The sequence below is a fragment of the Squalius cephalus genome, assembly GCF_949319135.1.
Source record: "Squalius cephalus genome assembly, chromosome: 2".
Lineage (NCBI taxonomy): Eukaryota > Metazoa > Chordata > Actinopteri > Cypriniformes > Leuciscidae > Squalius > Squalius cephalus.
In genome coordinates, this window is record NC_137123.1 from 50,704,493 (window position 1) to 50,836,487 (window position 131,995).

Below are 131,995 nucleotides of genomic sequence, written 5' to 3' on the forward strand. Positions count from 1 at the left end.
GGCTAAATGAACACCCAAAACGCAAAAAGATTACCGTTTGAAAACGGTGTCGTGTAAATGGCCCCTTAGATCCTTAATCCGTTTGATCACCTCTAACACATTCTCTGAATTTCTGTTAAGAATCAGCAGAACTGAGCTTGGTCTGGACCGGCCCCGGGGGGGATTCTACACCCTTCAAATGATCTTGAACTGTCCACATGTACACACACACGAGTGCATTCTCAAACACAGACACTCAAGAGGACACAAGCCAACTAGAAATCCGTTTCTCTATTGATTTTATGGGACCTGATAGCCCTTTTTCTCCCTCTCTGCTCAGCGCTGAGGATAATACCAAACACCTACAGCAGAAAAAGCCTCAGGAGGTCTAACATGGTTCCTCCTTCCATGCATACATGTGCATTTACAGGCAAATAGGAGTTCGATGAGAGGATGAAATATGCAGGAGCGTAAATGGACAGGGAAAGTCAGTGTGAGAAAATGAAAGGGGGAATCGGGTGGACAAAAGAGATAAAGGGATGAGGAATGAGAGCGGGAGAGGCAAAGAGAGAGAGGGCGCTTCTGTATTGAGAGCAGATGGTGTTGAACTCAGGGGATTTCAGTGTGCCGAGCTTCTCTCATTATCAAAGCGGCCTATCTGATCTCAGTCAATATCACACACACACATACACTAACACACACACAGCTACTGTATATCCAACTAGTCAATATCACATATACACTCTAAGGTAAAGTACCACTGATTATCCATCCAGTTAATATCACATGCTCACCCCGAGATGCATTTAAATATCAGGAGGACAAATCATAGGAAAGAAAAAGAGCGAAGTCTTGCTTAATGACAAATGGCCCAAAACAAAGCTCAGACACACATGTGCTAGACTAGTTGGTGCAGTGGTGGCAGCAGGCAGGCAAAGCAGGTAGCTTGACGCTCACTCCATCAGACAGGTATTTCCAGTCTGGGCTTTTTAGTAAAGTGTGTGTGTGCAGTGCAGCTCAGCCACAAAAAGCAACTGCCAGTAGGCAAACACACCTGAGCTTAAAGCGCAACACCTGAGATAGCCTACTACAATCCACCCCCTCTGCACGTGCATGCATGGTCATAGTGGCCATGAGTTTTTTTGTGTTTTTTTTTTATAATTTTTTTTTTGTTGTTCATGCGTATGTCATCAAAGCCCTGCTCCTGTCTCGTAACAGTATACGAGCGGTGGCTACATTAACTCTAGGTGCATGAACGCATGTGCACGTGTGCATTTGCTCCCACCAGCTTGTTGTCCATGTCAAAAAGGAAGTGCTGTGGCAGATTAAGCCCATCATGTAGCAGGAAATAAGGATGCCAGAGGCTTGAACACTTTATATTTTGGAATTTCCATTCGGCTATACAGAAATCGTAAAGCACTGTGATGCCAATGGACAAACGGGGCAATCAGGTCAATTATTAACTTAAACCCTAAAGTCAGAGGGAACAATTGTCCTATACTGTGAAGGAAAGCCCTGTGCTATTTTGGACCAGCGAATAACAACATTAGGCATCTAAAACAGAGGAGAATAGTCACAGCTTGTGTAATTGAATGAATGCATGTCTTTCTGCTTGCACGCCCTTGTACGACAGAGTATCAAATCTGCCGCTTAAGATGGACCATGAAGAGTTAAGAGTCAATAGGAATGCTTAGATCGGTGTGGGGCTCATCAGAACTCGTGCAAACATTAACGAGGAAATAAGGAGTGCAATTTGGTCTGTCTTCAAGAAAGACGCCCAATCGTGACCCTTAATAGAACAAAGTCTGCAGAGTTCTTCACATACTTGCTGACAAAGCTTTAACTCTTTTTATTAGGAGATCAGAGCTCATATGAAGCCTGCATGCAACTTTCCATTTTTTTTAAAGAAGCTAAGGCACAACACCTAGTTTAAGACTGAAATGCCCTGCCTTACTGTATTACAATATTCAAAAGTAAAGGAGATCCATTTCATATTCAACCCATTGACTTGCAGCTATTTTAATTTTTTTTATAAAAACATTGAATTGTTTTATTTAAAAAGTGTTGATTATCATCACAACAAATATTGGAAATAATAATGAATACACAAATAAATAAAATTACATTTATAAGGTTTGCTACATCCCTGATAAAAATTATACCAGTAATTTGCATGGATGTGCATGGACATATACTGTACATTTGATATAAAATGCCATTTTGAAAACCCCATAAATAGTGTTCAGTCAGTCCAACAGAATTCCATACAACACTACACTAATTAAATGTAGTAAAGCCCATACCTTGATATCTTCACCCCCTATCCTGTCAAATGTGGTCAAATACAACTACAGTTGGTCCCCGTAAACCATGTTACAACCAAATATGTGACAACATGATTGAAACTTTTATTGTCCACCCTCAAGATGAAATGAGATCCATAACCCAAAATTTAGACTGGAGGTTTAAAACCCGTCTTACCTGCTCCGGAGTTTCTGTGCATTCCAGGCCCTGCGTGTCTGTGGGCGCCTGGGGAAAGCATGCTCCCGGGTGGGCGCAGGTTTTCCATGTGTCCATGAGCAGCTCCGAACTGCTGCTGCTGCTGTTGGTGGTGGTGGTGGTGGTGGTGGTGGCTTATTCCTCCAGCTGGACTTAAAGCACCACCGCCACTCCCAGCATTACCGTTCGAATTAGATAATCCACCGTGGTAAAATCCAGACCGCGAGCGTGATCGAGTCCTGGGTGGCTCCATAGTCACTGGATAGGAGTGATGATGATGATGATGATGGTGGTGGTGGTGGAAAGGGGAAGTGGGAGGGGAATGAGACGCCGCAGAGGAGCTCTCAAGCGCTCCAGAAAGTCTAGTGCTGCCCAGGCTGTGGCCCCCCTCCGAACCCCCGTATTCCGCTGGGTGGGCCCCTGCGTCCTCGCATAAATCAGCACGCTTGGGAACGGGGTCCGGGGAACAGACGCGGGGCTCTCGAGACGCTGAATGACCAGTAGTAGCGATTGGCATTTCCTTTCGGCTTATACGATTCCCCCTCTTCCTCCTCTCCGATTCCACGCCAGAAAACACAGATTAAAAACACTGTTTAAAAAAAAAAAAAAAAAGTTCAATCATTAAAATGCTTACAAACATTAAGCTCAAGAACAATGTTTAAATATACAGTCATTAAAACGTTTACAAAACTAAAATGTTTTATTATTACAACACTCTAAAACACCAGAGAGTTGCTAAAACATTTGAACAAACCAAAAAAAAATAAAAATAAAAAAAAGTAAAAACATTTTGGACTCTTACATTTACAGTAAAAATCAAACAGTATTGGATGCCAGAATTTCACAGTAAAACATCACTAGAGTGCATTAGTCACCGTATTTTTATAGTTTCTAGCTACATACGTGATTAAATTTTATAAATCAATATGTCGATTTGAGCTATTAAATAATTATATAAACATTACGCAAAATAAATACTACAATACTAACTGATAAAAAAACAAGTATTAAGTTACGAACAACAAACAAAAGTTAGTTAATTTGATTATTTAAATTTTAAAAACGTAATACAGTACAGTGAAATTACATCTATTAAGTCTTATAAATAAATAGTTTTTCACCGTTTATAGTAATGTAACGTTAATGGGACTGAAGAACTGGAGATTATTAAAACTGGTTAACGTTAGATTGATAAAACTTATGCGGTTTAAAAGCCTCTTTTTGTTTTCGTAACTTAATTCCATCTAGGCGTGTCCTACTTACTACATGCAAAACTATTATAAAACTATAAATAAATTGGCTTGTTGTCCCTTGAATGATATTTAAAGCATTTTAAAAACATTTTAAACTTTCAAACCCACGCCAAGTCATACCAAAGGAGAAATAAGAGCTAAAAACAACACAAAAACTACCTGCGACGCGCTACACAACACAGCACGCACGTGCGTTATGTTTATGCTAAATAAAGTAAGTAAATAAAAGTATACAAGTAAGAGGGAGCAGCTGGTTATCAGACACTTCCGTGAAGCGCTAGCGTTAGCTCCCAGCTACACAAAAACACACAAATAAACATAATATTGCCTGTCTACCGCTCTTTTTAACACACCTAACACACAAACATACTCTATCACAACACGCCTTGCTCATCCACACAGTGTTTAACCGATTTGAATCACATTTAGAGTGAAGCCATGTAGATGCATTAGCTTATGTTAGCTGTGAACGTCGCGCTGGCTTTAGTCCACCATCTGCCTTTAGTCTCACAAAACTACAACAAATAAAGCCCTTGTCGTCCTTTAAAACCTCAGGGCCACATGTCCCGTCCTGAACATCGGCTCATCGCTGATGAATCCGCTTGGGTTGAGACACACATTGATATTTATAAACTGTTTTGTGGCGATCCGTGAGAGGCGAAGCGTTTTAAACTCCCTAATTATATTTACATCAGTGGAAAAAACGGTTAAAAAGGGCTCCTTTTTCCACTCCTCCCACTCAAACAAACGCATGTATATATTACCTATAAAATGAAAAGCGGAACTCACCCGGAGCTGAGTGGAGCTGTGCGTTATGAAGTGTTTTTGAGCTGATCTTTTGGCGTGGCGCTCCTCCGCTCAGACGGTGTCAGTGAGAAATAATGTGACAGACCATCAGCGCGATTTCACAGCTCCACAGCACAGCAGACCAGAGAAGCCGAGCGCAGAGTCAGTCAACGCACTAGATCGAGCGCAAACAGAACGGCACTCACTGCTCTCTCGAAATTGTTCACAAACGAGGCCCATTTCACAATCCACAATTTTCAGCTGAAAACAGAGACAAACTCCCATAACTATAAAAGGGAAACGGCAGACAAGCAGCCTTTGTAAAGGTACAAAAGTGTGTGTTTTCTTCAGCTATTGCTATATTTATGGATCGTTAGATCTGACATATTTTTTTAGCAGTGTGTGTCTAAGACTTGAATAATATGTAGGCCTATATGCTACAAATTAAAGTAGTTCAGAAAAATATTACTTATTTATCCTTAAACAGTGTAAGCAATGTACTATGTCACAAACATTTTATTCGAAACTAATAGGCCTAATAGTGATTTCTAATTAGGTAAACATGGCGTTATTCGCCTCCTAAACATATCGCCTACTTATTGATTTGCTTGATGAATGATTAAAACAGGAAATATGCCAATCAAATAGCCTAGTCATCATCTTCAAATGTCCCCATATTTAGACTGAAATGTCTTTAGTCTTTAAGTTTAGCCTACCTTTTTGTCCAACCGTAGACCATTGAAATATATATATTATTTATATTATTATCTTGTGCTGTTTTTGTTTCTTATTATTGCCAACTTTAATGGCATAAAGTTCAAATTAAAATAAAGTTCTGAAATAAATTAACAAATATATAAAAGTTATTATTTAAATTATTTATTAATTTTCTTTTAATTATTATTATTATATATATATTTATTTATTATATATTTATACATTTATTTGAACAATAATTGTTGTTGTTGTTATTATTTATTAAATAGCTAGGTGATGCCTATTAAATCGATCGTGTTTCTATTACTCTGGTCTAGGTGGAGCACTGAAGGGAATGCAAAATAGAGAGATGCGCCGCTGAAGGGGAAACGCGTGAATAATTTACAAATGTTAGATGCTTCTCCAATTTATCTTGACAACACGTGTAAACTGCCTCTATTCACTTAAATATCCCCTGCACTTTTTTCGATGTATACAAACGTTTGATTTGCTTCGTCTGTAGTGGTAAACATGGGCCATTCTCTAGGGCTTGTTGTTGGACATTTAAACCTGATCACGCCTCTTTTTGGCTAGTAGCAATAGTGTGTGGACATAGAAGTCGACCAAGGCAAAAAGAAGATTTAATGAAACTGACAAAAGTGTGATGTTTACTTTTAAGTGACATGATTCTAGATTAACTTCCCTTGGTCTTTGGATTCGTGTATTTGAGATTAAGTATCAAATTTATGTGAACATGTAGCCTAGTAGCAGGCTGTTATGTCCTGAGATAGTAGCCTATATAGAGGGGCTGCTTTTTAACCTAGCTCCTTCTTCTTTCTTTCATTTAGATGAACTGATTTAACCCTGAAATAAATGTGTTCTGGGTTAATCACGACATTTAATGAGTAAACAGATCAGCATTTCTTCAAGAAGTCTTCAATGAGTCACTTTATAATCCCACCTTGACGCACTGGTTTTATCTCACTTTCTTTTGAAAGTCACATGCACATCATATGCTTCCCAGAATGCGTTTATGATGCACTATTTAATCATGTCCTGTTATCTCTTTATTTGTAAGCCCTGAGCCCAAAGAAAGATCTTTCCTGGTTACATTGAAACGCATAGAATAGATACTACACATATAGTAGGCGTGTTCTGAAGTGATAATTTAAAGATTGGGCGAGAGATGGCAGCAAGAGGGGCTGCTTTGAAAGGAAATATGGGGGAGTGATAGAGAGAGGGATAGGGGGATGGGGAGAGAGAGGATGGGGGTAGGGAGGTGTGGGAGAGTGTGTGTAAGGGGGGATCGGCTGATATGCCCTCTTATTGGTTTGTTCAAATGGTGGGGGAGGGGCACCCTGCATACACCAGCTGTATGAGGAGAGAGAGGAGAAACAAAGGGTGAGATGGCGAGGGGGGGGGGGGGGGGGGGGGGGGGGGCATAGCGTGCATTTCCTCACTAATATTCAGGGATAATTAAAATTCAGGCAGGGCAGATGATTTAAAATCCTGATACGCTCAAATTAAAAATTAACATGCAACCAGATTCTGATCTGTTTCAATATTAAACACAAAAAAAACTAGTGAAAAACTTGCTTTTAAGTATAGAACTCTTTTATTAATACTTGAGGAATATTGTACAGTAACTTCATGTTTTCAATGGTTTTTCTCCAGTGCCCATTCCCAGCACTCTTTTTCCTTAACCTTGACCAGGCAGATTTTATTCATCAAGAGATCTTTGTAATGCGGTGAAATGTGCATACGTACATAAGCCAGAGGAAGCTGTGCTTTGCATTATTTATTTAAAGGACAAAGGAATTACTGGAACCCTCTAAAACCAGTCTCAAAAAAGAGAAAGCGAGCAAGGAGGAAGAGAGCAGACTGGGTGAGAATGAGCGAGAGAAAGAAGGGGGGAAAAAAACACAGGAAATGAGAGAGGGAGAAGGGAGGAGAGCGCCCGGCCTCTTTGCGTTTAAAGCCAAACCAAATCTGAGGGAATTGGCACTGGCCGCTTCGCATGAGAACCGAGAGGAAAAAACTATAAGACAGAAAAGGGTTGAAGAGAAATGCCAAGAATGCAAAGGCAAGAATCAACACATTTAAGAGTCTTTCGTTCTGCTGGCTGACTCGCTCTCTTTTCTGAATGCAATTATAAACTACCACATTTTCACACTGTAAGCTGAAAGCCGGTTTTCATTATAAGACACGTCGACTTGGGTGTTGGTAGTCAGCCTTAATTAGTTGAAGACCTGGTGGGCCCGTAAACATAAAACATGCCTACTAAACCTAAAGGTTCTTCAAAAATGGTGCATTCTGGTACGAGCAGCTGGGATGTCTTTAAACTGTCTTTGAAAAGTTAGACATCACCATTTGGCTGGGACAGATGAGTTTACTGATTCGGGATCGCTGTGATTAGAAAATAGTGGGATCCTGGTGTCCCATGACGCGTCTTCCCCGTTAACATCAGAGGTTGTGTGTGTTTGCCAAGTTTTCTATAGTGCGTCGGGCTTACTCTGTCTGCTTTCAAGTCACATGGCCCATGGATGTCATGCCAAAACCTACTGAGACTTACAACACACACATTATAACACACACACAGTCATATATACATCATGCCAGCTTGTCTCAGGCCTGTGGCTCTGTAAGTTAACATGCCACACACTGTTCACATAAACATGCTTTATGACTAATGTCACTATCATATGCACTGTTTTTCAAACATAAAGTCCCATAAAAGCCAAACCTGCATAATCACGAATCGTGACTTTCTCAGATTTGCTAACAAATAACTCTTATGAGTCGGCTATTTTAATGAAACCCAGAAATTGAAAACCCATGGAATTAGCATGTTGAATTAGTCTGACGAATGTGGCTATAAAGTGGCTACGATAAACTAATATAGTTTATAATATAAACTATAAGTGTCATGACAAAAGAGTGCTGCAGGGAAGATTTTTGTAGGTTAAAACAGAAACAAGCTAACATTTTTGCACATTTTAGCTGGTTCCATCATCCTGAAGTCGATGGGTTTATTTGAATGGGATTTTGGTTAAATGTCTGAAATAAGATCTGTGTGTAACACAAAAAGATATTTTCATGTTTTATTCTATGACAAAATAAATTCTCCTTCCCCACTAATGATTGTTTAGCATGTGGCTAAATAGGACTCCAGCGGTTGTAGGGAACATTAAACATCATCACTCACTAGTCTGCTTTCACGGACTTTCTGTGTTTATAATCAAACTATTTTTAAAATATCAAATAAAGATTGAAAGAGTTGTCAGGAGCTTACTGATGGTGACGTCAAAGTAAATTGACCGTGTTATAGCCTATGTTTAGCTTTTTAATTCTGTTGTTTTTAGGCTTCTAAGTTCATAAAAGTTGTGTTCATTTGTCACGATGAACAAAACGTGTAGGAATCATAAACTTTTTTTGGTCACAGACAAATCCTGTTGGGTTTTTGTTGAGGGAACCAGGGTTGGCCTACAAAAATATGTTATCACTGCAGTGACCTGCACTGCAAGAAAGCAAAAATATATTCTCTATTTATCTTTAAACCTCATTTTTTATAGCTAACATTAGCATTATGGTAATGAAATTAATAAGTATGCCTGATATAATAATATGGCAAGGAAAATAAAACAAATGTCAAATAAAATAGAACATTTTTAATGTTTTAATTAAGTAATTGATTCATGTTTATATTTATTTTATTATTATTACTTTCATATTATTATAGTTCTATAAATTGGTCCTAGTATGAAAAAGTGTGAAAACCCTTGTACTATTACACCTCCAAAGTCTTATTTTGCTGCAAACTATATTACCATTTTCATAAACCAACTAGGTCTAATACAAAAAAATGTGTATTATTCAGAATATTTGAATATATAGAGAAACATTTTCAACATTTTGTAATAATGTTTCCTACATTTGAAACAAAGCTTTCACTACACTGAGACACTGGCACAACTTACCCCAAAGCATCGGACTCACTTTATCCCACAGCTACCATTAGGATGCTTCATTTAATAATTCATGGCTAATCTTTAGCCAAATAATTTACATGTTCATTGGCAATTCACCAACATGTATAATGTATATTTTCAAACCTGAATAAATTTGCTTTGACCTAAAATTAATTGTATGTGCCATGTAGAAAATGTACTTTGAAATGCAAACAACAGTTTTGAATAAAAAATGATTGCCACTTTTCTTGTGTTCATCTCCCAGTCACTGGCAGCTGTATATGGTGAGTACTTTCTAAATATGTATTATGTATAGGCCTATATATATATATATATATATACACACACATATATACCCTGGACCACAAAACCAGTCACAAGTCGCACGGGTATATTTGTGGCAATAGCCAACAAAACATTGTATGGGTCAAAAATATTGCTTTTCCTTTTATGCCAAAAATCATTAGGATATTAAGTAAAGATCATGATCCATGAAGATATTTTTTAATTTCCTAGCATAAATATATAAAACATTTATTTCTGTGAGTGAATGGAGCACAATCGCGAACATAAATGATCAACTTTAAAGGCGATTTTCTCAATGTTTCCATTTTTTTGCACCCTCAGATTCCAGATTTTCAAATAGTTGTATCTCGGCCAAATATTGTCCTATCCTAACAAACCACACATCAATGGAAAGATTATTTATTCAGCTTTCAGAAACTTGACCCATGTGACTGGTTTTATATATATATATATATATATATATATATGTAGTTGCCTTGATTAAGAGGGCGACACAGCTTACCCCACTCTCCCCTACTCTTATTTTATCCCCTCTCCTCCATTTCTCAGCCAGAAAGAAGAGGATTTAGGCTAGTTTTTCAGAGCCAAACCAAACCAGCATGAAAAAAGGACAGAAAGAGAAGCCCTCCCTTCCTCTAACCCTGTTTTGCTCTTCTCTGTGTAGTTTGGCAGTCGACGTGTGTGTGTGTGTGTGTGTGTGTGTGTGTGTGTGTGTGTGTGTGTGTGTGTGTGTGTGTGTGTGTGTGTGAACAAGCGCTCATGTGGACAGGGCTCTGACTCTGCTGTTTGGTGAAGTTCCCATGTTAGGCTTGATGGGAAATGCTTTTTTATCCCTCACTGAATGAAGTTGGTTCAGCATAGAGTAACCATTGGACCAAATGCTGAGAAGAAACTCATGCCTGATGCTTACCTGCCCAACAGAAACCCACTATTTAACCCTCTATGGTACGTGTCATGTTATTAATATGAAATAAATTACCATTCAGCAGTTTTTTGTGTTTTTGAAAAAAGTATCTCATGCTCACCTAGGCTGTATTTATTTAATAAGAAATCCAAAAAACTGTATTGTGAATTTGTTTTTACATTTTTCCATTAATATATATATTTCTTCAAGTGTCTTGGAGACGTTCCCGCAGTTCTTCTGGATTTAGTTTGTCTCAGTTTTTTCTGTTTCTTCATGTAATCACAGACGGACTCGATGATGGTGAGATCAGATCATCCTGGCTGCTGTCAGACTCCTTGTGCATACACAAATCTCACTGGATTATTACAATTAATGGCAAAAAGAATAATTGGAAATGTAAACTGATATTTCCTACTGACACATACAGCAAAAGATATAAATAACTGACTTAAAACCATTTTTGGGGACATTTTTGGGGTGGGGATATTAACATGCCTAAGACTTTTGCACAGTACTGTATATACAGTATAAAATGTAATTTATTCCTGTGATGGCAAAGCTGAATTTTCAACATCATTACTCCAGTCTTCAGTGTCACAAGATCCTTCAGAAATCATACAACAGTAATCATTCAGCAATCTACAAATCAGTTGCAGCTGAACACCCAGGTGAGCATTTACCATTTATTATATAGAATAAATCATTAGCAGGAATTACAGAATGAACTGTTAACCATAACAAAGCTATTCAAATGAAGTGTTTTCCCTTCCAATGCACGCATTGTGGAGGAGTTGTGTGTTTGTGTATAAATAATGCTAAACTGAGGGCAATAGTGCATTGCAACTTAAGCCAGACTCTTATTCATCCTTTACATCTCAACACGCACATACACAAAACACAGTCTCAGTCTCGGCTTCAATGATTCTCCTTCTCACGGCTTTCTGTGCCCATCCAATCGAGCGCCTTTTGGTGATGTCATCGCTCTGTATATGTGTGTGTGAGTGTGTGCGCACGGAAGCAGTTTTGGGTTTCTCCTAAACTCCCGTTCTCCCACACTGGAGCTTTTTAATCTCTCGGATGGAGAGAAAGAGGATGAAAAAGCCAGAGCGGACAGATCGAGGGGTTGAGAAGCGGCGACCATGACAACACATGAAATCTGAGCGCCTGACATCTGTGTCTCTCTCGTTCTCTCTGTCCCTCTCAATCTCCCTCTCTGTTGTTTCTTTGACTCGCATCCAGCAAACAACCCACAAGCTTTCATTTCATAACAGACTCCGACAAGTCTGATGACCTCACACGGCCCTAGACATCATCTTTGATTTCAAACCGCAATGACTGGCCACAGCAGAAGTGTGAATGAAGTCTCTTTATAACATCAAGACTGACTTGAGTCCAACCCTGCTATGACGGACTCATCATATCACAGCACCCACACACACACTTCTGACCAACATTTTTTTTCTCTCTGTCTTCTGACTGTTCGAATTGTTGAGCATATTTTCTTTTGAAATCATTTCTTGCTTCCTGTCCCTGCACCTCTTGCCACATCCTTTGCTGTACCGAGAGGCTGTCACAGTTGAGACGCTCACACATTTCCTGCATCTCAACATCTTGTGCATCAAAACTACTATAGATCCGCTACAGCCATGGTGAGCTTCTGTCCTATATGTGGGAAACCTGTTTATTTTGGTGAGTGGCATCTGGGGGTTGGAGGGATCCATTTTTTAACATGCTTAATATATACTGATTAAGATGATATTGAGGTATTGTGTAGTCATCAACAGTGAGAAACGTCAATATAAAGTGTTGAGGTGCTGCATGTAATGTGTTTACATGCAAACATTTCACATTAGCTTCTATTTTGACTAAAAAGTGCTCATTATTTTGACTTGCTGTTGAGGTATTTCAATAGTATATGGATTATGTTGTGCCCAAGATTTGGGTTTTCATGTCTAATTGTGTGTTAACGTTTATGTGAACAGTAGAGCGTTGTAAAAAGGTCATCGCAGAGCATGCTAAATGCTAAGTTCTGAGTAGCTATATAGATTCTGCCTTTATGCTAGATGAAACAAACTAGTTGTTGTGTAACTAAGTGTGTGTAGGCCTTTATCTGTATGCATTTGTGTAGAGTTAATCAGCCTGCAGTCTCCTAACCGCCATCAGCACCTCACGACATGCGTCACACACGCACAGGAAGTGTCTGCCTGTGGCAGGAAGTGGAATATGCCAGAGCGAAAGAGGCTTGACTGCTTAAATTGGCAGATAGCAATGCAGAAACCTATGGACACTTGAAGAAAGAGAAGAATTTGGACAGAAAAATCCTGTAGCTGCCAGTCAGCTTTCAGCGTCAAGACTGAAGAATAAAGCTCCTTCAGTTATTGAGGTGGACTGCAGGCGGTTGTTGATTCTGCCAGGAAGAGAAAAGCTGACCAAGATGTTGGTAGCTGAGGTTCAGTTTCAATCTGATCCTCGTTCAACCTAGAGGTTTCATGTCCTATGGTTAAGGTCAGGGTTTCAGTAGGAGAAACCTACTGAAGCATACGAGCTCACCTACATACGAGCCGTTGTAGGCCCACATGAAAAGGTTAGAAAAGGGTATATCTACATAGAAATCAGAATGTGAATGCAATCCAAAATGAATGTGAAATCAGTCCAAGATGGAAGAACTCAAAGAGTGGAATCTAAGACTCACACTCTGAATCCCCTAACTAATAGAATTATTATTATTTATAACAGGCAATCATTTTGACTCAATCTTCAGTATGTAAAAAAAGAAAGAAAGATGTATTTATAATATTGCACAAGTCTAAACCACTATAAACAAATCAACTTTATAACCACACTAAAGGGCAAGTCTAAATTGTTCTTCTTTGAGTCGTTTCAGAGGATGAGCAAGAATAATTTAACTCAAAATTACTAACACCAAACATGTTTTATCTTCAGAACAACATGTACCAACGTGAGCCATGTACAATAAGATCAGGAAAATGCATTAAGGATGTAAATGTCATGTTGACTGAATATACATTATTGTGTTCATATTTGTTGGTATCACAGTAAATAACATTTTCAAATCAGTGTTGTTATTGTTAACTAAATCTAAAACTATTAAAAACCCTTTTCTGTAAGGGCTGACATTTTTTTACATAAATATTATTACATAAAAATAAAGTTTCACAGATTAAAATACAATAATAATGACAAAATCACAATAAAATTACTAAAGTTGAAAATATAAAAATTCGAACTAATTCAAAATATTAATCAATACTAATAATCAATACCATATGTGACCCTGGACCACAAAACCAGTCACATGGGTAAATTTTTTTGAAATTGAGATTTATACATAATCTGACAATTGAATAAATAAGCTTTCCATTGATGTGTGGTTTGTTAGGATAGGACAATATTTGGCCGAGATACAACTATTTGAAAAACTGGAATCTTGAGGGTGCAAAAAAATGGAAACATTGAGAAAATCGCCTTTAAAGTTGTCCATTTATGTTCGCGATTGTGCTCCATTCACTCACAGAAATAAATGTTTTATATATTCACGGTAGGAAATTTGCAAAATATCTTCATGGAACATGATCTTTACTTAATATCCTAATGATTTTTGGCATAAAAATCAATGATTTTGACCCATACACTGTATTGTTGGCTATTGCCACAAATATACCCGTGCGACTTGTGACTGGTTTTGTGATCCAGGGCCACATAGGAATAATACTAAAACAACACTGATTCTAATTTACTAATTTATTAGGTTGAATGAAAACATTTGATTTTTGGGTGAAATATCCCTTTAAACTTTGACCTTTGATTCATCCAGGTGAGAAGAGGAGGTCACTGGGACGGGATTATCACCCATTATGCTTGAAGTGTCACAAGTGTAAAAGACAGCTAACACCTGGTCAGCATGCAGAGGTATACATATGTGCACTTTATCATACGCTGTATTGTCTTTTAATGCATAAATAATACCAAACACTGTAAACTGATGATAATGACATGCAGACATGCATTGAGGTGTTACACTGATAATATGCATAATGCAATAAAGCTCCAGATTTTGATTGTCGCTGTTTTTTACATCTCTATACAGCATGATGAGAAGCCATACTGCACTAACTGCTACATGAGAGATTTTGGACCTAGAGGTGAGAGCAAATGAGTGTAATTATTGTGTCTTAATAATACAATATAATATAATATAAAAATAATCAACTATGTTTCTTTGTGCAGGTAGCCGAAATCCTGTTGCTCGGACCTTTAACACAGCTACTTCTTAAAAGAGATCTTGCAATCTTGAGAAACACACAGCATCTAGATCTTCAAACACCACATCTACTGTATCTGCTTTACACTGCCACAGTAAACCATTGGAAAATACCGCCAAGTCGATCTCTCTTTACCACAGTATAAAACATAACTCCGCCCTTATGTTTCCATTCCTCATAAAAACCGTCAGAACCAAATCAACAGCCATCCACGATGGCATTCTCTCAGGGAACTGAGCTACTTCAATGGACAGTATTCTAGAATTAAGTTGTGTCTTTCCTGTTTCATCATTTCCTGGCCTTTAGAATGGGAGATGTGAAAATATCAGACCATAGAGTAAAACTAGTTATGAAAAGTGTTGGCTTATACAAACATCATGTGGTTTTGGTTTAAAAATACAAAGTCAAGACTCTGTATACCAGTAATTAATTGATTAACTTGAAACACAATGTAATTTTTTTGTGCTCTATTATTATTTGTTCTTTTTTTTTCTGTGATTTTGAGGATCAGAGGCTATAAAACAAAGTTTTTTTTTTTCATGAGGCAGCAAATGTATCTACAAAGCAAAAATGACAATAATTAATCATTGTGTCTTTTTAATTAGAAGCAGAAGCTTGCGTCCCAAACCTCATGGCGCATATGTGATGGCTTTATCATTTTTGTTATTCAGGAAGAATACATATTTGATTTTATCATTTTATCTGGGTTTTTTCTCATTAGTTCATTGAAAAGAAGTGTCACTCAGAGAGCTGCAAGCAAGTGCATTGTCAACTCATTCAATCAGAAGTATAATTCATGTCTCTTATCCTCAAATCCATAAAACAAACTGTAAAAAATGAATAATTTAATTATTATTGTTTGTATTGATCACAGTTTTGTTTTTTTTTTATGAAAATTGGATTTGAATAATTAAAGATTTATATCTCAAAATGTAACTGGCTGGAATATAAATAATTTATTGTTGCACATTTTATTAAAGTATATATATATATATATATATATATATATATATATATATATATATATATATATATATATATTTGTTTGTTTATATAAATAAATATATACATTATATAAATATAATTTTTATTTATAATTATATATATAGCTGCCTGCTAGCGTATTGTCATCTCATTGAATCACAATAATAATTTCATGCCTCTTATCCTCAAAAAAACTATTTTTTTCTGATGAAAATTGGATTTGAATAATTAAAGATTATACCTCAAAATGTAACATTGAAATATAGATGATTTAATAGTTGCATATTTTAAAAAGATAAATGATAAAAACATAATTACATAATTATGATCAATTATTAACATTAATCATAATTAACTTTTTTATGTATCATATCTGCTAATGTTCATAAGCATCCACATGCATTCATACTAAGTAAAAATTACAAAAACACCCATCATCTGTAGTCAGAGTCAGAGAGAGAAAGAAGCCTGGCAAAAGGCTATTTTCACAAGGCCAGGGCAGTCTGCTGGAATGTGTCTGTGTGAGTGTGAGTGAGCTGGCAGCCTTTCTGGAGCAGACCTACTGCTGGATACCTGCTGTTGATCCTGTCAAACTCTCACACGCGCACACACATGCACACACACACACACACAGGGCCTGTTTGTGCAGGCATATGTGCATGTGTGAGCACGGCCACATATGTGATTAGCTTCATGCATGAGTAAACATTTGCACTAAGGAAGAACATAAATCAGGTGAGGATCCCAGACTTAGTTCGGTTATCATCACCGCTCCTTTTTTTCTTTCAGATTAAGAAAAAAAAAAATGAAAGCACAAAAAGGTGGCATGGAGGAGGTGGAGGGATTATTCCAGGGAGCGAGTGAGGGAGGGTGTGTGTGCATGTGTGTAAAGAGGGTTCCCTGCTGCAGCGTGTCTTTGAACCCACCCCCACCTTGACAGGTCACATGGTTTGTGTGATGCCAGCTGTCTCATTTGCATGTGTTTTAACTACACCGCAAATCCATCAATTGGGAGAGAAAGGGAGAGAGAAAGAGAGAAGGGGCGGAGATACAAAAAGGGGCTGCAGACACAGTAGAAGAACTGATTGATGAAGAAAGAGAGAGATGCCTTCATTCCTATGGGCTTCAGAGATGTGGAGGTTGTTAGATGCCCACCACACCCTCTGAAGGCTCATTTGATATGTGCATGGTGAAGAGTATAGGGATCGTCCATGTTATTGCATGCAATGGGTATGTCGCTAGTATGCTAGGGCTCGTTCTATAATTGGGGTACTTTTCACATCAAGACAAAAAACAAAAACAATATGCTTACTCAAATTAAATTACTATTGGTTTCAGTTTATATATTTAATCAGTGTAACATCTGCTTGTTGCCAAGCATATAATTAAACACCATTTGGATGTTAAGAGAAAGGATGTTTTATTCAAATGTAACTATGGGCATTTAAGTGCTGCACTTCAAGTAACATGTATCTATTTTGACATATATATACAGTGATTGTTTTTTAAAATCATATTTTTAAAAAATAAAAATTATCTTTAAAGGGATAGTCCACAAAAATGAAAATTCTGTCAAAATTTACTCATGTCCTTCTAAAAATGTATGACATTCTTTCTGATGTGGAATGTAAACGAAAATATTTTGAAGACTGTTGGTAACCGAACAGTCACGGTTCCTCCTTGACTTCCACTGTATACTGACAAAAAATACAATGGAAGTCAATGGGAACCTATTTAGGTTTTGTTATCAACATTCTTCAAAATATCTTATTTTGTGTTCCGCAGAAGAAAGAAAGTAATTCTGAAGACCCACTCAATTGGGACACTGCAAAAACTGTTATTTTAAGAGACATCAAGGCAATTTCAAACAAACATATTATAATATGATTTCCCTTAATGGATGAAATAAATATTTTTCTCTAGAAAATAGTTATAGTTATTAGTAGTTAGTAATAGTTATAGAAAAATATATATAATTATCATCAATGGACAAGAAATGTACCCTAAATTGTAGAATGACCAGCCTGATCTCACGGCAATTCGTACGAATTCTACGAGGTGGCTAATTCGTACGAATTCATACGACCTCACTCGTACGAATTCGTACGATTTTTGCTAAATCGTACATATTTTACGAATTGCCGAATTCAGAGCAAGACCCCGCCCCTAAACCTACCCATCACGTGGGTTTAGACAAATCGTACAAATTCGTACGAGTGAGGTCGTACGAATTAGCCATTTTTTTATCACTCGTACGAATTCGTATGAATTGGTCGTGAGATAGCGTCATAAAATGCATAAATAGAACATTTTTCATTCATTTTATTCTTCATTGTGAACCATATTCTTCATTGTTCTTGTTGGCTATTAATAGCAGTAGCATTGTGCTTAATTATTGTCTTAACCAACTTTTATTGTCTTGCATTCAAAAATGTGTTAATAAGCACCCTGAAGCACTTCATAAGTCTCGGTTTGTGCTTCTATGGTGGAGGTTTCACATTCACCCACTCGTATCGGTGACAATGTGGATGTAGGAGGCTAATGTCATTGTACTAATCAAAGCCTGGGCTAATAGCTAATGTTATCAAAGAGTGATGAAGCAGTCCATTCATCTTTACAGAGACAGCAGCTCTGCAGACCACACTGTCTGCATGAGAGAACTGTGCACTTCAAACAATGTATTGTGAGATCCTCAAACACAAAGACCTGTGGGTATTTTCAACCCTGCAAGGTTAACATGTGGATGTTTTTGTTTGATATGAAAATCTCATTGATATGTAGGTACTTTGATAAAGGAGAGTGTGGGTCTGTGTGTGAGGACGGTATCATAACAGTGGGCAGTGTGATATTACTGCATGGGAATATCAGGTAATTTATAGATTATGATGACAAAGTAAAGTACAAATCATTTGTATCAAATGTTGTCTTTGCAGTAGATTGAACAAGGCCTTGATGTAAATGTAAAGATATATGTAGGCCCTATAGCAGAAATATCAACTACGGAAGCTAGATGTGTGGTAAAAAAAGATATATATATTTTTTAAAAATATTAAATTTGCCACGAAACGTAGTCGGACTGGTATGCGTTTCTTTGGCAACACTATCAAAGCCTAAATGAATCTGCAACAGTCAAGTGGTACAGCAGTCACGTGGTACAAGTAGGATATCTCAGAAAATTCCCAGCTTACAAGTTGTAATTACGAGCTCTGCGCGTACGTGGACACTTTTTACAAGTTGAAATCTCGTAATTACAACATGGCGTAAACATAACGCACCTTTGGTTCCCAATGAAACAAGCAATGTTTTCATAGTCCCACAAAAATAAAACAGTGTTTATATCGTTTTTAGGCAATTCAGCATTCAAAAAATTTAATTATAGGAGTCGGACAAGTTGTCGCTGCATATAAGATCGAAAAGAAGGACACTTTTCATCTTTAAAATAAAAATAACTTACCTTCTAGCTCATCGTGCGTGTGAGAGCTGTTTCAGACATTCTATCGTCGCCCCCTGTTGGAGACTGTTGTTTGTGCACTCTCCATCAAAACAAGGGTTAATTCAGCACACTGCAAATGCAAACATCAACTGTAACGAAGACGAATGAAACGAAATGCTGTAAATGTCTGGTACACATAGTACTGACTAAAGTGAAAAGAAAAAGAATGGTCTTTAAACTAATAAGCATGTGTTTACTTGCTGTACTTATTTAATGCAAAAATGGATGTCCTTTTATGTGACGTAAGGGCATTTTATACCTCACATCTCTCTTTGAGCATATCAACAAACTGTTACAACAAGGGTGACATTATTTAAAATGTAAAACATCTGAATTACAGAATAACATTGGATGATCAGAATAAGTAGGCCTTCATTTCGTTAAATAAGTTATGTTAAAATTACATTTTAAAAGCAATACAAAGTCTTTGCTTAACACTTGTCACACACACACACACACACACACACACACACACACACACACACACACACACACACACACACACAAATTTGCAGTAAACAGATTTACATTTAGAATAAGATGACAATATCAGTCATAAACAAACTTAGGTTAGAAGATACATGGGAAAAGCTTAAAACATGTTCAATTGTAAACGTGAGTAAAATAAAGTTATCAACCATTGTAAACAGTCTGACACAAACAACATATGATCTACTTAGAATATTTATATCCATAAATGTACTTGACTTAAAGGGATAGTTGCAATAATGTTCACTGTATTTAACCTCCTAAGTGGTATAAAAGAGGTAGGCTAAACATGAATGTTTATAAAGATTTCATCTCTCAGTTCACATGCAGTTGTTTTATACAGTGTGCTTTGAAGTTCAAGATTAAATACTTTTTTATTCTATAATATCTTTTTCTTTTTATATCAGTTATGTCTTCTTAACTGAAGTTTAATCATCTAAATATGTGCCCAAGAATTTTAAACTTTTTTATTTTATTTTAAACTTTAATGACATAGAACAAGATGATGTGAAGTGTTCCTTTATGTTGATGTTTAGTTTGTGAGGTTAAACTGATATTTTAATTCTCTGTTTCACTATATGAATTTGCAGGTCAGAGTTCATGGAACGCAGGAAAGCTTCTGTATTCATTATCACACATTTGAATACAGTTCAAAAGTTTGGGGTCAGTAAGCTTTTTTTCTTTTCGTTTTTGACATAAATGAATATTTGGATAAACTAATATATTCAGCAACAAAACAATAATTTGATCAAAAGTGACAGTAAAAACGTTTATAACGTTACAAAATATGTCTATATCAAAAGAATACTGTTCTTTTGAGCTTTCCATTTATCAATAAATCATGAAAAACACAAAAATATTATCATGAGTAACCTGATAAGGGTAGAAAGGTTTCAAAGATTGAGAAAGGAGGAGGACAAGCGAGCTCAGTTTATGAAGGACCCATATAAATTCACTAAAACTTTGTTGGGAGAAGCAAGATCCATGGGTTTGACCAGCCTTAAGGAAGTTGTGGAAGGGTTCCTTAAAGAGAGTCACAGTGACACTTTTGGGGGCCAGGCGTTACGCGCACTCCTCACCAGAACTGAAGGAAGACTTTGAAAACCAGTGAACCATGGAGAGAAGTCCAGAAAAATGTACATGCATCTGCTATAGGACCAAGTGGTATACCTTATAAAGTATACAAGAGATGTCTGATGTTACTCCGCAGGTTATGGAAACTATTGCGTAGGATGTGGGCAAAAGGCATCATCACGTTGTCCGGGAAAAGAGTGGACTCCTCTGAGAATAGCCAGTTTCAAACTATTTCTCTCTTGAGCATTGAAGGAAAGATCTTTTTCTCTGTCTTGGCCAGAAGGATGACAACCTACATGGTGAAGATCAAGTATGTTGATACATCAATTCAGAAGGGAAGCATTCCAGGCTTCTCTGGGTGTTAGGAACATACAGGTGCCCCCAGTCAGATAATTTGTGAGGCCAAGGAGATCAGAGGCAATTTTACAGTAGTCCGGCTGGATTTTGTCTAATGCGTATGGATCAATCCCCCATGATCTTATTAACACAGCCATGGGAACGCAGCACTGGGGAAGGAATCCAGAGGGCCGTTAATGGAGTCCGGCATTCGTCAACCTCCAATAAGAGGTTTTATGGATGACCTAACTATAACCACTTCAAACAAGCTAGATGGATCCTCAAGAACCTTGGTGACGTGGCAGCATGGGCAAGAATGAAGTTCAAACCGAGGAAGTCAAGAAGTATGGTGATTAGAAATGGGAAAGTGACTAGCAAGTTCCAAATTCAAGTCCAGTGGGAGGTTATACCATTGATTGAGGAAGTAGTAGAAATGTGAAATTATTTTAGAAGTTGGTGCCTTCTAGACTAAGAAAAGCCAGAAAATGTATTTTTGGCTCATGTGGATGAAAGGCAACAACTCCCAGAATGCACTTGCTTCGCTGCCCTACGAGGCCACTCCCAAGCCACGCCTACCAATTACAGAGGGCAGTATCGGAAGAAATGATACAACTAGGCTAGTTGACTCGAAACTGAAAATATGCTGTTTTATCGTGAGATTCCACCCTATGGGCGGGTTGAAAACATGCGGAACTAGCTCCTACTGGCTGTAGTCTCTAGCCTCTGGCCAAAAAAGCCTCCGATGACACAAAATGACGATTTTTGCGTCATCAGAGTTTTTTTTCCAGACACACAATACAGAAATCTCTTGTCTCAGGGGGACATGAGGGAGGGAATCACGGTCATTCGAAAATACTACCGGGTTTCTACTGATACAAAGCTTAATGCTAATTGGTAAAGTATCCCTTTAATGACAGAAGCAGCATATGGACATAGAGACAGGCGGAAGAATTCTTGAGAAAGACCAGGCAAGTTCAAGTTCTTATGTGACTACTGACAATTTATGTTCCCATGACATTAGTAGAGCACCTTGCAGCTGGCTCGGAATTCCACCAAGTTTCACATCAGTAGAGCTTTACATCAGATCTCAACAGTGGTTGAGTTCAAAGTGGCAATGTGAAGGGCTGTGCTGATGTACAGAGATTCCGGCGGTGAAAGATCAGAGGTGCAGACATCACCACAAGATCAAGACACAAGTGGGCAGCAGATGCAGCAGTGGCACAGGCTGAAATAAGGCTAAAGTTGAAGGACATCATTGGGAGGTAGTGCATGCGGGAGTCAAGAACTCAGAACTACCCATTTCCGGCAATGGGGGAAGTCGGACCTAATGCAGAGGCGAGAAATTATCCAAGCCAAAGTTCGATACCTGGAGGAGTAAGGGCAAAGGGCTAGGGCAGTGGAACTGGGGAGTACAAGGACCCTGGAACAAAGTGGGACCTGCCAAAGCAGAAGACCATGTAGCCTAAACTTTAGAAACTGGAGCCCTTTCGCATCTCTTTCCTGCTCCGATCAGTCTTTGATACTCTACCATCACCAGCAAACTTGTACAGGTGGGGAATGAGGGAAGGCACAGTGTGTTATGTGGAGGGAAAAGCACATTGGCGCACATTCTGACAGGATGTCAAGCTGCTCTTGGAATGGAATCAGGATAATGCACTGACATAATGTCTGACATCTTGAAGCAGGGGAGATGGTTTTTCCACCAGTGCCATCTATCCAGTTCATCAGGGAGGGAGATAAGTCCAGCCTTATGCAGGAAACACAATCATGGGAGATGAGGGTGGACCTGGGAAGGAAACTATATTTCCCCTGGTCGTCCAAACATCCCTAAGGCCAGACATGGCCATCTGGTCTGAGGAGGAAAGGAGGATCATAATGATTGAGCTGACAATCCCAAGGGAAGATGGATGTGAGGAGGCCTTGGAGAGGAAAGCAACCAAGTATCAGGACCAGGTCCAGCAATGCAGGGACAAAGGGAGGAAGGCCTGGCTATTTCCAATTGAGGTTGGTTGCAGGGGTTTCCCTGCATAATCTGTGTGAAAGATGCTCAAAGCTTTGGGAATAGCAGAAAAGGGAGATGAAGACAGCAACACGTAGGTTGGGGAAGGCAGCAGAAATATCCTCTTTTTGGCTATGGAATAGGCGGGAAGTGTTGATCTGGAAGCCAGGAGAAGATGGGCAGTGACTGGCAACTGCCGAATGAAACGTCCAAAGAAAGTTGGATGCCGCCTGATGACATCTTCTCCTGGATGAAAGTTACAGTCATAAGTAAGTGAGTGCATTTCATGTTTTTAAAAGTATGCAGTACAACTGTTTTCAACATTGATGATAATGAGAAATGTTACCTGAGCACCAAATGAGCATATTAGATATTGTGTGACACTGAAAACACTGAGTAATGGCTGCTGAAAATTCAGCGTTATCATCACAGGAATAAATGACACATTTTAAAATATATTAAAACAGAAAAGAGTTATTGAGAATATGAGACAAAAATATATTTAAAAAAAAAAGAATGACCCCAAACTTTTGAACAGTAGTGTAAATGGAAGTGAATAGAGCACAAAATCTACTGCAACTGACCTTTTACAAAACCAAGCCATTCACACTGCTGTTTACACCAGAACTGATGACAGATTCACAACATAGCGTGTGAAAATTGAGAGGCGAATCTTAATTCCACAAAACTGCACCGAATTGCATTTACAGCAAAGCCGATTTCATCCAAATTGCACCATAGCACTTTGCCATTGTCAACTGAGGTTTGTGGTCTTACCTTCTTGAAATCCAAATATATTTGGGAGGGGTTCAAAGAAGCTTTTAGTGCATTAAGGAACACAAATCAAACATGGCCAAATCATTGCGTCATTGAAATAACCTATTATAGTTTCAATGGGCGCTAAAAGCATGAAGAATACAGGCTCGGATGGGATGATTCTATTACCACTATTACCACATGAAAGCTACATCGACCACAAACACCAAACTGACTTGGTGACAAGTCTACAGCATTTGGCGTCACCAAAGCTAACTCAGCAAAACTATATATAAAGCTGGCGGCAAAAAATGCCCTCATTCCCACCCTGGTAATGACAGTGATTTGAATACTTTGTGGTTAAGAGACCACAGTACAGTCAGTTTAGAAAAAAGGAACGCTGGGAGCTTATCACAGGAGAATCTGGGTGAGTTGAGGTCAACAATTTCTCTCTCAACACTCACTTTTTTTCATGTTTGATCCAATCTGATCTTTACTCAAGTCATAAAACTGGATGAGGCAAAAGATGAATTCTGGCCACTCTTTTCAATATAATGAAAGTGAATTAAGATTGGGCTGTCAAGCTCCAAAATGAAAACTTTTCAAAATTTAAAAGACATTATTCACTGAATATCCACCATTTTATGAGCACTCATGAAATAGATGTTTGGTTCATAAATGAGCTGTTCTTTTCTTTCTGTCAATTAATCAGTTGATCCAGTTCACAAAATCAGTCTGATTCGATCATGTGTCGTTCGATGCCATGCAAGTTCCTTCCGAGGTGAAATTCTATTTCTCTTTCCTCAATAAAACCATTCCATTGGCTAAGACAACTTTTATAGGTACTGCCTGATTAGAAATAATGAAAAAGCACTTTATCTGTGCAGTTAATCTTGGAAATCTGTGACCCTGGCTCACAAAACCAGTCACAAGTTGCACGGGTATATTTGTGGCAGTAGCCAACAATACATTGTATGGGTCAAAATTATTGATTTTTTTTTTTATGCCAAAATTGTAAATTTGTACTTTTCCTACCATAAATATATAAAACATTTATTTTTGTGAGTGAATGCAGCACAAACGCGAACATAAATGGACAACTTTAAAGGCGATTTTCTCAATGTTTCGATTTTTTTGCACCCTCAGATTCCAGATTTTCAAATAGTTTTTTAAATTAAGTTAATTTTCAAATCTCGGCCAAATATTGTCATATCCTGACAAACCACACATCAATGGAAAGCTCATTTATTCAGCTTTCATGTGATGTATAAATCTCAATTTCGAAAAATTGACCCATGTGACTGGTTTTGTGGTCCAGGGTCACATAATTATGTCAAATAAGGTCTTTTACGCCACTATTCGAAAGTTAAAGTTGTTGTTTTTTAAAGAAAATTAATATCCGTTAAATTGATCAAAAGGGACAGTAAATGCATGTATGTTGTTACAAAATATTTCTATTTCAAATAAATTCTGTTCTTTTGAACTTCATATCTACCAAAGAATTAGTTTTTAATCATGACTTTTGAAATGTCAGCTCAAAAAATACATTTTAAAATGTATTTCAAATTGTAATAATATTTCACAATATTACGGTTTTTACTATATTTTTGATTAAATAAAATTAAATAAACACAGCCTTGGGTGTGCATGACACTCCTTTTACTATAAACATTAAAAAAAATCTTGCCAACCCCAACTTTTGAACAGTAATGAATCAGATATTTAAGGAAACATGTTTTTCTTTTAATTAAAAATTATATCTAGCTAAAAATGATACAAATTTTCAAAAAAATCCCTTTCAGTTAGGTTCCTTTCAGTTCACTTTCATTTCAGAGGATGAATAAAATGAAAACATATTGTAATTTCTTGGGTGAACTATCCCTATCCCTTTAACATATTGTCTATTATTGCTTTTCACTTTAGTTCTCCCTTTGTTCTTTCTCACCTCAATCAGACCATTTTCAATAATAGTTCATATGCAGCATTTATGATTCCCCATGAGAAAACAGATCTCTGGAAGTTCAAATGCACACCTCGGAACAGACGGCTCACCTTCCCGTCCCTCTCTCTCAAAACAGTCGCCAATATCACCCTGCAGGACTGAAACTCCCCTCCAATCTTTACTTGTGCGTGAGACTTAACTACATTCAGAGGGTAAAACACCACCCCGAGAGCTGCTCCCAGAATCCCCCCACATACAAAGTCATTAACCAAATGCCCTGCCTTTGACTCGGCCTCGGGGAGCAGCTGCTTAATTGGTCCACGCAAACCGAAGAAAAAAACATTGCTAGGACCATTTCGGAGTAAGATCGGGACAAGGCCACGGTAAAGTTCTCGGATGCCATGTTGCTGAAGCAAAGCACGAAAAATATGAGCAGTGTTCTGAAAGTTTCCATGATGACGTGGATCCTGCAGTAAAGTTTGGACCCTCTCGAATGGCGTCAAGACTGCTTCAGCGGTTCCCGCCAAGACTGCTGCAATACTGTCCGTTAACAGGACGGGGGCATGAGGAGCTTTTAGCCGCAGCAACCTGGAGAAGTCCTCATAGAGTCCAAACATAATTGCAATAGTGCTGCTTTTCTGGAGTAACGGCGGGAGGATGCCTCGGTACAGCGTGCGCAAACCGTCCCTCTGGAGCTGTCGCACAGCTTCCCACGCCGGCACTCCGAACAACTGCTGGCGGAACAGCGCCTTGTGTATGGGAAACGTGATGACGATGTTGGCGAACGCCGCTACAGAACCACACAAGTAGTGTTTCTGAGTCTGCAGTGACTCCTGGTCTTGGCAGGCGGAGGCCATGGTCCTCGTTGATACCCAATCAAAGGTTGAAAATGAGGATCAGATATGACATCATCTGATGCATGAACTATAATGTGCTTCTGAGGGGGGAAAAAGGAAAAAATTAGTCATCAAAAATTGGTAAAACAACTATATTTCCTACATAAATGTAACAATTTAAACAGTATGTTGCATTGCATGAGCTATTCATTTCAATATAATAATGCAAATGAAAAAAATATAAAATGCATATAAAAATATTTTATAAAATTGGATAATTCAAGCCATTCCTTCATTTTGTGTGCATATGAAAGGACATAAGCTGACTATGCATACATCAGAAAAACAAAATGTGATTCATATGCCTAAAGATAGTCTGAGGATTATTCTTCATCATTTTTGACCCCGTTTTGCTTTTTATTCTGCATAGACCTTTTAGCCTCAGGTCACACTTTTTTTTTCACAATAAATAATACATATATATATATAAATTATGTTATATCTGATATACACTACTTTTTAAAAGTTTGTTTAAAAAAAAGAAATGAATACTTTTATTCTGCAATGCACTCAATTGATCAAAAGTGACAGTGAACACAAAAGAATCTATTTCACAATATTAGCCTACTGTTATTGTTGTATTTTTGGTCAGATAAATGCAGCCATGTGAGCACATAAAAGACTTCTTTCAAAAACATTTTAAAAAATCTTATCTACCCCAAACTTTTGAACGGCTGTGTATATTTCTGACTTTCAAAGTGGATTTGAAATATAAGTAAACATAAACATACAAAAATAAAATAAATTGAAACAGCTTTATGTATACTTAATTTATTTTGCTCATGGGATTTTTTTCTTTTTCTCAAATCATGTAGCCCCTTTGGAAGCTCGCTGAGGCCCCCTAATGGGCTCCAACCCTTTAGTTGACAACCACTGGACTAGTATGTTGATGTAATGACATCAGATCCCTAGTTGATTTTAATATAAGAGTTTTTTTTTTTTAATCCAGGTCATTCACTCAATTGTTATAGTCTAAAATTAAATACAGCAAATCCAGTATAACATTTAATTCCACATTTTTAGAGAGAAAGAGGAAACCAGTAGACATTTACATATAGTTGTAGGCCTATTTTTTACAGTCTATGAGGCCTACCGATTAAAATGTACCATGGTGACCTTCATCACAACACCCATACATAGTACAAGTATTACTGTTACTGTAAAATCAGAATAAATTAATATGGGGTTGCATTCCAACAGCTTTCATATTATTTCTGCCATTTTGGTTTATTTTTCTTTTGATGCATCGGTGAAGTATAAGTCATTGCATTTTAAGAAACTATGGCATTTTGGCAGAAATGATGGTTGTCATGGAAATTTAAATAAAGGCGTGACCAGTAATGTTTATGACAAAGAAAGACAAATTAAATTATCCGTCCCTGTTCATTTCGGCGATGCAGAACAGATATAAGATAATTTCATACAGTAGAAAGATTATTTCGGACTATAAAGATAATGAAGCATCTTCAGTCGTTGACAACAAGCTACATCATCCAAAAACACCACATCACGTTCAAATAGGCAGCAATTGATCATATTGTTATTGTTTTACCCGCTATGAATGACCTCTGGGTGAAGAGATGATAAAATATCCGTGATATAGACAATCTGATGATTAAGTGTCTATTTTATAAATACAGAAACATCGCCTCATATCATTCGTGCAAATACACGCGCTTCCGTCGCCCACATGTATCACATCATGCTCGCGCGCATCTCGTGCTCTGATTGGCTCGAGGATGCCATCGCTTTATGTGCTGATCTGAGATCTGCTGTGCCTGACAATGCCATCGATGCCTTGTCTGAGATTTGCTGTGCCTTTTCCTTTTAAGAACTTTATTTCAACCAGAACAGAATTACAAAGTGGTCTATATGACAACATACAGCAGAATAATAATTGTACTTGATAATGTGGCGTCGTCATTATTAAATTAAATTATACATTTTCATGGTTATTATTATTTTTATTTTTTTTTATGCCTAACAAAAAGAAAGATACAATTATTATAGTATAAATTCAAGATATTTATTTTCATCTGTGTTTTTTAGGGGAAAGTGTACTGACAGAGACAAAACTTGTCAATCAATTGATCAATTAACCAATGAAAATAAAGGAGCAAAATTGTCAACAAGGTGCACCTGCAACTTTAATTCAGTTCAGCCTCAGTTATCTAGAAGTCAGATTGGATTGTTTAAATCCAATATAAGAGTAAAATCAGGAGCCCTGTTTTGTATCTCCTTGTTTCTTGTTTGATCTCCAGTAAAGTGAGAGGTTTGGGACTTTATTTATTGTTATATCTTGGATAAGTGCACTTATTTGTTTATGGCATGCCTTATACATGTATTTGTAGTTTATCTCATTTATTTCCCCATAGATAAACTAAAGTAAAACAATGGCTGACAAACCAAACATCAGTGAGATCTCTCAGTTTGACAAGACCAAGCTGAAGAAGACTGAGACACAGGAGAAGAACACACTTCCCACCAAAGAGAGTAAGTTTGAGTTTTTCAGGGCACTCGTGTCCTTCTGATATTTTTGTTCCTGTTTTTTTTTGTTGGTCTCAAATCTTTGTTGGTTTTTGTTTTTTCTCCTCCTGTAGCCATTGAACAGGAGAAAAAAAGTGAGGCGTAAGTTATCAACTTCAGATCTTCACCAAGGGCAAGATGTAGAGGACTCTGTGAGATGGCAAGTCACATCACTTTAGTCAGAAGATGGCATCTCCCAACCACCAGTCATTACAGCCATAGGCTGGAGAGGGATATTCACAGTCTTAACTTCTGTAAGGCTTTTCATGATAATCATACAGTACAACCATGTGTTTGTAATCAACTTCGCACTGAGGATGTCTAACACTCAGCAAGATCTATGTAAATCCATCTGTAAGAAAATGAGTTTTATCTGCCCTCATTTTGAACTTTGGTGAAATAAACCTTTAAAATGAATTGCTGTGTTTTGCTTTGTGGGACTTCTATAAAAATTTAACCTGTCACTTTATATTTGTGTTAATTTACTCTGGCCTGGATGCTAATTAAATTCTGGGTTTTCAGGCCTTTGTTCTCATAGGCCCACTGTTTGCAAGAGTTTTAACTTATTTGCATCTTTAAGAGCTTAACAACTTTGACTGGCCACAGCATTTGAATTAGTTTGTGATCCACTGTTTCTCAATGTATTTGGCTAGCATTAAGATGCAGTGGCTGTATCAGAATATGCACACTTGCTGGCTATATAACAGTATGTCTAAATTCATTGGTTCTGGTGAGATTTAAAGTGTGTATCTAATGGACACTTTATTCCATAAGGCTATGGGAGAGGATTTATCCAATGACTATGGGAAATAAAAATGTAGTACATCTGGACTATATTCATATTGCACATAATACCATAGAAATACAACGTCTTCTGAGTGTATGCAATTTTGGATGCAGCCAGCGTCAAGCTCCAGCAGTGTGGTGCCTCTGCAGTCGAATACTAGCGTCTTGCATTTTCTGTGAACGGCCCCCTAATCTTAAGTTAACACCTTCGCTATATGTGGTGTACGCAGCCTGCATAGGGCACCAACAACCATGCAAGATGGGCACCATAGAGCCAAAGAATATGTTGTGTAGGACACCTATGGGAATAATAATCTGGCAGTGGTCGGAAGTCGGTACAACAGAGGTTCACACAACATATTCTTTGCTCCCTATCTAGTTACCTTTTCCGCATGTTGCTCATTAGTGATCTGTGAACTTTGAAGAACTTCTAATTTCAAGACACTGCATCCCTTTCCCTTAACGCTGCATCTCGTGTTTTTAAACGCAATAACATGTTCTGTGTAAACTTTTTCATCTCTTTCCTTGCATTCCTGACCCGCTTACTCCAAATCCAAAAAAAGATCTATGCAGGGAGTAAATGACATCTCTTGAGCATTTAGTTAGTTGCAGCTGAGGTGATGACAATGCACCTGTCCTCCACTTCCTGTCAGAAACATTCAGCAACTTGAGATGTGCATCATGTGTTGTACTTTTTGGCCTTTCTCACAGCTGTCCTCAGCACTGGTCTCTCTCTTTAATTTTAAACAGATCTTGTTTTGTAGACACAACACAATTACAACTGAACATCTGCGAAGTCAAGTTTGATAGCAAGATGGTCGACACAGTCATTATCATGAGGAAGATACAGTAAAGAAAATACTGGACATGGATGCCTGTGTGACTGTCAGGGAAGTAATGAAGCACCATCCCCAGGATAAAGCAGGTACGTGCACCAAAACGGTTCAAGCTTCAGAAGTACAGAACACATAATATCTAAGGGGAAACCATATCAACACCCGCCATCCTGAAGACAAGAATGCTGCAGTCCACTAGGGTTAAAGGGGTGGTATAATGCCCTTTTCACAAGATGTAAGATACATTTCTGATGTCCCCAGAGTCTGTATGTGAAGTTTTAGCTCAACATACCCCACAGATATTTTTATATAGCATGTTAAAATTGTCAATTTTTGAGGGTGAGCAAAAACGCACCGTTTTGTGTCTGTTTCTTTAAATGCAAATGAGCTGCTGCTCCTGTCACAGAGGGCGGAGCTTCAAGAGCTTGCACTCAAACAGACATGCACTGAAAATTTCTAAAACTTTTAACCTTTTATGTTCAAACCGGATTCAGACAATGATGGAGAGACTCAAGAAGAGGTGACAACATGTAGAATGCAACAGGACGTTTCTGAATGGTATTGATGAATTTATGTGGCTTATGTGTAGTTATCTTCTAGTCATTGATTAGCATATTCTGTCTTGATAATCTATAAATCGTGTTCCGGGGGCGGGGTTTATGTAGATTTTAGGGTTGGTGATGTCATTAACCCGGGAGGGTTAATTTGTGTAGTCCATACCAGCTGTTTGTTAGTCCTTAAAAAACATTTTTTTAAAAGCAAATATCTCCCTTTGCTTTGAACTTTGAGCGTTGTAACTTTGCAGAAATTAAGTTTATGCTCAAACAGCAACATAACACACTAACTAACGTTAAAAAAGTGAAATCATAATCAACCACCCATTTAAAGCTTGTTCCTTTCAATCCGACCACCATCACTGTGAACTAGACCAACTACGTCATCATATTATTACACCTTTAAAAGGTTTCACACTACACAACAACATTTTAAGATAAAGCTACTTTTAACTCTTGGTTAAGCCAGGGGTTTCTAAAAAATCTGTAGAAGTCATCTGACCCCTGGAGGTAATGCAGAAAACCTCAGAGAAAAACTTTGACATTTACTGAATTTGTTATGGCTTCATTCAGCTTTCTAAAGGCAGGCCAGAAATCCATACATTAATTGATTATTTTATTTTATTGATTATCATAGTTTTATTTACAGTAGGACTGAACATTAAGGGAAAATCTAGGGATTTCTACTTATTAAAGATGGTTTCAAACAATTAATATTTCTTTTTCAAGTTTATACATCTAAAATAAATATACTATAAACAATATTATGAACTATGAATATGTATGTGTATATGTATATAACTCAGAAAAAATAAACATCCCTTTTTCAGAATACTTTATTTTTAAGATAATTTTTCGAAATCCAAATAAGGTTTTCAGACCTTTATTGGAAAGAGTTTAAACAAACTTTTAAACAAACAAAGAACCATAAACAATTATTGCACATGCTGTGGATCAGTCACTAGTTTAAAGGTAGTAGACAATTAAGGTCACAATTACAGTAACTAAAGAGACCTTTCTATTGACTGAAAAACACTAGGAGAAAGATGTCCCAGGGTCCCTGATCACCTGCGTTAAACATGCCATATACCTGCCACAGGGAGGCATGAGCACTGCAGATGTGGACAGCTGAGACAGGAAGGACCGATCATCCTTGCAGTTCCAAACATGGTGTCGCCCCAGACTTGTTCGAAAAAAGCAGTCGAAAGCGAGAGGATGTTTCTTTTTTTGCTGAGTTTTAACGCCACTGTAAGTGGTGCTGACACACCAGTACAGTGCCTGGCCTGCAGTAGCTGGGTGCATAACTAAGGGACAGGCTGATAAACTGCCTGCAGGGCAGGACAACCGAGGTGTAACAGACATGGCAAAAACATTACATCCCCTGTAGGGCTGAGCAAATATGGGCAGAACTCTAGTACTTCAAAAAATCCTTTTGAAATGGTATACATGTGAATTAAACGTGGCACAATGGCCTTTCTCATCACAGTATGCTAATGCCTATCTAGTGAAAGGGATTTCATCACTATGCTGATTGAGGACTGTTGGGACACTCCAGGCACAGGATGGTTCTGTCGGGAGAGACAGAGTCATTTACACCTCAATGACACGTCTGTACCATTTGCTTCTGGACTTATGCTTTCAATTACATACTGTTTATTTACTAGTGTGTTCTAATAACTATGTCATGTTTGGTCTCATCTGACAGCTTAAAAACTGAAATGAATGGTGGTGAACTTAATAGAGATATTAATGTACAATCTAGGAACTATTGGTTAAACACCAGATCCTCCTGTCAATCCTAAAGACGAAGGGCATCTCGGGAACCGCACTCCAATGGTTCAAGTCATACCTCTCAGGTAGGTCCTTTAGGGTTTCGTGGAGGGGTGAGGTGTCTAAGACACAACATCTAGCTACTGGAGTGCCTCAGGGCTCAGTGCTTGGACCACTTCTCTTCTCCATCTACATGACATCACTAGGATCTGTGATTCAGAAACATGGTTTTTCCTATCACTGCTATGCTGATGACACACAACTCTACCTCTCATTCCAGCCCGACGATCCGACGGTAGCTGATCGTATCTCAGCCTGCCTGACAGACATTTCTGGCTGGATGAAGGACCACCACCTTCAACTAAACCTTGCGAAGACAGAGCTACTCGTGGTCCCGGCCAACCCAACACTTCACCACAACTTCACCATTCAGCTAGACTCGTCATCCATAACTCCATCTAGATCAGCCAGGAACCTTGGTGTGGTAATTGATGATCAATTGAACTTCACAGACCACATTGCAAGAACTGCCCGGTCATGTAGATTTGCCTTGTACAACATTAGGAGGATCAGACCCTTCCTATCAGAACATGCTACTCAACTCCTTGTCCAAGCGCTTGTTTTATCCAGACTTGACTATTGCAACGCTCTCCTGGCTGGTCTTCCAGCTTGCACAGTCAAACCTCTGCAACTGATCCAGAACGCCGCAGCTAGAGTGGTCTTTAACGAGCCGAAAAGGGCACATGTCACTCCTCTCCTCACAAAACTGCACTGGTTGCCAGTTGCCGCTCGCATCAAATTCAAGTCACTGACGTTTGCCTACAGAACAACCACTGGTTCTGCTCCCTTTTACTTTAACTCTTTACTTCAGACTTATGTGCCTTCCAGGAACTTGCGCTCTGCAAGTGAACGGCGTCTTGTGGTGCCATCTCAAAGAGGCACAAAATCTCTTTCTCGGACCTTTACCATGACTGTTCCCTGCTGGTGGAATGATCTGCCGAACTCAACCAGAGCGGCTGAGTCCATAGCCACTTTTAAGAAACGGCTGAAGACACTTCTTTTTCGACAGCACTTGATCCAGTAATACTAACACTTTCTCTCTACTACTCTATTCTGTTCTATTAAAAAAAAAAAAAAAAAAAAGCGTTTATTTAAACTGAGAAGGGTCATAGCACTTGCATTTTGTTGTCCTACTGCTAGTTTAACTGCTTCTATTGTTCTCATTTGTAAGTCGCTTTGGATAAAAGCGTCTGCTAAATGAATAAATGTAAATGTAAATGTAAACATGCATTGAGGAGAATATGTTAATGTTCTTCTCCACCTCTTGATCACTACCCATTTGCCTCCTCTTTTAGTTTCCTGTCAGTTGGTTTCGGTGTTGGTATTCCACTCATGTTTAAACATGCTTTGCTCAGGGTATAATTAGGAAAAGTAACTGTTGATCTACACTGTTAGACTTTTCAAGGGTTTTTTACAGTAACTATTAATTAAGATTTACAGTACCAAACCGTATTTCAGTTTACAGTATGGTACTGTAATTGTATAATACAGTGCATTACTGTAAAAACGAAGCTAATCAGTACACTACTAATTTATAATTTAATACTAAACATAAATTAGATTTCATAATTTTGATATATGATTAATTTTATTTTTATCCTACATAAGTACTTCTGACATACAAACCAATTAGACAAGTTATCACAAAATACCATTTTTTTATTTAAAACATTTCATATATATCACAAAATAAACAGTCTGCCAATGCTGGAAATGATGTGTGAAATTTTTACACATTAATGGGTGAGTTTAGGGACAACGTTTTTTGTGTTAATTTTAACTCATTCATTGTGTTAATGATTTTAACAAAGTAAATATGTCAGAAAGGTTAGCACAAAGATGTGTAAACATGTTAAATTAACACATTATGTGATGTCCTTCACTGCACACATTGTTAAAATCATACATAAAATCATAAACAAAATGTTAGCATTTGACAAAATGAATGTAGAGTCAATGGTTGTTTAGCTTATACAAGTATTATAATGAAATATCAACCATTACATTCATAAAACTGCAGAATATAAATACATTTTTAAGCAGTCAAAAAGGAAATGTCCAACACAGGACAAAACACAGTTCTTTTCACAATACATGACACATAACCCCACCTTCAAAATAATTTCACTTATTTACAAAAATTTGTTGGATTCGTGTACACTGGTGGCCAAAAGAAGTATTTAAGTGTCTTAATGTTTTTGAAGTCTCTTTGATTCTCAAGAAACATTTCTTATTATTATCAATGTCTGACTGTCTACCCCTCAGTCTACGTCTACTTCTACGAGTAAAAATCATCATCAAAATAATCTTTAAAAAGTCAAAACAATGTTTTTGTCCACCTTTGCGAATAAATGAACTTCTCCAAAGATTGGTTCCTGTTCAGAACTTGACTGACAACATCAGAATGTTCCCTGATCTGTATGCGTGTCCACAAACACAAATGTACTCAGTCCTTCAGAGGAGAGCCCGGTTCCAACACTATATACTGTAAGAGAGAGAGAGAGAGAGAGAGAGAGAAATAAATCAATATTAATGTCAAAATATTTTTAAATTCCTTTTTTTACATTTTTACTATTATGTTTACAATAACTTAAGAATATATATTTGTAAACAGCTTTGGCAATAGCATATTCAAACATTTCAACTGAACTAAATTAAATTATTCCAGATTAAATTTTAATACTTACAAATCCTAAATTCTGTCCAAAAATGCTGAGATCCATAGAGAGAAAGACTGACATCGATGATTTTAGCCCATTTCAGCTCATCTGCAGTGAAAGGGTCCCTGTCTGAGACAAATATACATTAAGACACATGCAAGAAATCACTGAGTGATGACCGTTCTCCTTCCTACAGTAGTTAACCCACCTGTGCGCTGATATTAGGACCTTCCTGTTCAGGTGGGACTGCAATGGTAGAGAGTCTTCTGCCTAATACAATATCAAAATAATGCAAAAATATAAACTTAAGTTGTTTAGAATGCTAGATTTGGTATGAATGAATTAGTGAGAGTTTTAGTGCAGTGCTTACCTGGATACATTTAATCTGGTGAGACTGAACATAGAAAATGGTCCATCTTCTGATTGGTTCATTTGCTGTGTAATAAATATAAAGTTAGACATGATGCAAAGGTCACTTATTTGATATAAAGTTAGCCAATTTTATAGAGATTTTATAAGATATTGTATGCTACCTAGTCTGCACCAGTGGCTCCAAAGCACTTATCACATAGCCTATTGCTAATCATTTCAGCAAACTTATGTCAAAATATATCACAAATGGCCTAACGTTAACTTATCTCCGGAATCTTGCTAGAAGTCACTGGCGCGAATTGGCGCTTTGTTGCAGTTGCCTTTAAACACATACAAAAATGGTAAATATTAAATTCCATAAAAAAAAAAAAAAAAATGTTATAGTTTGCAAACTAATGCTAAAACTAGAAAGGTGGCAGCTAGCCAAATAAAACTTAACGTTAGCTAACATACAACGTTATTTTCTCATCAGTAGGCCAACATTATCTACAACCAAAACAGAATTTCACAGTTAATTTATTGTTAATGTAAACTAAGCGTTGCTCGTTGGCGTATTTTAACTCGACAACAAAGTCTGTAAAATGAAACGTTAGCGCAGTTTACTGTGGTAAAGTTCGTTACCGCCATGTTGACGAGTATAGCAGGTTAAACTGGGCACATTCCTGTCAACACACACAGAATGTTTTTTACCTTGCTTGCTGGTCTCTCTCTCGGTGAAGTGAATTCCGTCTCTTCCCCGGGCCAGACACGAACAGTCCCAGTGATATTACACTGGATGCTCCGGCGAGACACGACAAATCCCAGACAGTATAGTGATGCGCCGTTATATTTCTGACGTACGGACGGTAACGTTACTCCGAGTCCAAGCGCTCGCGCTATTTCTGGCAAGGGACAAACAGGTACATTTTGCATTAATGGTCCGGCCCGGTCGCTTCAATGTGTCCAATATAGACAGCCTCTGGCTATTATAGCGTTGTAGACACGTGGTGTAAGGCAAAAATTAGGAAATAAAAAGCACGATGGAATGGTGCCAGCCAGAGAGGCCGTTACGTCAAATGCAGTAGTATAGCCTACAGCAAATTTAAAAAATACAGTAAGTCTCTGTATGTGGTGTTAGACAAATACAGTAGTATACAGCAAATTTAAAAAATACAGTAAGTCTCTGTATGTGGTGTTAGACGTCACAGAAAATGCCCATGATGCAATGGGAATCATTTACTGTGTAGGAGAAAGGCTTTAACCGTGCGAAGGCTTTTACGGCCTCGTTTGCACAACAGTGCATTATTTGTTACAACTAAGTTTTCTATACAGTATGTTGTTCCATTCTACTGTCTGTATATTGTATAATGGATAACTTAATAAATAACTTTGCCTGCTTTAAAGGCTTTGAGAATCTTTCCTTTTATCAATGATGATGTTTAAAGCTAAAGTGATTATAACTTTCGTTAAACGTTCAGGTTAAATCCTACGTTTTCCTATCAGTTCTAAGAAAGACCTTTACCTTTAAAGAATAAGAGGTTAAAGAATAACAACAACTTTAATGGAGTCAGATTAATTATATTGGAGTCAGATAAATATTTGAATTATACACGTCATTCTTCAACTGCCTTTTGTTACGATTACTGGTTCAAAATAGCAGCGTAAGCTTCCAGCCTTACACCCCAAAATGCAGTTATAAATATTTCCACTGAACAAATGGACCATATGTTTATAAGGGCTTTCACAAATAACATAAAGCGATACTTTCTTCATTATTCGATTTTCATTAAATCAATGTTTAGTATGTTTATGAAGCCATTTACCATCCTTTCCATTCTCAGGTCCATGTGCTCTATCTTATATGAAATGGTATTCCATTAAAAAAAGGAGCAACTATAGCAGAACTGAGCTTTCTGATGAACAAACAAACAAACATCCCTTGCTAAGCTGAACTTGACATGAACAATGCATGACCTAACAAGCAATGGAAAGAATTATTTAGAATGCATTAAAAGTTTTCTGTTTTCAGTTGAAAACGGTGTCGTGTAAGCAGCCCATAAGTCAGTAACTAATGATTTTTACAACGGAAATGAATCAATCAAAAACTTAACAATGCCTTACTTCAGCTGCACAGCCAAAACAATCTTTGTTGCATTCACTTCCTATTATCAATGTAAAGTAATCACTGCTTTGAAACAGTCTGTAGGCCTATTGTAAAAAGCGCTATATAAATGAAGGTGACTTGACTTGCATTTGATCCAATATTGACCTTAACCTGTGTATATATCTTCATTCTTTGCATTCCTCACAAAGTCCTAATATTCCACACTTTTTTACAGTTTCCAATGAAACTAGCACAGTACCACTAAACTATTCCTCATATTAAGCAGAGATGTATAAGAAGTCAGTGCATGGCTACCAGCTGAGTCAATTGTTAGCTGGTGTCCAGTAGTCTGGACATTAAATGTTTTATAATATTATATTATATATCGAAGATCTATATGTAATTAACAACAAACATTCGTATTTCACACACTGAATGTTATTTGTGAAATTATCAAATTTATTTTAAGTGAGAAAACTTCTTGTCATGATTTTGATACCTCGTATTCAGTCATACGTAATCTACCGTCTGAAATCTGAAATTCTCTTCATGTTTCTAACAAATACCAATTTTATACAGATACATTTAGCTTTATTACTTGCAGCACATCAGTTTGATGGTGTGTCTCATATGGAAACGACTTCAGTGTTAGTGTCACTAATAGCAGTAGTTTGGAGTTTGTAATATACAGGTATAGGCTACAGCTTTGGATCCTCATGGATAATAACATGAACAAACTTTAACATGAACGAACACTTTCATCATTTCACCATTAAATGTGGAACTGTCTTCGATAATAGGCTACATTTATTGATATTTTTTTGCATACGCCTTGTTGATTTTTTGAAGGAAATGGTAAGCTGAGCAGTTGCAGGAATCTCCTTCAATAAGTAGCGTATCTAATAACACTATTTTGTTCCTACAAGTAATTACAAATAGTTACGGGTCACTGAAGGAGTTTCCTGAAACTTGGGGGACAGGTTGATGTGCGAGTGCTCCACCAATGAGCGGATAGGCTACGCAATGGCATGCGCGAATCACGTGTCCCGCCCCTTCGAAACCCCGCCCACTTCGTTTCATTCACTCAGCAATACGGATATACTACACATTATTTATAATCCGACAGCTACAGTCACTGGTCACGTTATCATTAAATTCACCCAGAGCGACCGATAGCATTCATATGCCAGTGTAAAAGAGCAGAAGTTGAATCTCTTAATTGCTTGAATTACAATTTAGTTCCGAAGTAGATCAACATGGAGAACGACCTGGATAGCACAGGAGACAGTCGCCTGGACCAGGCTATCAAGCAATGGTTACAGTATGACAAGGTAAGACCAAACACATGCTGTTATGTAGCTTTAAGTATGTGAGATCGGACATCTTTAGTGCTGAACCTGAAGTTCAGTATTGCCAAAACCCCTTTTGAGTGGCGCAATAACAGCTCAGCTAGGAAACAGCGAAGAGGAACATCCATTATGTGGCAGTTATCCACTAACTGAGTGCCACTTTTCAGTAGTAGCCTAAAAATGCTCTTTACATTTAAATGCTCAGTTTCCTATTGATATGACAGGGATTCTATTAAAATACTTTGCTCAGAGGTTGTTCAGGAGACTTTGATCAGCTTTTGTCCAAGACGTTTCTCCTAAAATTCTTTTTGTAGAAATTAAAAGACAAATCAGAGTATAGAGCCAACTATAAAATGAATAGGCTATTACACTACTGTTCAAAAGTTTGGTAAAATTTTGACTGTTTTTGGAAATAAATCTATTATGTTCACCAAGCCTGAATTTGATAAAAAATAACTTTAAAAACGATTTGAATATTTGTTAAAATGTCATTTATTCCTGTGATGGTAATGCTGAATTTTAAGCATCATTACTCCAGTCTTCAGTGTCACATGATCAGAAATTATTCTAATATGCTAATTTGATGCTCAAGAAACTTTTCTTATTATTATCTATGCTGAAAACAGTTGTGCTGCTTAATATTTTTGTGAAAACCATGATATGTTTTGATAAATAGAAAGCCAGATGGAAATCTTTTGTAAAATTATAAATGTCTTTACTGTCACTTTTCATGCATCAATTTAATTGCAACCTTGCTGAATAAAAGTATATGTATATATATATATATATTTAATTACCACCCCAAACCTTTGAATGGTGATATAGATTTTAATTTGGTTTGAATTTTTATTTTCATATTGAAATCTGTCTTTTGATTGCAAACCTTGGTATCTCAGCAAATCTGAGCAGTTTACAGATTGCTCTGACAGTCTGAAGGAGACACATGAGATCACTGGGGTCTAGCCTATTTCTCAGGAGAAAAATCAGAAAAGCCTTTAATCCCAAGAGAAACATTTATCTAATCTAATCTGTAATTTCTCATCAGGAATGTTTTGGAATTGGGCAAATGAGTCTTGATTCATTTAGCACAAAAACACATGACCTGCCTGATCTGAAAGCGTATGAGCACTAGCCTATACTTCAAAAACTGACAAACAGCCGCAAATTTTTTCTAGATTGTTCGGTTACCCTGAAAAAGTCAGAGTATTCTCTAATATACTAATATTCTGTATGTTAACTAATATGAAAAACAAGTGCACACATCATAGTGTGAGGGAAATACTTTTCATTTGTTCCTGATATTTAATAGAATGTAAATCATTGTCAATGGACAGGTCCATAAATGCAGTTTAATGTCATTACAGTAATTGGAGTCGTGTGCTTAACTGGGTCACATGAAACGTGGTTAAAGGTTTTACTCAGAAGTTTATGGTCATGGATTAGGTAAAATTGGATGTTCAGATTTCCTCCTCTTTTTCAGTGCAAAAAAATGTAGCGGAGCTTTTTGAATCTATATTAGGTATCACTATATGATTAATTTAAGTATATTGGCAGTGTAGTCACCAAAATGATTCTATTGGCCTGTGTGCTACTCAGAGAGGTCATCATAAGTGTAAGAGCATCATAAGAGCATCCTCACATGGTCTCACTTATCAGGAGCGTGAAAGCATATTGTCCCTCACACACACACACACACACACACACACACACACACACACACACACACACACTACTCACAACACTAATCAAAATCATCAGGACGAAGTGCCTAGAGACAAAGGCTCTCCTTTCTTCCCTCCTATTCCTTTTTTTTATTGTCACTTCTATACAATATGCAAAGTCGACATACAACCAACATTTACCTTATTTACTTTCTTAATACACATTCCTGCTCTTACTGGAATGATTCATGAGTGCACATTATTTGAAATAATTTTTAAAATGATAGATGATATTTTTTGTGTGTGTTTACAGAATCCAAAGACGGCCGCTGCCGTGCGGTCTATGGTTGAAGATAAAGCCATGTCAGAGCTGCAGAAGTGTTTCGGAGCCCGAATGGAGTTCGGCACAGCGGGACTGAGAGCCGCCATGGGACCTGGAGTGTCCCGCATGAATGACCTCACCATCATACAGACCACTCAGGTGACGTAGCTTCCCATGTCATCTTCCCACCTATTATCTTATCACTCGGAATCATTAAAACTATACAGGAGATCCTAAGCTATGACATCAGATCAAAAAGATTGAAGTGCTCTTGGTTCCACACAGAACGACAGACTTCTTTCTGGTGACATATGCAAGACTTCATTTACTCCACTTAAACCCCGCTTCTGCAAACTCGCGTTCATCTACCTCGACTTTTCAGAGCAACAGCCACATCTCAAGATCTAATCAACAGCTTATGCATAGAACAAAGTCTGTACCCTACATTTCTTTTCAATAAACCGTAAAACTCTGATGTACGTCACAATATGGAAGAAAAGATTGGTCATTACTTCAGTTTCATTATGACCTTAAGGTGTGAAATTATGTGAAAAATTCACATCTGACACCGAAGTCACTTTCAAACCAAGTATCTTCCTGTTGGTCAATGTGGTGAATCCCCATGGCCCAATTTAACCCATTGCGAGATCTGTGCAGATTTTGTTTCTTACAATTGCAAAATATAACCGAGAAATAATTCAGAATTGCGAGATATAAACTCTTCATGCATCCCATTGCGAGATCTGTCTGTTTGTGAGTGCAAACAGTCTGTTTGTGAGTGCAACCAAGTCATACTTTTATGTATTGGCTCTGTAGAATGTGACCAAGAGTGTGAATTTCATTGGTTGGCCAGTTTTCTTTGCAGTATGATGGAAAAGAGATTAGAGAACCTCTTCTGGCTTTCCATAAAAAATCTGTCGCATTGTCGGTATGCAAATGTTCTTTCAGGCAAAATTAAAATGTTTATTGCACCAAATTTTTGCACCGATCACTCTTCTTGGTGTGAACAGGACTTAAACTTCTATTTTGATCAGTGGAACAAAGCACTTGTACAGTATACAGTCCAATTTATTAAGAAGTTTTTCTTATTTTCACATAAATTTAAACACTTTCAGAACGCTGGTAAATGTTCTGCAAAGCATAATCAAGGTAATGGACCAATATTAATATTAATTCCACTCTTTTGCTCCTGGTAGGGTTTCTGTGTGTACCTGGAGCAGTGTTTTACAGATCTGAAGCAGAGGGGGGTGGTGATTGGGTTCGATGCTCGCGCTCACCCCCCTAGCGGCGGCAGCAGTAAAAGATTCGCCAGCCTTGCTGCTTCTGTCTTCATCAGTCGAGGGGTCCCAGTCTACCTCTTCAGTGACATCACACCCACTCCATACGTGGTACGTATGAACCTGCTACACTGACTTACACTGTGGTATAGCATGACACATTAGCACCCATGAGCCTGAGCACCCACTCACTTTCAAAGAAATTAATACCTTTGATTAATACGACGCTCTGCAATGTGCCTTATAGGGGTCAAACGGCTTGTCATTGGGGCAGTACCCTTAAAAGGACATCTTTGTACACTTTTTTTCCCCTTAAAAGTTGCATATTATTACCTTAGAGTAGCAATACTTACCTTAAGGTACTACTATGAACCTTTATAGGGGTTGATAAGGTATAAAGTTGTCCTTTTAAGGGTACTGCCCCAATGACAAGCTGTTGTACCCTTAAAGATACATTTTTGCACATTTTATCTGAGAGTGAACAATACCAGTGAACAACCACAGCTTCTTAGGGTTTATTGCTTTAATCAAGCAGCAAAACTTTTTTTAACATTGGTAATAAGAAGAAATGTTTCTTGAGGACCAAATCAGCATAATGGCATATTGACTGCGACATGTTCCACTACCATTTACCACAGTAAAAAAGGTATACAAAAATAGAAAAATTGTATATACAAAAATCTACTACTTTCCTTTACTTGCTGGTGCCATGGTACAGTAATGGTATCACCGTGGTACATATGCCATGGTACTGAATGAATACCATACTACTTTGCATGCTACTCCAAGATGCTTCTATGGAACATAGACAATATGAAGTAGCAACACTGTGTCTTTGTAAAACATTTTCCCATTATTTAGAAGTGTTGTCCATTGTAGTTTGTGTTTATGTTCAAATATCTTTTTGAAAATTTTCTACGTCCGGCTACAAACAACTAATTACAAATCAAAAACCAAACGCATGAGAAAGAAGACAGATACACACAATTGCATGTGAAAACACTGTGAGATTGTTGCACAAGAGACTGGAAGGGTTCATGAAGATTCTTCACCAATCATCAACTTTTCTGTTCCCATGAGCACGCGGACAAACTCTCACTCATTCTCTTATCACTCTCTCAACCTTTCACTTTGAGCCCTCAAACAGCTTTCTCTCACTCTGTGTCCTCTAGCCCAAAAACAGTTCGGTCCCTGTTATGTAAAATGGAGTATTAGTTCACAAAACACTGATTTAAAAAATCAAATATGTCATATTTCTTAAACTCAAGAGGGAAACGGTTATGTCATCCACTGTAATTTGACATATTCTTTTGGTGGTCACGGGGGAATCTAAATGTCATATTCTCAATTATCAGCCTAGTGTGGGTCTGTGTACAAATGTGCACAGTCAGAGATCTGCCACACCATGATCATGTGAGCCTTGCATGCTCAGAGCACATGTTTGTTCTACAATATTAGGTAGCTACTTTTTAAGGTAGTGTTACTTTTAAAAATTACATGATACATAGTTGTGTTACTCTAGAAATTAGACATAAGAAATTAAGCCCCTTAAGACCCCCTGTGGTGAAAATCAAGTTTTTAAATGTTATTTATATCTCTATGTGGTGTTTTTAATGTGCTTTAAGACAAACCATGTGTAAATTCATAAGTCAACACCATTGCTGAGTATTTTCTCCTTAAAACTCCTTAAAACACGGTTTAAAATCGCTGGCGTTTCTGACATCACAAACTACCTTGTAACCAATCACGTCATCGTGCGGCAGGCTTTAGCATGGCGTTAACAGGGCCTTGAGAGAAGCCAGGTTATCCTGGAATATTTTTCTGTTGATATGAAAAATCAGGTATATTTAGCAATATAGTGGGTGAATTATGTATATGATGTATATTACAACATTATGATGTACTATGCCTTTCTCGACTGACTTTGTTGAGTTGTTCAAAGCGTTTCTAAGGATATTGATTTTTAGAAGGCAGCTGTCTGACTCCTTATTGGCTGTTCGATAACGTAGTCAAGCCAAACGTGAATCATATTAATTACCGTTATGTGTCCGACGTTGTAGAGCGATACATAAAACGCATTACCATTCTGATACATCGACTTGTAAACGAGTTGACGGAGTGGATCTCTGAGCTGGTGTGAGTGAGTGGAGGCGGGGATAATTTGCATGTTCATGGATCTGTGTATATTAAATGAAGAGAGGGTGTAGATGCATTCAAGCCATTTTAAGGCATTTTGGTGTTCAAAAAGACTACTTTTAAGGGATAAAATTATTGACTACAGGGGGAATTTAACTGTTCTAAAATCATTTTAGATCAAATATCATTTCTTGATAATAATTAGAAATGATGAATATATTACATTTTATTCCGAAATATTAAAATACATATTAAAATAGAAAACAGCTATTTTAAATTGTAATAATATTTCACAACATTACTCATTTTACTTCATTTTTCTATCAAATAAATGCAGGCTTGGTGAGCATAAGAGACTTCTTTCAAAGACATAAATAAATCTTTTGAACGGTTGTGTAAAGTTAAAAAAAATTAACACCTCTTTTCTTCCTTTTCCTTCTCAGCCTTTTACTGTGTCACATCTAAAACTGTGTGCTGGTGTCATGGTAACAGCCTCCCACAATCCCAAACAAGATAATGGATACAAGGTATCATATATCCCTCAAGCTAAATATGCTAGATCTTTGATTTAGAAGAATATATTTTGAGCATGTTTTGATTAGACTTCTAGGTATGATCCATTTTTCAATGTGTGTTGTGTGTGTGTTTAAGGTGTACTGGGCAAATGGAGCTCAGATCATTCCTCCCCATGATAAGGGCATTGCTGCAGCTATAGAACAAAACCTTGAGCCGTGGCCTGAATCATGGGACACAGATGGAGCTCGTCAGAGTTCCCTTCTCAATGACCCATACCAGGACATACACAGAGAATACTGCCAAACCATACAGCAGCACTGCTATCACAGGTACACTCGCAAAGACATGTCTGAAGAATTAGGACTGGGTCAAAAAGTTGATTTTATTCAATTTCATTTGAACCATCTGATTTTAATTTTCATAAATTCCTAAATTAATGCTTTCATCAATGAATGGGTAAAGTAAACTGTATTTATGATTATGAAATGATGCCTTTAAACATTACCTATTAAACTTTTTTTTTTTTTTTTCTGAAAAATGAAAGTCATGTGCAAAGATCAAATATCAATCATTACAACTCTCTGAGTAGTTTTAGCATGTTATTGAATATGGCTATGTTAATGTATTTGGTATTGGCCGACAAGATCTGCTGCGCTACTGCTTGCATGTAAGCATGTAAGATATCCTGCTGCTGCAGCATAAGTAGACATGCATAAATCCCATAGCAGATCTAGGCAGGAGGAGGTGGAGGGTATCAGATTAAATCTGATACACTGCAGGACTAGCTTGCAGCAAACAATGAACCAGGCTATTTAAATATTGAGCAATCAGGCCAATCAGCTTGTGCCATGCGGTAAAGATGTGATTGCTTTCAAATTTCATGTAAAGGACTACGCCCTCTACAGTTTCATTAGTACCCAGCCCTAATAATTAATCAATCTGATTTTTTACACCTCTCTTGTCCTCACAGGGAGCTGAATAAGAATACAGAAGTGAAGATTGTCCATACATCAGTTCATGGAGTGGGCCATTTTTTTGTCCAGGCTGCTTTTAAGGCCTTTGACCTTCAACCTCCATATGCTGTGGAAGAGCAGAAGGATCCTGACCCGGAGTTCCCCACTGTCAAATACCCCAATCCTGAGGAGGGAGAGGGAGTCCTGGTACAGTACACACACACACACACGCACAGCACACTTATGCTGTGGAAAATGTGCTCTTAACATGCAATGCCAGATGGACAGTAATCTGTATGTGTTTGTGTATGTAGACGCTGTCCTTCGCACTTGCAGATAAAGAGGGAGCAACTGTTATTCTGGCAAATGACCCTGATGCTGACCGACTAGCTATTGCAGAGAAACAGAAGAGGTCCGTGTTATTTGACATTTCGTGTTGATTTTCATTTTAAGTGTCATTTTATGAACAGCAATCTTTCTTTTTGTAGTGGGCAGTGGAGGGTATTCTCTGGTAATGAGTTGGGTGCTTTGCTCGGCTGGTGGATTTTCCAATGCTGGAAGCAGCAGAAAGGAGAGGGAAAAGCCTCCATTAAGGATGTATACATGCTATCCAGCACTGTCTCCTCAAAAATCCTCCGTGCCATCGCTGTGAAAGAGGGCTTCCACTTTGAGGTACCTCTGCTTTTTACCCATATAATGTGTGTAATATAATGAGTGATTCCTTAGTTTCGTGGTGCCTCAATCACAGTGGTTCTCAACCTTTTAAGACCAAGACAATTTTTTCCTAACTAAGCTGATGCATACCTCTGCTACTTCTATTGTAATAAAAATAAATATACTCAAAAATGTGATAGCAGTTTAATTTGTTTACGTTTTAATTAAGGTTATGTGTATATAACTAACTACGTTTAAAGAATTTTAAGACTTTTTTTGGGCCCCCTACTGGGCCCCGGACCCTCGGTTGAGAACCACTGCTCTATCCCATGGAAAATGTTCTTTTCTGATAGCAGCGAATATTAGTTATGTTGCTAAATTATAAACTGAATTTAGTTGCAAATTGACAAATTGATTGTTCTATGGGTCAATAAGAGTGTGTTGCCACAGCCCTGGAAATCTTGGAAATATCAGGGAATTTCAAAAGTGTGAATTTCAGGCCTGGAAAAGTAACATAGTCAAGAACATTTCTATAATCAATATACATTTCCAGAGTCTGTATTTACACTAAGTGCAAATAGCATGCCTTATTAGGAGAGGCTATTTACACTATCTCCGCCCACTGATGTCTGGTTGGGCCAAACAAAACTATGCAAAACGCTGACTTGTCAACAGTAGCAATAGTGTGGGGTAAGGTAATATTGCTCTACTCCCTTTTCCCATTACATATCAGACTGGAAAAGCATTTATTTTCAATAAAAATGAATAAAATATTCGAAAAGTGTAAAGCGTCTAACGTGTGTTTAATAATAAAGTGTTGATCGGTTAGGGGTAGGGGTAGGTGTAGGAAGGGCTTTATTTTCCCAATAAGGTGGTATCCATTTAATAATATTAATAAATATAATAATTTACTCTGTTATTATTGCATACCGTTTAATGTACAACAACACTGAGGTGCAAATAGTATCTGCCACTATTTATAAATAGCATCTAACTACTATTTACACTTATTGCAAAGAAAATACTGCTATTTTTACAGTGTAAATAGAATCTATCACTATTGTCACTTAGTGTAAATAGCATATCACTAAGAAAATACTGCTATTTTCACTAAGCGCAAATAGAATCTAGTAGTTATTTGCACCATACATCTTTGTAGCCTAATGCTCACTTCTAAAGTATTTCTTTGGCTCTTCTTTGTGAATGTGATCTCACATAAAATGTTTTTTAGAATAGCTAGAAAAGTTGATAAAATCATGGAAATTATTTGCTTTGTACAATATCATGTTTGAAAAAATGTTTATCTTTTACGTTTTTTTGTTTGTTTGCTGAATCTCTGCATGTCTCTTACACAGGAGACTCTAACAGGCTTTAAATGGATGGGAAACAGAGCCAGGGATCTCATGGACCAGGGAAAAACTGTTCTGTTTGCCTTTGAAGAAGCTATTGGTACACTCACATCCACACACCGCGAGTCACTAAAAACATGCAAATTTATGTGCATTTGTGAGGTTCTGGGAACATTCTGTCTTTAGTAACCCAGTGATCAAAAGTTCAAGACACTAGAGCTCTCTTAAAGCTGCAGTCTGTAACTTTATTTTGAGTTCAAAATTTACAAAATTGATATAAGCTAGTACCATGAGTAGTGAGTATCATGAATCCTTTTTCCAAACCATGTTTTTGTCTTATCCTGAATCACTACGGTACACCTATAATAAGTGTTAATATTTTGACTACTTTAGACTGGTTAGGGTCGTACCGCTGTGGAGTAGTCCAGTACCTTTGTGACTCGTCATAGACATAAACAGAGAGAAGTAGCAATGTTCTTCCACAAGACGCATGAAGTTGTGTTTATTAACCACTAGAGCGCCAAAAGTTACAGACTGCAGCTTTAATAACAGAAATCATGGAGGCCCTTGCGTAAGACACCTAACCTTACATTGATCCTTTGTTCCTTTTGTATGTGTACTGTTAAGTTGTACTGTTCATTTTGGATGAAAAATTTTCTGCTATATAACACACAACCTAAATCTTTATCAGTTTCACCTTGTCCTAGCTAGTGCGGTGTATCATTATATGATACATATCACAATGAGTCAATTCATTTTTATGCATCACAATATCATAATATTATTAAGAACCCCTTATGTTTTAAGCAAACATAAAACTAACTATCCTCTACATGAGATGGTTCTCCGTCAGTCTTAGTTGGAATATTTTTTTAAATACACAGTGGTGCATTACCTCCAAAGCCTTTAACATGTTTTCTTTGGTTGCATTGTTGTTGTAGGTTACATGTGTTATACTGCAGTTTTGGACAAAGATGGTGTGAGTGCGGCTGCCATTGCTGGCGAGTTAGTCTCTTACCTGGCTTCTAAAAATATAACTCTGTCCCATCAACTCAGATCCATTTATGAGGAGTATGTAACAAAAACTTTAGCATTGACATCTCTAATACATTTTCTTGTATCTTCTTGTTAATCCTTATTGTCATAATGTCTCTCAATGATTTCAGGTATGGTTACCACATTACCAAGAATTCCTACTTTATCTGCCACAACCAAGACACCATAAAGCGGTTGTTTGAGCGTCTTCGGAACTACGACGGGGAGAATTCGTACCCTAAAGAGTGCGGGGGCTTTGCCATCACAGCAGTGAGAGACCTCACGACCGGCTATGACAGCCACCAGCCCAACAACAAGGCTGTGCGTTGCCCATAATGATTAGAATTATTTTGATAGCTGATATTATTTAAATGTTTCTTATCTTATATCTTTTATTTGTGTGTCTCTTACTATTACTCACAGGTTCTGCCCACCAGTAAAAGCAGTCAGATGATTACCTTCACTTTTGCTAACGGGGGCGTGGCTACAATGAGGACCAGCGGCACGGAGCCTAAAATCAAATATTACACTGAGCTCTGTGCTGCACCAGGAAACAGGTTTAGAGTGTTACCATTTCACACTTTATAGGCCAAATCTTATTATTATTAATAAATAAATGTATGGTACAGTACAATATAATTATTGCAATAGTAATATATTTCTTCTTTTTTTTTTTTTTTTTAAATTATAAATAATACTAATTTATATATATATATATATATATATATATATATATATATGTAACAATATATGACATGTATATGACTTTAGTTATATAGAATTACTATTATGTTTTAATTATATATAATATAAAAATCATTATTATTCTGTACAGTATATAATACTACTGTTATTATGCGATATGACTATACAATAATAATAATAATAACAGTAATATATTACATATAATTATATATGACTTCAGTTATAAAAAATAAGTATTATTATTTATGTATTATATATAATTTATTATTATTAAATACAGTTTTAATTTTATAATACAATAGTATGGCAATAGTAATATTCTTTGTTAATTTGTTTAATTTTTATAAATGAATACAAATATTTTATAATAATACAACAATAATAATATATTACATATAATTATCTATTTAGTAATAGAATAGTATAATTATTATTACTTGTGTATCGTATAAAATATATTGTTAGAATTATTATTATTCTATACAGATATTATTATTATTCAAAATGACTGCATATTAATATTAATAATAATAATAATAATAATAATAATAATAATGACATATTATGATGTATTAAAATATGCTAATATTTTTTAACATTACGATGTGATAAACATTTCCAATAGTAGTTTTCTATGTTGTCACATACAGCATATTTTATTAAGGTATGTTGTAAGGTAGTAGTTGGTCATCATTGTATTAAATGTATACATATTTGCATATATATATATATACATGTATTTAAAATATATGCATATTTGCACATTATATGCACTGTACTCTGCAAGAATAGTAAGATCAGTATGGTAGACATAATCATAGTCTAGGCATTTGCTAAATAATTTAGTAGTGGCACATACCACTTGAATAACTCATAATCATGTATAAACAGGTTTTCTGTGTTTCTTTTCTCTAGTGATCTTAACCAGTTGAAAACTGAATTGGATAACTTGGTTGATGCCATTGTGGAACACTTCTACCAACCTGAGAAAAACAGCCTGACTCCTCGACCACAGTGAGAGATACAGTCACACAGGATTACAAAGATATTCATATCTCATCTAATTCTGATGTTAGTCTTAACCTACCATATATAAACACTATTATTAAAGCTTACATATTCTGAGTCTTATTCTAAGGAGGTTTTCTCATTATGTAGATCGAAGAAGGTGCCACATGAACATAACACTTGCCTTTTTCATTTACATTTTTTCCACCTCTCAGTTTTCTAATCTACAATGTTATGGGATAAAATAATGAGATATTATTTTTAATTTGCCTTTTTTTGACCTACAGTAGTGAACTATGAATGTACTAATGCAAATAAAGTGTGCTTGAATTAATATAAAGATTATTTATCTCAGCAGATATGTTAGTTGAGTTGATTGACAGAAATGATTCCATATTGCTGGAGCAGTGGACAATAGCTAGTTTCTGTTAAATTCAGCCATCCAAATAACCTCAGAAATCAAAATGCCAGCTGATGTCATTTAATACCAGCATTACTCAAATCTAGAATAGTTTTACCAAAAATCACTTAAAAGAAAAAAGAGGGACCTAAAAACCTTACTTTGAAAGAGCAGAGTTTGCCACTTTTACATGATTCCATTTCATTCTCATTCCATCATCTACATTAAGTGGCCTGTAATAGTTTTATTTATTATTATTTGTTATATATAACAAACTCAACCAGTTTGATAGTACATTCAGAACTGTTAACTGTGAGGTTGAGACTGGGAACCTGTTTGGAAAGTTTTACATTTGAACAGATGGACATGTTTTCCTCAAGCAGATAAGTGTATGATCAAACATATTTCTTGTGTTAAAGTAAATCTGATCTCATTTTTGCAATGGTTATGACTGAGATTGAACAGAAAATGCCTTAATACTAACTTAATTGTTGACTATCCATCTATGTCATCCAATGCCATCTAATGTAAGGCTGACTAGTCAAACCACCACATAAAAATACCTGTTGATTTCTTTTTCATGTACAGTGGTTTCATACATTTCAGGTGCTTATCAGTTTGATACTTTTAATCTCCAAATACTGCCCCCCCCCCCTCTATTTTGAATCAATAAACAGCAAGTGGTAACCACAGAGTGGTCTTTTATCTGTGTGTGAGTGTGCGTTAAAGATGTAGGAATAAATAAAATGGATCTATTATATCAAATGACACAAATAATAAAACTTTGTGCTCTGATTGAACGTGTTAATCAAAATTGTACTTTTCCTGTCGAGGTGTGTGAAATAAACTGCAAAAAAGGGGAAATTGCATGTATTATCTGTTTAAGGCCAGCAGAGGGTATTGTTTATCTGAAAACATTTATTTTATTTTTAACATTTGATAGTTTTGTTTTTTGACATATCTTTATAATTATTCCTTATATTGTTGTATATTTGTATTCCCATATTTGTTGTTGTTTATTATTTGCACTGCCTTTTTACAGCCTCTTAATTTCTGATCTCTTGTATTAGAAATTAGGGTTAGAAAATGTCACCATTACTTTTATAGGCTATATTTAACATAATATTATATATTTCTTTTGTTCATGGGAAAGTCTGTATTTGGCTAAGTTTATATTTTAGAATTGTGTCATTTTTTTATTTTAAGCTTTTCAGTCATAGGCAATCTTGGTCACTCTACACCTCTTTATTTATAGTCTTGCACAGTTGACAGTAGTGTGTGAGTGTGTGCGCGCGTGTGTGTATGTAGCTCGTAGTGGTCTTTACTTTCGGTTTGTGTAAAACAAACCTGAAGAGAGTACTTGTGTCTTAAATGAAGAGCAAGAGCTGTCTGTGAGCACGCGCACAAACACAGAGCGCGCGCACCGGGATATATTAATCCGGGCAGTGGACGCGGCAGGTGCGTCGCTGGATAAAGGCACATTTTTGGTAACTTTTTGCTTTACCGCCTACATATATTACACATATCGCATGTTGATAATATTAGGTACAATAATACTTATCAAGAATAGACTATAACACAATTATGCCTACATTTTAGTTGTTCAGTACTTTGACAGTGCATACGTAAACACTGACTTCTTTGGACATCAAAGGTCACCATTCACTTTTATTGTGGTATAAGGGAAAACGTACCGACATAGAATGGTGGCTGAGGCTGTCAGCCACAAAATCTAACGTCTCCTTTTGAGTTCCTCAGAAGAAACAAAGTCATACGGGAAACAGCACGAGGATGAGTAATAATGACAGATTTTTTTTTTTTTTTTTTTTTTTTTTACCTACGGAAAAGCAAAACCTATAAACAAAAACTCCGCAGCTTTATTAAAACCAACGTAGATTTCAAAGCACAACCGGATTGAAAAAGATTTGTTTTTATTTATTTATGTTTTATTTTAGTGCTGGCAGGACCTTCTCTCACCGTGATCTGCGCAGTCAGAAGTTCATTCAAACGTCAGAAAAGAAGACTTCCTCAATCACACTCACACTACTCCGTGTCGCGTTATTATGGCGAGAGAACGATACAGTGATTAATCGACTACTTTGGAGAAAGTTCAACCTGAAAATCAGTTGCCGATGGGACATTATAGTCTGTATTGTCAAAAACGGGACCGTTATTTAAGAACTTCCTCAAATAGGCGGTGCATCGTGCGTAAAGGTAAGCGAAAGTTAAAACTTTTGTAAAGCTCATTATTTGTATATAAAAGTATAGCAAAGTAACTAACTTATAGTAAAATATTGCTCTGCGACAAACCTATGACCTTGCAAAATGTCCTCAAAATCTTTTTTTTTTTTTTTTTTTTTGAGGTGACTTCTCTCCTACGATTTTGTAGGCTACTTGTTCATGACCGGTCCTGTATTTTTTTGTTGTGACATTTAGCTATTTCTTATTTGTTATCATCAGAGTAACTTTCTGTTGACCTCTCTGTAAATAGCAGTTGTGTCTCATTAGACATGCTTGGCTATTTATACTCGCTGTTGGCTTCAGTGCATGAAGACCCCGTCTCAGAACCGTGCAGGAGGACACTCTATTCCAATGCCTCTTCTGTTCAGATGTACAATATGACCTTTACATAATCTTATTTTATAACGCTTAATTCTATTTGTAGAGGATGAGGTTCCTTGTTGTTGTCATTATCACTACAAACTCTATTCTGAATGGCGCATCCCTTGACACACTGTACAGAATTTGCAGTGAATTTTGTTGGTGTAACATCATGCAAAAATGACTTTTGTCAGTGTAACATAATGCAGTCAGATGATTCTAGGGTATATTAAATAATATTCTAGACTTAATTAAACCAGTTAATTTAATTAAAGCACATTTTTAGGTTTTAGCCTGTGTAAAAAAAAGAAAAAAGAAATAATGAAATAAAATTTAATTAAATATTAGATGAAAAACTTAAAATAAAATAAAAAAACTGAGAGGGAAATTATAAATGTTGCTTCGGTAACTATAAGAGAAATAAGTTAAAATTTTTAAAATACTCAAGAAATAATATAAAAACTAATAAAAATTACAAAAGCATGCACAAAAAAATTAAATGAAACCTGAAAATAAAAAAAGACAAATTCAAAATATTAATAAATAATAATAGTATTTATAAAATACTAAAATAACAGTTTTTATCCTTCCTGACTTTTTTTTTCAGTGATAAACTTTTTTATCTATTGTTTTAAATATGTTTGACTATCATTTCTAATGCAAATTTAAAGAGCAAAAAATAAATAAAATAGTATTATTATGAACTTTTATTAATATTTTATCATTTTATCATTTTTAGACAACTTTGCTTAAAGCTGAAAGGGGGCAGGAATTCTTTACCTGTGTTCCTTTCCTAGGGCGTTCAGAGTAAGCTGTTTCATTCCCCTGCAAATGGCAGAGTTGAGGTTGTAGAAGTTGTATCAAACACCTTCAATGTATCTTATCACAGAACCACCTGCTTCATTTATATTAGTGTTTTTTTATGTTCTTGACAAGGTCACACCTAGTTCCTCATTTTTTGATTAGGAGCATGGAGGGAATTTGTTTCGAGGTCAAACCCAGAGATGACCCAATCAAAGATCATCCTCTCTCAGCCCTTACACAAACACTTCCTGGATCAGTGGATAAGAGGAAGAAAGAGGAAGGGGAAGAGGAGATTAAGTACAGGCTAACTCTGGTTGGATCTTTGGCCATCCATCCACAGACCACCATGGCCATGCTCCCCTGGGTGGTGGCTGAGATACGGAGGCCCCGGCCGGGGGAGAAGAACGGAAACCATGAATTTAATGGCATTTACTCTCCAGAGGTCAGTTTATTTATACATGTTGGGAAAGAATACATGTTACAGAAAAACACAGCAATGTAAAGCCTAATTGTAAATGTATTGTAAATATATATACACTACTGTTCAAAAGTTGGTGTCTGTAGTTTCTTATGCTCACTATAAAAACACAGTAAAAAAGTTATTATAATTTCAAATATTAAAATGTCTTCAGTTTCACATGATCCTTCAGAAGTCATTTTAATATGCTGATTTGGTGCTAAAGAAACATTTCTTATTATCAGTGTTGAAAATAATTGAAGGCTACTGCTTAATATTTTTATGTAAACCATAATATATGTTTTTTGATGAATGGAAAGGTCTAAAGAACAGCATTTATTTGAAATATTTGTATATGACATTAACTGTCACAATTGAATACATCCTTGCTAAATAAAATGATTCATTTCTTTCAAAAAAATCTTACTGACCCCAAACTTTTGAACAGTTGTGTATATGAAACATCTTGACCAGTAGAGTAGAATTATTGAAGACGGTTTGTACAATCAGGGACACAAAAGTGTTTTTTTTATTATTTAGATGAATACTATGGCACAGTATTCACTGTATATAACAGTATTCATGTACGTACACAGTGGGTTGCAGGAAGAAGACGATCATTTCAAATACAAAGTTTTAATTACAATCTAGAAGACATGCAAACAGGTTGATCCACACACACTTAACATAACAGTGATCAGATAGAGAATGGATGTGAGGGACCAACTTATATAGCAAACACAAATGAGGATGCTTAATCAAACACAGCTGAACCAAATGAACTCATAATGATGGTGACCATGGTAACAAAGGAGTGGCGGGAAAACTGAACGAAGGAAAACATGTGACTAATGAAAACAAACTGTGACACATAGAAGAATACCATGGTAGCACCATAACACTATTTTTTTATTTTTCTCTCTGATGGTCCAAGGTTCGAGATCAGCCTGTGGTACTGCAGATTTCAGCCAATTCAGTGAGCTGCATTCTGGACACGGCAGGACCGGGGAAGCTATGGGACCCATTGCAACATATGGTTCTGTTTGATCACAGGCCTCATCGTATCACCAAACTCATTCACAACAGCCAGGAGCCCAGCTATTTTGGCTGTCTGCTCAGAGAGGAGAAAAAAGCTGCCTGCTATGTATTCCGCTGCCAGGACCAGCTGAAGGTAAGGGGACATTTTTGGATTAGCTGCATTTGAACTCTGGATTGATTGATTAATATGGACTGATTAATATGAACTTCAAATTCAGTTAAGCTAAATTGAAATGTGATGGACTCCCAGTGTCACTCAATTCTGTGTGGACTATGACAATAAATTAGTGCTGGTAGTTTTGAGATTGTTGCGTTTGTGGCTCTTAGAACTGTTGGAGGGTTTGCAGTAGGTGTTATTCTCACACATGACTTTGAAGTGAATCTCTTTTGATGAGGGAAAGCTCAGAGGTTTAAATGTCAATCCTCCCTCCTAATGGGTGTGTGCATTTGTGCAAGTATGACTTTTGTGTAAATAAGATATAGTACCATAACATCACAATGACAATCAGAAAGAACAACCAGTTTTTTTTGTTTTTTTTTTTACCAGAGTGGTGCCCATGCATTGCTATTTATATGCGGTTGCTAAGGTGTTTTAGTGGTTGCTAGGTGACTTCTTTTTGGCCCACCCCAATCTTAAAGGGATAATCCACCCAAAAATGAAAACTCTTCCATCATTTACTCACCTTTATGTGGTTTCGGACCTGAATGTCTCTCTAACTTCTGTGGAACACAAAAGAAAGATATCTTGAAGAACTTTTTGATCTATTGAATACCATTTTATGGACAAAGAGAATTTTTTTGCAACAGACATTTATGTCCTTTTAAGTCTTAAGGCCAATTCACACCGCACAGACAAACACCACCAAAAAAGTTGGTTGTTGCATTTAGAATTTTATGAAAAATAACTCTCATGTTTACACTTCCCCAGACAACAGACACCGACAAACGCTGATTGAACATCCTGTTAAGTCTTAAAAATGTAATGGCTCATATCTTCTCAACTGGATCAGTCTCCAAAGTTTAAAACTGAGGTTTAACATTAACTCAAAGTATGAGCAATAATAATTGTGATTCTTGCTTTAACAAGCAACCTTAATCATAAAGGTAAATGAAAAGGTACAAATTTCACTAGGTAATAAGGAAATGGAAGACAGAGAAAGTACTGTATTCTTCACATAAAGTTTAGCACATGTGGCTAGCCACTGACATAAAAGGCTATAAAAAGCGCTTTATGTGTTTGTATGTGCGTTTACGAGAGAGACTGATTTGGCATCTATTACTTTCATCTTTTGACATCACACCGATGGCAGATTCACACAACTTGTTCCAAATGTGTTAGTTATCATTGGGTAACATGATGGCCAGTAGCACAGATTCATTCAGCTGTCTGTAATAAAGTTAAAACCCATTACAAATCAAAACAGGTTTGTGAAATAAGAGTAGCATATAAGGTGTCTTTATTGTAGTGATAAACAATGGTGGTTTATTACAATGGACTGATTGTTTTTGAATATTGACTCGTAATGATGGATTGTCTGAGATGTAGATTGTGAAGCTTCCTTCATAAACCTGCATTTAAGCAGGATGTAGATCGAAGTTGTCATAGTAACCGTTTCCTGTGTCAGTGAGCCAACCGCAATGTGGCTACGGACTCCTGCGACTGTCTATTAACTTGATAAACAAGACAGCGAGATAGAAAGAGAGATAGACAGGTGTTCATGTCACTGTCTTCTGACCACCTGTCACTCATGGGCTTCCACTCCCCAAAATATGTGTGTGCGTGCATGTCTGAATGACTGAGATTCAGATCATAGTGATGTTCCCTCAACTTCACATGCTCCATGTTCTTTTTTTAAACTGGAAAACAACTACTGAATGACCTCTTCAACCATAACTTAAGACATGTTTTCTATAAGCTTTCATGTCACCAGATTTACTATCTTTCATGTAAGACCCTACAGCTGTGCTTAAGCTCAACAGCTTAGCATATAGCAAATACCTTTGTATCGTTTCTTGTTGTTCATTATGTCTTTGTAATATGGTGACAGCTGAGAAAAGTCACATTTAAGCTGTGAAAGTTTGTGAAAGTCACATTGTAGTTATGGGTAACTTAAAGTCGCGATGAAACAGAAGAAGCGACAGATATATTTTTCTGTGTTGTGACGTACATCCGAGTGTAATGGATTACAGGGTGGGGACTTGGTTCTATCCATCAGTAGTGGATTGGATTTTGATGTGGATAAAAATAAAAATTAGAGTGCTAGCTTGCCAACACAATCACATGGCAATTTGTTAATATTTTACATTTTGGCCAATTGGTGGCTAATGGTACACGACAACAATGTACTAAAAATTGAAACGTTTTTCCTTTTGCGTTTTTTTTTTTTTGTTGTCAAAATTTTCCCCGCTCACGCGGATCCACAAAAATGACTAAAAACGTTGTATTATTCATGCCTGGCCAGTAGTTGGTGATATCACTTTGTAAAGAAACACCATGCACCTATAGACTGAACACATAATACGCATGTGTACTATGTCACTGTTTTCACTAATTTGCGTTATTGTTGTTTACAAGGAGACCATAACGGTATCGTATTCAAAAACTTGCACTTTGAATCTCGTTTTCACACAGTTGTCATGTAAATGAATGGCCAAAACGCATAAAAAGTTTAGTTGAAAACGATGGCGTTTAAACGGCCCTTAAAGGTCCCATTCCATGGATTATTTTTATTATTTTATAATGTTTCCAGGGGTGCCCTTATAATGTTAGTATGTTTTTTTAGATCAAAAATTGTTATAATTTAGAAATAAAAGGCATATTTCCTAGCCTGATTTCATTCCCTGGTTTGAACACTCTGTTTGAGGGGGCGTGTCTGCTGTGAGACTTCAATGTAAACGCCCTCTGCTGTGATTGGCTGACATGCTTGCATATGAAATATCTGGCATTACATGTGGAACTGTCTGGAAAACTTTTACTATTACAGCTATTATACGTTTTTACTATTACAGCTATCGGGATTAACGAATCATGAGAAGTTTTTTAAGTATTTAGATCTATTCCCATCACATAAAAGGTTGCAGTGATGAGCATTGAGCAGATGACAGTCTGTTGAACGCGTGAAAGATCTTATCATTGCAACGCAGTTTCTGCACTCTCACTAATGATTTCACCAATGCAAACATGAGGCATATAAATACAGTAAGAGCTTCGTTGTGCAGTGTAACAGCGTCATTGATTTCATAACGAGTTTTGGCAAGAGTCCAGATAAACTCGCGCTGTGTCACCGACAGCAGCTTGGGCGATTGGAAAGGGATTGTTCTTTGATCGCTTTCTGTATATTAATCACAGTTTAAGTAAGATTATTTTCATCCTACTAAGAGAAACGAACGATGTGAAGAGTGATCGCTACTTCCATATTAAATCACTACTTACCGCTTGCTGGAATATAGTTGAAATTGCCCCCTTCATCAGTATGAAACGCTGAGAGAAGCCTGCTTGATATTATTCCAGGTTAGAAAAACAGTCCGTGGTGAAATGGACAGAGCAAACTAACAACTTCGAATTAAACTTTTGCGGTATCCGATTATAGATAAACATCAACCACGTCTGTTGACATTTCGCCATCAATACGCCTGTGTTCCTGTGGGCGGAGGTTACGGTTCTAGTGACATCACTAAAGAAGGAAGTAGAGGGGTGTAGTCCAATCGAGCCGTTTTTTGTAGTCAACTTCTGTTAAATAAAATATCTCGCTTGGCATTGAACTTTGAGCTTTATAATTTTACAGATATTATTTATACTCTAACAACAACATTACACACTAACTAAAGTTTGAAACATGGGATCACATAGAACGGGACCTTTAATTTGTATGAGTTCGTCTGATCTCATTGGTACGTTTTTATACGATCTGCTTGCGCCACAGTCGCGTTAGGTTTTAGGGGTGGGGTTAGGGAAGGACATATCCGTATGATTCACACTGTACGAATTTATGCATATACTTAAAAAGCATCCTTTTTTCACCTCAGAAATATAGCAAGATTCCGCCCTATATGCTAAATTTCTCTATAGCTGAAAAGCTGATAAACTCATTTGTTGTCTCGCGGATAGATTGCTGTAATGCCCTTTTAGCCAGAGTTTCTAAATCCACACTTAATATAAGCTCCAATATGTACAAAACTCTGCCGCCAGGATCCCGACCGGGATCAGGACATGCATGCAATTATATTACTCCTGTTTTGGAGTCCTTGCACTGGCTGCCGGTCGGGTTCTGTGTCGATTTTAAAATTCTGATGCTGAGCTGACATTCAAAGCATTACATGGCTTGGCTCCTCATTATTTGCATCGTAAATCCCTTACACCCCAAATCGCAGACTGCGCTCCTCACAGTCTAATTTGTTGACTGTTTCACAAACCCGATTAAGATCTGACAGGGTTTTTTTGTCTATGCCCCTACCCTTCCTCTTGAACTCAGGAAGCTCAGACCTATGACATCTTTAAAGCTCAACTCAAGACACATTTTATTTAAACTAGCATTTGCTTGTTTACTTCTTTTTTTATTTTTTATTGTGCCATGTACTGCTTATTTTGTGCACAGCGATTTGAAGCTGCTTTTAAAGGCTCTCTATGAAATAAAATGTAGTATTATTATTAGTAGTAATTGCCACCTTGATAAAAATGTATGTTTGTCCATGAGATTAGGTTGGAAATTTCAAGGTTTTTAAAAATAGAATCATACTCATGGATGAATCGCCAATTGTCAATTTTCATTTCATATAAACTTTTACTATAGGAAATCTTTTTGATATACAAAACCAAAAATACAGTTAGTAATGTACTTACATTTGAGAAATTTTGTAGCACTTAAGTAAGCCTGCATTTTTGTTAAAGCACTTAAATTAATGTCTCCATTATTTGAGCTGTAAAGTTGTCTTAATGGGTTATAATTGGAAAATTGGTTGTAATAAAAAAAAAGTTAGTTAGTGATTTTGTCAAACTAGTGTTTGTCAGACTACTGCATGCCAACATGTATAATGTTTAAGTCTTGTGGCTATACTTTCAAAACTGTATTTTAACATTTCATTATTTAACATGATTCCAGATAATACTATTTTGAGCAGCCTATATGGCTCATGTATCATATTTATAATACTTTAAGTATAAATAATGAGGGAGATGTGTTTGCTGTTTCTTTTAATGGAAAAATATTAGATGGATATCCGTTACAGTGTCAAGGGAGTGGGACTGGATCAATTTAAGTAGGACAGAGGTGTGTGTGTGTGTGTGTGTGGGTGGGACAGAATGTTGAATAAAATGTGCTACAAAACAATTTTATCAGATTTAGATTAAACAAGAAGACATACTAATGACGTACAGTTGTAAAAAAAATCTAAATTTATATTGAATGTTATAAAAGAGTCCCTTCATTTAACTTGTGGGGTCCAAAAGCCTGATCCTTGCCTGAATCTTTTTTTTTCCTTTCTTTCTTTCTCATTTAAACCGGTAAATAATTTCATTTAAACCAAAGTTATGATGTAAACTGAAGAAATATTTAGAATGGGTCACTATTTCTTGGTAACTAAGCAAAATATGAGCATGCGAAATCCTTTAAGTCTAAGGTCTAAAGTATTGTTTTTTTTTGTTTTTTTTATTTAAGCACAAGATGCTCTTTGAACCATTCTCAAATTATGCTGGATAACATGATTGTTAGCTTCTGTCATTAAAGCAAATTATATGTTAAATTCTAAGATATTCTAAAAATGTATATTTAATATTCAATTAAACTTTTCACTTAAATTATTAAGCTTATAATATAATGTGATGAAAAATATTTTACGAAATAGGAGAAAAATGCTATATGTTTCTACAGTTTGTCAGAATACGGTGTTATAATTTGTGAGTAAATGTATTTTATTAGGCTATTTAGAGCTATTTCTGTCAGTGTATGTTGTGACTGTAAAATCCTATCTGCCACCAGGTGGTGGTCAAATCCTGAACATGGGAAATATACATGGAGAGTAAATTATTATTTCTGTCAACACGTTTTAATATTTTAATATTTATAAATAATCTTAAACCCAGTCAAAACTAAACTAAATTATGTTTTATTTATATTGCAACTAGTAATTTCATCTCCCTTCCCATAGGATCTAAACGAAAATTATTTTTCAAGCTTACAAATGAACATTTACCACTAAACACAAGATAGTCTACTGACAAGCCGTTTGTATTCCCATGGATGTGATATGATCTGCTACCTCAGTGTAGTTTTCTCTCAACATCATGTGAATGTTACCGTCACATCCCACTGAGCGCCACTCAAACGGTCACACTCACACACACTACTAACTCCCTCTAGTTTCACTTTCTCCATGAGATCTGGATGGCCGAAGCGATGAAAGCGCGCTTTCACATCTTTCATTTACTGCGAAGGGATGTGAAAAGCGAGCAGGAGACAGTGAGTACCTTTATAAAGTTTCTTTGGAATTTGTTTAGTTGGAAAGTGTATGTGTGTTAGCATACTTAGCTAGTCGGTTAGCCACTAATGAGAGATTTTAGTGAACGTTAGCCCATTGCAGCATAATTTATTCCCTTTTTATTTAATTAAATTATATAGTTTTCTCTCTTGTGAAAAGTGAATAACGAGTTGTTTATGTAAAGCATTAAAGTACATCTAGATAATTCACTTTTTCTTTATAAAGTTGTCTTAATGGCTGTGTTTCAAAACCTACCGAGCTGCCTATCAAGACAGCATTTTTGGGCATTGATTCAATTGTTCATGAAGATAGTGATGCACACAATGCTGTCAAGGTCGCCCACAATGCTGCCAGTTTGTTAATAAAATACTATTCAAATATTAGGCTGTATTCAAAAAAATTTTGTACGATTAAATGGTCTAAATGGGCTAACTTACTCTGGTCTAAATCTAGGTAAACATAGACCGTAGATGGCGGTTATTTGATAGGTACTGTAACAGTAACGCTAGCTGTATATCATTTATCTCTATGTAGAAAGGGATTTGCTGAGATTGTTTAAAGTAGTTTTGCAATGTACTAAATTCAACATATTGTATCAAACATGCTGAAAAATGACTCCAACTGAGATAGTTACTGTTGAGAATAAAAGGGTGGTGCAGTTTGTTCAGTTCAGTAAGTGTTCTCATTCAAGCAGCAGTGTGTTCCTATAGACTAATGACACTCAAGGCATTGTAGAGTAAGATTGATGGTGTGTCAGAACTCAGAAGGAACATCAAGAACAAAATGGGGAAGTGTGCATGAGAAATGTCAATCATTTACGTAGACTTTAAAGCTGTTTTTGTTCATGAATGAAAGAGGGCAATAAGTATAATTTGTCATTTTTCTCCCAGCCTGCCATAATGTATTGTGTGTTCACTTTTGAGTTCATTTGATTGTCCGGCTCTTTTAACTTTTTAGATGTGTGTTGCTCAGTGTAGTTTCATTAGGTTTTCCTTTGTGTTTTTGTGCTGCCAATAATTCTTCAGTATAGTAGCCTAAATGGAACCACCTCATTTTTAGGTGTGTGTCACAGTCACATGTCCCGCACTCGGTTCCACCTCATGTGACCGGTGCTCCTTCCTTCTTTCAAAGAGTTACTTTACCTATGTGTCTGTGTATGCATAGCCTACTTTTTGAGCTTTTAATTTTTAACACTGAACTTGAAACCCTATAGTGTTGTGCATGTGTGGTGTTCTTGCTGTGGAGAAGGTCTGGGTGATATACAGGACAGTAGCAACAAATATTATAATTTCAAAATGTGAGCAAATACAGACATTGTTGCCCAAAAAATTGTCATTTTCGCTTATATGCAGCAATATAAGAAAGCAGTAATATTAATGGTTGAATCGGAATCATCAATCAATTCATCAATGAATCCCTAGTCTAGTCCAGGTTTACATTTACATTTATGCATTTGGCAGACGCTTTTATCCAAAGCGACTTACATTGCATTTCAAGGCACACATTTACATTCTTATCAATTCTTGCTTTCCGTGGGAATCAAACCCATGATATTGGCGTTGCAAGCACCAACGCTCGACTGTTTGAGCTACAGGAAAATTTTAATGGAACTCCATCCATCCATCCATCCATCCATCCATTTTCCTGCTTATCCTCTCTAGGGTTGTTGGTTTTAATGGAACTATTCTAATGGTTTTAATTTATTATTTATTTTATTATTAAAAATAATGTTTTATTAAATTATATCGTTTTCATTTTAATGACACTATTCAAATTATTCTATTTAATTTTATTCTAACATTTTATTAGGCTAAATTATTCACATAAAATAATCAAACCTTTGAACTTTTAAACTATTAAAACTATTAGTCTGTCATTATTTTAAGTTGTTTATTATTTTGATAGTCTAAATGTTATTGACTTTTAAACCAAAAAACTATTTGTATGTCATAAAAGTGCAAGCATACTAGTAATTATACAGTAATTATGTTTAAAACTTTTCTATAAATAAATATAGCTTTTAGCACAACTATCCGGACATAGACTGCTCCTTGCAGTTTATCTCATTATCAAATGACTAATTATGCTGTTTTAGTTGAGTGGTGGTTGTGGCGATTAGATTACATCATTATTGTCTAGTATTTCCCTTCTTTTCCTGTGACTCGACCTCAAAAACCTGAACTTTGAGATTGTGGTCTTGTGAGTGGGTGTGCGCTGTGGAGTAATGGGCAATGAATGCTGAAAATCCTTTTGTGTTCTCACACAGTTGTTTTAAAAGTCTGTAACAAAGTAAATATGACAGAAACATTCATTTAAATATTTGTAAAATGTCACAGATTTAAATAATGTTAAAGTAAATTATCTTTGACATTTGTTTGTCCCTCTTTTCCTAAAGTTTTCCACCATTGTGTGTGTGTATAGGTGTGTGTGTGTCTGGACAAAGTCAAAGCTGTTTTTTTTTTCTCCGGGTTGGAGCTGTGTGGCATTTCCCAGACTCCCTTGTGTTCTGTCTATCTCGCTCCCCCTCACTTGTTTAGATGTTAATGGGTTTGGCGTGTCATCAAAGTGCTGAGACAAGCTATTTTTTTTTTAATGATCATGCCAACAGTAAAGACATTTAAGCTGTTTGTGACTCACCCAAGTTTTTCATCAACTTGACTGTCTAGGTATATTTAGTTAAAAGGTTGACTTGACTGATTTAAGTTGTTGTATGAGTCCAGATCTCTTTGCTTTCTGTGCTGATAATGACCTGATCTTCACCAAAGCTGCTCGCCACTTTCACTCGTCCATCGCGGGACAGGAGCTGTTTGTTAGGGTGTTTTCTGCTCTTAGGTGTACATGCCAAGCTGAAAGGGTACTGACTTCTCTTTATTTTTGGATTACTCACTGTTCCAGCCCTCCTGACTTCCTCTATGTGAGTGAGTGAGTGTGTGTGTTACTAAGTAAGAACAGACCATGTGTTTGTCTGTCTTAAGTGTTCTTGGGCACAGAAAACCATGGCTGGTTGTTCACGACAGAGAGGGACGCATAGCACAAGTCATACTGCATCAAACAGTGAAATATATGAAAGGTGACTACGTTTGAAAAAGTCATGAGCATGTCTAGAGAAATTATATTTTGATTGAATTTCTCTAGACATGTTTATTACTGTAAGTGAGAATTAAATCATTAAGAATAATGGGAATTACAAAAAACTCAAATATCCAGATGCATGCATTACAGTAATGAGAATTTTGAGGGAAAATGTGCTTAACTGTCTTGAAAATATTTTAGTATAATGTCACAATGCAAAAAATAATCCTAATTGTCATTTATTTATCATTTAAAAAAAATTTTTTCCCATTTTATTTGGTTTATATGACCTAGACATGTTTTCGTGAGATTCACCCATGGGACACATGCCATATTTCCAGTCTTTGGCAGGCTTGTATCTTTAAGCTGTAAGCAAACCTCCACACAATCAAACACTGTTACCCGAGATAAAGCCATTCCAGAGAGAGAAGAGAAAGGAGGAGGAGGGTATGAGAGATTGTAACTTTGCTGTGTTTCTGAAGGTGATATTCCTTGAAAGATGTCATGGTGCGGCGCTTTGACTGAACCACATTGTTCTGAATCAGCATGGGAGGCGGAGCCAGAGTCAGCTCTAGGTCCCAAAACAGAGGAGCAGTAAGAGAGGGAGTAACAGAAGAGAACAGAGAAAGCTTTGAGGGACTTACGCTTAGCATTTGAAGGTACAGAAAAGTGAAGGTGAGGACGCAGGAAAGTGAAGAAAAGAGAAATAGCTGAGATTGAGGGATGAGGGAGAACACGGGAAGGTGACGATCAGGTTTGGACATGCCTTTGCGTAGATGGCTGAGTCAGGTGAGTTATATGAGTGTGATTGTGAGTGTGTCAAGGTCATTTTGTCCATTGTTGTCATTTGTGATCACAACATTTCCAATGTAAAGTAAATATCCGTATCATTTTATTTGTTATCAAGAGTCTCTTAAAGCTTTGCTGTTTGCTGGTCATATGCTTGACAGCATGGTTCCCATTGGTGTCGTCTTCAACGATTAGGCTGAGAGCAAAACTTTGACCCTTGAAGCATCTGAAGTTCTGAACTGTGTTGTGTGGTTAGTTAGATGTTTTATTTTTGCCTTTTAAACAGACATTATAGTCTGCTTATGCATAGTTTTAGCTAGCAGCCAATTATTTTCTGATATTCCTGTTTGCAACAGGCTGTTATGCAAGACAAGTCTTGTTGATACTTGAATATAGGCCTACAAGTTCATCTTTGGCTCAAACGCTTGCAACCTTGATTTATGAGATTATTAACAAAAAGAAGTGTCTTGTTTGAAGCAGTCAGGTCCAGTAAATATCATTAAACCATTAATGATCTTCTGCTTTTTCCATTGCAGAACATCATTAACTAGAGTTCTGTCATTTTCACCGTTAATCCAGCATTGCAGCCAGACTGATCTGTGAGAATTAAGTTGTTGGTCACATTTATTCCCTTTCATTTGTTTTCTTCTTGTCATCCTCTTCTCATAAAAGATGGCCAATGAAATTACTCTCACACTGTGGTAGCCAATCAAATTATAACGCTGCACTAAATGGATTAAACCAATTTTTGGGTGAACTAACCCTTTAAGCATGGTAAAAGCAGACCTTAAAATTAGATGAGGCATTACTACTGTAGCTTTATGAAATGCAATTATGCAGATAAAGGCTATTCGGGTTATTTTGACTGGTTACAATTGGTAAAAGCTTACGAATCCAAGTTCCGATTTGCTCAATGGGCAATGACAGATATAAGTGTTAAACTGTAGGCCTGCTCTGGTTTCAGACTGGATCTGGATGGCTTTTGAAGTCAACATGAAGTAAAACTTGGTAATTTTTTACCTACTTATAGTTCACCCAAAAATGAAAATTCTTTCATCAACGACTTGAGGGTGAGGAAATGATGACAGAATTTTCATTTCTGGGTGAACCGCCCAAGCCCCCCACCCACCCCACCCACCCACTCATTTCTGAAATGAAACGCCCACTTTTTATCTAATTATTATCATGAATTGATGGATAAAATCATGATTTTATCTTACATTGAATGTTTTATTTCAATCTGAAATTTGTGAAAGTTAAATTGGTAATAAGATCTTATATTTTGGATCTGAGAGCATTAGACAATGGTTGATTGTACTGGATTCACAGTAAGACTTGAAATGTGTTGATCATGATGAGTCAGTATCCATCACAGTATCCTGTTCTCGTATCCTGAAATTCTGATGATCAGGCCTAACCGTCTTTACATAAACATGCACACACTTTGACTCACACATTAGAATCAGACCCAGGCACATAAAAAAGAAAATGCTTTGATATCTACACTGAAGGTGCCACATGCACTGGATTGGTTTCTGACCAGTGCTCTAATGAAAAGCACTCATTTAGAAACATTCAGCTGTGCGATTTGCTTTGATTAGCCAAAGGGTTTGTACTGGACTGCCCACATAGAGGCCTTTTGAAGAGTTCTTTAGCTGATCGCATGACTGGGCAACATCTCCACATCTATATCAGATAGCTGAGAGTTTAATACCTTCAAACCAGCACTTTCTTTTCTAATTTCTTTTCTTTTCTCCCTGTGTATATATATAATATATAATATAGAGATAGAGATGGGGATAGATATAGATATATAGATAGAGATAGAGATGGAGATATATATACAAGCTGAGCCATATCGCATTAATTATCGCTTGCGATACGTCCGCGATTTTAATGCGATATGGCTCAGCTTGTCAGTTAACTACGGCTCTTTGTAGTAAATGCCGCTCCATCTGAAAGCAGGTGATGGCGATTTACTACTAATCAAGGAACCGGCTTTACTGACGAGATGCGCATAACAATATCACGATTTAAATCGCCCAGCCCTAATATATATATATAATATATAATAGAGAGAGGCGCACACACACACACACACACACACACACGCACACGCACACGCACACGCACACACACGCACACACACGCACACACACACAAAATGTGGCCACAAAACATATTTGCACACTTTAAGCCATAATTAAAATATCAAACTAAGTTGCATCTCCAAACAAATGTTGCAAGAGCTTTTCTCAGAACTAATTTCACTTTTAACCAGTTTCACCCAAGGTCATGTTGTAACATTTGAGAAGCAGAAAGTATCCAATTTGTGTGTTAATTTTGAACGGGATAACTTCTGGCATAGCAACTGGGTCATTCCGTGTCAACTCAACCAGAGGTCCAAGGCTAACATTTTTGATTTTGTTAATATTTTTTTCTGTAGTAATCAGGAGTAATCCACTATTTTGTAGTGGTGGGTCAAAATGGCAATTTTCACCTGAGATTTGGAGCTAAATTAGAGGGGTATAAAAAAAATGACTAGAAAAATGGCAGCATCATTATTTTATTTTTACAAAGAGATTTGTAGGTCTATTAGTAAAATCTGTTGACTTTAGCAATCTTTGTTTCATTATATGCCAACGGTGAAAATAAGAAGTATCAAATCAAAAATTTTAGTCAGGGAAGTTTCTGAAATTTGGTTGATTTGACACGGAATGACCAAACTAGCTTTAGATGTTGTCTTTAGGCGTTCTTATTGCTTTGATTATAGTCGACTAGTTGTTCAGACAATCCATAGACTACCCAGTTTTGAAAATATGTAATTTTGCTGATCCCATGCATCTTGCTTTGATATCTTTGTAATGCTGTGTCATTCATGTGTTTTTGCGACATATCCATCCACGATTCTTGCAAACCCGAGCATGCAAAATAATCCACAGGCAGAGAATGGCTGGTATGGGTTGCGTTTCCCATACAACGACAATAGAACTCACTGCTTAACTGCCATTGTACAATTCATTGTTGAAGAAATCAACTAGCTAGTCACGTTTCCTTAAACCGTACCACGTTGGTTGATGTCACGCAGGTGTAAGAGTAATAACTTCTTTTTTAGTAATCCGTTTGAGACCGAATTAATGCCATATTTTTTGCTAACATTACAGACATGGCATCTGAGGACTAATTCTTCTTTGTTATTTTGCTTTATTTCCAGATTCAATCATAGGGCCCTATTTTAACGATCTGAAACGCAAGTATCAAACGCGAAACGCAAGTAACTTTGTGGGTGGGTCTTGGGCGCTGTTGCAGCGGGATAAATGACTCTTGCGCCCAACGCATAATCTAAAATGGGTTGGTCTGAAGTAGCTTCATTATTCATAGGTGTGGTTTGGGCGTAACGTGAAATAAACCAATCAGAGCGTCATCTCACATTCCCTTTAAGAGCAGGTGCTCTTGTTCCATGGCGGATTGCTATTATAACGGTGGATTTGCCAGGCGCACACCAGGAGCGGTTCACAGCCGAGGAGACCAACGTTCTCGTCAGGGCCGTAAAACACGGAGAAGTGACATTGGGGATGGGAGAAACCCACCCAAATTAGCTTCGGTTAAACAGGCGTATGATAATTTAGGTAAATGTGTAAGCTAGATTTATGCCTATTTTTTCACATCTTCATGGACACAATAATGATTTCCCTTGTGTGTTAATATTTTTCCTTGTAATAATGTAGCCTATGATTTGCAAAAATGAAAACTGCTGCTTCTGTGTAGATGAGGGAATCAAAGTGTATGCGTGTTGTGCACACGCTACATTATGGCCAAGCATGCACCCTCAAAATAGCATTTGAATAACATGCGCAACGCGCCACTGACTTTAGACTAGGTTTTTCCTGGTCAGTGGCGGAAATGTTGTTTAAACCTGCAAAATAGCACCAGGGAACGTTTGCGCCGGAACACGCCTCCTCTTTTCGCTGAACCGCCCCCGGGAGCGCAAATTCATTCTCTAATTTACCGACGTGCGTCTGTGGAGGGAAAAGTCCGCTGTGCGCGGGTGCAAAATAGGAATGATACATGCATTGGTGTACAAAGTCAATTGCGCTGGGTGCAAGATAGGGCCGAATGTCTTTTTCTTACATAGGCCTACTAGAGCATGTACGCACATGCGCACTCTTCAAAAACAGCGCTTTAGATCTCTTGACAAACTAAAAGACGTAAATTACATTTTTATATTAGGCTATTCAAAATGAAAGATATAAATTTGACTGAATGTCAGCAAACAAGAAGCTATGCTTCCAACCATTGGTTGAGAGATGTCGTTCCCATCAAGCAACTTTGCAATGCTGTTTGTGAATATTCGTTGAAACTATGGTTTCGGGAAACACTGACTCGTTGAACAATGTTGATAACAGGCAGAACTTGCGACCATAGATGGCTGTCGATGCTTTTGGGAAACACACCCCTGATTGTTTTCTGATATGCAAGAAAAGTGTGGGCCATTCCCCAAACGTTTTTTTTGTGTCTTTGTTTGTTTTGCTCTTTACAGAGAGCATGTGAAAAAATCAACAAAATCGGTTACAGCATCTTTATCTGGGACGTGTCCAAGTTTTGGTGCCACTGCACATACAGTCAGCCTTCCAGAAGCCTACTACATAGTACACTGTTTTTGACCCCTTAATAATGTTTATTGCCCGTGAAAGACTATCCAAAGTGGTGGCAATATTATATTTTCATAGTTATAGTTTCATAGACCGTACAAGAATCACTAGATTGTGTTGGAACTACATTGAATTTCTGGTCACATGCCTGTCCCATTCAGTGCTTATGAAACAACTCCAAATTGAGCTTGTACTATAGCCTGAGGTATTTTCCCAATGTTCACTGTTTTCTCCTGGGCCAGCCTGTTTGACTTTTTGTTTTTTCTATGGATGTTGCTGAAATAGCCTTTAACTTAGTTCTGCGTACCAGTGAATTAAGATTTGATTAGCAGAAAAATAAACTGTATCTAAATTCTGCAGCTGTCTGAGGCAGCAGACACACTCTTTTGCCCTTTACAGAGTGGTGAACATTTTTGCTGTAGTCATTCAGTGAATTAGATCTGAAATAGCATGTTTTTAATACCATGATTTGTCTTGATAAATATAAGTACATAGGCGTGATGGGATAAATGCTGTGTAAACATGTTATCAAATTAACATACATAAGTACACCTGACTTAAATTAACTCAACCTGTGTTTGCTGAAAATAAGAGAATGCTCAACCTTTGCAATTGAATAGATCCCTCTGTTTTTTCACTCTTTTAAAAAAGGATTTTTGGAAAATGCCCACTGTAGAGAATTATCTGGGTTAGTGGTAAATGCTCCAGTAGTTTCACACTTTTTAGTATCGCAGGAAATAGTAATAGAGTGGTATTGCTTTGTAAGTGTGGAATAGCATTTCCGCAAAGGAATTTAAATTTGTGCTTAAACAATGATACATGAAATTGTGTGTATTTTTGTGGTGAAGATGTATTATATTCTATAATTTTCAATCTGATAAAGCAGAAAAAAACAACTGATGGATCATGGACCCAAGCCATATCATCATAATGTAATTAAATATTGTACATTGTTATTTTTTTTTTGGCCACCGTATTCTTTGACCCTTCAGATGAGCATTTTAATTATTCTCTAGTTTTATCTGTTATGAATATGAGATTATCTATAGTAATTCACAATGCAAAAATACACCATGTAAGACTTCTAAGAGATAGCGCAGTTCTTGTAATATAACAAAGTATTATCTTTATAATAGTCCTAGCTACAATGAATATTGTGAGGAAATGAAGTGTGAGTCTGTCATGTTTTTTGGTAATGTTTTGCAAGACGTGGTTTCGGGCAGGTGTGCTTAAGTGTCTGACACATTATCACAGATATTGAGGTTCATACAGTAGTTCTGAACCCTCTGCTTCTGGAGTGACATTTAGACTCAATTTTATTATGGTAATGTAACTGAAAGCTAATGAAATCATATTCCCTCCACGATTGTAATGATGTGCAATGGAAAGATTCAGTGGATGATTCATGGAACCATTGATGCCAATGCCAATTTAGAGTATGGCTGACTGAGAACCATTGATGCCAATGCCAATTTAGAGTACGGCTGACTGAGAATAGAGCATACAGTTGCACTGGTAACTGAAAACTTTTGTGATGCATATTGGTCAGAGTGACTAGTTTACACTGTTTACTTGACCTCATTCTTTTTCTCTTTCACCTCTGTCCTCCAGGTTCCAGAGATCATCAGCACTCTCAGGCAGGCCGGCAAAAGTTCTGCCCGACAAGAAGACACTACCTCTCCTCTACCCAGCAACGATCAGCCAGATGCCTCCTGCTCCACAGCAATGACGGTCGATGCAGCAACAGCCTTTGCTAAGAAGTTTGAGGTGTTATTCTGTGGGCGAGTGGTGGTGGCCCACAAGAAAGCTCCTCCCGCACTGATAGATGAGTGTATTGAGAAGTTTGGACGTGTCAGCGTCACAGGCTCACTTGCAGCAGGCATCAGGCGGGCGTTCTCGCTCAATCAGGTTACACTCAAATTTCGTATTTCGAAATTGCTGAACACAATAGTAGATTGTGGTTATAATACTAGATTTAAATGTGAATGTGATTTAGCAAAAGCTCATAAAAATGTCTTTTTTTTTTTCTTCTTTGTTAAAATTATGACTTTCCATATGTTAGAATCTTATAATTTTTCAATCAAAACTCAATCAAAATCTGCAATAATTAAATAAAACATCCCTCCCCACACTTTATGGACTTACTTTTCTTGTCATTATATTATATTATATTATATTATATTATATTATATTATATTATATTATATTATATTATATTATATTATATTATTTAATGCAATTTTATATAATAAATATAAAATATTATACTAAACATCTACTTTTAATATGCATATTATATCTATTTTCATAGCACCATTCTCGTGACCATCTTAAAATTTAAAATATTTTTTTTTTAAGTATGTTTTGTCCTTAACTGATAATTGTGTTTCACTTCCAGGTGGCCAATGGAACAAACGAAGGAGCAGATGGAGGTGGAAAACGACCTCTATTTTTCAAAAGAGATCAGAGTTTTCCGTTTCTGCAAGGATTGGATGAGAATGGCCTATCACCGGAGCTCCAGCGACGAGCAGTAGATGGAGCCACCGGGGTCCAACCCACCAGCCTACAGGAGAACAGAACCATGCTGTTCACAGTGAGTGCCACACACACTCCCTCACACATGCAAATATAAACATCAGAACCAGAGGTAGGACTGTGTTGATGTTTGCTAATCGCCACAACAGGAAAAAGAGCAGCAGAAGAAGAGACAATCTATGCACTAACCCCAAACAAGGGCTTTTCTCAATACCAAGTACAAAAAGTTTGGACTTGTGTCCTTGGTAGTTTGGACTTAGGAGAACAAACTCACAAGGATGGGAGTAAGCAATTTCTGTGATTCTGCAAATGGAAACAGCAGCGTTTTTGATAACGTCACTCACCTCGCCTCGCTACTCTGGTTATCTGTATGTATATTTACAAACAAATGAATATCCATTATATAAGTATAAAGGATAAGAAGCTATACAAAAAAAAACAATAAAGACATATAAACAATTCAGTCAAACGTACAAAGTACAACTACTTCAGGGGGGACTAAATGCTGCTAGGTGGAACAAACCGCAATTTGAAATACTGTCTGCTCAAAATAAATGTCTATATTTGAAAAAATATGATTTCCAGTGCGCACAAACGTACCAGATTACTGAGTGCCCTGTTGGTTACAGTGCTTACTTCCTTTTTATTCATATTTTTTTCAAACTATTTCTCTATTAGTAAAAAATACTGTAATACGATTACAGAATCAAGAAGTTGCCATGTAAAGTAAGTCGGTTTAATTTAGTTTTTTTTTTAGTTTTTTTTTAATTTTTCGAATTATTTCTAATTTATTAAATGTTAATTTAAAAAAAAAAATAAAAAAAAATAAAAAAATAAATATATATATATATATATATATATATATATATATATATATATATATATATATATATATAATATATAATTGATATATATAACTTCTGTGTACCATTCCACCCCTAAAAAAAAATTAAAAAAAATTATATATATATGCACACGCACACACACTCACACTATCGGCTTTATAGCTTTATACCGGCCACCCTGCTCTCTAAGATATTCGTATCGGCCATCAAAAACCAATATCGGTCGACCACTAATACACAGTCCTTCACTGAGGTTACTAAGCATTCACAGGGTCACAAAGAACAACAGCTCTTACACCTTTGTTTAGCCCAGGCCCTTTTGTTTGTTCTTATGTGAATCACATCTAGATCCATTTCACATTGACCTTTTCACATAAAATCTGCTTTCCTAACGTAATCCACAAACCGGATTTTAGTTGAAATGCTGTCTTTGTTTATGAGAAACTTGCAATCCAAGATTATATGATGATTCTCCCAATAATTGCATTGAAATGTTACATGAACATGTATAACACATAAACACCACATTATCTCTGAAGCCATGCAGAAACCTGTTTGAAATTTAAAATAGTTATAAAATAGAGTAGAGGCTTTAAACTGTAGCCCGAACCTGGCCCGTACCCGAGATCATTTAACCCATTATCATTTAACACTGAAGCAAAAGAGAAAAAGCACATACTTGCCCATTTTGAAACTTTTTTTTGGGTGAACATTCATTCCTCTGGAACTCAAACTTCAAAACAAAGTTTTTTTTCTTTAAAACTATTTTACGCATGTGCTCTTGTTCTCGCGTAGTCTTCCGATCTCAACACGGCAGACGCCTCGCAAACCTATAGTTTTTGTTTACTTCTGAACCAGAAGCTATTTATAAAACATAAACCACAAACCCGACCTGAAACCTGTGAGTTTTTCGGGACCCGTCGGGCCTGGGTCAGGTAGCAGACCTCTAAAATAGATATGTTTAGCTGGCCGGTGCTTTTATTAGGCAGAGCAACAATACACTGTTTAAAGTCCCCCTGTAGTCAATAATTTTATCCCTTAAAACTCATCTTTGATCACCAAAATTACATATTTAAAAAAAATTTTTCTGTGAAAAGAAATTTCTTCATGCCTTAAAATAGCTTGAATGTTACTCAACACCCTTGCTTCGTTTAGTATAAGCAGATGCATGAATATGCAAATTATCCCCACTTCCACTCACTCAAACCAGCTCAGAGATCCCCTCGCTCAACTTTACTCAAGTTACTGTAGTAAATGCTGCACAATGGTATTGCTCTTTACAACGGTGGACACATAAATGTAATTAATGATTAGATTTTGTTCCCGTTTGCCATCTCTGTCTGCCTTCTAAAAAATCAGCATAGAAACACTTTGAACATCATTAAACATCATAGAACGTCAGTGGAGAAAGGCCTATAGTTCATCATAACATCGTAATATACATCATATACATAATTCACCCGCTACACAGCAGAAAAATATACAGAGGTAGATGGCTTCTCTTGAGACTCCCCTGCTTCGCAGAATAGTTAATGATATGCTAATGCCCGCCTGCACGTTGACATGATTGGTTCAAGGTAGTTTGTGACATAAGAAACACCAGTGATTTCAAACCGCGGTTTTGAGACTGTCTTTGGTTCTCTGCAGTTCTGATGAGAAAATACTCAGCAATGGTGTTGACTTGAGTTTGCACATGGTTTGTCTTAAAGCATATTTAAAACACTACATAGACATGAACCGCTTTAAAAACTTGATTTTTACCACAATTAAATCAAATTGTATGGTACCTTTTATTTGATTTATTTACCTTTATTTTACCAGGAAGCCTCATTGAGATTAAAATCTATTTTACGAGAGAGACCTGGCCAAGGTATCAGCCAGTAAGATCAACAGTAAGACAACATTTTTAAATACAAGTACACAATAGAACAGAAATATTAGAACATGTATCCTCTCAACAAAAACAATCACAAGCCTCCATTATCCCTCTATTCTTTTTATGATGCCTTTAAATTCACCAATAGAAAAATTTGTCTAGGTTTAGATATTTTTGCAAATTATTCCATGCCCAGCCCAGGGTGCGTGGTAGGAAAATGCAGTTTTCCCCATTTGTGTTAAAACTCAAGGTACATTAAAAAGCAAACACTTGGAAGAGCGTAGCTGGTAACTGTCAGAACTAAGGCAAAGAAGGGTACAGAGATAAGCTGGGAGTTTTGCTTTATAGATAAAAATGTACCAGTGCTGTTTTCTACGTATGGTGGTTAGTGATGTCCAACCCACCATCTCATAAATAATGCAATGATGAGGACGGGATTTTGCATTTGTAATAAAGCATAAAGAAGCATGGTACACTGAATAAAGGCTTGTTAAGATGGAGGAGTCTGCTCTGCATGCATGTATAATATCTCACCATAGTCAATCACAGTTAGGAAAGTAGTTTCTTGTTGGGATCAAAAGTAAAATTTGATTTATTTCTAAAATAAAGCCAATCTTCTCTTTGAGTTTCCTGATTAGATTAGCAATATTGACGGTTAGCTAAATGTTTATCGTCTATCCAAATGCCCAAGTACTTGTAAGATGGTTCCCTTTCAATAGTTTTTGTTCAGTAGACAAAAGGTTGTCAAGTACTTATAAATGTTAACTTTTTTTCTGTGAATATAAAACCAATTTTAAGCTCACCAGAGCACTTTGCAATGACTGAAATGCAGTCTGAAGCTCATGCACCGCCTGTGTTATGGATGGAGCAAGTGTGTAAATAATAGTATCGCCAACATAAGCGTTTTTTTTGTTGTTGTTTTTTTTTTTTTTTTTTTTTTTTGCTTTATATAAATAGAAAAAAATAGGTCCCAAAATGGAACCCATTCAATGATGTTTCTAATTAACTAGTTAGACCAATTAATTCATGATTTGTTTGATTAGTGCACATGAACAGGTTTGTATTTATACGGCGATTCACAGGGGTTGCTCACTTTATATTGTTGTCGATTGTTTCAAAGGCACACAGAGTTAAAATGAGGATTGTGCTGAGTAATATATTGTTAAAAGATGCACACTGCAAGATCCGATCAGCACTTCCTGTTTCTCTGACTGACAGGAAGCTGTCAGCTCCTCAGCAGGAAATTACATGGCAACAATGATGAGTGTCAAAGTTAGCAATTTTTAAAAAAATGACTGAATTGCCTGCAGCAGCAGCCCCGGTATTATGAAATTACATTGTGGGCAATCTGTTCCGGTTTTATTTGTTTGTTCTTTTCTTAATAAGGAAGTCACATCTAATGTGTGGTGATGTGTTTGCTATTGTGTAATTTTGTTTTTTAGAAAACAAAGGGGATCATCCACAGGGGAAGCAATGGTCACAGTGTGCACTTATGTTTTTAATGCTCTCTAAAGTTGTGAAGTCAGTGATCCTGTCTATGGTAACAGTATAGCATTTGCCCATAAATCAAAGCAGTGTTTCCTGTACATTCAGTGGCTGTGCTGCAAAATAAATAATATTTTAGCTGAGTTGTGAGTTTGAAGTCTGATTTGGATGTATTATTATAAAGGACCAAGTCTCTCGCGTCACAAAAACAACACAAGTTTCCTGGCTGCACGCAGAAAGCAAACATACAGTGTGACAAGTGTTTTATGAACAAATGATTTCAGTTCTAAATCAAAGTTGTTTCTGAATGAACATACGACACTTGCTGACTTATGGCAATGAATTTTGATTCAGTAAATGGTATTTTTAATTAGAACAGTACCTAAAGTATTATTGTTTTTTAATGTGTAGCCAGCCATTCATTATAGCAAAATAAACTTAAAAGGGTGAACAGAGAAAATAAGCAACAACACAACGTTTTATTTTAAGTTCTCTCCATCATCCAGCTCTTCAATGAATGTCCTGGATGAATAAATGCTTGCTGTATCTAAAACTATGAAGTTATGATCTCATCTGTTATACTACAGAGGAAAACTAGAGGCGGGTGAAATTATATAGTGGTTGCACAGAGGTCTTGTCCCACAGAGCAAATATGTGCATGGTCATCTGGTGAAACCCAACACACACACACACACACACAACACACACACACACACACACACACACACACACACTGATTTGAATTTCAAACATGTTGTTTACACTGTAAAACTATGGAATTCAATTTGAAATGTAATATGCAAAATGACAATGCAATATGTTAAACGGCAATGCATTTCTGTATTTAAATGTACATTTTCCATTACATTTGTGCAACGTTGGTGCAAAATGAAGATGAAAAATCAATTATATAATTTACATTTGCCATTTCATACAATAGTTTTCATATGTAAAATTGAATACATATTTAACGCTTTATAAGTTGCAAAATGAAAATGTATTACAGAAATGATTAGATATGTTTAACATGTTCAAGCAAAAACTAGCAAAATGATCATTTAAATGTTATTTTTCCTAATTGCATTTACACTCACATTCATTAAATGTCCCGGTGATGTAACCAGTACGATGTTGGAACGTCTGGGATCATTTTCTGCCTTATCAGGCGTCGACACCCGTCTGGTGTCAACATTATGCTGCGCTGCTGTTGTCTGATGCTGGACTGTGTTAATGATGGTTTCGTTTTGTATAAAATATTCTCATTGTCTGATACACATATTCTTATTACTATTAACTATAATTACCCAATAATGTTGGAGATCATACAGTTTTTCCTTACAAATGCATAGGCCTATTACTCTGAGATTACAGAATATGACGGGTCAAATTCATAGCTACCGAAAATTGTGACCGCTCTTTATTTCTTCATAACTGACATGTTCAATAAAGTGACTCATGTGACGTATGACCATCTCCCATTTCTATTTTATTTAGCATATTGATCAGATATTGATAAATCTATAGGTACAGTAGGGTCACGGAATCTGACGGGTCAAATTCATAGAAGACTAGCCTTTTATTGGGTGAATGTGTAGCAGGTCGGGGGCTGGTGACGTCATCGTCTATAATTCAGTGTCTAATATTTAAAAAAAATGAAGCTGCACAAACAAAACAAAAAAAACGGCACAAACAAGACTATTTTGCATGAATTTGGAGCATGTGGGGGGCTGAGTGACCTGAGAATGACCAATAAATATTATTTTAATATCTAAGAAACCAAATCAGAACAAACTACTTTTACTGGCACAAACGAAGCACAAACAAACAAGACTATTTTGGGTGAGTGTGGAGCTGGTCGGGGGGCTGGTGACGTCATCACGTGTAATTAAATGTCTAATATCTTAAAAACCAAGCAGCACAAACAAAACTTTAACTGACACAAACAAACAAATCTATTTTATTTGGAGCATGTGGGGGGCTGGGTGACCTCAGAGTGACCTATAAATATTCTTTTAATATCTAAAATACCGAAGCAGCACCAAAAAAAAAAAAAAGTACAACACAAATCAGCACAAACTAAGTTAAAACGATTGAGCCTATTTTGCCGACGTTTTGCATTGTGTGGGGGCAGGGCCAACTTCACGGACTGATTGACAGGGCGGGAGGGGTAGGGGACGTGATCGGCTCGGAATGCATTCTCAATTTGCACATTGAATTTTGCTACATTCATTGCGGGACATTTAATGAAAATGCAATCGCTGTGAGTGTAAATGCAATTAAGAAAAATAACATTTAAATGATCATTTTGCTACAGTATTTGCTTGTACATATTAAACATATCTAATCATTTCTGTAATACATTTTAATTTTACAACTTATAAAGCATCAAATGTTGCACAAATGTAATGGAAAATCTAAATTTAAATACAGAAATGCATTGCCATTTTACATATTGCATTGTCATTTTGCATATTACATTTCAAATTGAATATTGCTACCCATATGCTTCCATATAAAACAGTCTCAGCTCTGACATCATTTGGTCAGCATCCCAGGAAGAACCATCATTAATGGCTTTATTTAGCGCTCGTGCATATATTTACTCTTTGAAAGGAGATTTTCACTCTCTCCATCATTTTTATCTACACATGCACATTCATTTATTATGTATGTCTGTCTGTTTCAGATTGGGCGCTCTCAGATCTTTCTTGTAAGTCCCGACACTAAGAAGGTGGCCATAGAGAAGAGCTTCAAAGAGATTTCCTTCTGTTCTCAGGTCTGTTTCATCATGTTGATGCTAAGATGTTGTTGTGGCCAGTTAATTATATTATGCCTACATAATGACTTTTAGTTAAATAGAGATCTGATCAACAATCGGGCATGATTGAGCAAGACCTCAAGCTAGCTGAATTCCTAGTGTAATTAGCTGTAAAGAAATCACCCCTTTGTCTTTGCACTTGTCTAAACCTGTTTTCTAAATATTATTATCCATATGCTGCGTATCTAAACATTTTCCAAATCAGGTATTGTTGCCTGTTAGTGGGTGGTAAACAATTTTACAATGTTAAATTGTACAATGTTAAAATTATTTATATACTTACTCCAAAGTTTGGGGTCAGTAATTGATAATAAATAAGAAATGTTTATTTAGCAGCAAATCAGTATATTAGAATGATTTCTAAAGGAATATGTGTCACTGAAGACAAGTAATGGCTGAAAATTCAGATTTGCCATCACAGGAATAGATTACATTTGAAAATATATTAGGAAACGGTACATTTAAATTGTAATAATATTTCACAATATTACTTTTATTGTATTTTTGATCAAATAAATGCAGTTCTTTCAAAAAAAAATCAAAAAAAAATCTAACTGATCCCAAATTTTTTAACAGTAGTGTAGTTGTCTAGTTGACCCTTTACAAGTGCCTCCTTGGCTCTTTTTCCTCATGAATTTCTTTTTCTTTCTTTAGGGTATTCGTCACGTGGACCACTTTGGCTTCATATGCAGGGAGTCGGTGGAATGCGGAGGCTGCCAGTTTGTTTGCTATGTTTTCCAGTGTGCTAACGAAGCTCTGGTGAGAACCATGGATTAATAGATGGCGGGATTAAAACATTGTTTCCATCTGATGAACGTATTCAGAATAGTTCCTTTAGAGAGGATAGAAAAATCAGGATATTTGATAATGGTCTTTTTCAGTCAAGTGAGTTTGAAAATACAAAGTGCTATGAAACATCAGAAGGAAACTATAAGTATGTTGGAAATTATTTTGCACGGATTGTTTTTAAATTGAAGGCTGTCTAGTCGCCTATCGCTATCTTTTCTAACATCTTCCGTTGGACTTTACCTGGACTTCCCCGTCGTTCAGTGCTGATACTGCGGGGCATATTCCTGGGGCAGACACTCAGCTGTCCTGATGCAGTTTGGCCTTGAGCCTAGGACCGCTTCCTCTGTCAGCTGCTTCCAGCTAGTCCCCCATGACTCATGCACCTCACTGCTATGTTATGGACCATTTTTCATAGCTCCAGGCCAAACCTTTCGGCGACCGGCATGAAGCTCAAGTATTCCATCTCGCAGCTGCTGAATCTTAACAACTGCACCATTCCAACGTGTGTTGCAGCCATTAAAGAACGTGGACTTCTGAGCTGACCGCGATATATCCACAGAAGTTCCCGTGGAAAGTTTATTTACCATCAGCCTGGCCACTCTGCTTCAGCCATTCCATCCATCTGGACCACTGGTCATCACTGGACGTCTGCCGCGTCATCAGGGCAGTAATACATCCAGTGTATTATGGCCTTTAAAGAGATTCACCATCTCATCAACGCTTAAAATAGAACTTTTTTATACTCAATCCCTCACAAATAAATCATCTTTTATACAAGATCACATCATAGACAAGGGATTAGACCTTATGTGCATAACAGAAACATGGCACCAGCCAGAGGTTTATTCAGCATTAAATGAAGCCTGTCCCCCCGATTATAGCCATCTTGAGAAAGCCTGCAGTACTGGTCGTGGTGGCAGCTTAGCTGTAATACACTGGCAGAAATTGGAGCTGTCCCCTCTCACTGCCTACACTGTCCTCATTTGAATGCCTTGCATTTAAACGTAAACCCCCTTTTTGCGTGACAATTCTTCTTATCTACTGGCCCCCAAAACCAAACTCAGTTTTTATTTCAGAGATGCATGATCTTCTTACAACACTGTGCACCACTTCTGCCAACATTATAATACTTTGAGGTTATAATATTCATGTAGACACCCCCTCTTGTCATTTTGCAGCCAAGTTTCTGCAACTATTGGACTGTCTTAACCTCCAACAACATGTTGATGTCCCCACATACTCCAGGTGACATACTCTTGACATTTCAAACTCCACCCCTATTTGCAACTTTCTCGTGTATGATCTGGGTGTGTCTGACCACAACGCCATCTCATGGAGCTGCCAATCCCCCTTTGCTCACACCAAAAACAATCGTCGAATCTGCTAAAGGGGCCTGAAACATTAACCTTGACACCTTGACCATAGACCTCCAGCATCTCTCCTCTGCTGATTTCTCTTCAGTCACTGAGTCAGTTGACTTCTACAATCGATCTCTGAGCAGTCTCCTAGATCTCCACACCCCTGTCAGAACTAGAACTGTCATCTTTTCGCGTCCAGTCCCTTACACCTGTGAACTGCAGAAGATGGGCGACAGCTGGGCGTGTCCTTGAGCGGCGTCTGAGAACAAGCTTATAGAGAACATCAGAAGACCTATGCAAAGTCCTGGAGAGATGCACGATCACAGTTCTAAAATCATCAACAATAACCCTGGAAATTCCAAACAACTTTTCTCCACTATAAATCACATCCTTAAACCTCAAACCTTTTATTCAGAAGCCCACAGAAGAGAGGTGCAATAATTGTATCACTTTTTTCAGACAAAAAGTAGACTCTCTCCGCTCTCTCCTTTCTAGCTCCTCTGCCTTACCTGTCCCGACTGTTGATCCACATCCTGGGACCTTCCAACCGTTCTGTTGTTTTTCTGACATCTCACAACGAGAGGTTGAGGACATCATCAGCAAGATGAAACCTTTGCCCTGGACCCTTTTCCCACAGCCTTGGTAAAATCTAACCTCTGTGTCATAAGTCCCATGATTATTAAGGTCATCAACCACTCCCTCCAGACTGGCCATGTTCCAGCTACACTGAAAACTGCTGTCATCAGACTACTTCTTAAAAAACCCACCTTAGACCCAGATATTTTTGCCAACTACAGGCCCATCTCCAACCTTCCTTTCATTTCCAAAGTGCTGGAAAAAGTAGTTGCTGCACAGCTTCAGGTCCATTTAAAACAAAACTATTTGTTTGAGAAATTCCAGTCTGGTTTCCGCTTTGGCCACTGCACGGAAACAGCTCTGGTCAGAGTCAGAAATTACCTGCTGATGACAGCAGACGCTGGCTCCCCATATCTTCCCATCCTTCTGGACTTGACTGCAGCATTTGACACTGGATCATAACATTCTCCTCCATCGTCTACACTCCACTATCGGTCTATCTGACTCTGTTTATAACTGGTTTTCATCCTACCTCACTGGGAGAACTGAGCATGTTGCCTTGGGAGAGGCTAAATCCTTGACACACAACGTCACCTGTGGTGTCGCTCAGGGCTCGGTGTTCGGGCCCCACCCTGTTCATCCTCTATATCAGGGTTCACCAATCTCGGTCCTGGAGGGCCGCTGTCCTGCAGAGTTTAGCTCCAACCAGCTCCAACACACCTGTTTGAAAGTTTCTAGTATGCCTAATGAGACCTTGATTAGCTGGTTCAGGTGTGTTTAATTGGGGTTGGAGCTAAACTCTGCAGAACATCGGCCCTCCAGGACCGAGATTGGTGAACCCTGATCTAAATGCTCCCCCTTGGCAGTGTCATCAGCCGGCATTTAATTTCATTTCACTGCTATGCTGATGACACTCAACTCTATCTCAGGACAAATTCAACCCCCTCTGCTGCATCATCCACTATGACCACCTGCCTGGAGGAGATAAGGCGTGGATGAAGCAAAATGTCCTGCTCAAAGACAGAAGCTATTCTAGTCGGTACCCCACATCAGGTCCGGACATCTGACATTACCAGCATTCATTTCTCTGGCCAGGATATTCCACTTTTAACATAAGTCACCAACCTGGGTGTTAAAATGGATTCTCATCTGGACTTTGATATACATCTGAGTAAGACCTCCTTATTCCACCAAACTTCGTCCTACACTTACTCTTGCAGATGTGGAAAAGCTCGTCCATGCCTTTGTCTCTTCCAGACTGGACTACTGCAATGCGCCTTAAGAAAAGCTACAGTATATTCAGAACAGCACTGCTAGGATCCTGATGAGGGTGCGCAAATATGACCATATCACCCCCATCCTCAAATCACTTCACTGGCTTCCTGTCTCACTCAGGATTGAGTACAAGGTTTACTTGTCTAGCCAAATGGAAATGACATGTTGCAAATGTCAATGAATTATTTCAATCCCTTCATGAGATTTATACCTATAAATAGTCAGAATATTTCCACAGGATGCAGTTATTGTTTTTTAAACTGTTTTCAAACTGTCAAGTTAGATGCTCAGAGCTGCTCTGTGTGAATGTCACTCTTTCCTGTTCAGGTGGATGAGATCATGTTAACTTTGAAGCAGGCGTTCTCTGTGGCCGCCCTTCAGCAGAACAGTAGGACCCAGAGTCAGCAGTGTGACAGCTGTCCCCTGCAGCAGCTGCACAAACTGTGTGACAGAATAGAGGGTGAGATGTCTACTGTTTGTCATATCACTCAAGTCTATCATGTTTTATCTCTGTATCAGACCATTTCTCTTTCTTTTTGTATCTCTTCATGTTTTGCACCTGTCAAAGGCCCAGAGTAACAAATGTTCTAGTGCACACTCTCATATTTATTTGGGGCGGATTTATTGGTTCCCTTTACTCTAAAGGGATAGTTCATCCAAACAGTAAAATTCTACCAGCACTTCTTTTTTCCTTTGGATCATAAAAAGAGATATTTTGAAAGAATGTCCCCATTTCTTTTTCTCATACATTGAAAACACACTATTGTTCAAAGGTTTGTTCAAAGTATTTTTTTTTTTTTTACATACAGTATTCCCTTTTGTGCTCCATTGAAGAAAGAAAATCATACCGGTTTGGAATTAAATTTGGGTTAATTATGACAGAATTTTTACGTTTATGTAAATTATTCATTATAAACACCCCAACTTAACCATAATGATGGCAGATTTGATCAATTGTTTTTTCAGAACATGAATTAGGAGGTTACAACAGATTTTTAGTTCCCAGATTTCGTTTCAGAGTTCTGTGGGCTGCAACAGTGCATAGTTTGTGCTTGGCATGACACTGTATTTATGTGCAGGTCTACATCCATCCAAAGCTAAGCTGGAACTGCAGAAGCATTTGGCAGGTCTGGATAATCAGGAGCAGGCAGCTGTGTTTGAGAGCACCATGGTGAGTTATTTCAATTTTAAAACCGCTGTAACATGTTACGCAAATACGCTTTAGCTCCCCGGTTCCCTGGATTACCAGTGTGTGCCAAATCCTTTAAGTGTGGCATTCAAGGAATGTGTGCTTTTCTGTTCAGAGGGTGTGACTGGTATAAATTAAACCAGTTTGTCCACTAGTCTAGCATCCTGAAACCATAGTCAACCTGAACGACTGAACATTTATCAACCTGATGAATGGACAGATATCCTCAGAGCGTCAACTGTTTTTCTTTTTTACTTGATGATTGTTTTAAATTGAATATCAGCTTTAAGGGTGCAACAAACAAATTGTCTTTACAATATTGATTGTAATATAATTGATTTAAATATGCCCCCGTTTTCACATAACTTTTATATATCTTTAAAAGTTTTGATCACCTTAAAATGCTCGTTGACTAGTTGAAATTTGAGCTTTTGTGTAAATAGTGTTATAGATGAGTAATTTTCGGAGTAAATTCCTTCTGCTCTCTGTTGTTCACGTTTCCCACTAACCGTGAGTGTGTTTTGTAAGGTCGCTGATGCCATCTTGTGGAAGTTTGGAGAAATAAAATCTTTGTTTGTGTGTTTGAACAGAAAGCCAGGCCTAAGTCAGATCAGGAAGAGAATGAGTTGGTTGTGTCATTTCTTAGACGACTGTATGAGGACAGACAAAAGACACACACACACAACGGACAAACAAAAAAGGTACACCACCATTTAATTAATTAAAATCCTTATGGACATATGAATGTTTCCATTTTGTTAGTCTGTTACAAACTTGAATATTACAGCTGGGATCTTGGAGTATTGGGTGTGGATGGCTGTTCGTATACAATACTGTATACATGAATGCGTTTGACTTCTCAGGAGGTTGTTGTGAATGCTGAAAGCAGCACGAGTTCCAGTCGTGTGCGTCTGGAGGAGTTCAAGACTAGAGCCAAAAGGTCTCTCACCGAATCCCTGGAGGGGATCTGGAAGGTATGCCAACATTTTATGCATTTTTAACATTTTGGCTCCCTTTACATTTTTTGTGCATCTAACATTCAAAGAATGCAGGCCTTGTATGTGTAGCTCGATATGTGCTGCAGGGTCAATACTGTAACAAAAATAACTTAACTATGATACTGTTTATCTATATAAACATAATTTATGGAAGAGTTTATGTCTCCATGTAATAGGGCAGCAGTAAGTCCAAATCCCAGAGGGAGAACAGTGAAGGAGAGAGCAACTCCTCCAGCTCCACCACACTGAACGGCACATATCAGGTCTGCACAACGCTCACATCATCAATATATTTTCTGTCACAGTGTTATTTAGAACTGGACTATATTTTGGAATATTCACAATAAATTTGGGATGATTTTGTTGAGGTAAAATATACTAAGATTTGGCCATTTACTTTGCAAAAGAGCAGAAATGGATCAAATTTGCAATCCTTGTTTCATGACTTGCATCTATGAAAAAACTACAGTAAAACAGTAACATTGTGAAATATTGTTACAATTTTAAATAACTTTTCTATTTTAATATATTTTAAAATGTAATTTATTCATGTGATGAAAGCTGAATTTTCAGCATCATAACTCTAGTCTTTAGTCTTCATTATTTGAAGTAGAGAACCTTTGTAACATAATAAATGGCTTAACTTTCAATTTAATTAATCTTTTCTGAATAAATTAATTTCTTTATAATTTAAAAAAAAAATACTGACCTCAAACTTGTGAATGATAGTACGAAATGTGTAGGATAAAATGACCTTTTAGTCTATTATTCAGATTATTTCATGGTCAGCACCTTATTAGTCCATACTTTTAAGGGATAGTTAACCCAAAAACATAAATTCTGTCATCATTTACTCACCCTCGTGTCGTTCCATACCTGTATGACTTTAGTTCTTCTGTGGAATACAAGAGAAGATATTTTGAAGTATGTTGATAACTTAACAGATAACTTAACTTTTTGTTTCCCGTTGACCTCCATTGCATGGACAAAAATATCTTCTTTTGTGTGCAGCAGAAAAAAAAATGCATACAGTTTTGAGGGTGAGTAAATTATGACAGAATTTTAAATTTTAGATGGACTATCCCTTTATCCGTGGTAATCTCAAGGAACTTAATGCTTTTATATAATGGTATCAACAGCAATATGATTTATGTGTTAATAATCACAATAAGCATTGTTATTTATTACGCTAATAAATAATAATGCTTATTGTGATTATTAGCACTTAGAAATCATATTGCTGTTAACTATTTACTGTTTTACAACTTTGTATTTCAGTGGTTTTAGAGCAAGAAGTATCTGTCATATAAGATGTCTTTTCCTCTAACAGTTATAATCACTTACATGAACTTACTGCCTTTACAAGCTTTTTTGTTTCAAGAATGATTTATTCCATCAGAGTTGTTGACATTTTCTGTTTTGTTTTTTAAGGAAACATCACTGGAGGAGCCCCTCTGCTCTCTCCTAACCAGTCCACTCCGCTCTCACAATTCCACAGGGGATCTGAAACATCTAGAAAGCTCAGCGAGATGTCAGGAGGATCCTGAGAGCCCGCCGCAGGGTTTCAGGAGACGTGCAAGCACGATTAGTCACTCTCCCATGCTGTCGTCTTCTGAGCCAAGTCTCCCCCCTCTACAACCAACTGCCGCCACCAAGCCCAAACTGGTCCGACACTACTCCGTCAGCACAGACTCCCCACACCAGAGCAAGTGAGACAGTTGGTTTGGGGGATTCCTTATTTTATGCTGTTGATAAGTTTGTATTATACCATGCTTTTTAACTTGCTATTATTTTACTCTATTCCGAGCGCCAGGACAAATCACTGGTGTCACGCACTTGATGCGTCATTCTGTACTTTTTGGTCAAGGCGGCAGAACAAACACTAAATCTAATCACCATTCAGACAAAAGTTCCCTTCGGGAATGAATAAAGTGGCATCAATAGGCCTGTTTACACCTGGTCTCTTCATGCATCGTATAGCTATCGGATAGATAGAGCGTAAAAAGACCAGGTGTAAATGCCCCCCCAAAATGCATTCGAGACTGATTTAAATCTGATCACTTAAACCATTTAGGAGGTGGTTTTATACGCATTCCAGACTAAACTGGACAAGTGTAAATGCATCTGGTTATTGAAGCCACATATGTAAATTTTACTCCTCCCAAAATTATAAAAAATAAAAAAAACGTGTGAGAGGTGTTATAGGCTACCGGCTCTTATGACAGTGCTACAGCAATATGACCCGCTGCAGATGAGTAGCCTATCTCGGTCACACATTAGTTTAGGGTCCAATTCTCACTATTAACTACGACTTGAGCCTCAATAAAATCCTAATTACTACTTATTAATAGTTAGTATGGTGGTTGTTGTTGAATTAGGTAGGTAGGATTAGGGATGTAGAATATGGTCATTCAGAATAAGGCATTAATGTGTGCTTTATAAGTACTAATAAACAGCCAATATCCTAGTATTAGGCATGCTAATAAGAAACTAGTTAATAGTGAGAATTGGACTCTAAACTAAAGTGTTACCCTATCTCTTCACCAAGCCGACACACAAACTGCCGCAAATGAAAATGAAAGTTCAGCGTTGTGTCCTGGAGCTCAACAAACAATTGTCTTCATTAAAAGTAGTGAGACTAAATTATCTTACCAGTGCTGATGCCGCTTTCTCTCGTATTGCGGTCTTTGATCTTGAAATTAGCTGATGATAAATAAATTAAAGCACATTTGTTGCTTTCGTTTGTGCGGAGACACATTTATGTGGTCAAGTGTAAATGGAAGGGATTTAACAAAACGGATGGCTATTCGATCATTAAAAATGCATCGTGACCATGTGTGAACAGGCCCAATAAATAATAAAAAAAAAACATTGCAAACCTAAAGTCTGATCTATATTATGATATTTTCTATATGAAGCATAGACTTTATCCCAGCCAACTTTAAGTTGTGTTTTCTAGTTGTGCTTTCTAGTTGTGCATCCAATCTGTGACAATTCAAACAGAATTAAAATTTGAATATTAGAATTACATGTACAGGTATGTACAACATTTGTTAAATTCAAAGTCTGTTTGTTTGTTCATCACAGTGACAGACTTTTGTCAATCAGTTACTGTGGGTGGTATTTTTGGAGGGGGGTGTGTGGAAGTTTCCTATTTTTACATCACATTCTGTAATGTGAATTCAGTTCACTGTGCTCCACTTTTTTCACTCTGTGCTTCTCTGCTTTTGTATTCCTTTGCACCCTCCTTTATCTTTTCCATCCTTTCTGTATTTTCATCAGTCCTTCCTCCCCTTCGGCTTCTTCCTCTCCCGTGTGTCAACGGCCTCTGAGGCCTCATACTTTTGTTCATGATCTTTCCACCCGGCCCCTCAAGCGGAGGTGAGGTGTGTGTGTCTGTGTCATCTCTACTGTCATTCACAAACAGGTCAGGGTACTTTTTTCCCCATAAAATTGTTTTATTGTCTGTCTTTCTCTGAATTTTCTGTGCTTTTTGTGTAAAAGTTTGTGAAAGCACTATGGGGAATTTCACTCAAAATGAAATGCACTAACAGGCTGGTTTTGAGTGCTGGGTTATTGAGGACGCAGGAGACTACCATGATGTGGCCTGTTAGTCCTCTCTTCTACGTCAGTACTGCGGCCTTGATCAATATAAATAAATAAATGAAACAAATAAAATACTGTCAGTATGTCAACAGTATCAGCATGTCAAAAATGCAAATCTGGTACATAGAGCAAGGTTTGGCCAAAAAAAATAACATCAATTTAAATGGCTCAAAGTCAACATAATGAAAAAATTACCCCTTATTTATTTTAGTGTACTTTCAATATTTGATCAGTTTATGTTTGTCTTTTTAAACTTTCTCCAAAAGATTAGGCTTACATCGATATAAAAATTCTGACTGATATCGAAAAGTCATTTATTATTTTCATGTTATGGCCAATAACCAATAAATGGCCAAGATTAAAATGTGATTCTATTTTGTCTAAACATAAAAAATAAAACACACAAATTCCTGTCCCAGTACTGCGAATATAAATTTTAATTCAAAAGCAGCATTATTACAGTCTTGTTTTAGTATTACTTATACTTTTATAGTATTTATTGCTATTTTGTATTTTGCTTTGATTTTTCACTTTTTTTTTTTTTTTTGTAATTTTATGTGCATTTTTATTACTATTTGTTTTTTAGCTTTAATTTATATAAACTTATTTCAGTTAGTTACCATGGCAGAATTTCTCATTTTTAAATTTCACATATAATATTATTTTATTTTATTTCAACTTAATTAATTAATTATCGAACACAGTTTTGAGTTGTAGTTAACAATAATCAAAATTTTCAGCATTATTACAGAAGTATATTATATTATAATAATTATTAATTATTATATGAATAAACCACAGGGTTTTGCCAACACATTGAGCACAAATGTGAAATCACCCCAGTGTGTTCTTAATTCTGCTCCAACAAGTGCAAGCTAGAGTTCGCTTTTGTTCTGGTTTCAGTGACTCTCTGTGTCTCACTCCTTTACTCTGTGGCCTCTCTCTCTCTTTCTCACGCTCTATCTCTCAGTCCATCAGGGCTGAGTGGCTTTAGAGCGAGATTACACTCCTCCTCCTCTGTTCCAAATTTCCTCAAATTTCTGGCCCCTGTAGTGGAGAGTGATGATACCTGTGACTCTCAGAGGAAGAGGTATTCTGTTTCTTTTTCACATTCTGCCAATCCATCTTTCCATTTTTCTGTCTTCCATCTCTGTTCTTTTTCAGCACCTGCCACAGAGGCAGATGTGGATAAAGACTCACTGGAGTGAATACATTTTCTTATAATAAATCAGGATGTGCACAGGAAATCAACTAATCGAGTACTTGTTCTGCAACTAAGTTTTTGTTAATGTATATTGTTGTTGTTTTTTAAAAACAAGAATTAGAAAATTGCTCAAAATGCCTATGACTAGTAATGAGTTGGTCTAGGATTGCTTTTAAACAGATTTGAAATTGTTTGGTCTTCTGACAGATGTCTGTGACTCCCTTTTATACTGTCTGTCAGTGTTTGTGTATATTTGTGAATGAATGCCTATGCTTATGTATTTGCTAATGTATTTCTATGTGTGTGTGTAGTGACGTGGCAGCCCTGTCCAGTCCTGGTGCAGTGTGTGTCGTTGGGGATGACAGTCCATTACGTAGCCGGAGACACTCCTGGAGACAACAGATTTTCTTAAGAGTCGCCACACCACAGAAGGGCTCAGACACCAAAGGTAATACCCTACTTATGTACATCATGTAGGTTACATCAATACAAAACATCACCTATATCAACTCCACATAACAGTGTACAGTGCATTAAGTGCCTCTACATGCTGCGGTTACTGTTGGTGTCCTCCAGGTGGCGCTCTTGCTCTTAATGACTCTATAAAGAACTCATTGGGTGAGTTTGACAGCTGACAGCCTTCCTGGACTTGATGTTTCTTTTGGCAGAGAAACAGAATTACATTGATTATGACTCTGTTCATTTCCCCCCCACTCAGACATGACTCTGTCAGTGTCTCGCTTTTCTTCTTTTCTTGACCTGTTTTGTCTTTCTTTAACTGCCGAAACAGCGTATCGAGTCTGCTATTATAAAGTTGGTAGCTCGTCACACTTGGCAGTACTTCACAGTAAATGTTGATACGGATGTCAAAACACCCCTCAGGTCTGTGTGAGTGTGAATGAGAGAAACGATCATTAATTGTAAACACTGTTGCTGTACATCTTAGGCCCAAAACATTAAATGCCTGCAAGTTATGGTGATGTAAACCACGGGTTTAACAGTTGTTAAAACCCAGTGCTTTTGCTAAAAAAGGCCAAGAGTGTTATTTCTGTGCAAAATGACCCGTCTGTTTGAATGGCCATCAGTGTAGAACTTAATGGGGATATCTTAGGGTGCTTTCACACCAGAGTGTTTGTTTCGGAAACTAGTGCGTTTTCTCCCTTGGTTCGGTTCATTTAGGCATGTGAACAAGGCAATCATGCTCGGATCCGCACCAAAACAATCGCTCCAAAAACACCTGAATGAGGTGGTCTCGGACAGATTGCAAATGAACACTGGGACGGTTCGCTTGAAGTGTAAAAGCAATCCGACCCAACGGACCAATGAACCAAATAGTATTATAATTCATAACGGCAAATGTGCTATATAATTAGCAGTAGTGTCTGATTCTGTGAATGAGCACATTAGTTACCACAGTTGAAAACCAAAAGAGCACCTCTTCATCTTAAAATGTTGTGTAATTGCACTTCTCCGTGCGAGAATGCTGTCCCAGTGAAGACTTGAGTCCTGCTCTAGCTGCATTATAACATTCGTGTAGTAGTAGTAACAAATTTTTTCTTCAGGATAAACCCCTTGAGGTGCATCATCTCGTTTTCAAGGAGGTCCTAATACACACAAATTAGATAACACAAAACTATTAACTAGACAAAACAATTACAATAATCACCTCATTCAAAACAACACTCAAACTCAAACACACCGCTACAAAATTAATACTTAAAATATATATAAATATTCAGTATAGTGTTTGCCTGTGTCTTCTTGACACAGTTAACCTCTAGACAGTGCTGGGAGATCAAGAGAGAGCGCGTTTGAATTTTCTGCGGTATTAATACAAATGTATTATATAATTTAAAGGCGAGAATGACGGCTACATTCGTATAGTGTTTGCGTGTGTTTTGAGAGTTGCAAATAAAGCCACAATAAGTTTGTAGAGCAAACTTCAATCATCGTCAATCATCTTGCTGGATGACGCAGAGGAAACTCTGACCAATAAGAGGACACTTGTACTTGATTGTGACTTGCGTGGACACATTTTGGTATGTTTTGAAAGGATGCCTTGTGAAAATGAAACCTTGTAACGAATTAAGTGTCTGTTTCGGAACAAAACAAACAATCTATAGGTGTGAAAACGCCCTTAAAGAAATAGCTTATCCAAATATAAAAATGCTGTCATCATTTACTCACCTTCATATTGTTCCAAAGCCACAAGACTTTTGTTCATCTTCGGAACAAAAATAAAGCTATTTTTAATATTCTCTCATCAATTTTGTCCAACTTTTAAAAGCGTATGTAATTAACAGGTAAAGTGGATATAAAAAATCTACACACCCCTGTGAAAACAGCTGATTTTTGTGATGTAAAAAAAAAAAAAAATGTTTATTTGTATTGCGCTTTTCACAATACATACTGTTTCAAAGCAGCTTTACAGAAAATGCATGTGTCTACATTATAATTTAGAGTAATCTGTTATCAGAGGTGACTGTCACCAAGTAATGTATTTCAGAAATGTACAAATCACACAGTTAGCTAACTTCATGTATAAATTTTACGCAGAAACAATGAGTTCAAATTAATTATTACAAGTTAAATAATATCAGATAAGATAAATCATACCAGATATATCAAATCAGAACGTTTGCATGTTTATTGTAAAAAATTATAATCTATGCAATACCATTTCAGAGTGACACATTTAAAAAAAAAAAAAAAAAACCACTTGGAATAAATAACTGCATAAGGATGCACACACCTGAACTACTACTTAATTGAAGCACCCTTTGCTTTTATTACAGCACTCAGTTTGTCTGGATAAGAGCCTATCAGCTTGGCACATATTGAGTTGGGAATATTTTCCCAATCTTCTTTGCAAAAAATTTTTCCATACCTGTTAAATTGCGAGAGCATTTCTTGTGCACGGCCTGCTTCAGGTCCCCCCACAGATTTTCTATAGGATTCAGGTCTGGGCTCTGGCTGGGCCATGCCAAAACATTATTCTTTCTTTGCGGAAGCCATTCTTTTGTTGATTTAGATGTGTGTTTTGGATCATTGTCAGTGCTGAAAGTGATTACCTTCACTAAAGCCCCATTTCCAGCTGAAGAAGAGCAGCCAAAAAATGAGACTGCTACCACTATGCTTCACCATGGAGGTGCTGTGTCGTTTTTACAGCTAACATACCTCTCAAAATTTTGTCCAGAAAGTTCAATCTTGGGCTCATTTTTCCATATGGTTTGGGAAGACTGGATATGTTTTTGCAAAGTTTAGCCGGGCTTGTATGTTTTGTTTTGTTTTTTAGTCAGAAAAGGCTTCATCTAATTCCTTGGAATTTTTTCTTGTTGCCTTTCAACAATGATATGCTTTATAAGCTCTTTGTGGCCCATGGTTAATCAGTGTCTCTTCAGGTGAAGGCTGGTGTGTACTATTTCACATGAGCTTGATGATTTATTAATTCTGAACACAGACACATAACTATTTATAAAAGAGTGTGAACATTGAAACTGGGTACACACTGTTCGATTTATAATAGCCCTTTACGACTGTTGCTTGTCTGACTGTACGAAAATGATCCCCGCTGTAAGCCATGTCGCACTGTGCGATCTCTGTTATCATTAATGTCAGGCTGTACGGCAGTCAAGGCAAGGCCGTTAAACGCGCAAGAAGACTTTTCAATCCGTGACCCGTTCAGTTACGTGAGCTGCATTTACATGTGGTTTAGAAATGGTGGCTAGAAGACTAGCATTAATTTTGATCATGGCTTCTCTAGAAAAAAAAAAGAAAAAAGAAAAAAAGAGTACTATGTGTATTGAGCAAGTGGTGGTTGTTGGTGAACATGTAACGATCAAAGACTTCAGATTTTTGCCTAGGATCCGAGGAATCTTTGAGGATTCACAAAAAAATTCTTAGACGGCCCAAATCATGGACAAAATCATACAGTGTGAACCTGGCTTTATGCAGTTATTTCAAGTTTTTTATTTTTTATCTTTAAGGTTTAAGGGGCATTGCATAGGTTGTTATGTTTACATTAACCTTTGTTAATTCTCTTGAATTTTTTTTACATTACAAAAACAGTTGTTTTAACAGGAGTGTGTAGACTTTTTATATCCACCCTACATTAAAACATTGTAAAAGGAATCAATATGAATCGATCAGTTTAATTCAGGTATTCAGGTCTGAGGAGACAAAATCACTTTACATACTGTAAAATTAGTATAAATATCCAGATTATAGATAGATGGATTGATAGATATGTGAAAGATATTTTGAAGTTGTAAAAAGAAAATACTATTTCAGTCTTTCTACTTCAAAATGTCATGTAAAGTCCATTTGAAACAATTTTCCATAACAATTGCTAGTAAATTTTACAAAGTAAATGCTACACCAAGGTTTAGGTGAACCAATGTATGATGAACAGATTTAGGCTTTTATTCACAACCGAGCTTACTTAATGTGCCAGAAAAGCCTAATTGGTTCTTGCTTTTGTAACAAACACATTTGAGCTGCCGTTTACCATATTTGATCTTCTCTATTTTATTGGGTGTACTGTATGTATGAATGAAAGAGATATTATTTTCATTTTTGGACGAACTGTCCCTTTTAAAGAGGTCCTCATGACACTTCTAGCTGCTTTTTTCCATACAATAAAAGTGAGTGAGGGTTCGTTGGATGCTGACAAGGTCCAAAAATGTCCTTCTCCTTCACCAAAGCTCTGAAATCTCATTTGCACTCCTGCATATTCAAACTTGGAACAATGGATTCATTATTGTGGCCCTGGTTTGGTGGGCCCAAAATGGCAGTGGCTCCCAATCTGGGGTCCACCCCCATCTTACACATGTCTACATCGGACGTACATTGACTTAAGCCATAGTTATGGCGACTGTGTTTGTGTGCTCAATTAAAAGGTTTTTAGTATCTGATTCTGGGGAACTGGACAGATTTTAAATACTGTCATTTACAGAAAAGTGTGTGTTGATGTAAGTGCAGTAATATGAGTACACTTCCTTAAAGTAAAATGCGTGCCAAGAGGGCTGCTGTTGTATGTGCGTGTTTCTCTAGTATATTTGGGTGTGTCTTTACAAGTGTGTGTCTGTGCTGAATGAAGTAATGTTCGTGTTAATGAGGTAATGTATATATATGTGTGTCTGTGTGTGTGTGTGTGTGTGAGAGAGTTGGGTGTGGTGTTTTGCAGGAGGTCATGTTGACAGACATCTACAGGAAAGTACCGGCCTTATTGACCCATTTACATATGTGTGTTTGCACACTCGCAAGGCGTTGGTCTGGGCAGAAACACCACTTATTTGCAGAGGGTGTGGCCAGTGTGCGTGTGTGCACGCGTGTGTGTTTGCAGAGGGAGTGACCGGCGCCCAAATGTCCGAGTGCGTCAGTGTCCGCAGTTGAAATCTCCACACATACACTCAAACACATGTGCTACTCCACCCCACTGGAACTGGGTCAGATGTGTGTGCGTATGATTCTTCACATAAGAAATTGCTGTTTTGACAGAAGTTTTATGGCCCTTCTGCTAAAAGCTATGAATTATGTGATGTAGAGACACTGACTGACCAAGACCAAATGTGATTTTTGTGTGTATGGAGGCACTTCAGTTCTCTCAGTGTCTTGAGAAGTTTGTTCATAGCGCACTTGACTTGTATACAGTATGTTACTGTGTGTATGCAGGAATCAAGGATTGGGTGGGAATTAAGTTTTGTCCACCCATATATATATATAATATATACACATATATATACACATATACACACAGTGTTCCAAATTATTATGCAAGTGACATCAGTACATAAACATTCAGATTTAAAATTTTCAAACAAAGTGTATTTTTTTTGTTTGATTACTCATATCTTTTTAGATAACTGGTATCAATCTCAGACAGGTTTGTTAAGTAGTTTGCCTGGTCTTTTTAGGTAAATGGAAAACCTATTTACTATAAAGAGGTTGTTCCACGTTAAGCAATTTGTGGTTCTCATGCAATATGAGGAGGAAGAAAGATCTTTCTGAAGATTGAAAGCATGATATGGTGCAATGTCTTGCACGAAAACAACTAATATTTTGTGAAAATTGAATAGAGATTATCGAATTAACAAAAGATTTGTGAGTGATTTAAAACACAGAAGAACTCGGTCAGGTAAAGGCTTATTAAGGAAAGTTTCTGTCAAACAAATGAACTGTATTTGAAGGTCAGTTATAAAAAAGCCACTGTTGAACAGCAAACAGGTATTTGAAGCTGCTGGTGTCTCTGGAGTCTCAAAACCCTCTCCATGCAGGCTGGCAGTTGGATGGTTTTTTCAGGAACAAGTGGATGGTTTATTTTTAATGGCACCCTGGATCGCGTCGGAGGATTATGTTTATTCAGCGAATTTGACTGCAGATTGTTTTGTAAACGAGGCACAGTGTAATGGAGAGTTATTTATTCTAAGTGAATGTATCCAAAAAAGATTAAGCAGTATTTGGCTGGTCATGTGATCTCAAGATGGCGGCCCCCATGCAGCGACCTGCTCCATGTGAAATAAAACTGCTTTTATTCTACTGATACTGTTTGACTGGAGTCTACAATCATATCAGTGTAACATATTTTTAAAGTATAAAGTTTTTTTTACTTTGTTCTATTTATTTCTTTACGTGTGAATTTTTTAATGACAAAAAAAGAACCTAGTTCTCTTTGCAAGTGGACTTTTTTTTTTTTTCTTTGATCCTCTTAGCTAAACTGTAAACTTTCTCTTTACTCAGTTGTTGTTTGGCAAACAGTTAAGATTTTTAGTTTCCAACGTTATGGTAGGTTTCCTGTCCAGTTGTTGTTTGGCAAACAGTTAAGATTTTTAGTTTCCAACGTTATGGTAGGTTTCCTGTCCAATTTTGCAATGATAATGATGAGTGCACATGACATTTACAGTTACATTTGCTGTCTGTTGCTATTAATATATACAGCCATAAATATTTGGAATTACAATGTCACAGTAATTCAGTGAATCTTAAGTGTTTTGTGACCACTGGAATAAAGAAAGTGGGGGGAAAAAACTCCCTTACATTTTGAAAATCGAACAAAGGGGTTTGAAAATCTTGTAATATTATGAGCCTTAAAAGCTGTTCACACTGCAATAGACCTTTCTGCAACATTTGTATTTATGCAAATGAGGCTTATTGCTGGTGCTGTCTGAACTGTACATTTAAATCCAGTCTATATTTATCTTCTTTTTTTTTTTTTAACTGGGTGGGAAGACAGCTAAACTACAGCAGGTTTAGACAAGATCTAGTTGCATATATTACAGGAGTGAGATGAAAGAAACATGTGTACAGTGTGTTGCTGAATGTCGTTTTATTTCAACACTGATTTGATTTTTCTTCCCCCTGTAATATGCACCTCTATATAGGGTAATCTCACATTATGTTTATACCATGAATAACAGTACATTTTATTTTTGCGCACTTTCTCACTTTGTAAACAAAAGAGGTATTTTGTGGTCTCGGATCCACCCTATAGTTTGGGTGGCGTTTTACACCTCTGCCTGTACGCATGGACACGTGTATATGAGTGTGATGCGAGTTTGTCTTCTGTGTGTGTTTTGTGGTTTGTCTCTTTTGTTAAGTGTTGATTTTTACAAACATGAGGCGAAACTACTAAATCTTGTGGAGAACCTGTGTTATCAATACACCTGCCATTTATTAAAATGTGGTGAAATTACAAACTCATTTCAGGTTCTTTTAGTATCACCTTTTGAGCTGCTTACTGTGACTGTTAACTGTGCATGGTTTTAGTAGTTATAGACATGAATTTAAACATTTATTTTGTGTAGGCTTATTAACGTATCGGAGTAATTTTGAAAATACATGAATGCTTTTCTGATTTTAGATTTTATATAGCCTAGGTTATAAGTGATGGTGATGTTGGTAATTGATATAGGTGTTGTTGATTTAGACAGGTGACAGTTGCTGTTTTTTTTGGTAGCTACTCTAATGTCTTGCCAAGACAAGCAATTTCACCTAAAGTAAACACAATCATGTTTGTCTTAAATGATTGTAAACAGCTGTAAAACCGATATTTAAATTTAAGTAGAATTTGTTTTACCTTTTATTACTTATGTTTTGAGTGTTTACTTGAATACTTGGTCCTTCTATATAGCTTTTCTCATATTATTTGTCTTATTTGTAATTTCTGCCTGTCTGTATTTTATTACAGTTTATTTAATACCTTGCAATAATATTTACTTGGAGACATGCACAGTAACAAAAAATACTGATAATTGATCATAACATATGGCCAATACTCATATAGACAGTGCTTTTTACTGTAGCATTTTACAGTCTTTTACAGACTGCATACCAGTCTGAATGCAGAATCTTCATTGTTTTTGGTATTAACTGCTGAAATTATGATATAATGACAAATGTAGACATGATGATATTGGTAGATGTTATGTAGATGATGTTGGTAGGTAGTAATTTATCTAGGCAAACGTTGGTAGTTCATGCAGGTTGATTTTTGTCTTATGACAATCTGTTTACGTTTTTCTTTATTTTTCAGAATCCGCTTTAGAGGTTGGCAGCAGAATGGCATTGGGGGGCGGGGACAGCACCCTGCGGGCGGTGCCAGAGGAGAGGAGAAAGACGAGTGGGGCGGAGCTAAGAGAGTTATGGAGAAAAGCCATTCTTCAACAGATCCTCCTCCTGCGGATGGAAAAAGAGAATCAGAAACTACAAGGTAAAACACAAACACATATGCAGTGACTCATATCATTGTGAACACTTTCATTCAGCATACAAATGGCCAAGTAATCTATCTAATGGCGTTTTTCCATTACCAGTATCAGCTCGACTCGACTCGCCTCATCTCGGCTCGGCTCGCTTTTCGCTCCGTTTTCCATTGCAGATAGTACCTCCACAATAGTACCTGGTCGTCATAGCGGCACCGCAGGAAACTGCCGTGACTTAATCTTCTACGCGAGACCTTTATTTTACTTTCTATGCGTGAGACACACCCGCTACCCACACACACAGGACAATGGAGGAAATCAAGTGTATGCTGTTTTTGTTTTGGATGTTTTTTTATTCAGGATACTCCGTCTGGCGCGTGCAATGATGACGCAGTGAATAGTGACGATTCTCTCTGACCAATCAGCAGTCTGCCGTGTTTTCACGTCACATTTTAGTATCGCCTCAGCTCGCTTAGAACCTCGCCGGAGGTGATACGAAAAAAAGTACCTGGAAGCAGATACAGTTACAACTTTTACACAGTGGAAGACCAAACAAAGCCGAGTCGAGTCGAGCCGAGGCGAGCTGGTACTGTGTAGTGGAAAAGTGCCATAACATTAGGATGCCTTTTGCAGACTCAATTAACAAAAATAAAATCAATTGAAAATGAAATCATTTATCAATTACTGATTTATTCAATGAATGGTATTCAGCATTAAAAGTATTTAGGCATTTAGGTTGCTGTTAGATGGATGATTTGTCTGGTTTACATTCAGCCGGCATACACAAAAGCATAATAGTCCATAAATAGTAGCACACACACATATCTGCAAAACCTGGCGCACCCATGCGCAGCCTTACCTGGAAGTCCCTGCTGCAGGTTATGAGATGATTATGAAAGGTAAAGAAGTTTTCTGGCACAGATGCGTTCTGATTTGGGCGTGTTCATGATTGGCAGATTGTCACGTCCTGCCATGCCATGCTCAGTCATGCTGCTCATTAGCTGAAAGGAAAGAACAGAAGCTTGAAAAGAAAGCAGCCAGACCTATTGAATAGGGTGTGTGCATATAAAAGTGGGTCAGAAGGATTGTACTGGGAAGGCTGTCTGCCCTACTTCTTGCCTGTTTTTATTACCATGTTTCTTCTCAATCACAAGACATTTGATGTGTGTCACTTTGGAGACTTCTATTTCTGTTTCTTTCTTTCTTTCTTTTTTTTTATGGTTTAATTTTTTCCCATGGGTAAGGATGGGTGGGGAGGGGAGGGTATTATTCTCCTGTTCCTGAAATTTCCCTTCTTGCTGTTATGTCTCTTCCTGTGTTTGTGTGTGTGTCTGAATGAGAATTCTCACTGGTGCAATAAGTGCGATTAGACTTACTAGGCTTACTACAGCTAGCTTTTATTAACATAACAACAAACTACGATAAAACAGATACAAATCAAAGACCACATTGCAAGGACAGCACAATCATGCAGGTTTGCACTGCACAACATCAGGAAGAACAGGCCCTTCCTAACAGAGCATCCTCCACAAATTCTGGTCCAGGCCCTTGTCATTTCTAGGCTGGACTATTGCAATGTTCTTCTGGCTGGACTTCCATCATGTGCAACCAAACCTCTAAAATTGATCCTGAACGCTTCAGCATGACTGGTCTTCAATGCACCCTCCTACCTCCACTCGCTCTTATGAGTCTACATCCCCCTCCAGAAGCCTGAGGTCAGTAAGCGAGCAACGACGCCTCGTGGTACCTTCATTGAGAGGCACAAAATCACTTTCCAGGATGTTTTTGTTCAAGGTTCTTTGCTGGTGGAATGGTCTTTGCAACGCTACCCGGAACGCAGAATCCCTGAATTCCAGCAGCACTTGACTGCATCCCGCTGAAAAAAAAGTCTTCAACTGTGCTTTATTCTTTAATCTCTCCCTGTTTTAGCTTGTACTATTCTAAACGATGCCTGAAACTTTGCATTAACTGCACTTCTTGTGTTTATTGGCTCGATATGATGAATCGCTTGTTGTATTCCTTATTTTGTAAGTTGCTTTGGCTAAAAGCGTCTGGTAAATGAATAAATGTAAATGTAAACGATAACAAATATGGACTTCACACTATATATACTTTTTCCCAATCCTGTGTAGCACTAGGAGCAGGATTTCATGACAATGGGTTATACGACTAGTTTAAACTTTTAATATGGACGTTAATGTTCAAAAGTATGGAGTTAGTAAGATTTGTTTTTTTCATCAAGCATTCATTAAATCAAAAGTGATAGTAAAAACATTTATAATGTTGCAAAAGATTTCTATTTCTTTTAAAGTATCAGTTTAAGCAAAAAATATTAAGCACAAAAATACTGAGCATAAGTGACTTCAAAAATATTATAAAATCTTACAGACCCCAAACTTTTAAACGGTAGTATATATGTTTGTGTTCGATAACCAATATGTAAAACCAATTTTTAATTATAGTAATTTTTGGTGGAGAAATAAACGGCTTGATTATGGCAATAAAAATGTAATGTATCTCATAAATAATAATTTCATAATAGCAACAAATCCTATTGTTTTTAGATATAAATATTTCAAATTAATTTTGGGCAATGTGACTTAAGCTTAGTTTATCACATCAGAGTCCATAAATGGTACTGAAAAAGTAATTAAATGAAATGCTCTGTGGTGTCATGCGGTTATTAATGTGCTATTCTTTAGCTCAACTATCTTTATTCTGCACATAATTCAGTTTCTTAACCTTTTATTCGATGTGTGTACAGCATCAGAGAGTGATCTGCAGTGCAGACGACTGAAGCTGGACTATGAAGAGATCACTCCATGTCTGAAAGATGTCACTCTGGTCTGGGAGAGAATGCTCAGCACCACTGGGAGGTCAAAGGTCAGATTCGACACAGAGGAGATCCACACAGCTGTGGGACAAGGTAACTAAAATGCATACACACACACGCACGGAGACATAAGAATGTTGAAGTTGATTTGAGGCTTGGCCTCAGCTTATTCAATGAATATTTTGACACCTGGATTAACTGAACTAAAACTGATCATTGAGTGAGGAGTATGTAATATGATGTTTTAGATAGTTTATGTATCGGTTTTCAGTTTAGAGAAGTGTACATCGTGATGACTGTTCATTTCTTATTTTGAAGCCTTTAATTGACTTTTCCTGGAAAAAAAAAAGAAGTTTATTATTGTTTTTCATATTTGATGGTGTATTCCAAATATGTGCGTGAGTGTTTTATTTGCATAGATGGAAGAGCTGTCTCGTTGATAGTCAGCTTTTTATAGTGGTAGTTCTGCAGAACAGTATTGTGAATGGTGAGCTTGCATGCACTAATGCGCACACACACACACCTGTTCAAGTTCAGTGGACCTGTGGCATTTACATGAATTGTTCACGTACACCTACCCATACAAAAAATGTTACACGTAGTTTACCATGCTATCACGATAGATCTAGTGTAGTTCTTCACATAGTGATTAATCATACTGATTTATGTATGATATACTGCGGTGGAGACAAAATGAGTGTTTGCAGTTCTTTTTGGTCACGCTAGTGGGACAGACTTTTCACAAGGAACCATGTTTTAAGCTTGTAGTTGGCTTTTGGATTTGTGATGTTTGTAAATGTCATCTTCTGATGCGTGTGAATGGGGATGCGCGTTACCGTTTTACGTCAGTCCTTGTCAATGTTGACTTTGTCCTCTTAAAGTGATTGAATGGACGTCCATCTACATGTCAGATGAGATCACAGTTAGTGAGTGTTTTCTTCAGTAATGTGTGGTGTTCTGCTCAAGGCATGTAAACATTCAAAGGTCCATCAATTAAACTCTTTCTCCTCTTCGCTCTGTTTTTCTCTCTCTCAGGCGTTCCTCGTCAGCATCGAGGAGAGATCTGGAAGTTGCTTTCAGAGCAGTATTTGCTGAGGAAGGAGGGGCCCAGCGCCAAACCTCCTAACAATAACGCTCCTTACAAAGAGCTTCTAAAGCAGCTCACATCTCAACAGCATGCCATCCTAATAGACTTGGGTTAGTATTACGAACACAATGGGTCTGTGCCAAAACCTAGTGAACTGCATTGCTGCCTACAGCTTACATGGGCACCATCTAACTAAAATGGAACCTCATAAGTGACCAATTTGGGACATTCTTGATAGGCAACAACTGTGCTTGATGCACAAATAATGCTCCTCTCGTGAAGCACACAGGAGACTGGGCCCACAACTGATTCTGATAGAATTATACATTGGCATGTTGCTATGCTAACAATTCAGTATTTTTTTTAAACAGTGGTTCTCAACCAGGGGGCCGGTATCCACTAGGGGCCTCTGCACACTTACAGTGGGGCCACAATAAGACTTACAATTATTTAAATTATTCATATTTAGTTATATTAACATAATCTTTATTTAGATGCTAAAATAAAGATGTACATCATTAAACTGGTACTTTTTTGTGTTTTTGTTCGTTTATTTATTTTTATTATAACAGCTTAAGAAGGAGGGCCTTCAAATATTGTCTTGGACATAGTGGGGCCGTGAGGTGGAAAAAGGTTGACTGTTCTAAAAAAATATATAGAATTCTCAAATGTCGGGTTAAATTGTAAATAAAATTAAATAAATTAAATGTAGTTATTTAAAAATATTAAAATGTACTCTTTGGGATTGAATGAAAGTAAATTGTGTTATTTGTTATATTAATATACACTACTGTGTTAAAACATTTTTGGGTCAATAAATTGAATTCAAGGATGCAATAAATTGAATTCAAGGATGCATTAAATTGATCAAGTGATTAGTGAATACATTGATAATGTTACAAAACATTATTAAAAAATAAAGGCTTTCTATTCATCAAAGAATCCTCAAAAAAAGTAGCATGGTTTCCACACAAATTTTAAGCAGCACAACTGTTTCTAACTTTGATAATAATAAGAAATGTTTCGTGAGCAACAAATCAGCATATCAGAATGATTTCTGAAGGATCATGTGACACTGAAGTAATGATGCTAAAAATTAAGCTTTACCATCACAGGAATAAATTACATTTTAAATGTATTAAAATAGAAACAATTATTTTAAGTCGCAATAATATTGTACTGTATAATATTTTACTGTATTTTTGATCAAATAAATGCAGCCTTGGTGAGCATAATAGACTTCTTTCAAAAACATCAAAATATCTTACTGACCCCAAACTTTTGCAATGGTTTGATCAAATTAACCACTTAATGTCCCCATTAACTTTCACAATGTGTGATATTGTTGTTTTCAATAATGTCAAATGCCCTTAAAATGCTGTCTTGGTAGGCAGTTCACTAGGTTTTGGAACAGAGTTACTGTTAACCTTTTGTATAGTCTGTAGTTGTTTGTTGCCTGTGAAGGTCGTCAGTTATCCAGGTCTTTGTTGAATATCTATCAGATTTATTCTAGTCAACTGGATGTGTCTCGCTGTTGCTCAAGATGTTTTGCCTCTCAGAAATGTCTTGAGAAAGATAGAAACTTGTCCATTTGATTAGATGGCTCAACAGTTAATTGTTGGGCTTGCTTACGGTTATGCTCTAGCATGCCGAAAAACAACTATTCTGCTGTTCTGTCTTAAAAACACACTTGTTCATTCTTGCCCTGGAATGTTTTCAAAAATTGTCATTTGAGTTTACACAAAAGTCTCCATTCTTTGCAAAATGATCAGTACTTCAGTTATTATAGAGAACAACTTCTGCAGAACCTCAGGCTGAATGAATGGTTGAGACACTAACGGAGATAGACAGATGTGAAGATGGAGAGATTAATGGGGAGGCTCAGACAAAGAAAGGGAGGTGTCACTGGCTCTCAGCACAGTGACAGCGGGAATAAAGAGAGATATACATCTTTACAACACATCAAGACACCTAATCTTATAGGAATGTATATTGTTTCTAGGGAGACGGGATAATAAAAACTCTTATTCTATGCAGTACTGTGAATTCCTATATTGCAAGATGCTTGCATAATTCATGTTCTAAACATTTCCAACCATTCGAGGTAGTCCAAGTATTCAAAGATATAGTAAGATTATTGTGTTATTATTGATGTTTCTGCCAACATCAACAACAGCAGCAGCATTGTTTCACTCAGACTGCACTGAAAAAAATTAATACTTGAATGATTATTCCTCTCCCAGGACGTACATTTCCCACTCATCCGTATTTCAGCGCTCAGCTGGGGGCTGGCCAGCTGTCCCTCTATAATCTACTGAAGGCATATTCTCTACTGGACCCAGAGGTGGGTTACTGCCAGGGCTTGAGTTTTGTGGCCGGCGTGTTGCTGCTCCATATGAGTGAGGAGGACGCATTCCACATGCTCAGATTCCTCATGTACGACATGGGGCTGCGGAAACAGTACAGACCTGATATGATCATACTACAGGTACAGTAACATTCACATGCTAACAAATATGTCATCAAATGGTATTTTTTCCCACTTATTTTTTACACCTAAATAGTGCTTTTGACATATGTTTAAAATGATGTACACTCACATGAGCTGAAGACTGCAGTCATAACAGCGGCCTTTAATTCTACATATCATTGGCCTCTATTTCCTTCACAGTGGCTGCAGTGTTTAATCACATTACCTGCCAAGTAGCAAGCATTACATTATTTTTCTGTCTCTTTTTATTTTCCATGGAAGAATGTAAGTCAGACGATGTGGAACAACATGTTGAATAAATGATGACAGGATAAAGTCTTTTTAAATCACATTTTCTTGTAGGCCTTTAAATGAGTTGATCTGTGATTGGATATAAGGTGAATTCTTTAGACAATTAGATGTGTTACTCAAGTTTTTGTACACTACTGTTCAAAAGTTTGGGGTCAGTAAGATTTTTTTTGTTTTTTTTTAAATTAAATGTATTAAATTGATCAAACATGACAGTTTAAGACATTTATATTGATTGTCCAGCCAAATGGGTTTTCACACTCTGAGAGAAACCCATAATGTATATGAGAGGACAGATCATTGTCCCAAAGACCCAATTTCAGTCATAACTTTTCCTAAAAAAAAAGTAGTTACTGCGTTTGGTTTTGTACAAAAGGATTCCTCTTGTTCAGGAGTTATAGATTGGGATAGATTATTTCTGAAATCTTAACTTTAGCGTGATCTCATTATTATAATAATTTAAATAGTTCTGTTCACTTCCTTTTAAGTAATGGGTTGCATTTATTTTTACTGCATTTAAAAATCACAAATCAAATAAACATTTAACATAATTAATCACATAGTATATCAACTTTGACAGCCCAGATACAAGTCTCCCCCCCCCCCCCCCCCAAAAAAAAAACAAAAAACAAATTCCACAGCCAACCATGTAAGAAGAATTTGATCAGATAACTGTAAGAGATGCTCAATAAAAACACCACAAGTAACCATCACATTTTTTTAGTGTTCATCAGATGAGAGATATGCTTTATATCTGTTTAATGTATTCCACAGTATACCAGAATTCTTTATCCATGATAATCGGACTTGCTGACTTCTGTCTTGTGTGTTCTCTCTTTCTCAGATTCAGATGTATCAGCTGTCTCGTCTGTTGCACGACTATCACAGAGAGCTGTACACTCATCTGGAGCAGTACGAGATCGGCCCCAGTCTGTACGCCGCTCCTTGGTTCCTCACTGCCTTTGCCTCACATTTCCCACTTGGATTCGTGGCGCGAGTGTTCGGTGAATGCACACACCCTCACTCGCACTTTCATACGCACACACGCTCGCAATACACACTTTCCCAATCTAAATGAGTTCCTGAGATTACCCATTACCACAGTGCTTTTTACAATTATACATTTAGCAGAAGTATTTATTTAAAACAGGGACAGTCCCTTTGGACAAGTTCCTTGCTCAAGGGCACTATGGTTGTAGTTCATGAATTGCATACAACCTACAATCCTTAGGGTTTTGTTACCAGCTCAGATGTTTAACCACCAAGCCACACCAGCCAGAGATAAAAGGCATCTTTTACTGAAGTAAAAAGTAAAAACGAAAGCACGTTAGGAGATATGAGCAGGCAAGTCAGATAGTGATTCTCTCAATTTCCACAGAAGTGTTTATGAAGATGGCCTGCATGTTTGCCATACTTTTGTTGTCTCGTAGGATACTGTGGAACACATACTGTACACAACAGCGCATTCTCTCTTTTGTCGTTACCAAATACATTCAGGGGCACACACATATCTGCATGTACACAAACACACCCTGACTACAGAGATATTAACGAAATGTTGCAAGCTGGCACCGGGTGCCAGGGTGGTTTTACTGGTTGGGGAAGAATTTTTGCATTTGGGTTTTTCGCTTTCTTTGTTATTTGTCTCTTAAGTGGTGCCTGCTATTGCACATATTTTCTCAAAATCCATAAATCTTAGTATTAAACTTTGGTGCATAACACGCTCTGCACTGATATCTTAAATCTTGCGGCTTATTGTGCCGTTATGATCGGAATCACGGTTGCGATTTGCACAATTTTATTGTTAACTAAAACCTAACAAACTTAACAACTTTAACACATTTCTTTATTTATTTACTTATTTACATCATCACAGTTTTAACCATGTAATAATTTGTTTTTATGATGTATTTTTATATATTACATTTGAAAAGGCAACCGCAATCTGAACAGAAAAAAACGGTATATTTGTTTTTATTCCCTCTGTATAATTTGCTGTATGAAAAATGAGATTCAATCCAAAAGTTCCGAAAAATCTAAAATATAGTTTTAGAACTGTTTTGCTATAGTAAAATTACTGTCTACATCAGAGTTTAGGTACAACCTTAATCAAACTATCCTGCCTGTAAGTTTCTAGTAATCCTAAAGATCTTGATTAACTTGTTCAGGTGTGTTTGATTAGGGTTGGGGCAAAACTCATCAGAAAAGTGGATCTCAAAGGCCAGAGTTGAGAACGCCTGGTCTACAAATGGTATAGTGTTACTAGCAATAATTTTTTTATATATATGAATTTTTACATTTGTTGCTGAATAAAATTATTCTGAGGTTTCAACTGGCAATCTGGCCTTCTCCATTTATCATTTTTAGAGAGCTGAAAATTCATTGTCTCTCTTTATCGTACTTTGCAAGCTCTCTTATCTTCTATGGGAACGCTGAAGTTAATTATGCATGATAATCACAATCGCTGATGCATGGCGACTGGCGCTAACTTTGTTTTGCCTAACCATGGATCTGTGACGGTGTGTGTGGTGTGATTATAAGGTTGAATGTCATTGACCTTGTGACACACGAACTTGCATGACTCTTTCCAAGGTTAATCTGTTGAACCATCTTGGAACCTCTCATCTTATACTCATCTCACACTAACTTACACACGTAAACATTTCTGTTTGCAATCTTTTGTCTTCACACACATACAATGCAAACGCACAACTCTCAACAAATCTACTGGAGATTTTCAGTTGCAGGTTTTTTTCTTCTAGTCTTAGGCAAAACGTGTATTGAAGTAGATGTAATAAAGAAAAGTGTAATTCCAAAATATTATATATGAAACGTTATGGTAATAAGTTTGCATACATTTAGTTTTTAAACACACTGATCATTTTAAAATAAGAGGGTACAAAAAACTACGTTTTTTTTCTTAAGCTATTTCACATAACAGATGTTTACATATAGTCCACATGACAAAATAATTATGGAATTTACACAAACGCCCTAATTCAAAACTTTACATACACATACACATTCTTAATACTGTCATTAACTGGATGATCAACGACTATATTGTATATTTTGTGTAGTTGTGTAGTCATGAGTTGCAAACAAGGGACTTATAAACATAGCGTATTCAGGGCAGTGCTAAATAAAAAAATATAGTAGTTAGTAAATGAAATATTCTATATGTAAGGAAGAATCCGCAGCAAGGTGTGCATTAAACAATTTTAATGAATGATGTTGAGGCAAAAAAATTGCCCTCTGCATATTGGATATTTAATTGTATATGCTTTATTTTCTGTTTTATTTTACCGTTGCCCTTGAACATGCACTTTAAGTTAGTTTATAAATGCAAATAATTTAATACAACTGTTTAGCAATTCTCTCTCTATATATATATATATATATATAATTTTTTTTTTTTTTTTTTTTTTTTTTTTTTCAAAATGGTAACATTTTTTGGTATTGGTGCGTTCCTAATATATTTATTATCAGGCATGCTGCTAATAGACTATTGAACTTCAGTTGTGAGCATATATTATATTATATTATATTATATTATATTATATTATATATTATATTATATTAACTGTAATATATTAACTGTAATATATTATATTGGAATGAAATTTTGCATATTGCAATCGAACATGGATGCCTTCAAATGGATTCCTTGATGTAAACTGAACAGTATTTATTGATTTTATATCTTCCAGACATGCTGTTCCTTCAGGGATCAGAGGTCATCTTCAAGGTGGCCTTGAGTCTACTTGGTAGCCACAAGCCTCTGATTCTCCAGCATGACAATTTAGAGTCAATTGTCGAGTTCATCAAAACAACCTTACCCAATCTGGGCCTTGTGCAAATGGAAAAAACAATCAATCAGGTAATATATGTGTCAGTTAACCTGCATTCCAAATAGACGTACGACTCACATCAACACATACGCACTTACTTTCGCTAAGTGTCAAGGCAGTGGCACATTTGGGTGTGGATTCTTTTTGTGCTTTTGTGGTGACACCAATATATGTGTCTTTCCCTACACAATCAACGCATACTCGTGCTTGGGTGTGTCCCATGTTCATCTTCAAATGTGGTTTCGTATAAGTACTAGTTTCATCATGAACTCGGCACAAATAATAGATGGAGTTAGTAAAGTATGGGTGTTGCTCAGTGTGTGTGTGTGTGTGTGTGTGTATGTATGTGTGTGTCTCAAATGATTCTTGCATGAAAAAGTGTTTCATGCAAGACTATTACCAAGAGCACTCTTCGTTCTCTTGAATATTTTAAATGATGGCCAACCACTCACAATGGATCGATATAGCAGCAAGAAAATTAAGCACATTTTTACATTTTTGGGAGTTCTTCTTGGGATTGGTAAATACATTTTAGAGTAGTAGACACGTATATAGAAAATCTGTAAAAGTGTGTGACCTATGTATTACGTCTTTCAAAGCCATATGATTGCTGTGCGAGGAACAGACTAAAATGTACACCTTTATTCAATGAATATCGTTTCCTGTCAAATAGACAGTGATGTAGGATAATGATAAATGATGATTTTGATGATGAATTTTAATTGTATCTAATCAATTTATTGGACAGTCTAGAATCAGAATCTTTTTAAACATGTTACAACTTATCTATTTGCTTCATATTTAAAATGTCTACTCTTTTTAAATTATATAAATATAAATGGTAGTATTTGTGCATGTAATTCCCCTGCCATAAACATGACTCCGTTATAGGATCACCAGGATAACAATTTAATTGAAGATGTCTCTGTTTGATGTCAAGGAAGTGTGTATGAGCACCCTACACTTTTAGGAATTTATGAGACTCTAAAATGGCAGTTGTGAAGAGTGCGTGTGCACGCGCGCACACACACACTCATACACAAAAACAGCTAAATGAAAACATACACAGGATGTATGTTTTCATTTTGTTGTTTTTGGATCTTGGAGTTATTTAGACCCCCCTCATCATATAACTGAAGTTTGACATGCTCTCTCACACACACACACACACAAAGAAACATGCTTTGACTTGCCCATCTTTGACATGCTCATCTTGTATATTTGTACATGTCTCCATGTAGGTGTCTGAGATGGATATCAGTAAGCAGCTGCAGGCCTATGAGGTGGAGTATCATGTTCTTCAGGACGAGCTCTTGGATGGTCCCTCCACTCTCAGCCAGTCACAGCGAGTGGCCCAGTTGGAGAAGACCAATGGAAGCCTCCGACAGCAAAACTTAGACCTCCTAGAGGAGCTACAGGTGGCTCATTTTAATACAAGCAGAATCCTTTTTTTAATACATGCATTTAGATCAGGGGTGGGCAAACTTTTTGGCTCAAGGGCCACACTGGGTTTTAAAATTTGACAGAGGGCCAGCCCAGTAGCAGATTATGAAACACGATCTCATGAAAGTGCATATCTATACCACAAATTTTATTTCTCGTGCCATTTATACGCCAAATTTATTTATTTTTTGCGTGCATATGCTACGCACTGTAAACCCCTTGGTTAGGATTAGGGGTGCGGAGTGCGTGCCTATTACACGCCATAAAGTGCGTATCATATGCACGCGAAAACTGCGTTTCATAAGCACTACAAATACAATTCGACTATACAAATTTATTTTAAGTATAATAAAATAAAACATAAAAAGCAAAGGCAGATCAGAACATTTAATGAACAAAACCGGGTTCTGTACATGGCAGACAGGGGAGCCTAGTCGAAAGCCGGGCGATAAAGGTCGGTAAACGGAATCAGTCAGGATACATCCACAAATCCAGAAGAGGAAAGAAACTAAATAGCAGACAAACCAAAGGAAAAACTAAACAGGTGTGCAAGCGGTTACCAAACATTTTTTTTTCTCTGTGAGTTTCCAAAAAAGGAAAAAACATTAACGTGCAACAAGTCTATGCGCTTAAGTCGCTGTCTGTTTGGTTTCCATGGTGACGCGTCATTGCTTGTTAAGTGACACCGCAGCAACAACAGCGCTGAATGAACGATTATCTGCTTTTATGTAATTTTTCCTTTTTTACATTTGTTAGCTATGGCATGAAGTATCTGATATTCCGATTGTCAAATATATGCAACGCAATATATATATATATAATGCAAAGTATTGCAAGAAAAAGGCAAAATGAATGCGATCTTAAGACAATTTTTTAAATACTCGACGGGCCGGATTAAACAGCCTAACGGGGGCGTAGTTTGCCCACTCCTGATTTAGATAGATTACAGGCTTATTCACATGTTATCTGAATTTTCAACATTAACAAGATTTCAAATTGGAATGTATCTTTTTTCATTAGTATTATTTATTCAGCTGTTAGTTTCCCTGCAAAAATTCTTCCTGAATATTTTGTACTTTTTTATTTTCTTTCTTTTTTTACATTGCATTTGGCTGACATTTATCGTCTTCCATCAGGTTGCCCACGCTAAGATCAGGTGGCTGGAGACTCGTGTGGACGGCCTGATGAATCGAGAGTCAGAGCTGCAGTCGGAGGTAAAGACTCTCCAGCAGGAACAGACAGAGCAGCAGCAGACTGTATCCAATCTCAGAGATCTCCTCAGGAGTCTGGGTATAAACAGCCCCTCTCCTGAGCAGGACAACCTCACCAACACAAGCAACAACCAATAACTATTGCCAGTGAGGATACAGAGTCAAGTCTTTATAAACACTCAACTGTCATCACCAGCTCTGCTATCAAGCTCCTCTTGTAAATATCACATCTGTCATAATCCTATTGGCTCTGTCGTTCTTTAAACAAGCCATCTTAGTGGAGGGTTTTCAGGGCACTGGCCTTCCTTCAACTGAGATGATCTTGGAGATCTTATCTTGGTCTTTCTCGCCAGAACTGATCAAACAACCTAAAAGATCAAAGCATTAAACAGCTCAAAATAGCTGAGATGCCTCTCTTTCTGGTTCTAAGCTTTCGTGACTGGCTTTTACTTTATGGACAGAGAGGGTTTGGATCACTATTTTTTTAATAGACACTCCCTGCTGTGGTTTCTGTGTTTTTAACATGGCAATGACCCCAACAAAGCCTCTCCATGGCAGATTTGATTGGCATTCATACATTAGATTGACAGTTCCCAAGAAAGCACTGAACAGCCCTATGAAAGGCTACGGATAAATGCACTCTTTCTGTGCAGTGTAATTTTGCACCGTTCTTATTTCGTGTGATTGTTTGTGTTTGTGTGTGAGCATGTATGGATGTGGCAATCAACCATTATATTCCTGTGCAATATAAACTAAAAAAAGAAAACCCTCTAGAACACTCTAAACCTGCACAAACTTCTGTTCTAACAGAAACCAAAGAGGAGCTTCAAAATCTGAGTGCACTTCCATAAACAGAGAAATATGTTTTTTTTTTCATCTGAGGCTCAGACCGAATGCTGCGGATTTACTCAGATTACCCAGAAATCACTTGCACTCAACAGAAAATCCTGACTGACACATTTGCCCAAATAAGATTAAAACCATTTAAGCAACATACGGTTCCTTTCATTATTACTCACAAACTTCGCGCATAAACTCAGTATCCATCAATTTCTACGCGTCTTTTGGATAATTTGGATTTTGAGGTTTCCAATGATGCCGTTTTTAGCTACTTGGCGGAAAGTATTTTAACACTTTCTCAACTTAAAAAAAAAAACTTCAGGTGCTTTTATTTGTGATAGTGTGTTTGTCTGAGCACACTGTACGCAAGTGTCGGTTTTAAACGAGTTGTCACCTCTGTATTTTAGCGTGATATATTTTGGCAGTAGGAAATACATTGGAAAAAGGGTTGTGAGTGAATGAGGAAAGAAAACAGATAATCTTGATTCATTCGCGTGACAATATGCCCTTACCCTTTGACCTCTTGTGCTTTTCTGGAGAATTCCATTCGTGTTGGAAAGACAGGGACACTGTTAAAACATCATTCTTGATGAAGTGCTTTATTTTTATTGGTTTTTATTGAGAGTATTATTCTTATTATATGCATTAAATACATTTGAAATAGTTTGATGTGAGTTGCGTTGATTTACTTGATATGCAGCTTTGGTTTCATTTCGGTTGTGTGTGTGTGTTTCTCGCTCCAAAGAGCAATTCCATGTAATACTTTGAATTGGATGTTCTGTTGAATCATTTCATTAAACAACATTGCACCTGGTTTTAACGATCTACAGTGAATACTGAGATGCATTTCTTCAGGAAAGCATCTGTAGAAGCTTTTCTGTAAATGAAATGCTCCACATGCTTCGACTTGTTAAAGTGAGGTCAAGTTTACAGTTCGGCTAAGCTGGATTTCTTTCAATGCCTGTAAGACACTTGAAGAGGTGAGTTTGTGTATGTCTGTGTGTTTATATATATAGTTGCAATCAAAATGATTCAACCCCCTCGACCTGGAAGACATTTTGCTGCAGAGAACAAAACTTTATGAAAACAATTAAACAAAGGAATCGGGAAACTATTATAAAAGGTTTATTCGTACAAATTTGAGTGATTCTGAGAATGTAAAGTTGATGAAAAAAAATTAAATTGGTTCTAAGCATTCATGTAGCCTACGAAATTATTCAACACCCAAAAAGTAAATTTTGTGCAGAATCTTTTATTCTTTATAACCTGGACAGAGCTTGGAAGTTTCTGTCACCTCTCTGCTGCAATCTTGCCCCATTCCTCACTTGAAAAAGCATCCAGATCACTGATAATCTTTGGTTTTCAAGTTACCACTGCTTTCTTCAAATTCCACCAAATTTTTACAATGACATTTAAATCTGAAGGCCACTCAAGAACATTGTACGACTGATCTCTGATCCAAGCTTCAGTAGATTTGGAATGGGATGGCTTTGGGATGGCTGTACGTCCATTGATCATCAAGCTTCAGTCTCTGCACCGAAGACATCACCATCTTTACCAAAATGCCTTGATACTTCAAATAATTCATGGTGAATCATTTTGATTGCAACTGTGTGTATATGTGTATGTGTGGTATTAATATTTATTCAAATTATTTAAGGATTAGTTTACATTTATGCATTTTGACAGATGCATTTTATTTTTTTATGTATTCTCTGCCAATTAAACCCAACCTTATTGTTGCTTGTGCCATGCTCTACTGTTTGAATGAATATAAAATTCAAATAAATATATTTAGGACATTTTATTATGAATATGATGACAAGTAATGCATTATATCAGAATTGTCAACAATACACTGCTACATCAGTGATCACTATAGATTAGTGTTTAATCATTCTTTAGTGAAATTTTCTTTATGAAAATAGTTATGAATTGATGTAATATTAACATTGAGGATAAGCAGAAAACAAAAGTGATATGATTTCACTTCAAACCCCTGGATATCATTGTGTGCTTGTTTCTGATGTGCTTAATTGTAATTCAAATTAATTCTGTATAATATAAATGTAAACAGATTTATCATATAAATTGCAATGTCTGTAGACATAAGATAAATTGGAAGATTTAACAAAAATAGTATATTGGCTCTTGTTTGAGTCCTGAGCCAAAAGGAGTTTCCGAATCCTGTTATAGGCCATTAATAACTTAAAACCTAAGAAAGTGCTTTCATCATGTGTTTGTTTTGGATGTGAATGATGTCGTCATGTGTTGGTCTTATTGATTGCCTAACTGCTACACAACATTCATCAGTGCTCATCAAACATTTCTTAAACCATGAGCAAATACAGTGTGTTTTAACTTAAGCCCTGGAATCAGTGGAATCTGTGTGATGTGTAATAGCCTACAACTTTCAAAACCAATGATCAAAGTCAAACGACAGCAGACATACACATTACTTAATAACAGGTGGGCGTTTAGATAGGAGGGAGCTACTTATCTGAGCCGTTTTATAAGCTGATTTATGACTAAACTAACCTTTTGTGTGTGATAATAAATGTAGCAATATAACTTTATTTTCCACAATCATGTTAACAAGAACAAAGACTTTCTCTGATCAACTGCTGTAGAGCCTGTTCCTCAGCTGTCATGTTTCTGAATGTGTTTGTGAGTGCCCAAATATTCCAGGTAGGCTAAGTGCCAGTTAAGCTCAGTTTTAACCATCTATAATACATTCAGAACAAATTGCACTAGCACACACACATCCTCCCACTCATTTTCTCACCCATCTTTAATTTCACTTAAATCTAGCTCTGTTGTTTTGTGTAATCAGAGCCGATCAGCTCTATACGCACACTACGCAAGTTGCGTAGGGCCCCGCAAATTACTCAAGGCCCCGACTCCCCCTCGTGTCAAAGCGCGTCGATCAAAGTTGAAAAAATCGATGAGAAAATTAAGCGGAACTATCATTCTGGTCACGAAAAGAGAGAAAAAACACACAATGGGAGTGAATTGCGGAAACAGCTATCAGGTAGACTTGTGTTCTCTCCTCTCCAAGTTTGATGTCAGCAAATGTGCATCTCTCTCTAGTTTGTATGTCTGTCTCTCACCCAGCGGGCAGTGCACCTTTTGGTATTTCTGTGTCTTGCTTGCTAATGCCGGCCACTTCCAGGGCTTCTGTGACTTTGTGCCTGACAAAAAAAAAAAAAAAAGTGAAAGTGAAATATTACGTTTGATAAACGACAAAGGGCAACGGTGTTTGTTTATAAACTGCGGAAACCGCGTCGCGCGTTAACATGCGTTCATATGCGCGTGCGCGAAATGAAACGAGCACTTTCCAGCAACACATCTGTGGGGACCAGTACAATATGGGCGTGATGCCACTCCTCATTATAGGCGCACATACTTTAAAAACAAGACAATTAATTATCTAGTCTCCAAGTCAGTTTAGTTACAACTCTGCAATAAAGCAAGATGAAAAGCAATATATTGACAATGACTATTGGTTTATGGGCTATATTGCATTTAAAATGTTGATTGGCTGGACATAGGCCTACTGGTTAATATGGATGCACATCCCTCAGTAAATAATAACCACCAAGTATTGCTTTTATCATTTAAAACACAGTAACATGCTATGACAAGCCATTTTAGCTTTTATTCATTCACAGGATGCATTTTTGATATTAATTACATTTGTACTATTTAAAATGTGAACTCTTGATATTAAGAATGTACTTTTTCTAGTAGCAATGTCTGTTTCTGATATCAGGAATTACATTTTCATTAGTACTAGTTAAAGGAAGGAGGATTGTAATGGGAGCACTGGGGTGTCAGGTGTGACTGTGTGGCAATGGGAAATGGTTGACATGGCTCACGGGTCAGGGAGGGCCCCTTAACAGAATTTTGCTTAGGGCTCCAGGAAGGTCAGGATCGGCTCTGTGTGTAATAGCTGAAATGTTTTTGTTTTTTTTAATCAACACATCTTTTCGCAAAAGAGGTGTCGAAATAGTTACTGGTGAAACCACCGTTCCGTTGTTCTGCTTCCTCCTCACCTTTCATTCACATATACCTTTCTCACCTATTCTTCCTCTTGGCAACACTAGAGTGATTTGTAGTTTTTGCCAAATTGTGGTTTTGCTACACCCGTCGTGCTTCAGCCACACCACACGGTCTGTAAGCAGTTTGGAATGGCACAGCATATCAACAGTTACTCTGGTTGTGTAAGATTTCGGTTACACTTTATTTGGTAACACTTTATCTTAAGGTGTCTTTGCACTGTAATTATACATTTAACTACTGAGTAATATTAGGGTTTGGTTTAGGGTTGGTTGTATGTAATTATGCATACTTTATAGTTATTACTAGTAACTACAAGTAACAATGACATTGTAAAATAAAGTGTTACCAAGACTTGGGTGATGGGCTGTGCTCGAAGTGGGTACACACTTCTATATTTTGAATTTAATTAACTTGTCTTTAGTCTTTACAATATTACATCACATTTTTCACACAGAGTATAAATGGGATTTTCTACATAATATATTACTGCTATACATTTAATATTTTATCATACTTGGTTGATTTGACGTATATATGATGTTATACAGCAACATTTAATCTTTATAATTTAGGGTGCGTTTAAAAAACAATGTAAAGGGCTTGTTTAAAGAGGATAGTAATATAAAAACATGCCTTAGCAAGCACCACTAACTATCTAACATATTTATATTTTGTTTTCTGCTTAAAATAAATGCATTAAAAGTGTAAAAACTACTCGACAAGTTTATCTTAGGAGCACATGCAGAGGGCAGAGGAACACGTACACTCAAATGGGATGGTCAGGAAACAATCTGCCCTGCCTTTAAGCTTCATGTGCACAGAGGAAATGTAGCCCAGGACAGCATCTGAAAACATACACAACACACACACACCAACTTTGCTCTTAGAGACACACCCAAACCTCCCTGGTCTTATTTCAGCCTATCCTGAGAAGGCCCTGTAGTGAAAAACACTGTATGGCGGTTCAGGACATTGAGGTCACATCCGAAAATGTGGCAAATGACCCATTTGGTGACCCATCCCTCCCTTTTCTTTCTCCCTTTCCTTCTTTTTTCTATTCTCCTGTGTCTGATGCAATGCAATGTTCATTGGTTCCAACCCCAAATGTTCATGTTCATCCGTTGTTTCTACTGCAACACTGATACAAAAGGTTCCTGGCAAAAGACGGGGGAAAGTCATACAAATGCAAATATTTCACCACTTCTATACATACCGCTTGAAACGCCTCATTAATCTTTTCATTCAATGTATAGGTTGTTCATTCTTAAAAGCTTCTTTAAGTCATCTTTTTGTATAGCGCTTATATCGTCACAAAAACTGAAAGTGCAAGTATACATAGTAAAGCGAGCACAGGCAAATGTCTTTCGATTGTGGGAGTTGTATGGAATGTGTTCAGAACTAGTTAGTGTACATCGCTTCAGTTTGTTGGCCTAAATGAGTTGCTATATTCCTTAATGTTATTAAGCACCACACCTAGTTTATGCAAATATCTCAGGGTGTGGTGTCACAGCAGAGACTGTTAATCAAGTTTCATTTGATTCCTTTCTATTCAAAAGAAAATTGCTTTGTATTTAGGTTTTGATCAAGATAAACGTTTCTAAACCTCATGTGACAAAAGTAGTTCTGATAATTTAGAATTTTATCTAATATATATATATATATATAATATATAATATATACACACACACATACATACATACATACAATATATATATATATATATATATATATATATATATATATATATATATATATATATATATATATATATATATATATATTACATCATGTGTGTGTATATACATGTGTGTTGGCCAAAACGATGATTTAATATTTTTGAATGTTATGTTTTACATTTTTGCTGCTTCATAAATAAATGATTTTGCATTACCTAATTGTTTTACCAACACATGGAATAAAAATAAATAAAATGGCAGGTTCCATTGCGACAAATTAGACCATAGACTGTGCTTGCTTTCTTTTTTCTTTTTTTTTTTTTTTTTTTACTTTTTGAAAACATCATTTGCAACAATTACAGACTGACACCTTCGATAAATTTTTTTTTGAGGAAGTCTTTGTTCGGTACATTCCATTATGTTGGTTTTAATGAGTGCTTTGTGTCATTAGGGATTTATGATTTTCAGAGTGATGATTTGGTTAACAGACCTATGAATGTTGAATGTGTTGCTCTCGGTTGAGCCAGCTAAACCGAGTGACTATGATGTGACTCACTCGGCAAAGCAGAATCTGAAACTGTCTCTGAGAAGAACTCTATTGAATTCAAACTGAAAATAAATTCTACAATTTTCGTAGGAAATTGGCACGTTTTTTATTTATTTTTTTATCTTTGTGTTGCTGGAATGTAGAATTTCTTGTCACAAGTTACAACCATGAAAATCCTGAAAATAGAACAGATCAATACTGGCTGTGATTTATATTTTTATCTGGCTTGTTATGTATAAAAAAACCCTTACATTGTGTTTTGATAAGACCTCTTAATCTAGTTCTGAATAAGCCTTTAAGCACATAACACAGATAAGATAAATGACAGGCAAGTGCAAACGGAATAAATTACCTGTCTTAACTGGACAGATGCCATGTGTTTATATAACTGCTATTCTCAAGGTTTCTGCATGACGCCATACATTTTCTTCTCTAATATGCAAGTTAGGCAGATGGGTGGAGTTGCAGCTGGAAAGTAACAGGACCTGTGAAGACATGAGAGGCATGTTCTTCCTCCAAACACTTACTAAAACATGTACACCAAAACCATGTTATGATACTAGCATAAATTTAAAATTTGAAAACTGTTTTTTATATTTTAAAAAGTAAAATATTCCAGTGATGACAAAACTGCATTTTCAGCACCATTATTCCAGTCTTCAGTGTCACACGATCCTTCAGAAATCAAGAAACATTTATTATCATCAATGTTTTTTTTTTTTTGATGAAGAAAAAGCTCAAAAGAACAGCATTTATTTAAAAATATGTAAAAAAAAAAATAAAATAAAAAATAAAAAAATACTGTCGCTTTTTGATCATTAATTTAATGCATCCTTGCTGAATGAAAGTATACATTTCTTTAAAAAAAAAAAAACAACAACTTACGAACTGACCCCAAACTTTCCAATGGTAGTGTATTTTTTATTTCTTATTTATTTATTTATTTATTTTAAATAGATAATGCAGCTGCTAGAATTCGTACCAGGTCACGAAAATAGCACCATATAACTCCAATTTTATCATCTCTAAACTGGTTAGCTATTAAGTTATTGATTACAAAGTATTGCTACTGGCCAATAAAGCCCTAGGTTCAGCTCCTGTGTATTTGACTGATCTTCTATCACACTACTGTCTAGCACGCTCTTTAAAGGGATAGTTCACACAAAAATGAAAATTCTGTCATCATTTACTCACCCTCAAGTTGTTCCAACTTGGGTTCCAACCCAACAAAGGTTGAACACAAAAGAAGATATTTTGCAGAATGCTGGTAACCAGACAGTTGACGGTAGCCATTGACTTACATAGTATTTTTTCCTACTATGGAAGTCAATGACTACTGTCAACTGTCTGTTTGATTACCAACATTCTTTAAAATATCTTATTTTGCATTCAACAGAAGAAAGAAACACATACAGGTTTGGAACAACATGAGGGTGAGTAAATGATGACAAAATGTTAATTTTTGGGTGAACTATCCCTTTAAGGTCTCCAAACTCTGGACTCTTGGTTGAACCTATGACATCTATGGAGAGTGTTTTCACAGTTGGCTCCCAAAACTCTGGAATAGCCTTCCTGATCATGTTTGAGGCTTAGACACTCTCCCAGTTTAAATCTAGACTAAAGACACATCTCTTTAGCCAAGCATCTCATAATGCATCTCATAACCTTTCACTCCAATTATATCTGATCAATTGTGAATGACGATCTATTGCTTGAATATTATGAACCGCAGCAACGCTAAATATTTTCTATTTTCTTTCTGTTTCAACCTCGGGATGGGCATCCAAGATTACATCAGCTCCAGTTTGGATCCAGCCTCTTAGGAAGACTTTAGATGACCCCAAGACCTTTGAAGAAATGACACCAACTCTGAATCAACAAAAAACAATCGTTACGATCACAACTTGTAATAATTGCTTTAATGAGATCATTGTTTCATGCCTTAATGAATAAATGATGTTCGCTAACTGCATTTGTATTATCTTAGAAATGTACATTTCTGACACATGGACACAGTCACCTCTGATAACAGATTACTCTAAATAGTAATGTAATTTTAAATGTAGTTTTCTGTAAAGCTGCTTTTAAACAATATTGTGAAAAGTGCTATACAAATTAATGTGAAATTGAATTTAATTGTGGATGAGCCACCTTTATTAAGTAGATGTACGCACACACACACACACACACACACCAATTAGGAAACATACTCTGTTCAATGCATAATGTTTTGTTTTTCCTCATTGCTGGCTTTTTAAAATTGTTGAAGTGAAAGATCAGCTTTTTTTCCCATTAGCAATCAATGTAAGACCTCCCTGAATCAACTGATTCACTTTGTTTAGTACACATTTGTGCCCATAGTAACCTTCATGCCTTGAGTGAACTGAAGGATTCACTCATCCAGAAATGAGTTGAATAATAAAACCATCAGTAGTGGATATTCCAAATGAGGTGCTTACATTACTCAAAATTCTCAGGAATGCAGGCATATGCCCGTATTTATAGCAAAACTGGCATAATCTGCTTTTGGAAATCAGCATGCATGGTACATAATTGGAATTCTGTAGCTTAATTTGCATATTCAGACTTATCCAAGGTGACAAAATGACCATATTTTTACCACAGGAACCACATTTTGAATCTTTGGGTAACAGCCAACCACCAAGTCACCATTTCTGTCTGTTTCCCTTTCCTATTGTTTTTGCTCTGTTTTTGTGATTGGCAATGGCAACCAGATGATACAAGACTCTTTCTCGTCTGTCTTGCTAAAGTGTATACAGCGCATGTATAGCCTCATTAAATGTTTGTGCTATAGCCCGCAGACTGTGATGAGTTCATTTTAACAGAATGAATACCGTTCATACAATGAACATACAGTTCCCAATAATCACACCTCAGGAATGACTGCTTTACCACAAGATACTTTCTTTTGCCGTCAGGGACTGGAGCGTGTTCAAACAGAGGGTTAAAGGTAGGTGGGTATAGGCTAAGTTGTAAAGGAAAGGTATTTATATATGTATTTACATAAGTTAATAACAAATGTAATTACACACAAGTATTTGTTTAAAAATATAAGAACAATATAAAAACATGTATAAGTGCATTGTATCAAATGATTAGTAGGCTACTAGTTACAGAATCTTAATATAACTTAGAAAATTCATACTTCAACCTGCACTAGATGATTTTTGGTTAAAAAATAAGCAAAATTTAATTATTCAGTCAGAACCTACAAATCTATGTTTACCTTTATTTTCTTTACTAATCACATTGCTATTGTGGCCCTATAATATTAATGACAATTTTGAGTTCCATAGTATAGCTTGAAATAAATTCAATGAGGTAGCAGATTATTTCTGGTATCATTCAGTTTCAATATGCCTTGGTTTTAATCATGTTAGAATGGATAAAAGCTCAATAATCCATATCTCTTTCAAAACATGTTTAATGCAACAACTTTTCAGCCCTGTTACATTCAAAATAGACTAAGTATAACCGATGATGTGCTTGATGAGTTAAAAATGAATGCAACTATAATGGCATACTAATAAAGACAATGTTTTAACCATACGGCCAAAAATCTTTGATAATGCACACCATAAAACATATTAAAAATAAGTGAAATATTGGAGAGTTGAACTAAACGTAAGCTGATGTAAGGGGCAAAGACAAACTCTGAAGTCCACACACACACACACACACACACACACACACACACAAACCTATTGATACTTTCTCTGGAAGTCACACCTTTTTTTAGTGTCTGTTTATATCACATAAATCAGCAAGGTGATTATAACTCATTACTGTCAAAACGTTCTTTCTTCACTACAGGTCTAATTTATTCATTTTGTTTCTTTGTTTTGGCATGTCTCTATAGATATCGCCAAAGTTTGTTTTGTAAATTGAGCCGATCCTGACCTTCCTGGGGCCCTAAGCAAAATTCTGTTAAGGGGCCCTCCCTGACCCGTGAGCCATGTCAACCATTTGCCATTGCCACACAGTCACACCTGACACCCCAGTGCTCCCACTACAATCCTCCCTCCTTTAATAGACATTGTTACTAGAAAAAGTACATTCTTAATATCAAGAATTCACATTTTAAATAGTACAGATTGAATTATTGATATCAAAAATGCATCCTGTGAATGAATAAAAGCTAAAATGGCGTACCACAGCATGTCACTGTGTTTTAAATGATAAAAGCAATACTTGGTGGTTATTATCTACTGAGGGATGTGCATCCATATTGACCAGTAGGCCTATGTCCAGCCAGTCAACATTTTAAATGCAATATAGCCTAGGCTATAAATCAATAGTCATTGTCAATATATTGCTTTCCATTTTGCTTTATTGCAGAGTTGTAACTAAACTGACTTGGAGACTAGATAATCATTGTCTTGTTTTAAAAGTATGTGCGACTATAATGAGGAGTGGCATCACGCCCATATTGTCCCACAGGTGTGTTGCTGGAAAGTGCGCGTTTCATTTCGTGCACGCGCATTTGAACGCATGTTAACGCGCGACGCGGTTTCCGCAGTTTATAAACAAACACCGTTGCCCTTTGTCGTTTATCAGACGTAATAAATAGTTGTATTTCACTCTCACTTTTTTTGTAAGGCACAAAGTCACAGAAGCCCTGGAAGTGGCCGGCATTATCAAGCAAGACACAGAAATTCCAAAAGGTGCACTGCCCCGCTGGGTGAGAGACAGACAGACAAACTAGAGAGAGAGAGATGCACATCAGCTTAACTTTACTGTTCTTTGCTGACATCAAACTTGGAGAGGAGAACACGTCTACCTGATAGCTGTTCCCGCCGTTCACTCTCATGGTGTGTTTTTTTCTCTCTCTCTTTTCGTGGCAGAAGGATAGTTCCGCTTAATTTTCACATCGATTTTTTTTAGGGGCCCTGCCTACGCAACTTGCGTAGGGCTGATCGGCTTTGTTTGTAAAGAATAGAAATTGTAAATATAAAACTAAATTTACTGCAAAAGATAAAATGTTTTGGAGAAGATTAAGTAAAATATCACACTGCTACTGTACACACATGATAATGACACATGAATGGCATGTTATGACTGGTCCTTCAGGCTATCAATTAAGATGACACACACAACTGGTTATGGAACTTCCCGTGTTCTCGTAAAATGGCTTAAAATATGCCTATAGTGTTTTTTATTATTATTTTTTATTCAAAATGCCAAAAGATTTCTGTGAGTTTATGTTTAGGAGATTGAAAATTTGCTAAAAGTTCAGTGGGCTAAAAAATATCATTCATGGAAAGTCCTTGTAAAACACATGCAAGTGTGTGTGTGTGTGTGTGTGGTCCTGGTGAACATTAGGGGGACAAAATGTCCTCACAAAGATGGCAATATCTGAAATCCTTGAGCTTGTTTGGACATATTATGGTCCCCGTGAGGAAAACAGCTTATAAATCATATGAAGTGATTTTTTTTTATTTTTATGTAAACGTTTTCTGGGATGTATGCTTAGGGTTAGGAGATATAACATAGGCTACAGTTTGTATAAAAATAATTATGTCTATGGAAGTCCCCATAAAACATGGAAAACCTATAGCCTATACGTGTGCATGTGTGTGTGTGCATGCCATGCAAATACACAATGCAATATCTACCTTAAATGTTATGCTAAACCCAGGTTTGGAATTTACTTTATCATCCTCTTTGAAAGTAAGACACACCCAACATAAATAATATTCAAAATGTAAACGGATTCTGTAAATGAGCCGTGATATTTGCTCCGCACATGCGTATTCATGTTTTTACTGATCAGATAGCTATATGATTAATCAAAACGATTCCATTTACACATGGTCACTATATGCTGATTTAGGCTAGGCCTAATAAGTTCAAGAAGTGAGTTCACGTCACCGAAAGCAACAGATATGTGAGCTGCATTTTATTGATTAGCTCATTTCAAAATCTAAGACCGCAATAGGAGAGAGTGCAGTAACACTGGTAAGATCATTTAGTTTCTATACTTTAAATAAAGATGGTTGTGTGTTGAGCATCTGCGACTTAGGCCTACTTTCATTTGAATTTGCCTTAGCCTATAGTTTGCGCATTGACTTGATGAAGAGATTCAGCTGCTCATCTGGGTTGATGTGTTGCAGTAGCGCTGTCATATCTGTCTATAACATGTCTTATAGCCTACAACACGCTCTCACACGTTTATTTTTTTTTTTTAGCATTGTTGGGGGGAGTAAAATTTACATATGTGGTTTCAACAACCACATGTTCAGTTTCGTCTGGAATGCGTTCCAGATCACCTCCTGAAGTGGTCTGAGTGATTGGATTTAAACAGGTGGACAGGTGTAAACAGGCCCTTTGCTTTGATAGTGAAAATTTTGGAAGACGTGATCGCCACGTTCCGAAGATATCAGCATAATAAATAGCTTATTATCATTTTATGACTGTTAAGCTAACTTATACCATTGCAAACGATAAAACGGACATATGACATTGTGTCATGGATGGTCATTACATAATTTAGAGAAATGTGCGAGTAGGTCAGCGTGGGACGGTTGAGACACAATAGAATGTAACTTACTCCTGGTGGCCACAGCCACATATGCCACAACTTTGAGTGACCACTGAACGGTCGTTTTCTTTCTTCTGTTTTTGTTGTATTTGTATCTGACTGAAACAAAGGGAATGAATGAATTTGAATTTAATTGAATTACATTTGCAATAAACGGTTAGCCAGCTTTAGAGCATTAAGAATAGGTGTTCTGTTGTGGAAAATATAAACTACTTATGGATATTATTAATTTGTAATATTTAAGGACACAATCGAAGGAAATATGTGAAAAATCACTTCTAGTTTTTGTGTAGTGATGAAAAAAGAATTGTGTCTCTAGCCTACTGTACTCAGTCTACCCTACTAAGGAGTCAATAATATGAAAAATAATAAATAAAGTTAGATAAACACGGGAAAAACAAACAAAAACAAATAGTAAGTGATAAATGGTGTGCCATGTTTAATATTCTTTCATAATATGCTTTTATAAAATTTTGTGCCCCCTCTTGTATTTTTCTTGTATTGGCAAATAATTTTCAATAGATAAATTAGCCTTTTTATATTCTTTTCTTGTTGACTATTGAACTATAACTTTTTTATTGTCTGAAAGGTTGTCTTTCTTTGTATCTTATGTTTGTTAAAATTTGCAATACTAAAAAAAGTGATAAATGGTAGTAGAACTTGATGTCAAATTATGTCAAGAAAGTTCACTATTATTTTGAGATGAATAAGGAGTCGGATAGAGAGATAAATCATCCTTTTCTAATTAAAATGAATGTTTTATAAATGTGATTAATCAAAACAATTCTATATTTTGGTGTTGGTGGTTGATCTGGTTTCATGGAATGACTCATGCCTTTTCATCCCTGTATGTTGAGTGACAAATCAATTTCAATGTGTTTGTCAGGCAATCCTAAAATATGTTAACCATGGAGCTCATGTTTACAGAGGCAATTGACTTGAGATTGACTTCCCAGGAGGTTCTTATTCTTCAGAAATGGTTTTGGGTGTGGTCCAGGCTTTATCATAGCTGTCTTCAATAACCTTTTAAAGGGTAAGTATTGCTTAAGGGATGGGTTTTGGTCAGGTCTTGGCCACGCGTAGCAATATACATGAAATCACAGCTGTCTTTGTGAAATATTTCAACATAATACATTTCAGCTGTCACTCCCAATGCTCACTTTGTCATAACAGCCTGTTTAACCTTTTGTGTATGTACTTGCATGTGACAGATATAACCTTTTCACCTGCATTTCGCCAAGAGCGACCCTCTGAAGTTGTACCTGTCCCAAGGGGAACCTGTGAACAGAAAGTTGAGAAGTTTAGCAGAATTTATAGAATACTTGCAGAACATGTTAAACCAGGAGGAGAGTCTGTAAAGCACTTGTTTAATGTTTGCTGGAACACGGAAACTGTCAGAAAATATAATATATATATATATATTTTTTTTTTACATATTTACACTAAACAGCACACCCAACCAGAGTTTATTCCCTCACTCTGACCTGAATCTCTGAATCAAATGAGGACAACTGAAAGCATTTTGTATCTAATTCCAATTGTATGACATAAATGATTTGCATAAATTCTCACTGCAGGCAAACTAAAATGCAGAGGTACGATTTCATGTCAGGGTTTATAAACAATGTCGTTCTCTCCTGGGGGCATCACTTTGCCACCCAACCCTCTTATGTGACAGTAATGTGTGCAATTAATCATTTTAATAAACCATGTGTTGCTGTGGAATAACTAGTCACTGTAAAGGGGTTGATGCTAGAGGTGACTAATCCATTTCTTTCATTAAATTAGAACAGTTGATATCTGTTTTATCTACTGTAAATCAAACATATATATGGTAACATGTGCTATTTGAAAGTTTCCATTCAGAAACTAAAGTGTTTAAACACTGAAAAAAGTGTGCGATTTACTTCACTCAAAAAAATGCAGGTTTTATTATCTGTAGGGAGGATCACACACATGCATTTTGAGTTTCATGTTTTACGGGGACTTTCCATAGACATAATGATTTGTACTGTATACTGTACAATCTGTATTCTATCCTCTAACCCTAACCCTATAACCATCACAGAAAACTTTCTGCATCTTTACATTTTCAAAAAACATCACTTAGTATTATTTATAAGCTGTTTTCCTCATGGGAAACACTATTTGACATCTATTTGAGTTATATGATATTTAAAATGATGCAGTCATATTCATAGATAATATTCTTCAAACTTTCTTGCCCTGTGAAAGTGATAGTTGTTGCCAGCACAACTGTAGAATGTGCAGAAGAATACAGCAACTTGTTAAGCAGAGAACCAAAAGAAGAAAAACACTTCCCTTAACCAAGCATCACTGCCAAATACTTTTTGCCCATTGTTTTGTAAGACAGACCATCCCTGTAAAAAAAACGGTAATATTCCGGCAGCTGAAGTGCCAGAAATTCTTTTTACATGACATTTACATGTTTTTCATGTAATTTTACACAGGAAATGTACATTTGCAGTCTATTTCTGTAATTTGACGTGTTTTTTTTTACTACATTTCAAAAATACATGAAAAATCTGTCAAATAAAACAGTAAAATTCCGTAAAACTACTTTTTTTTTTACAGTGTAGCTTTTGTTTGACACATTGTGATTCAGCTGTTATACTTATTTTCTCCAATCACTTGTGGTCTTCGTAAATTACATAAAAATCCATGAAAACATTCATTGGCTGTACATTGTGAACTTTCCATTGATTGTTAATGTGTTGTTTCGAATCTATTCATTTTATTGTCAACAATTCATCCATTTCAATGTTTCCTTTTCTAATTAAAAATCTATAATGTTTAAACAAATCCAGTCAAGTACTTTCTGTAAAGCTCTTTGAAACATTTATACAAATAAATTTGACTTAACTATTAACAATCAAACAAAAAACAGCAATCATAACAATACAAAGTAAAAACTGCACTGTTAAAGGTACAATATGTAAGAATTTTGCATTAAAATATCCCATAATCTCAAGGCCAGTGTTATATATTTTGTTAAAGGTCCCGTTCTTTGTGATCCCATGTTTCAAACTTTAGTTAGTGTGTAATGTTGTTGTTAGAGTATAAATAATATCTGTAAAATTATAAAGCTCAAAGTTCAATGCCAAGCGAGATATTTTATTTAACAGAAGTTGACTACATCGAACGGCCCGTTTGGACTACATCCCTCTACTTCCTTCTTTAATGACGTCACTAGAACCGTTTTTTGACTAACCTCCGCCCACAGGAATGCTCCCTCAACTCTACCGAAATTCGTTGATGTACTTGCGCACTTCTAATAACTTACTGTGTTTACTCAGCTCTTACAGTGATTTTCTGAAGTAAAACTGACGCTTCATCTTTTGTGTGATGTACAATAAACTTTATTAAACTCATCAGTATATGTTTGATCATCATTCAGACAGCAGACTTGTAGGCTATTAATAAATAATGGATACATACAAGCAGATGACAAATACGTTATAATAACCGTAATTAAACTACTAAACCATACCTGTTTCATCTCTATACAGCACTCTGACTCTGTAGGCATTATTGTCCGACTCGAAATGAACACCTTTACTGAGAGTTTCTGATATTATCATCATTCCGTGAGATGAAATTGTCCTGAGAGACTGAGCGCGAGCTCATGAAGCTCCGCCCCCTGTGCCGTCCAGCAGCACCTCATTTGCATTTAAAGGGCACACACTGAAACAGCGCGTTTTTCTGAGCCCCAAAAAATGACAATTTAAACATGCTGTAAAAAAATGATCTGTTGGGTATTTTGAGCTGAAACTTCACATACACACTCTGGGGACATCAGAGACTGATTTTACATCTTGTGAAAAGGGGCATAATACGGGACCTTTAAGTTGATTACTTACAATATCCCAAATGTTTCCAACTATTTTTAAATCGTGAGAAAATTGCGATTTTAACCAAGGAAATGGGGCGTTAGAGCAGGGGGGAGCTGGGAGTCGCCAGTCAATTGCGTCATATCCGCGTTACCCTCGGTTTCCGCTCGTACTGCGTGGAGTCCTGGACAAATGCGGAAGTTGTAGTTGTAGCGTCTACCAAGCAACAAACGTTAGCTTGTTTCTTGCTGTCGTTATGGAACACAATTATTCTTTACCGATTGCAGCTGGTTCTGTCGACAAAGCATGCTTAATTTTATATTTTCCAAATGTAGCATTCGGTAATAGTTATGTTTATGTAAGGGAAGTATTATTGCTTTAGGTTTGTGTTTAGTTTATTCACATTGTTTATCACGTCTGGTGTTTATGGCCATGTAAATAAATATAGCATGTGTTAT

At 36.7% G+C, this 131,995-nt stretch overlaps 6 protein-coding genes and 1 long non-coding RNA gene across 14 annotated transcripts in view; 4 read left to right on the top strand and 3 right to left on the bottom strand.

The window, feature by feature from the left end:
- The window catches only part of rnf38 (ring finger protein 38), a 31,649-nt gene extending 27,030 nt beyond the window's left edge, over positions 1-4,619 (bottom strand). The window contains exons 1-2 of the mRNA XM_079853927.1: positions 4,521-4,619; positions 2,461-3,067 (exon numbers count right to left, since the gene is read on the bottom strand). Of these exons, the coding sequence (XP_079710053.1) occupies positions 2,461-2,995 (535 nt within the window). The 5' untranslated portion in view covers positions 2,996-3,067; positions 4,521-4,619. The remainder of the gene's footprint in view (positions 1-2,460; positions 3,068-4,520) is intronic.
- Positions 4,620-11,979: 7,360 nt separating this feature from the next.
- Positions 11,980-14,798, top strand: LOC307153454 (cysteine-rich protein 1). Its single transcript, XM_079862903.1, has 4 exons — positions 11,980-12,080; positions 14,227-14,321; positions 14,500-14,554; positions 14,640-14,798. Exons 1-4 carry the CDS (start codon positions 12,038-12,040, stop codon positions 14,684-14,686), a joined length of 240 nt encoding a protein of 79 aa, XP_079719029.1. The 5' UTR covers positions 11,980-12,037; the 3' UTR covers positions 14,687-14,798.
- A 10,895-nt stretch (positions 14,799-25,693) lies between these two features.
- slc25a51a (solute carrier family 25 member 51a) lies at positions 25,694-26,678 on the bottom strand. Its single transcript, XM_079857368.1, has one exon. It carries the CDS (start codon positions 26,602-26,604, stop codon positions 25,756-25,758), a length of 849 nt encoding a protein of 282 aa, XP_079713494.1. The 5' UTR covers positions 26,605-26,678; the 3' UTR covers positions 25,694-25,755.
- A 2,136-nt stretch (positions 26,679-28,814) lies between these two features.
- LOC307152021 (thymosin beta-b) lies at positions 28,815-29,586 on the top strand. Its single transcript, XM_079860344.1, has 3 exons — positions 28,815-28,915; positions 29,019-29,136; positions 29,244-29,586. The coding sequence occupies exons 2-3, from the start codon at positions 29,037-29,039 to the stop codon at positions 29,273-29,275; spliced, it is 132 nt and encodes a 43-aa protein (XP_079716470.1). The 5' UTR covers positions 28,815-28,915; positions 29,019-29,036; the 3' UTR covers positions 29,276-29,586.
- Positions 29,587-36,042: 6,456 nt separating this feature from the next.
- On the bottom strand, positions 36,043-36,960 carry LOC307154610. Its single transcript, XR_013820401.1, has 4 exons — positions 36,898-36,960; positions 36,470-36,527; positions 36,206-36,270; positions 36,043-36,105 (listed from the first exon to the last, which is right to left on the bottom strand). It is a non-coding gene; the product is annotated as an uncharacterized lncRNA (long non-coding RNA).
- Positions 36,961-39,354: 2,394 nt separating this feature from the next.
- pgm2 (phosphoglucomutase 2) lies at positions 39,355-51,779 on the top strand. Its single transcript, XM_079846536.1, has 13 exons — positions 39,355-39,621; positions 41,614-41,781; positions 42,819-43,010; positions 45,479-45,562; positions 45,687-45,880; positions 46,522-46,711; positions 46,819-46,916; positions 46,993-47,176; positions 48,514-48,607; positions 49,449-49,578; positions 49,674-49,863; positions 49,966-50,099; positions 51,163-51,779. The coding sequence occupies exons 1-13, from the start codon at positions 39,547-39,549 to the stop codon at positions 51,263-51,265; spliced, it is 1,836 nt and encodes a 611-aa protein (XP_079702662.1). The 5' UTR covers positions 39,355-39,546; the 3' UTR covers positions 51,266-51,779.
- Positions 51,780-52,916: 1,137 nt separating this feature from the next.
- On the top strand, positions 52,917-115,500 carry tbc1d1 (TBC1 (tre-2/USP6, BUB2, cdc16) domain family, member 1). 8 transcript variants are annotated; one of them, XM_079856756.1, is made up of 24 exons: positions 52,917-53,142; positions 55,223-55,502; positions 56,452-56,688; positions 73,154-73,450; positions 73,941-74,135; positions 80,970-81,059; positions 81,756-81,860; positions 85,427-85,559; positions 86,179-86,270; positions 86,879-86,989; positions 87,152-87,262; positions 87,463-87,549; positions 88,718-88,995; positions 90,569-90,667; positions 91,863-91,982; positions 92,408-92,544; positions 100,627-100,803; positions 103,560-103,721; positions 104,664-104,825; positions 106,959-107,203; positions 108,339-108,498; positions 111,205-111,374; positions 112,587-112,763; positions 113,925-115,500. In XM_079856756.1, the coding sequence occupies exons 2-24, from the start codon at positions 55,227-55,229 to the stop codon at positions 114,135-114,137; spliced, it is 3,834 nt and encodes a 1,277-aa protein (XP_079712882.1). In that variant the 5' UTR covers positions 52,917-53,142; positions 55,223-55,226; the 3' UTR covers positions 114,138-115,500. The 8 variants fall into 8 exon arrangements, with proteins under 8 accessions (XP_079712882.1, XP_079712884.1, XP_079712885.1 ...); XM_079856757.1 differs by lacking the exon at positions 52,917-53,142 and adding an exon at positions 53,730-53,869; XM_079856758.1 differs by lacking the exons at positions 90,569-90,667; positions 91,863-91,982.
- The last annotated feature ends 16,495 nt before the right edge of the window (positions 115,501-131,995 follow it).

What these genes read in the sequence shown, in the direction of transcription:
- slc25a51a (XM_079857368.1), bottom strand. Translation starts at nt 26,604, where the DNA reads ATGGCCTCCGCCTGCCAAGACCAGGAGTCACTGCAGACTCAGAAACAC.
- LOC307153454 (XM_079862903.1), top strand. Translation starts at nt 12,038, where the DNA reads ATGGTGAGCTTCTGTCCTATATGTGGGAAACCTGTTTATTTTG. An exon ending in TGGGAAACCTGTTTATTTTG is followed by an intron (nt 12,081 to 14,226) that starts GTGAGTGGCATC and finishes TGATTCATCCAG; the next exon opens with GTGAGAAGAGGAGGTCACTG. An exon ending in GAGAGATTTTGGACCTAGAG is followed by an intron (nt 14,555 to 14,639) that starts GTGAGAGCAAAT and finishes TTCTTTGTGCAG; the next exon opens with GTAGCCGAAATCCTGTTGCT.
- tbc1d1 (XM_079856756.1), top strand. Translation starts at nt 55,227, where the DNA reads ATGGAGGGAATTTGTTTCGAGGTCAAACCCAGAGATGACCCAATCAAA. An exon ending in GGGCGTTCTCGCTCAATCAG is followed by an intron (nt 73,451 to 73,940) that starts GTTACACTCAAA and finishes TTTCACTTCCAG; the next exon opens with GTGGCCAATGGAACAAACGA. An exon ending in CCCTGGAGGGGATCTGGAAG is followed by an intron (nt 87,263 to 87,462) that starts GTATGCCAACAT and finishes TCCATGTAATAG; the next exon opens with GGCAGCAGTAAGTCCAAATC.
- LOC307152021 (XM_079860344.1), top strand. Translation starts at nt 29,037, where the DNA reads ATGGCTGACAAACCAAACATCAGTGAGATCTCTCAGTTTGACAAGACC. An exon ending in CACACTTCCCACCAAAGAGA is followed by an intron (nt 29,137 to 29,243) that starts GTAAGTTTGAGT and finishes CTCCTCCTGTAG; the next exon opens with CCATTGAACAGGAGAAAAAA.
- pgm2 (XM_079846536.1), top strand. Translation starts at nt 39,547, where the DNA reads ATGGAGAACGACCTGGATAGCACAGGAGACAGTCGCCTGGACCAGGCT. An exon ending in AATGGTTACAGTATGACAAG is followed by an intron (nt 39,622 to 41,613) that starts GTAAGACCAAAC and finishes GTGTGTTTACAG; the next exon opens with AATCCAAAGACGGCCGCTGC. An exon ending in TCACACCCACTCCATACGTG is followed by an intron (nt 43,011 to 45,478) that starts GTACGTATGAAC and finishes TTTCCTTCTCAG; the next exon opens with CCTTTTACTGTGTCACATCT.